Below are 138,618 nucleotides of genomic sequence, written 5' to 3'. Positions count from 1 at the left end.
GATTGAAAGAGGAGGCAGGGAAACTTTTCCGTTTTATCGATCGGAACTTCCTATGTTTGCGCTAATGCATTCATTCCTCCGAATAGCTTCTGATTTCCGGATACCGGAAGTTCCGTCGCAAAGGACCGGTCGTTAATGTAATACGGTCGTCGAAAATCTAATGCATACGTTTTTGTTTTTTTTTCAGGGTTCGGGAATTTCCGATTCACAGAGGTCCGTAGTTGGGAATACTTACTTTATTTCATCACCTGTGTAAGGATGTTAAAAATTATAACAAGGGTAAGTTGCCTAAAACTGTCACAATCAAAGATAGGATGCACACAAGCATGCCTGCAAACCTCATGACGATAAGGGACTTTACATAATAGACCGATGCACGAACTGAAAGTGTTTTTTTTTTCTTTTCAACAAACACATCCTACATTTCCTGCTTGTTGTTCAAAGTTGGATAGATTCCATTTTAAGTTCCAGCTAGACTTCTGTGTAAAGTGTATTTGTTCACTCAAGCTCCTCTTGCCGTTATGTCACATATATGGTACGTCTCCATTTAGCAATTAGCATGACCGCTCCATCTTTCTTCATCATCCCTTTGTGAGAACAATACTTGTCAAAAGAGTAGCTTTACTCAAGAGCGACTTGGAAATGGGTAAAACTGCAATAGGTTTGTAGTTTTTCATGTGGTCACTTCACCAACAACAAAACATCATTACCAATCCATCACCGTAATGTGAAGTCTTGATTGCCATCTCAGCTCCTCCCCTCCTCTCTGATAACGTCCTCTTTTATCATCTTCTTTTCATTCCGGTCTTCTATCATTTCTAAAGCTTTCATCATTTGCTTTCTTTCCTTTCTGTTGTTTTCTGATGTCGCATCTTGTCTCAATTCTTCCATCTCTGCTCATTTCCATTTCTTCGCTGCTGGGCCTCTGCTCCCTTGAAACTGATTGGTGCTGCTGGTTGCATTAAGTTAATCGCTCGCTCGCTCACTATAGCCTCAAAGTTTACAACCGTGTGAGCTGGATGGAGTCGTTCACAGCTGGGGTTGGGGGGGTTCTGTGATTGGTAGCCAACACATCGCAGCACCAATGTCATACATTAATAGCTCCCCTTTTGCAGTGATATCTTCCAGGGGAAAGAGACACATTTAGCAGACAGTAACTAATAGTTTGTTCCTTTGTTTTTCGCCTTTTGGGCCAGAAGTGCAATGAAATACACAGGGAGAATGCGGTGCCCGTCAATGTATTCCATTAAAGTAAAAAAGCCAAACATTGTGAGGAGGCCACTCAGTGTTTCAAAATAAACTCTACCGTAACAAGTAATGTATGACACGAACAGCCTTGTTTTTATTTTGACTTCCTCCCGTGACAAGCATTGTCCTGACAATGACTTGATAGACTTTGCCTCACGATTGGAAACCAAAGGTATTTTTTTCCATTTGCGGTTCAAAGCAATCTGATGGTTGGCCCAATGCGACCGAGGCCTGGTCTCGAAGACCGAAGTCCTGAGAGACCTCGGGTGGGCTCCACCTGAAAGCATACAGCACTTTGTATTCCCAGGCAGTCTTCCATTCAAGTATTAACCATGCCCAACTCTGTTTAGCTTCTAATATTGTTGCATTCTTAGGGTAGTATGGCCGTAAGCTTTGTTTTTTTGTTTTTTTTTTCCTATTGACGTTCTTATTTCGGCTCACTTTTAATCTGGATTAAAAAGCATTTTTTTATGCGGCTAACTGTATTTCTGTTGGCAGTATTTGCATGCAGGATAACTGCAGAATGATGATTGTTTTGCTTTCTGGGCTGCACTAATTGACCCAGAAAAATACTTCAAATATACTGCAAGTAAGGTATGGCAAAGGTTTAAACGTGGCGGTCTCTGTAGTATTGCAGTCTACAGTCAGACAGGAACCTATAGAGGCCTGACGATGCTCTCACTAGTCGACTCGTTTTTCTTTCCCCAAGCAAATGTCATGAGGATCCACATATAGAAATGTTCTCCCTTTCTAAAAGTCAAGGCTGCATTTTTAATCAATTATTGCTTGCACCTTAACATTGCATCTTTACATTTAATCAGAGAGTCGGGTGCAATTAGGTTATTTTGCTGATCAGCGAGAAAAAAAGAGGCTGCTTCACCCTGGGGATCCAGAGTTGCTTTTTTTTCCAACGCCAGTGAAGTATAGTTACATGGTTAAGTGGCTATGTGGGGAATAAAGGCCTCTAAGGAGATTCTCAACTACACTTAAAAGGTTTGCAATTTTCAAATGTATCATCTTTTGGAACAGTTGTTTAAACATTTGTGCAGTAATACAACTGAAGGACAGTGGGTGAATGCAAATCTCAGGATAGTGCTTTTCAGTCACATTATTTTCAGTCATTTATCTTTACAAACCGCTACAATGGTACACATTTACGCCATTCACAGGTACAGCGATAGAGCAAACAAGGATGTGAAAAGAAGCTGCTTTGGAATACCTGTTGTTAGACATCACCAATTTGAACTAACATAAGGAACTGAATGACTGACCGGAGAAGAAACTCATGGACTGCAAGGATAAATTGAAAAGATTATTCCAAAGTGTGTTCGGACCACTTTGGAGAAGGAAAGTGTGACTGTAAGTTTATTAAAATGTGTTTTAACGTAGTGTAATCGTGATATATGTGAGTCGCCCTTCTACTCAAGCCCATATATATATATATATATATATATATATATATATATATATATATATATATATATATATATATATATATATATATATATATATATATGTTAATGGGATCTGTTCCACTTGTCATCGACCTGCCCCTGTGTATCATCCAGTCAACCTCCCATGCCTCTTATTCCTGTCCAACTGTTTAGTGTTTGCCTAATTATTGTCCAGTGTATTTAAGTCCCAGATTAGTTCCAGTCAGTTGTCGGGTCATTGTCTGAGATATCGCTACATGTGTGTTGTCAAAGTGTTCCACTGCCTCATCATCGCTGTCTCCCCGCCGTCAGCCCCATGAGTTTTGGGTTCAGGTTTGACATTACTGTAGTTGCTTTGCATACAGTTTTGCTCGTGTTTTAGCTTATCTCCTCCAGGCTTCCCTGCATCCCATGCTAATCAACCTAAGAAATAAAGGTCTGCAATAGGTCCAACTCTGATTGCTGACCAGTCACAGTCTTCCCCAGGGGAGAAACTTGATGACTGCACTGTTTGTTTTGTGTTCCCGGGATCGTTTCCTCAAGTGAACCAAGAGGATGTAATGCAGAGTGGTTACGGGGCAAACTGTTTAAAAATACTCCTGAAACTAACTGAGCCTTAAGAGTCTGTTAAACGGATGATATGCCTAATTATATTCAAGTGAAACTTTGCTGCTGTTAGAAAATGCAAAGGAATATGAAACAAAGTTTCATAAGTATTTTCATTCCACGCATTTAACCGAACTTCATCACTTAAGTAGCTGAGTTGATCTTTTGATGGTGTGCCTCTCCAGTGGCTTTCACTGTACTGACTCCATCCTGTACTGTGTATATCTATGTGATTACCATAATCCCATCATAATCAGATGCAGTGACCGTGAGATGTAACCTATAATTACTGTGTTCCCAAATCACCAAATGTAAATATGAGCAACATCAAGGAATCAGGTGTTGATCTGATTATGCTTTATATAGATAAAATCAACCTTTGGATTCATTCCATTCACATCACACTGCAACAGTTGAGCGGTCAGGCGACCTCGTACTACAGGGTCCCATAACCCTGTTGGGGCTGTTCTACTGGCAGTAAAGGTCATCATTTCCTCAGGCAGGCAGGTCCTGGAAACTGAGCGACATCATGATGGGAAGTAAGGACCAGCGTTTTACTGCACACATGCGTCAATTCATATCTTCTTAAATGTACAGCTGATGTTGTGCAGACATGGGGCAAATAATGCAGTAAGACTGTAGTGGTAAGTGGAGTATATTTAAATGGAAAGCTTTGTGAAGAGGCATTTGACACCATATACATTTTGCTCGCAGTGACTGGCGCCTCACAGTGATTAGCTTCCCAGCACAGATTGCTATAGGATCCTAGTGGGGATACGGGTGATCACCATGCAAAAAGAATTAGTATGCATGCTGAGAGTGAAGAGGTGATTGGGAGGGGGGAATAAAATAAAGGAAGTCTGTGAGGGCTGCAGGAAGACATCCCATAGGTGATAGAATTGATGAAAAAAGGTAGACTTACTATTTAATAAATCCAATGAGACGAACCGAGATATTAGCCCTGCTTTATTCTTTTTTTGCCATTTTTGATTGCAATGTGTAAATTAGGGTCCTGAAGCACCATTTCATTTTTGTATAATATTTAAAGTTGAATGGCTGTGCTTGCTGTTTGCACCCACACAGGCATGACACAATAGCGTATACTTTCTTTTCGCTTTAGAAACCTTGTCCATTGAGTGACCTCTTGTGTGAACTGAATGTTCCAAGTAAGCTGTGGAGGTTTCGAGACTCCAGATGCGCTCAGCCCAAATGAAAAATGTGCTTTGAGTTAATATAGTCCTTTATGTATTCAAATGCTTGCCAAAGTCACATTCACAAGATTATTGCACATCCTTTCAAAGACATTTCTTTGAATACAAAATATGAGTATAATGTTTATGTGGAACGGCATTGTGCAAGACTGGTTAGCACGTCTGGCCCTTCCTGTGTAGAGTTTGCATGTTCTCCCAGTGATCGTGTGGGTCCTCTCACTTTGGTCTCCTCCTATGTTCCAAAAACATGCATGGTAGGTGTATTGGACACTCCAAATTGCCCTTTGGTGTGAGTGTGAATGGTTGTTTGTCCCCGTGTGCCATGTGATTGGCCGTCTACCAGTCCAGTCCAGGATGCCCCTACCGACTGCCTGAAGAGGGCTGGGATAGGCACCAGCAAGCCAGCGACCCTAATGAAGATAAGCGGCTATACAAATTGCATGGCTGGAAAGATGCTCATGTCTGTTCTTTTATTTATTTATTTTTCCCATGTAAATCCTCTGACTGCCAAACAGATCATGTTTAAAGACTACTGGAGCCTAGTAAGTACAACGCCAGAAACTATTGGAGTGGAGAATTCACTTTACAGTGGCCTGTGCCCCTTGAGGGCTCTTGAATCTCAACTGTGTTTGCTTTCAGATTGATGGTGAGTGGATAATCTCAATAGATCGATATAGAGCCCGCATCACAACTGCACCGATCCGCCTGTCAATCTTCTCCTCCATCCTGCTTACTCATATACAAGGCTCCAAGATACTTGAACGCTTTTACTTGGAGCAGATGAGGTGTGCTGGTTAGACTGCTTCCTGGACACCTCCCTGGTGAGGTGTTCTGGGACTTGTTCCACCAGCAGGGATGACCCAGGAGATACTAGAGCGACTATATCTCCCAGTTGGCCTGAAGCATCTTAGGAGGTGGAAGTCTGGACTACCGTGTTAAACCTGCTACCTCTGTGACCAAACCACGGATAAGGGCTACAAAATGGATGGATGTATACATCTTTTTATTTTAGAAGAATCTACTTTGATACCCAGTCAAGAAACCATTATTCTAAAATATGCAAGTCCAGGTCCTAGATGAAACACTTGTTCTATCAGAGTGACCGCGCTTTAATGGCGCTTTTAATCTTGGTACAGGTTGATCAATGAATATTAATCGTGCCGACTCATATCTTGAGATTCCATTCACAGTCTGTGACACAAATTCATTCCTGGTTGCAGTAAATTCAAGACGTGCAATAATGACACATGGCTCTTTCCTGCCAGTGCGACAACCTGACAAATAACATCCTTGTGACAACAAATAATTCAGAGTTAATGATGGAATGATGTTCCATTCTCTCATTCCCAGTTTCGTTTCACACTTCCATAGCGCGTCAGAGTGGCAAGAATGACATGATTAAGACCGGGCAAACTGCTTGTTAAACATCAGACCCATTTGCATATGAACATGAATGATTTTGTTGTAAAGTGCAGAGAGTAAATGCACATTAACCCGACTGGGAATTGGTTCTGAAATCCGCTCTCTCTGCTGTGTTCTACGGACCTTGACGTTGAGAAGCTATTATTTCAGTTCATTCCATTGGCCATATAGGATCTGACCTAATTGCTGATTTTCTGCAGGGATTGAATAATCTTGCGATAATAATGCGGATGACAAAGGAACCTTATGAAATAAAATGAGATGATCAACTCTTGGAATCAAAGATGGATTTGAACAAATCCCTGCAAAACCCTCAGAGCCAAAAGTTGTACTGTTTCATTGCCGTCAATTTAAATAGGATTGGATGGATTTTACCACACATTTAACACACATACCAATTCCATTATTGCTTTTTAAAAGTATGGTTAGTGTTTTGTTTATCCTTAGAGCATCACTGAGGAACTTTAGAACCTTCATAAAACATTTTCCTAACTCTTCTGTTGAAACATTGAGACTTGTTAGGGGGACTGGTATCGCTTTTACTGTCATTAAGCAACTTCAAGGAGGGTGGCAGGAAACCTGCCGCACCAAAAACTACAAACGTGCTGACTGGTATATGGCCTACGCCTTTTACCTAATGACAGTAGTTGATTCGAATGTCGTCACATGATTACTGCTGTTATGACAGAAGGTGTAACAACTGTACAAACAACAAAAACACCCGTATAGACAAAAATAAAAGAAAATAGGAAGCTACCTTGATAAAATAACTGTTAGTTTTTCACTTTTCACTAATGCTAGATGTCGGAAATTTGTGTAGTAGCAATAAATCCCGCTAGCCTTCTGGGCTAACCTACAAGAGTGAACAGTAGTGAACTTGCATGCAAGCCCGCATTTTCACTTAAAAATCTGTCTTTTTTTTTTCAACACTGATTCATCACTGACAGAAACTGAGTAAAATTAAGTTGTGGTTTGCAGGGAAGCACATTAAGCAGATGCTGAGAACGGTGTTACCAATGCAGGTTTTGTGTGTTGATTAAGAAATCCCAATCAATTCAAATGAAGTTAAGTGTCAGGTTTGTATTATTAAAAAAAAACAAAAAAAAAAACAGTATAACTGCAATAAGTATTCCCTGATATTAATATTGGTTGTATATATGCCTGGTTGATTACCGATAATTAGTATCAGCCTTGAAAAAAGCATATTGGTCAACGTCTAGTAGCGTCCCCTTGCAACATCACTTTGGTCCCGTGACCTCTCCATTAAGCGAGAAGGCCACAGAGTCGGACAAACGCATTTATCAAATCTTTCACCATGACCTGCAGTCGGCAGGCTCACCGCTGAGTTGCTTATTTCTTCAATTCATTTATATCACTGACACCCACACACGCTTGAACTCCCAAGCATGAACCCACGTGCCGCACCTAAGTGTGGCTCCGCAATCGGCGTGAGGCCGAGCGAGGGAGAGTGAAGGGCAGGCACGCGTTGGTGACGATATCTAAAAATACCGTGAAGCAATGGTGAAACTTGACATAGAGGACAAGGCTAATGCTTTAGCATTAGAAGCTTATCACTATTTACTGTCTGGCTGTGATGAGAGAGACTTCATCAAACAGACAGGCTCCTCACATTGTCGAAAGTGACAGGCCCCCAGTTAGCCCCCCCCCCCCCCCCCCCCCGCCAAAAAAAAGAAGAAAAAAAAAGTAAATCAACAATACATTTGAACCTTCATTGGCTAATCAATGCAAACAAGCTACTTGCTATGCATCATTTGCAAATGAATAGAACAATAGAGACAGATTAAAAATCAGGTTTCTTATTTCAGTGCACAACAGCTGCGTGCTGTTGTAAATCACAAATGTGTTATTGGATATAATTACAACAAGCAAATCTGTTTAAGTGATTAGTATCTGGAAAAGCCATAAGAGAAATGATGTGATAAAAAGTTTACTATTTCTTACATAAATCATGTGTTTTTACAAGAACAGTTGTGTCCACAATAATTTTAGATGGAGGAACTCCAAACATGATCTTTTATGGGGTCATAGTAGAATATTTGATCAAATTTTTATTGAAGGGGTCTTTGTTATTGATGTTTTTTGGTTGTTGTTGTTATTGTACCTGCCATTGCTGTTTATGGCAATGTTTTGGCAACACATGATATATGACTTCCTAACATCATGTGGAACCACCTACCACTTAATCATCGATGACTGGAAATTACACATAAATCTTTGTGCAGCTTTAGATGAGCTTTGTGCAACAATCACTCTTTGGGACCTCAACTAGAAATATACACAACAAACACAAGAATCATTTGTATTGGAGAAAGCATACATTGCAAAAAGAAGTTCAAATCTTGTCAGCACATTGTGCCCCCAGTGCTGCAAATGTTTCCCTCTGTTTGGCATCAATTATTTCATGCATCCTGCCTTCACATCTGCATACACAAGTGGAGGCTGTTTACCTGACATGTTCAATCCTAGGCTTTTCATCCAACATTTTTACTTTTACTTTTTTTGTGCAAATGTAGTGAAAATGCGCAAAACAAAAATACATCCGCAGACCGGTGGTTGAAAACCAATGAATTAACGCGCATTACTTCCCAGATGGTGACATGTCAAAGTTCAAGATAGCTCGACCACTTGGTTATCGCACTACCAGGAGTGTACCAAACCTTGGTTAAATTACCGTTCTGAAGTGATTTCAATCCTGCCTCTCAGACAGAAGCTTTTCTGTCCAGCTGGGGCAATATTCCTCGGACACTTCCCCTTTGAGCTATGGGGTGCCTCAGGGTTCCATTTTGGGCCCTCTCCCTTTTCAATATAAGTTATCTTTAGGATCTGCTTTTAGAAAGCACAATGTCTCATTCAATTGTTTTGCAGATGTTCAGATCCTTCTGCTGTTAAAAATAAATGACCCAGCCCATGTCCAGGCTTTATTGGACTGGCCTAATGAGATCCGGTCTTGGATGGAAGGAAACTATCTCTCCTTAAACAAAAGCAAGACTGAGATAATTCTCTTTGGCCAACAAAGCCTCCTGGATGGCTTTGACAGTGCTATTGATACTTTTAAGTCTTCCTGTCATTCATTTGCAAACAACCTTGGTTTTATTTTGGACAGCGATTTTAAATTTGACAAACAAATAACCTCAATAGTCGAAGCAAGTTCTCTCCACGAATGATTTCGAAAAACGTATCCATAGCTAGACTACTGTAATACTTTGTTTGTCGGTCTCAACCAGTCAGCACAAACGCAGCTGCCCAAGCTGACTAAGAAAAAGAAAAAAGTGCAGTCATATTATTCCTGTCCTTGCATCCTTCAATCCTTCCTTGCTGCCCATCAATTTTAGGATCCAGTTTGAAGTTTCACTAATTGTTTTAAGTGCTTAAAGGGGTTGGTGCCATCATACCTGTCAGGGCTTGTTCAGCCTCGCATTACTACCAGGGCACTTAGGTCCTCTAACCAGTTGCTCCTGAAAATTCCTCGGTCCGGGCTGGCTTCGAGTGGTGACCGAGCTTTTTCCGCGTGCGCCCCAAAGCTGTGGAACAGCTTTCCAAGTTAGAGCTACACAGTCTGTTGAACATTTTAAATCTTTTCTCTCTGGGGTTCACTCCATGCCAGTCGGGTGATCTTGGCTCTTTCTGTTTTACCTTCTCTTTTATTCTAAAGCAATTCTTTTGCTTTTTGACTTTATTGCTGTTTTTTATTGTTATACTTGTGGTTTGTCATTTTTATTTTAGTAATTATAGCACTTTGGTCAACTCTTTGCTGTTGTTAGGGTTATACCTTTCACCTTCTTGATCCTGGTGTGGCCAAGATGTTTACGTTGAGCTCCCTGTATTCTCTATGATTGAATCAATAAAACTTAGTTACAGTAGTCAGGTCCTGCAAATGTGATTAATCAATTGTGAAGAAAACTTGCATGGTTTAGGGCTCGCGCTGGAGTCACAAGGGGACGTTTTGGAGCCGCTGTCTATTAATGGACTTAACCCGGGGTGTCAAACGTCGTTGCAGGTAAACGGGTCTAATCCGGCCCGTGAGATGATTTTGTAATTATAAAGGATAAAAATGAGTTTTTTTTTTTCAATAAATGACAGAATATTTTATGATTAATAGTAATGTTGATGTTTGATGATCAATAGTAATTTTGCGCTTGTACTATTTTAGAAAGTATTCCAAAGAATAATACATTTGACATTGTTTTAAAGTTATAAATATATACCATGATTCTATTGGTCCAGCCCACTTGGGAATAGATTTTCCTCTATGCGGCCAACAAGATAAAACGAATTTGACACCCATGAACTAAACTAACAAAAGTTGATTAGCGCTCATGCTAAATACTTGTGGTGCTAAGCTGTATCGGTGGCCCATAGCGTTAGCTCACGGATAGCGCTCCGCCCCCATCTTAATATAACAAAAGTAGATCGCAGAAGATTGCCCTTTGAAAAATTAGATCTTGGGGCAAAAACGTTTGGGCACCCCTCTTCTAACTAATGTCTCAGTGTCGGTCAACAGAGGGTGAGATCCCTCGAGTGCTCAGAGCACAGCGGAACGAAAGAATGACAAGCTCAGTTCTTTCTGGTTTCTAATATTGTTTTCCCCTCCATTTTAGTGCCTGTTAAAGGCAGATTCCTGGAACAAGGAATGATGGCTGGTTTGGAGAATTTGACAAGCAAAAAAGGCATTATCTAATGAACCCTTATCTTAATTTTCTGTTCTATTTATTTATTATGTTACAAGAGTCTTAACAGAAACAGCACATATGTGACCCTTGTGTAACATGTTTCTGTTATCTTTATTTCTGGCTTCATCATGTGAGCATGGTCTTGGAAAAGAAGATTCTGGGTAGAGTCCTAATAAAATCTCAGTCTTTGCCCACTTGGATGATTTGAATGCTATTGTTGTTCGTACGGATTCTTTAGTGCATATGTCGTTTGATATAGGCTCTTATCTAAAGTGCTATATAACACTATGCTCTCAGGATGAAATTTCCTGAGCACACTAGGACTTATTAGAGTAGCTTCAATGAGTAAAAAGATACTGACCAAAAGCAAATGTCCACTACAGTGGACATAAAATCAATAGGTAGGGTCTGAGGAGGATAGGGACTAAGCTGGAGAAAGGTGTTAGTTTATCTCTTTTTGGATATCGGTGTGGCCACAGATTTTGTAGATCATAAGATAAGGTAGGACTAAATGGAAGAACTCCAAAATGGTTCAAGTTCTACTTGGAAGAGCGGAGAAGTTGGGAATGATCAATTTGATTGAATGGCCCTGTCATGTGGAGTCCTTCAAGGGTCGGTTCTTGTTCCTCTTCTGTTCAGCCTCTATATCCTCCTAAGAGCCAGGCTTTTCATTTGTGTCTTTTGTTGTGTCCATTTTGTTTCTGCAAGACAACAAAGTGAAATGCATCCCACCTAAACGCATGTGACATCATGGGCAAGGCCAGGGCGTCCTCCACTGAGTACAACAGGACTTAGTAGAGTCAAAAGATGTACTACGAAAAAACAAATGTCCACTACAGTGGACACAAATAAATAGGCTGGGTCTCAGGAGGATATGCTTGCCTGGGCCATTTTTTATTTTTTTTTCAGAAATGTCAAGTTGACAATTATGGCAATGCAGATGATATGCAGTTATATTTAGCATTCTCCTCAAAAAATGTTAAATGAATTTTCAATAAGCACAGTCTACATTGTATTGTAAAACTATCAAATATGGTGGGAAACACAAGCTACATACGAAATATTATGACCGTTGGCGTACTAAACAAGGAGCAAAAATAAATAAATAAATAAACTAACATATATGAATATATATATTACGACGGAGGGAAGTCATTTGTCTCCATGGCAGCAGCAGATAGCAGTATTCGGGCAAAGCTGTGCTCAAAAAGTCATTGTGCTTTCAAATGATGAATTTTCTGATGCATGCAGACACACATAACACTAACAGAAAAAAAAAAAAAAACGAAATCTGAGTTGATAGCCATTATAGAAATGAAAAGGGACTGTGCGCAAGAAGGCATTCCGGAAGTAAGTGTTGATTTTGTCTGTGATGACTGGACGGCTAGATGCATTTCAGAGGAGGTGAAAAAAAAAAAAGTCACTGCTGCATTTTGAATTGCATGAAGAGCCAGCAGAACATTTCAATATTATTTTGATACAAGCTTTTATTAACAACTGCCTGAAAAACAAGCATGGTATTTAAACAAGTGAATAAATGCCTACGCCATTGATAATCACTAAGTGTATACATCAGTACAGTATTGAGTTGTTTGCTTTTGCTCTAGATGACTTGATGACAGCACCCCAAAGATCTTTTGTTATGGTATAAAACTTTGTTGGTCTTTAATTACAGACTTTGTGCTGAGTGAGCAGATAAGCCTTTTATGTTAACAGCAGCTTGTCTTGGAGTGAGTTTGGATTTCCAGTCAGAGCGAAAGCTCATGTCTTGCATGAAAGACATGTAGAACAGTTGATGGATGTGAGGCATTCCAAATAAGGATAAGTTAAATTCAGATAAGCATGCTGTGTTGTCTCTGTGTGACTCAAACTGGAACTGTGTATTTATATCTACCTATTAATACAGGGTGACCACAAAAAAAATGGGGATTTATATATATATATATATATATATATATATATATATATATATATATATATATATATATATATATATATATATATATATATATATATATATATATATATGTATATATATATATATATATATAATTATATATATATATATATATCTATATATATAAAATGTATGATGTAATTCAATTGTATACATATATATTATATATATGTAGCACTTATTATATATATATATATATATATATATATATATATATATATATATATATATATATATATATATATATATATATATATATATATGTGTGTGTGTGTGTGTGTGTGTGTGTGTGCTTGAGCAACTTGACATTATCATTATAATGTAGTGGTTTTATTTTCTTTTAAATGGTCCATCAGTAAAATGAAAAGTGCAGCACACAATATTCTACTTTAAACCAACTGTCAATCACAGAAAAATGCCAGTTTCTTGTGTCATTTCCAGCCAGAGGCCAGACATTCAACGATGAGAAATGAGTCCAAACGTGGCCAGACCTCACATTGCTTTGTCACTCTCACACATTTGCTTTGCACCATGGATATTAACATAACGCATTAACGAGACAGCAGCAGTGGCTTTATTTTAAATTGCTCGACTGAATCATGTAACGTGTGCTATATTGTGAATTTTAATTTTCCACATCAAATTGATAAAACATAGGAGGCCAAACAGAACCATTTTAGAATGACGGCATAGATGAAAGAGAGTGAGTATCAATGAACCAGTTAGCCGGACTCATGTACAGTTATTGCGCTCGAACCAAACACCTAAGGCAGGTTTGCATCACGTTTCTGTCATGACTGAATGAAGCTACTGTACTCGCCACTTTAGCTGCAAGCAGTGAAAATCTTTATTTTTACGCAAATACTTTTCTCTTTCTCATAGTCTGGCTAACAACCGCCAGGCATCAATTTGACAAAAATCAAACGGGACTGGTTGGAAAAAAAAAAAAAAAGGAACTTGAGGCAATGTGACAGGAATACAAAAATAGAAGTTTATTTTTCCATAAAAGCAAAACAATCATTTTGTGAAATGAGGCCAAAACCCTAGCACTGCTGTTCAAACAAGGGTTTCCGATAGTCATGATTCCAAATGTGCAATAATTCTTTAGTGGGCCAACAATTGTTAAAATTACAATTTTGGCATTTGTATGACCAAGTCTGTCTGAGAAACTTGGAAGGATATTTAACCATACATACCGGTACACTTCAAACATGGTACCACCTAGAAAAAAAGGCCAGTGCACCCAAAAGACCAGACAGCCCGTAAAAAAAAAAAAAAAAAAAAACATGTTGTGTGTAGTCAAGTGCAGTGAGGAACACACAGCCCTATTTTGAGAACAAAATGTACCAGTTCTGACTGCTCTCACACTGCAACTATCCCGCCCCCCTAGTCCAAAAACATGGTGAACCATGGACTGCTCTGTGGACAATACTTTGATGAATACCTTCATCTTTTGGTCAGAATCAGCTACTGATCACAGGTTACTAACACAACTTGTTTATTCCAATGTGGATACACAGAGCGGGGTGTTCAACTGCGAAACTAGACGGTCATTGGATAAATGCTGGGCTCGGGGGGGGCGGCAGCGGGCTGGCCTGGACGCTCTGCTTCCACATGGAGATTGGATGCTATTTCTGAGATGGATCACACTTTGATTGACAGTGAAACAAAAACAGTGAAATGAGCTTCTTCTTCTTCAATAACAAGCTGGTGAATTGTACATATTCTTGACACAGAAGACAGATGATTTGGAGTATGGAATGCTGCAAATCTTCTCTAAACAGAGGTGACTTATTGGACAGGACAATGATGTCAATTTTTTTTCCCATCAGTTTCCGGGTCACATCGTTTTGAGGTTTTACCAAAATTAAGTCCCGACAATGACAGAAAAAGTGCATTCAAATGGTCTTGAATTTCTGGAAAAACATGAAAAAACATGCCATTTTTTTAAATATATTGCTGAAGCACTGGTTCAAACTAAGACAAACCAAAGCATTATCATTATAATTCATTTAACAATCACTATAAATCATTTACGGTACTTTGTCCAATCCTTTGATCTTTAAATTAAAGGCACATTGAAAGAAGACACCAGGAAGCTGAAATTTCACCCAGATGGTGACAACCTGTCAAATTACAAGATGTCATTATCACATAGTTATAATACCACCTTGCCTGAATGATTTAAAAGCAAAGACACACCAATGGTCAAAATTCTTCTCAGTGGTTTAAAGAGAGTCCTGCGTATTTCTATTTAAACCTTTTCTTTGGACTTCGTGAAAGAAATGACAATTTTTGATACTTCTAATTTGACATTTCTACGTGATGATAATACCTCTATAGAAATACATCCAGTCAGGGTCAATTTCCGATCACGATCGAAAATCTGGACACACTGTATGTGGCCAACGTATTACCCATCAACTCTGCAAATTGAATTTGTAAAACTGAGTTAGAAGAATAACGCAACATAATTCAAATCAATCGTCCACTATTTATCTGATGAGTTCTGACCAGATGATACAACTTCCAGGGAGCAAATCTTCACAAGAATTCTTCTTGTCGCTCCATTTTATGCGAAAGCGGAGTCGTGTGTATTTGATGTTTTTGCTTTCTTTTATAAACAAATGAAACGCCTATGCTACTTCTTGGCAGCATTTGATGTAAAGAGAGTCATTCAATACCATCAACTGGGCGTGCCAGTGCTGAAAAAAATATAGCACAGCGGCATCAGAGGTATGGAAATAAGTAGGCACTGTCTGTATGGTATTAATATTTGCCTCAACCTCCACACCCCCAGCCTCACTCTTGATGCATCTTATGCCCCCCCAAGGCTGAAATCTGGGGTTGGCTTCTCATACACTGAATTAAAGTATTCCACCCAGCTCAGGTATAGTTCCTGGGGATCCTGAATGTGAATCAATATTTTTGATTATATCTCCAATATGATCAAGTCCAAAAGCTTAAACGAGACTTTGTCTCAGAAACCATTGATGTAATTGGAACAAAAATGGCATAATTAAATCAAGAATTCATCATCAAGGCTGTGATGAATGAAATGAGTTCTTTCTAATGCATATAAGATGAAGTAATGACCTTGACAGAAGACGACACTCCCTATGGAAGCCATAATTATATGAATGGAGTGTGGAAGAACGATACACTGCATTTCTTGTTCCCACGGTCCTCTCGCACTTGTTCGATATTTGATGCTGATCGTGGCATCCGATGCCACATTAGCACCCAAAACGGAGGTGTAACCAAAACATGTGAGTTCTAAGATGCAAAAAATGTTATCAGGTCACACTCCAAAAAGAATTGCTTGCTGCATTGCTTACATCTGCCTAAGGCTAGCTTTTGATTTGCATGCTACTCGTGACTTGTCCCTCTGAAGGCATGTAGCTTGGATGATTCATCTAATAAGTTAGGCCTTGCAGGCATCCTGAGGTAATAGCTTTGCTCTTCATAGCACTTACGCCATATGAAAAATGGCCCACGATGACGACGACCTTTGTTTCCAAAAACAAGACAATGGAGAGCGATATGTGCCCTTTTTGCACTGTGCAACATGAATTGTATGTGTACATACATGCATAATTTGTCATCATGCACTTGTGAGTCTGTGTATTCTTTTCTTACAAAGAGTGACTGATACAGTTTTTTGTTTTTTATATCTGGTCACACTGGCTAGGAGGACACAGCAGAGATACCCAGAGGGGTGTGTGAGCAGCAGGGTCTGTTGAAGTTGGATTCCTCTGCACAAAGCTCAAAGGCACACAACAAAGCCACAAATAAACAAGTTAATACGTCGACATCCCGAGATCAGTATGCTGTCCGAATCAAAGGCCAAGGAGTTGAAGTTGAGTCCGAGCCAACAAATAACACAGTGTCAACCTGGACTGGAATACTACAGCTTTTACAAACGTCAATTGAATTTTACCCAAGGTCACGCTCCCTTCCTTGAAGGGCATGAACAACCAAGGATGTCAAATCTTTTGGGTTTTTCTTTTATAAATTGAGCCGGCGGGCAGGTCCTCCAGAGTTTTCAAAATTGCACGTGAATGTAGAAAGACACACAAGTGTGCTTTCGCCACTGGCAACTATCTGGGCTCACTAGCCAACATTATCCATGACATTTCACTTGCGCTTCAAAGCAAAGCCATGACACCCGTGTCACCCTGCAGAAAGTCTCGTAGGAGAAGGTTGGGAATTTAGTCACCAATCCTGTATCTCAAGTGGGCCGTACTCTGAGTTTCCCATGTCAAATGTGAGAATATGATAACCAAAGAACTGTTTAATCAATAAACTCTAGCTGCGATATTGAACTCCGTTGAAAGACAATCTACATTGTGGGGAAAATCGCCCTGAGTGAGCGGGATGTGTGCATGTGAGTGCCGAGAGAGAGAGAGAGAGAGAGAGAGAGAGAGAGAGAGAGAGAGAGAGAGAGAGAGAGTGGAGCGCTAGAGAGAGAGGGATGCAGGAGGCAATCCATGTGTGTACAGGAAAGCGCTTTAAGTAGACAGGGACAAAGTAAAGCAAGCGGCAGAGACCGGGAGAGTCTGCGCGAGCTTCGGGCAGCCCGTCCCTCCCGTTCTGCCGCCTCTGGTATCTCCCCGAGCTGAGCCCAGCTGCTGGAGCCGCTTGCTGACTGCGGGCGGAATCTGCGGCTCGGTACACAGTCCGTTTTGCTCGGCGCACAGAATCCATAGACGTTCTTCTCACCTGCTTCATTGACTGCTGCGCAAGGTTGAAGGTTTGATGCATTGGCTCTGGACTTGAAACGCCAATGATCCCAAGGCAGCACACCCTCTCACTAAGGTAGGCTCCAAGTTCTTTCTACCTCGAAGAAACTTTGTTTTTTTGCAAAGTGACTGCTCTACATTATCCTTTGTTGTTTCCCTTGTATATCTGCTTCAGTGCCTGTTGTATTCAAAACCCTTCTTCTCTCAATTCATGGCTAATGGGCTTAAGGTCATTTCCTTACTGTACTTATCTGTCTCTGCCTCTTTGTGCCCCAGTAACTTTGTGGCTTGTCCCTAACGATTAACATGATGAGTTATCATGAGCCCTAGAGTGCTGTTGAATGAATCGACTTGTTATGAAATGGGAGGGAGCGCATGCCACATTGCGCACAGTTGATGAGCTGATTGCTATTTGGAATTTGTTGTGCCGACTACTGAGCCTCGACCACTCGTCGTGACTCTTAATGTTGTCTTTGTAGCAAGAGGAGGTGGATGTTTAACACATTTGCGATTCCCATTGAAAAGTTGCGTTCAGCCTGTGCACAGTTCTTCAGGTGGTCATCAACAGCACGGTCACAGGCTCCATGTGACTGCTATTCCACTTGTACGCAAAATTCATTCCCACTAATAGAGGGGAATCGGAAATAGAAGTGTTGAATTTTGAAACCTGAACTCCTTAGTCTCACCACTACTGCAAGCTAGTGTTTTAGTTCGGGAGATTGGTATTGGTCTCGAGACCACTTTTTAAGGGTCTCGCCTCATCTTGGAATCAAGCATTTTCACCTGTCTTGGTCTCAGACATTTGAGATGTTTCAACAAGATCATATCATATCATAGAATATCAGTGAAATTTTGTATAAATTGTACAAGTGAAACAACAAATTCGTTTTAGTATTTAAAAAAATGCAAAACGTAATGAAAAACATTGTTTTGTTAGTCGTTTTGTTGTGGGTGATTTTTCTTATATTTATGCACTCATGGTCTTGTCTCAATCTCCAAAAGTCTTGGTCTCTTCTCGGTCTTGATACGATCCACCCTCAATAATGTTTTGGTCTCGGTTGGAGAGGTTTTCACTAAAAAACGACAGCAAGCACATCGTGTACTTGTGCGTCTAAACCAAATCTGCCCTTTCCAACAATTAACATCTAAATAAATTCCGACAGCGCCTAGCATTCACGAGCTACTGGAATGATAGCTCCATCCACCAGTTAGGTTTGTCTTTTCTGAAAGGGTATTTGGCACTGTAGGTTGAGGAACAGACACAAAAGTGTCACACAGTCATTCACTCTCCTTCGCAGCCCATCTTCAACCATACTCATGATACAAAAGATTTATCTGTCATGCTGCCAGTATAAAAATATATGTGGCACCAAGTTCAATTTGCCAAATGGCTCTTCAATTCCCACAATGGGGACGACAAAAGCTCCTCATAATAAACGTGTTAGATGGGCTTCATATCATATTTAACAGCAGAGACAGCAGGCATTACATTTCTCTGGTTGCATAGGAACTGGAACCTACACACATCACCAGCAGAATCTTTTTTTAATGGAGTAAATTCCGAAGGAGGACATTGGATTTTGACGTGCACGTCTAAGAGAAGTCATTTTCAAATTTTGAGGAGAGACCACTGCTAGAAATAACATTTTCAGCTCTGTAGAGTGGCAGTTTGGTGGTCAGAAAAGGATGCCTTGTCCTTTCCGGATGGGGGAAGAGCAGTTTAGTTATCTTGGGATCTCATTGAAGAGTAAGAGGAGAAGCAGTGGGAGATTGACAGGCAAATCAGAGCGCCGTCTGCAGTGATGCGTACTCTGTATCGGTCTGTTACGGTGAAAGAGGAGCTGAATCAAAAGTTCTGCTGGTCGAAATCAGCTTAGGGTCCTGACCGAAACAACAAAAATCACAGAAACAAGCGACCTATAGTTAGTATCCTTTACAGGGTCTTCAGCTTTTCTTTGAGAGACAGAGAGAGAAGCTTAATCATCTGGGTAGGATTTGAGACAGAGTCGTTACACCGCTTATCTAGAGGAACCAGTGTCTGGTAAGGAAGCTGCTTGGTCGCTTTCCCGGTCAGGTGTTCCAGCCACATCCCACTGGGAGGAAGCCCCAAGGATGGCCTGGAACGCGCTCGAAAGACTATGTCAGAGACAGTTTTTTTTTAACGTCTTCTATGGTGTCCAGACAGAGACGAGCTGGACAAAGTAGCTAGGGAGACGGGAAGTCTGGGCTTCCCTGTTTCAGCTGATGGCTCCATGACCCAACCCGATAAGTAGAAGAAGATGGGTGGATGGGTATAGTGTGAAAAAGCAAATAATGAAATGACATTGCTTGCCATTCAATTACAGCGTTTTCTCCAGATATTATGTGGAACAATCAATTAAGTGATAATGGAATCATAATTGGCGTTTGCACAATTCATTTAGCAGGTCTGCGTGCTCATGTTGCACTTCAGCCGCATGTGTCTTCGTGTGCCCTTTATGCAACTGTGTGACAGTGCAAAGGATTTCAGAACATTGTTTCCATCGTTTTGGGAGAGATGGCCATTTCGTAGCAGCAGATCATGATTATAAACAAAAGGATTAGTTCGAGGAGGACTAATGTACCTCGTAGCTTCAACAAAGTAAGGTCATGCACGAGCATTGTGCATTTGCTGTTTTCAGGCTCTTTCCGTGGTCGTATAAAACAACTTTCCCTGTTCCCTGTTAAAGTGCCTGCTATGTTCTTCCATCATCTATTTCCTATAGCCGCTGGCTCGTCTGTGCCTATCCCAGCTGTCTTCCGGCAGTAGATGGGGGACACCCTCAACTGGTTGCCAGCCAGTAACAGGGCACATAGGTACAAATAACCGCATACACACGTCATGTTGTTTCAAAGAGGGTGAAGATCAAGGCAGGTGCTATTAATCTTCATGCATAACTAGGGAATTAAACAACCTGATAAGATGTTTCTATCCATTTTTTTTCTCCTCTTAGCTTGCTCAGCATCCCGCGGCATTTGGAGTCTATCACGTCCGATGTTGTTGAGAGATAGCGTACACTATATACCACAGATCATCATTGAATCACAGGGCTCAATTTATGTTTCCACAAATCAAATTACCTTGTTTCTCCGTCGTAGGGTTTGGAGCTATAATCATACTTGCATTATGGTTAATTTGGTGGAATTTTGGTATTTGTGGAAGCTGCAAACATGTATTATATGGGAACAACGAGATTCTTCAAACTGTGTATATAAATCAAAATAGTCACATTTGTGAACATTAGCTCACCAATGCGCTGTGATCAAAGTATAACACAATCTGAGAGGACATCTGGATAAATGTTGCACTGGTTTTAGTTGGTACAATTGCATCGGTAAAGACATCCGAATTTTTACACGATACAGCTTGTCATTGGAATCTGTATCCTTTAATCTTGACTGCGAAAAAAACAAAACAACATATTCTATGTAGGACTCTTACTAAGAATAGAGATGCACTGTTTACTGAACACTGCTTGTTGATTGCGCTTAAAACATGTCACACGTTTAGCAGCACAGGCATGATATTTGCTTTGACATTTGAAGAAGGTAGTTTCTTTTTTTTCTTTAGCATTGGAGTACTTGGGCTAACATTTGAAACAATTTACAGAAACAAGTCACGAGCGCACCTTTCTCTCTACGCCCCTTTTGACTCGCCTCAATGTTTATGTACTCAACACAAGTGTGACAATTTCAAGTGTCAGTCTTTCAGAAGGTCATCAAAGCAGAATAAGGGTTAATTAGTGTAGAATGTTGCATAAAATCGCATTGTTAGTTGAACCAGCCGCTCTATGACAAGGTGCCTGCTTTCTCTCGGATGAATAAAACTAGATTTTGGAAAAATGTCATAGACCTATATAAGAGGATTACAGCATTCGCAGTAACTCCCCAGCAAACGCTGGTATGGAGCCTTGTACTCATTCTAATATCAACGCCTTCCGCAATTTCTTTTTTTTTTTTTTCAGTTGACAGCTCTGTAATTTGTATCTTGGATCAAGTTACCATATGTCAAACGGGAGCGCTGCAGATGCCAAAAGCGTATTTTACTGTGGTTAATCAGCTTTACCTTACTTCGATTATGGGAATCAATAAGTCCCCAGGCTTCAGCAGGCCAGTTTTTTTTTTTTTTTTTTTTCCCACATCTAACCCCTAGACCTATTTCATAGTACAAACAAAAATATAGGCATGGGAATTATCTGGGGACATCACTGGTATGTCAAGCAATAATGACACTGACCTCACTGGCATGGCATTTACATGACCAGCAAAATGATCTACTGTAAAAATGAAGGTTAAAGATAGAGCAGTTTACAAGTTAGCATTTGTATGGGCATGCAACACAACACTCAAAATAATGCACATTATTTGCGGTGTTGAAAGAAGAAATCTTTTAATGAGGCTTGTTAATGCAGGTCTTTGGGATAAAATGACAACATGAAAAGATGGTGCGACAGGAACGCTCCCATAATCATCATTATATAAGTCATTTGGTAATCATTGCCGTCATTACATGTGAAGAATGTCAAGACTTTCATGCTCTTGTCGGTGTTGTTCCAGTCAGGGTTTTGCTTTGTTTTAAGCAACGCTACATTAAACATAACACATTCGGATAGAAAAAAAGAACAATAAAATCAGGGGGCAGAAACGTTGTAAAGCAATCTGAATACTGCTGTGTTTTATCAAAGCCATTTCACCCACCACCCATGCGCATGGCAGTTTTCTTTAGGTCTGGTTTAAAAATATCAACATGATTCCAGCAGTAAACTACGTGAGCAGCTGCCACCTACTTGTTACTATGGAGTTCTTGTACTTTGTGTTGTATTCGGCTCCATGAAATTCATCCATTCACACTTTTTTCGGGAGTCTTTTATCTTTGGATGAAGTGTTGTGAAAATTGCTTGGTGACAAAACAAGAGGGTAAAATATTGAGGTGTTTGGAAAGGGAGGTTTGGAGGTTTACAAGTGCTAGCAAAATATATAAAATATACGATCTGCGCCACAGTTGATCATGATCTGATTCTTGACCTAGAGCAATTGCATAATCGAAATTAGACTAGAACTTTTTTTTTTTAAACAACTAAAGAAACAGTGCAAAGTAAGTTGAAAACAAATGATATTTTTTTTATTATCCACACGTTGTTCAGAAACTACTATGTAAAAATCAAACATAAGTGATCGCTTTAACTTTTTGTGCATTCTCTTTTAACGCAAAAAAACTCACATTGTTCAAGATAATCAATTAAACCATAACTATAAAACATTTACAAAATCCATTTTTCAAGTGCAATCTCTGATCCGTGGAATCCAATACAAAAAAACATTTCTCTTCAGTGCATTTCCTTTCGCTTTCTAAAAACAAACAATGCCCAGCAAAACTAATATTAAGTGAAGTGTTGTTAGCAAAGCTTAGGAAACCCTACGTAAGAGGTCAGCGCAAGGCCGAGGGGGTGTGCCCTCAAGTGAAACCTCCAGGAGTTTATTTTTAAGGTATTACAGTTTATTTTTAAAGCAAGTATCACGCTGCACTAAACATGCCTGATTTGTCCTGCCTGAAAGGCACGGCAGGCACCTGTGAAACATCAATGCACTCACGTGTGCAAAAGGGATTCTTCCACACTAGAATAAAACAGAAGGGTAACATACGGTAATTGAGCATTGTTAGGACCTCGGGCAAGACATATTCTGAATGACAAACATCCTCGTTCCCAGAATGCTGGCTAGCCTCTCGTATTAAATGCGCGATGTATGATATTCGGCCACCCCCCACGCAAACGCGTTGAAAAAATATGGATGTAATTAGAAAACCCGATCGGAAGTATGGGCATTAAATTAATTGGCTTGCTTCATTGCTCTCGGCCATGAAAAACAGATTACACGCAATGAATTTAGATTAGACAAAGTAAACATAAATAAACAAGTGGAGGGAACATACATACCGTTGACTGGAATGCGAATGCGCGCGCATGTGCGACACAAAAAGGCGGAAAACTTGTGAGATGTGTCACAGCTTCCCCCTGCAAGCATGTGTGTCAGTGAAGTGGGAGACAGAATCAGGAAAAAGCTGGATTTAAAGTCTTTGGCGTATGAATTACTCAGCAGCCTGTCCAACAGTCAAGTGGAAAATACAACATGTGCAGGATGGTTATTACAAGAATCAGAGTCTAATATCTAATATCTACGCCTGGTTACGACTGTTGAAATCCCGCGTACTACATACTGTCTCCGCGAGCAGACTCCAAAGGCAGTCTGACATGTTAGGAACAGCAGTTGTTGAATTCATTAAAATTAAATGCTTGCTAAATATGCTTGTAAAGTGTAAACCAACATGTTAGTTCTTTACATAACCATGTTGCACTTTTATCATGTAATAAATCCAATTCAAGAGCAAACACATGCATACTATATAATACATGAGTGTGTAATACATTGTTCGTGGCCTTAAATGTTTTTCGACCGCTCTAATTCTCCAGTTATGACGTGCAGACAAGCAATACTTTATCACGGTCAAGAGAAGTGCTCTTTTGATATTGATTAACTGAAAGTGGTTGAACACTGCTGCACTGTACAAATGCATTCTAGTGGCTATTATTCTCCCTTAGAACAAAAAAAAAAGTGAAGTGTATTATGATGGCACTTATTAGAGCCTTAGCACTTTAAAGGCTGGAAATTTTTTTTTTATATACCTAATTTTCAAGTGCTTGCTATTTATTTGTTGGTTTCTGGCTTTGTGACAAGCAGATGGAATTAATTTGAGTGTGTCATACATTTATGCAAGCTCTATACGTAGAACGAACCACAAGAGGCCAAAGCACTGATTCTCACCTTTTTATTGTTGGGTCGGTAAAATGCATTTCCTCATAAAAAGAGCCTTTTCTTTAAAGTCGTTTTTGTTGATGCGAATCTTGTGCTGAGGAAGGTAGCTCACAAATTGAAGGTTCGTGATTGACATCAAATGCTTTCCGGGAAGATCGATACACCTTGGATGTTCCTTGCCAATGACGATCAACTGATTGAGTTTAGATGCAATATTGGACTTGAGCGATGGTAAATTCGGGTAGATACAATTCTTGTGATGAATTGGTTTCCATGCCAGGTGGTAGAAGAATGATTTTCTTCTTGTTTAGACAAAGGGCTCCCCGACTGGGTATAACGCTCACAGAAAACCTCATTGGAACCGTGTTAGAGTACATCCAAATTTAAACATCCAAGTACCAGGTTGTTTAATAAGTACCTGGAAAGAAAATGATATAATAATAATGCTACACAAGCAGCTAAACAGGAAATGAGCGAACGCGCTTTGCGTTTGCCGGGTGAAGTATAATTGCGCATCCATGGCACCAGGTGGTACAGTCCTGCTCTCTTTGTCAAAGCCTGTGCGGGAAGAAGAACATTTTAAATAGCTCAATGACATATTTTTTTCTAGATCACACTAATGATTGTTAGGATTTAGAAAACAATCGGCACTGTGTTTTGTATCTTTTTTTTTTAGGTTAAAATGTTCAAGCTATTGGGGGTCCTGTGTTAATCTTACAGATCATTTTACATTTATTATTTTACCTTATTATAACTTACGTGCAGGCGGACACCTAGCTAGCTGCTAATTCGTAGTCAGCTCCTACATTTTCATTTGTGAAAAATATTCTTTTTTTGAACACTGATTGATCACTGACAGAAATTGAGTAAAATCAAAGAAGCGTGCACGTTGATGGGATGGTGAGAGAAAAGTGTGTGTGGTAGTTGGGGTAGTCACAGGGGAGGTTTTCTGTGCTGATTGAAGGATCCCAAGTAATTTAAAAGCATTTAGGTTTCTCTTTTACTTCAATAAATATTCCTTGATTCCTTGAAATGACCGATTTAAATCGGATTTAAATAAAGTTATCCATACTGATACTAATCGGGATCAATATCAATACCGAAAAAAAACATATCGTGTATTTCTAATTAGATCGTTTTGCAGCTTCTGCTATGACAGCAGTAAACACACATATATGTAGGGAAGTGATATATACCAACTAGAAGTCAGCACATTTATCGTTTCTGGTGTGGTAGCATTCAAGGCACCCTCCCTCTTAAAGTTGCTTGGAGTCAGTAAAAGTGATACCGACCCCCCCAGGCCGTGGCCAAAGTAGCATTCAACTCATAAGTCAGTTTTATCAGGCGCGGTATGTAAATTAGTTATGAAGGTTGAAAAGTTCCTTAATGTTGCTTTACTGTCATTTCCAAATGAAGTGACAAAAAGTAAGACGTCTCGTGTCTTCATTGACTTCTATTTAGTCCATATTGAATGCCAAAATATTGAAAATAGTTTATGGTACATGGTAATCATGGATGTACTGCAGCCAACAGGAAAGTCATGCAGAGGGTGATCGACACCGCCCAGAAAATGACAGGATGCTCTCTGCCCTTCCTGGATGACATTGGATGACTCGCTACCTGAGCGCAGCAAGCAACACTGTCAGAGACACAAGTCCACAATATTCTATTCGTCACACATTCAAACTGTTGCCTTCTGGTCGGCGCTACAGGGTTCATAAAAGCCAGACAAACAGACTCAGCGACAAATAATAACACTCTGAACATCAACAAAACAAGAATATACCGAAAATAACAATTGCACTCCGGTGAAACAGTAATTTCTATTCTATTCATCCATCCATCCATTTTCGACAGCCACTTATCCTCACTGGGGTTGCTGGCGCCTCTCAGCTGTCTTCGGGCAGTAGGCGGGGGCCAGTAGCCTGGGCTGGTTGCCAGTCATTTCTATTCTATTCTTGATGAGGGTACCGGCAGGCAACAACATATATGAGGGGTGGGGCAGTGTGTGAGTTAAAAAAAATGTCAATAAGAAACTTTGAACTGAACTGTTAATTTGAATAATTATAACATTTGTGAGGAGAACTTTGAACTAGTTTGCGGTGAAAATGAACTTTCCCTACAACGATTTGATCACGGGTCACTGAGAGTTTCTGAAAATTGAGCTCATTGTCAAAAGACACATGGAAGAAATTACTCAACAATTCTTTGTGATCGGCAGAGTAGCATCTGCGAATAGCGCTCAATAAACCGAAAGACACCTATCATGTGATGCGTGTGCAAGAATTTAATGTGTTGCTGAAGTTTATCACGTCAAGAAACGGTCCACTGTGTATTGTTTTATGTCAAGCCTCATAAGTATACGCGGTTGTGCGAATCTCATGTGAGTTTATTCGAATGGATTTGACTCCAGCACTTTAAAAAATGGCCCTAGAGGCATTGACCTTAATACTCAATCTTGAGCAAGCTGCGGCGAGGCAACGCCGTGTTTATCTTCTCTCCGCTTCCATGTCTTCTATTTGTGCACCATTGTTCTTTAAGTGAAAAGTAATCATCCGGCAAATTCAGTATATTTGAAGTGAACCATGTAAACCTTAAGTCATACCTTCCATACTTTTTTCAATCATAGCTATCACTTTCATGGTCTTTTGATTCTTTTCTCAGCCGAATACCTGACAGAAACTCAGTGATCTCTTTGCTCCGAATTCCAAATTTCATTTCCCCATGTAGCCCCATGCTGCAATTCTGAAGCATGAAACTCAAACATGACTTATGACTACTTTGCAGCTGGCCTGGGATCAATTCCCAATTCAAGGCCGTTCCAACGAATAAGACTCAATCTCTCCAGCGTGTTCTTGAGTCCCAGGTGTGATGATGAACAGGTTCGGCAGAGTAAAAAATGGAGGGATGGACATCTCTGAGAATATTACCATCAATGGACAGCGTTAGTTCAGATTGTGGTTGCCTGAGCTTTCAGCATTTGATGGAAACGTTTTCCATGAACTTACCTTAAACGGCCCCTTGTTGTGTTCATTTCAAGTCGTTTGCTATTATTCATTAAGCCTGTGAAATCAAAGTGATTGTTCCTCGCAAATATCTTACAATAATAGAAAATTGTCACCTAATTAACAGTTCACCTTATTGTTTTGGCCAATTTCCTCAACAAAGAGATTAACGGTACACCTCTTTTAATGGCTCAAATTGGTGAGAAGGGAAACAAGGCTGTAATGCTGAAGTCTGATTAAAATGTTCTAACCTAGATGCAGTCGCACATTTAGGCCGAGAGGTTTTTGTTTTTGACTTCGCAATTGCTAAATCTTCGACGCAAAATAAAGTGCCAGCCCTACCTTATACAACCGCTATTGTCACTGCAACACTAGTCATTGACAAAGTGGCACGAGCTTGGAAGACGTTCACAAGAAAATGTAAAAAAAAAAAAAAAAAAACCCAAAAAAACATGTGGTATAGTCCTTGGATGTTCCGCGGAAGATGGTTTGGACTATCCGTTTGTCAAACAGAGACTGAAGTCATGTTTACACATACTGTATTTATAATTGCTAGCAAGCAGGTAACATAATATTCTGCAGCTAGCTGTGCTACATAACAGATGGCTAGATAGTCTACTTTACACATACACATACTGTCACTTAATCGCAACTATTATGTATATTTCTTGTTACCCTCACTCTTTTGTCCCCTTACTACTTCATGCTTTCACTGTTCATGACTCAACATAAACAAAAAATTCACTCCGACCCGGCTGCTATTTTTTTTAATTTTACATACTTACTGAGGATAAGCGGCTACAAAAATTGGACAGATGGAAGATTCGCCCACCCATTTTCAATGGGACAAACATTCCACATTCAAGTTCAGCATTCAACATAATTCAGTACAATTCCGCATCATTGCATTTTCTCCATTAATATGGGTTGTTGAAGGAGTTGCTTGTCCATGAACAAGGCTATAAGTGCTTAAGGTTTTGCCAATAGAATTCGATAAATTTAACATATAATATATACTGTATCGTTTCATATCAAACAATGTCTTCTGATGAGCCATTACATTAGTAGAATTCAACATAAAAGAAAAGCATTATTTCAGCTGCAGATGTGCTGAATTCTCTTTAGCCACTGTGATTTAAGACATTATCTCACAAATACAGACAACCTGGACAATTCTTTTTTTCATTCTTTTTACATCATCAAAAATGTTGTTTTGAGACATGACTGATGCAATAAAATAAAGCTAATCATTAACATTCACATTTTTAGCCAGCATTTCATGACCATTTCATCACAGAGTAAGTAGCAAGTCTTGGGATGGAATCCCAAACTGTACTTTTTTGTCTACTTTATATTATTCAATTGTATTTACTACTGACTTTTCTTTTCATATAATTCATGTATTTTAATTTGATTACAACGAATTCCACATACTTGCATCCAGTTTTCAACCTTCTCCAAAAACTGCACATCACGGTCATGACGATAGGCACACTTTAATCGTATAATCTTATTGTTGGGCATGAAAAACATTGAGACAGAAATAAAGAATTCTTCTCACCCAAGACAAACCTCACTCACATGGTGTTGGACTAAAAAAAACAATAGTCAAGATTCCTTCTCAGTTTCACTTTAAAAGCCTTTTCGCTTGAAATGCGAATGTGTTTGAGGATCGAGGCAAACAACGCTGTCAGTAAAGAGAGCTAAGATTCAAATAAAGGATGACAGATATACGTCGAGTAATGTTTACAACTGTCCATGAACTTTCGCTGAAGGGCCTCACGCCGAGTTCAAGCGCTTGGCTTCGGGCCTCCCTAAGGCGAAGCATCATCTCTTGTCACCGAGCACATTGAGACCCATGCGAGGGGCAAAGGAAGGTGACGGCGGACGCGGCTTGGAACACCGTTTGAAATCAAACGCACGCCCAAGCTGCATTTACGTCGCATCGTTGAGTGCCGCTGCTCTCATCTGCACGACGTGGAACAAACGGAGTAAAGGCCATTTTCCAGTGCGAGATCAGCTGAGGGCCATCAAAATGGAGACATTCTCTCCAGCATGATTTTTTGAAAGTGATGATATAAAAATAGAATTGACTGTGCATTCACTTATGACATTTAACGCTTGTATAGCCTCATTAATTTTTTATTTTTTTTTTGCTCACATCAAAGATAGATTACTATGTCTAAAAAGAAAAAGGTATCGATTTTATCTTAATATCACATCGTGTCAATATTCCCCAAAACGATCACTTGCGCTTTATCGGTTTCTCTTTTTCCTTTTCGTCCTTGACGGCGATTATCACTTGCTGGCAGTTTTGGTGCCTTTGCTTTGCGGAGGAAAATGTGTGCCTGGAACGCCCCTTTTCGTATCCGTTTTGATTTTGACAGTTGGAGGATTGGAAAGGGATAACACAATGAGAAGCCAAACAGGTTTGAATGCCACTACAGACTGCTGTCTGGCACCAAGACAGCAGCAACCATTTGACTGCCACATTTGGGCTGCAGAAATGACAGAATTGTTGTGGAGCCAAAAAGTAAATGAAGGAAATGACAGTCATGCAAAATGAGATACCGGTGGCAAGCTTCTTCTTCCTTTTCACTTCAACAGTTGTACTACTTTTGACATGACAATCAAGTCCACTCTATTAAAAGTCAACGCTACTATCAGGGTTGGCTTGAAACCTAAAAATGCGTTTGAAAATATATATTTTTGTCAGTCTTCTGTTTTGCGCTCATTTCTTTTCTTTTTTTGCTGTGACATTGTACGTTTTGTGGAGTATATTTTGTCTAATATATATTTTGTCTAAGTGTATTTTGAAAAGCAAATGATGAATTCCCCCCAAAAAGAGTTTTTTCGACTGGAAATATGCCCTAATTGTATAACGTTTGTGTGTAATTTCAATGATTGATAATAATACTGGTAACACAATAAAACAACAAGCAATTAAGCAAAGTGTGAGGCGGTCTACGTATGAGAGCAATGTTACAATCTTCCTCAATTATTTTGAGGTAGGTTAATGTATCAAACTCGGTGTGTGCTTCCTACACCCTGATTCCTAATGCAAATGATAACACAAATATTGGCCGGAACTCGGCTGGTTTCGTCCAACCATGGCACACAGTGGCGCAACGTCTAGTTATCAAAAGAGAGAAATCTCCACTTAGGCGCACATTTAGACTGCACCCCACGCCAGACCACCAAAACAGGGCCCCATATGTTAGCCTGCTACTTTAGCAACACGCTAGCTTGCTGAGTGACACGGTCAAGGGTGACTCAGCCACTTAGCATGAAGGTCATACTTGGCTTATATCATCATATTTACACAAAGCATTAAGCAAAGCTAAGCAAATAAGAGGCGGGGGGGGGGGGGGGGGGGGCTTTAAGCATTTCATTATGTGCATAATGCATCAAAAAGTTCCTTCAAAGAGAGACTGAATGAACGAAAAAAAAACACGAACAAAGAGGGTGCAGGAATGAGCGATGATGACTCATGGGATAAATAGCGGAGGAAGGACATTGACTGTCCAGTGTTCCAAATGCTTTCCACTATAGATTGAAATAAATTATGTAATATGGATTAAGTTGACCACCAAACATTTCAAAGTAAACCATATCAGAGGTTTGCTATTTATTTAAATATGATTTCCCTTGAGTGTTCGTTGTTACATCAGTCACAGAGAAATATCCTTCTATTTGGAGTTGTCTGGAGCCTGTGTTTGAATCAGGCAACAGACTGAAATAAAGTAGGCAGATGGGAGGCTTGGAAGGAAGCATAATTATTTGAGATATTGAAGTGAAGCAAAACCTCCAGAGAACCTCTTTTTTTTTTTTTTTTTTTTTTACCATTGTTCTGTTTGAAGCCCCTTTGTCAGTGAAAAGCAGACAGGTGAGCAGATTTGGTGGATCTCTTGAAATATTCATAAATTAGGTCAGTGTTATCTCGAGGCACTGCTTACTGCAACTTACAGTATTTTGCTGGTCCGACATTTGTCAGAGCCCCGCCCCCCTTTCCATCATCTTTGGTTCCGTCATTTTTTTTCGAGCCAGGCAAAGCTGTAATCATCGGTCCGTCATCATCGTATTTTACCCAGTTTAACCCTTTACCCACCACTAGAGGGTGACATTTTCTATTTTGCTTTCATCCTTCCACCAGCACTAGAGGGTAAATTTGCCAATTATTTCTATGCCGATTTTCGTTAGGCGCCGATCTCCTCCTGACAGGATTCATTCAATGTGTTTTTTCAGTTTTTGTATCTACACTCAAAATTAACAACTGATTGTATAGTTATCCGCATTTTAAACACAAAATAAAGCCATTTATAATCTTGCATTTGCTGATGCAAATTGCAAATCGGGTGCGGGCCATTGGTTGCTTGAAAGAGTGACCACCTACATTGCAAGCGATCACTAGATGTCCTCATTGAGTCTCACAAAGCCCTCACTCGGCCATCATTAATCCCAAACTGCCCCATTTTATCAGCAAGATATTTCCTAATGTAAAAGATATTTAAAAAACAAAATAACACAGAAAAATCTCTTGGGACACTTAATTCTAAACATTATTTTTCAAATTTGCTCAGCGAGATTGTATACAGTATGAGTTTTCATTTTCCAGAAGTTAAAAAGGGTAAAACTCCAAATAAGTCTCTGGTAAAATCGGCCCTAGTATGATCAGTGGTGTAATGACACAATGGCGGTCAGTCTGTCAGTGCTAACCATGTGTCCACCTCTGTTTCTTAAGTTGTCATTATTAGTGCAATCAGTCTTTTGCTCCAGATTCGGATTCTTTTTCAACTAAAAAAAAAACAAAACACTTAAAATAAAGCATTTTGAGTATCCATTAAATACCAGCACACATTTAACACTTTGGTCTTTTACATTTCAAATGATAAAAAGTGACCACAAAGTAACGGACCATGCCACCCACCATGATTTCAATTTCTTACTTGTTCAGCAATCGAGTTTAATAAACACAATGTTTGCTACCAAAGCTTCAATACACCAGAGTAGAGCCAAAAGAGAAGATTTCTCACCAAGATGCACGCACTTCAGGACCTGAAAATAAAGTCTGGATCAGTCGGTTTCCAATTGATAGCAAGATGCAATCCTGTCAGTGCAAATACCGACTGCACCCTGACACCCGCCAAGTGTGTCTGTGCACTCATCTGTTTCCTCCCCAGAGTAAGTGTGAAAAAGTTTACTGGTTTGGAGCGAATGGGCAAGTGTAGCGAGTTGTTGCAGGCTTGCCAATTCCTTTCAGTCTCAAAGTCCAAACACCCATTTAAATGCCTATATTTTGTTGAATAGAAAAAGCAACACAAGACCACTTTCAAATATGGGACAAAAGGTTTACAGTCCATTCAATCCAAGTCAAGACTTTTTCGGCGACAAATCCAAAAGAAGCTACGTGCTTAAGGAATGTTTCGAATTCAACTGTTTTTGCATCTCTGCTAAAGCAAAACCGCCAGGCTTCTGCTAAAAAGCAAAAAGGTCAAGGCAAGCTATTCGTGTTTAGCCAAGCTATTAACATCTGAACATTATTCAGGGTTAATCAGAGGCACTTAAATTGTGGCAGGTGTGTGCTGATTGTCATTATCACAAGAGTTTGAGTGAAATGACTGATTGATTCTCAACAGTTTGCTGCCGTGAGTAGCTGGTGAACAAAGGGGCGCACAAATAATGTATGTACTCAGATAGATAGATAGATAGATAGATAGATAGATAGATAGATAGATAGATAGATAGATAGATAGAGATGAAAATCTTGGCATAGAACAGGGGTGTGTAAACTTTTTTTATATGAATTTTATACGAAAATGGGTAACAACCACTTTTTTTTTCCCCAGTGATCTGACATAAGTTTCTGCTTTCTGCAGTGATCTGACATAAGTATTCTGCTTCCCTCTATCCCAACTACATTACATACGGACATTGAACACAATGTTTGCACCTGAAGTAATATCTGAGGAGAAATCAGAGAGAGCTGGACATGTTAATGTAGAGTAAGTGGCCTTGACGTGAACATATGCGACATTTTGTAGCAATATACTATAGAGCAAAATCTAAAATGACATTTATAACCACACACCTTTAAAAAAGCAATTCGGATATCTGTGTTTTATATTTTTTTTATTGCCTTCTTGTTGACAAACAGAACTCAACTATCACCATAATTTTAACTTGTCATTCTGTACATTTTCTAGTCTTTCAGCAACCGAGGCAAGACTTGCTGCTTTAGTATTCAGTACACTGCCAGGAAGCCTAATGGCCCTTTTTGCTTCAGCTGAATCACAAAATTTCTGTCAATCAAAATCAGCACATAACAGAAAATATGTAAGAAAATCTTTCATTACCTCTGTAGTGATGCCATGGCAACAAAGACTGTAGGAGTAAAAATGGGCCATTTTTCCAAAACAAACTCTTTGTGTAGTTTTTGCTCACATATATGAGATGTGCATTCTATTTGAATAACAATTCAGTCAGCGTAATATAAATAATAAATTGCACTTGGAACACCTTTTACAACTTTTTCATCAGCCACCAACGTATTGATGTAATGTCAGCAAAGGAAGCAGAAACAACCTTTTAAAACAAACGCTAATAGGATCTGCATCATAGTATTTTAAATTTCCCACAATTAAAAATATGCATATAAATGATAATATATTACTTTGGCACATTGTTGAGTTAATTCCTTACGAAATAGTAGGACTTTGATCGCAAAAAACAAAAGAAAGTGTGATTTTATAAAATAAAATTCAGAAACCATTCTTCAGATCGTACTTTCCACAAATAATCTTTATTCTTAATTTCTGATTGTCTATTAATAAAGTTTGACTGACATATCTGATTTGTTTTCCCTTTAGCGCATTTCCATCTAGTGGATGCATGCTGCAAGCCCTGCCACTACTGTAGCTTCTATTCTATGCACCTTATAGTGCACAGCGCTTTATTTATGAAAACTGTTTTTCAATAGGCCATTTGTTGAAGATGCGTCTTATAATCTGGTGCGCCTTATAGTACGGAAAATACGGTATACATATTTACAGTCTAAACTATTAATCCCAGGTACTAATCTACAGTGATTTTTTTTCCCTTCAAATATTGGGGTAAAGCAGGGTTTGAAAATATTTATAAAAAAAAATATATACAGTCGGCCCCCGGTTTACGAACACCCTGTTTTACGAACATTTCGACTTACGAGCGTGGACCACGGAGACCACGTGACTGACACCGTGACTGAAACAGTGATTGTGACATTGTAAGCGCAATAGCATATCAGCGTAACTGTGTTAACTTTGCGGGTTGGTCTCTGCTCCCCTCCGCCTTCACCCAGCTCAAGTCACGGCGCTCCAAAGGTAAATGTCATGTTTCCTTTGTATATGTTATTTAATTTAACTGTACAGTAGATTATGTTACTCATTTTTAATATGTGTATAAAGTCTTTTTTTTTTTTTATCTAAGGTTTTTGCACGCGTTGCACGCATTCACTAATTAACATAGATTTGGATAGCCCGTCATACGAGCAGTTCGAGTTACGAGCGTAGCCGCTGAACGGATTAAGTTCGTAACACGGGGGCCCACTGAAATACTTGGGTTTGAATGTCTAAGACGGTTGAAAGATCTGTGAACGTGTAGTTAAAATAAAGTTAAGCAAGCTGAACAAGTCAGATGCTGCATCTCACCGCAGTTGGTCCAATCTTGTGACGTGCGAGACACAGCACAGCGCAAACATGTATTTTCATTTCTACGGTGGTTATTAAACTGACATCACTGCGAAAGAGGAACTATCTACTTGTTATATTGGTGCTGAGCTCTGTTTGCCACCCATATGGATTATTTCACAGATGTGTGGAGAAAACTGGTACACAGAATGTACATCATAAGAATAACAAGTTGATGATATACATGATATGTGTGCACAATACCGTACAGGCATAAATATGGATAATAGATTAAACAGTGTATAGTGTGCATGGTAATATGCTTAATATTGTGTTGCGTATACATTATTGCACAGAGCCAAAAAGCGTTTCTCTCACACACAGTGGAGAGTTATGCTTACTGTATACTGTAATCATGCACAGTATAAGATTTAATCAAAACGGTTGCTTTCAGCAATCAATCTGAGTATATTCTTGGGGAAAAGTGCAGTGCTAATAAAATCCATCCAAAATACGTTTTTAATCACTTGAAAATAGCAGGAAAATATGGTGAGAGTCCATTAAAAATGTTCATTTATTCGGTATTTAATTTTTCGTTGATTGGTTTATATTGTGTGAACTTACTGTTTTAATGATTTTAGTGCCAAGTGTTATCGAAAAAGGAAACCTCTAGTGGGCCCATATAGTTAGCATTATCACTCAACTTTCAAGGCCCACAGAATATTGTGTGCTATATCTATGTAAATATGGGTGGTATGATATGAAAGATTGATTTCCATTCCTTACTTTGAATTGTGTGTAGGTAATATCTGTGTCGTAAAGGTAGAAACACTGCTATCCAGTGGTCACCATCATCACTAGTGCTCAATTGGTTTATATTAGACAAGCATTAGTCAAGGATATCAGCTACCCGCCATAAAAATCCTATTTGAGCGGGATTTTATTATTTATTAATCATATTACTTATTATTATTTCAAAAGACGAGAATTCTCTTCCATGGCATTGAGAGAGTTTTAACGGGCGTGATGTTGGAAGAGCGGTTAGCATGTCCGCCTCACAGTTCAAAATTACTGAGTTCAAATCCAGCTCACTCCTGTGTGCGTCATTTCCTGTGTGGAGTTTGCATGTTCTCCCCATGCCCATGTGGGCTCTCTCTGGCGTCTTCTCACACTACAAAAACGGTAGGTTTATTGGACCGTCTAAATTGTCCTTAGGTGTGATTGGGAGTGTGAATGGTTGACCCAAGAAAATGGATGGCTGGATACTGTTTTAATTTTTTTTTTATCATGAACGGCAAATTTATCCCCATGTACAGCACTTTATAAGCAGGCAATGGCTGCTTGAAAGTGCTTTATAAAAAGACAACAACAACAACAAAAAAACAGACTTGAATTGCTTTGTTATGTGCACAAATCATTATTCATAATTGTTCGTTATGTCTTTCTTTTTCAGTTATTTTGTTTCCAAATAGTTTGAGAGAGACAACTGTACAAATGGAGATTCAAAGATGAATTCAAATTAGAACTCATTTTGCTGTCTCTTTAGTTTTATCCAAAAATGTTTTGCACTCTTTTTTTCGCTACTTGGCTGAAAAAAAAACAACAACAAAAAAAGTTCCACAGAGGCTACATCACTGAAAACAGGTTGCGGATCACTGCCCCACCATCATAAAAAATGAACACACATAACTTTAGTGATAATGAGCCCTTGTCAAACTTGCTGGACGCCAAGTTTGAGCTTTGACTTACCACCAACGCATTTGACAGCACACTTTTGCAAGCTTGAAAAGGAAGACGTGTGCTATCAATGACTACGTATGCTAAGCCTCACTTCCGCGCTCGTGTGATTCATTTTATGACTGGTTACTTTTCAAATATGAACATTTTCCGCAGTTTCTACTCATCTTTCAAATCAGAACATTTATAGGATCGTTTACAGCAAAGAAATTATAAGTAACGTGATGTTTCTGAAAAATGCATAGTGGGGCGGGGCTACATGGTGGCCACTCCCACACTTAAGTGGAAAATTTTGATATCTGTGATTTTTCAGCCATGTTTGCATACATGCTGTATCCTTAGACTCCTAGATACTTGCCACACATAATTTCTATGACTGTAATTGCATATTTCAATTTAAATACATGACCTAAAATTAATTTAATTACTTTATTTCATGATACCTTAATTAAGGTGTTGTGTCTCCCTAGCTAATCTACACTTAAAAAAAAAAAAAAATCTGGATTATGGGTCGCAGATTAAAGAATCGGTGGATTTAGAAGGCTTTCTCTCGGGTTACTGCAGCTATCAGCAACTCGTTATAATCTTTTTTAATGCCGTGCCGGGAACAGTACATTTTTCTTTTTAAATGAAGTGCAGATTAATTGGAACGGGTCTCAATTTATTGCTGCACTTTGTTAGAGTGACTCTTTTACAAAATCTCGCATGCCTTTGTTTTGTTAAACTGGCCAGTATAGGTGCGCATCACCATTATAGTCTAGTACTTTTACAGTGCACGAGTCAGAGAAAAAAAACTGTCATTTTAAACGATCCATCTATTGGAGATGCTGAATAAACCGCGCCTCGAGAAACCATTAAAAACGCGGTTCCCAAATCGGTACTGTAAAATCAGACACAGATTGCATCTTTTTAAATCCCCAAATGCTTTGCACTCGTTCGGGGTGCTTGGCTCTTTGACAAAACTTTGAGAACCACTGGGCTCAGTGATAGTTTTAATAATATAGTAGTAGAGGTCGGTTTGTATGGGGAAAAAGGCTGGAGGCTGTCTGTATCTTCTAATAAAATAATCAGTCACGTCCTATTTACATAATCTTACTGTTGTACACAGCTCCAAGTGTATCTTTGTGTGCTCTTGGAGATATGGCCTTGCCAATTCCTTTTGTTCTTGCGTTTTGCTCGTCTTTCTTGTGCTGAGAATAACACAACCCCATTTCTGCTCTTTTATCTTTCGCATCAGGCCAACGAATCGGAGAAGAAATAGGAACCAACAGCATTTTTGAAAAAAAGATTATGTGCCGGCCAATTTGGAGGGGAGTGCTTGATCAAGCTCGCAGAAGAATGGACCTTGTTCATTCCGGGGCAAATTGTTGATGAGTCTAACAAGACTTGAAACGGCAAGGCTGCAAATTACATAACTACGAAAAAACAACTGCGTTGCAAGTACTGAGTGTGTGTAATGCGTTTGTTGGTGTACTGCGCGTGTGTTTGTGTATGTCACACACGCTTCTTATGCAATCATCGCACAGTATGTTGCACACAGACAGGGAAAATCCAGTCTCAGCCATTATAGCTCAGCCCCTAGAAATATATAGAATTCATTTCCCATCTAAAGAGATATGCATACGCGTCTGCTTTGCTCACATTACATACACGTGTGTGTGTGTGTGTGTGTGTGTGTGTGTGTGTGTGTGTGTGTATATATATATATATATATATATATATATATATATATATATATATATATATATATATATATATGTTATAACAGAAGCTATGGAACTGCACTGCTGGAAGTATTTTGTGCATTTATTTGACATTGTTCGCTGTCCAGCAATAAAGTGCCAGATGCCTGTGTCATAAAATGTATTTTTCACAAATCCGTCTGGGCAAGATCCCAAAAGAATCTTCAAAGATTACTGTCCTTGTTGTCTATGCAGGCATTTATCTGCAGGCATGGGTTTACAGCAAACAGTAAAAATATATGGCTTTGTTTTTGTACTTTCATAAAAATAAACTGTACTGTTGTTTCAGCTAGTGTTAGGTGTGTGTGTTTTAATTAAGGCATTCATTCTTTGTTTTATTTAACTGAAAAATGGATTTCAATTTTAATTGTAGCTTTTTTCTCATCTTTAATGAATTGTTACCTATAACTTTGTGGGTGTTAACTATCACAATGAGGGTGGATTTAATTTGAATTTTCTCTTATTAACGAGGGCTTGCAGCTACAAAGTTTATTTCTCTTCTATCATTTGATATGAAATGATATGACAATATTGGGAATAGTGAATATAGATGACAGTAAAACACATTTTTATTTTACGAACAAATTCATTTTTTCATGTTTTTTATGCAGGTTTTTTTTTTTTAAGTTAAGTGTGTGTCAGATTTCCCACATTGTGAGTAGTCGGTGAACCCCTCGCCAACATAAAAGTGAATGAGCGCGAAGCAGTTGTTTTTCCTTTTCCACTCGACGAAACTGGAGTTAATGTTGACATAAATCAGTGCTTCTAGTTGGGCAGGTAAGGTGATGACAGTGGTGGGCACCAATGACCCCAGGGAAAAACTCTTTGTTTTTGTCATGTGAAGTGTAATTGCAATAAAACAAGTATTTTCATCTTTTTTATTTTTAGATGCAATTTTTTTTTCCTGTTTTAGACTAAGATGTAATCTGTATAAACACTGTAAAAAACCATTAACAGTTGTTAAACGTTGATATATAAAGCTTTTTTCTTTTCCTAATGTTAACTCATTCAAGGCCAGGGATGTGTTTTCACATTTTTTAAGAGTCTAGACTTTCAATCCCAGACACTTTAGTTTCATTCTAATACTTGAGTATCTGGAAATTAACGTCCCCAATATACTTAAGTATTGATTTAATACTTAAATATCTGAGATTTAATGTTCCGACTTAAAAAAAACAAAAAAAAAAAAGCTAAATATGTCCCTGGTACTGAATGAACTAAAAAGGACACAGGTGTGTATATATATATATATATATATATATATATATATATATATATATATATATATATATATATATATATATATATATATGCAAGTTTTCTCTTTCCTTGGAAGGGCTTACAATAGAGAAGCACTGCTTTAAATCAATACGTCATGATAATGTTCCCAAATGTTTTGTTATCACAGTGTAAGAGCCATGCAAGTCTGTCATCTGATTTTAAGGTTATATCATGACAGCGTCAAACCACTGACGCCATTTCAATTTCTTCTCCTTGAACTGGAGCCCGTTCCAGCTGGCAGTGATGGACAACACCCCGGAATGGTCACAGGACACAGATACAGACAAGCATTCAGAGTCACAGTCACGCTAACGGTCACGCTGGCTGCAAAGAGCACGGCCCAGGCCGGGGTGGTGATGGGAAGTCCGCCCCTCCGGAGACGAGCTTTCTGGATCCCCCAGCGGGACCCCCTGGGGCCGGAAAGCGGGAGGAGCTCTATAATTCTCCCATGTATACGTTGGACCCGTAATCTTGGTCATTCCCCTTCAATCACGCACCACTGACCAGTTTCAGTTATGGGATCTTGCTCATCCCTCATTTGTTCTCGCCTGCCATTGTTTTTTCCCGATAGTCTTCGCCCGCTCGCTGTCCTTGACAGCGTTGCCCTCCCCCGCTGTGTTTATGCCACCGGTAAATCCGTATATCGGCGAAGCTCACGTTGTCACAAAAGTCCCATGCAATCATTCCTTCATTGCTGTAAAATGTTCTCAGTAAGTAGATGATGAGTTCCTCAGCTTTGCTCCTGTAGGAGGCTTTAATTTCATGCAAACTGTCATCCTGCTTTATGATGCTCTACGCTTTGCCAGCAATGTACATATACAGTACAGCAATAAGATAAAGGTGCAGAAAAAAACATTGTGCCTTCAGCAAAATGTACAATATGTACATACAATTATATTAAACCGATTAGAATCACTCAAGGGTACATTCGGTGTACCGTATGTACCGGTGTGTGGGTGTGTATGATGCGTTTTCCCAAAATTAGGTTTATGGCTCCGAAAATGAAAATTGACCTTGATATACAGTATTCTAATCCTACAGTTAATTCCCTTAAACAAATGACATATAATACATGGAGGTAACAAAAAAAATGGACAAAATTACAGCAATTTGAATGCTGCCAAGATGTCCCTAGTTTTGAGAAAAACACATTAGCTCTTACCACGAAAGCAAGTAACATCTAGATGTCGCACTGCTCTTTTTGCTAACACTAATTAGTGGTGAAGCATTTTAATATTTTTTTTCCTTAATACTGATAATCTCATCACCAACAAGGCATTTAACTAGTCTGTTGACACATCTTCTAATGTGACATTGAATTCTCCCCTAGGGGTTTAACAAAGTACCATCACATCCATGTCATTGCCCCAGAAGACATTATGCAATGCCACAAAATGTCACAGTTCACCAGTTCAGCCACCTCACTCCCAGCCTCACCTGCTCAGCCCTCCTGCTAATCAGCCCAAACACTAACACCTGCTGCCACTCACCCGCCTAGTATAAAGCCCGCTCACTTCCATCCACAACCTGCCAGATTGTCTCTATGCATCACGCCGAGCTTTCCAGCGACTCCTCCTGCCAGCCTGCCCGTTGCCTGACCCTGTTTGTTCCTGACCACCCGACTGCCCGCCGAATTGACCGAAGTATTGGTATTTCGACCCTGTCTGCCTCTGACCACCCGCTAGCCTGCCGTCTTAATCTGTCTGCCCGAGCCCTCCTCCTGTCCCGCTCCCTCAGCCCGGCTCCCAGCCAAGCCCCGCTCTCCTGACTCCGAGACCCCCTAGACTTCTTCGCCACGCTCTCGTCGGCTTCCACAAACCATCTGCACATTCTGTTTAATAAACTTTCTGCATTTGCCCTTACCAGTTGTGCGTGCGCTTGGGTCCTCTCTCCCCCGGTCGTCACAGTACAATCTGGCCAAACGCAATGGACCCAGCACGCCGACCTTCTCTCAGCCCGGTCCCCCAGCCAGCACCCGATCCCCAGGTTGGGCTTCCGGAACGGTATGAGGGCGATCCTGAAACATGCGAGGCGTTCTTAACCAATTGCTCCTTGCTGTTCGCTCTCCAACCGAGGACGTTCACCACCGAACAAGTTAAGGTAGCGTTCGTCGTAAATCACCTTACAGGCCGTGCACGCTTGTGGGGAACGGCGGAGTGGAGGAGGCAATCTCCGGCTTGCACGTCCTTCCAAGCGTTCGCGGCGGAACTCCAGAAAGTTTTTGGACTCAGCTATGCCAGCGCGGAGCTGGGAAGGGGCCTGCTTGAGCTCCGGCAAGGAAATAGGTCAGTAGCCGATTACGCAATCGACTTCCGCACCAGAGCCAGCCAAAACCGCTGGAACGAACCGGCTCTCGTAGATGCCTTCCTGCACGGCCTGTCTAGTCGCCTAAAGGACGAGTTGGTTTCCCACGAGCTTCCCACCACCCTGGACGCGATCATCGCCTTGGCAACCCGTATAGATATCCGACTTCAGCATCGCCGACGTGAACGAGAGAGAGAGAGACTGGAGAGAGGGACGGTCCCTCTAGCCAGACACGCCTTCCGGCCGCCTGCCACGCCAGCGCCCTCTGGGGTTGAGGCCGAGCCCATGCAGCTTGGGCGCGCCACATTGACTTCAGACGAACGGCAACGACGCCGTGCGGGCAACCTTTGCCTCTATTGTGGTCAAGAGGGGCATTACGTTGCTTCCTGTCCGGTAAAAGCCAGGGCCCAGCCGTAAATAAGGGGATACGGTTGGGCCAAGCTCTCTCTTGCTCCCCCCGTCCAAAACGTCTTCTCCAGGTGCGCTTGGTCCTCCCTGGCGGCACGCATGTCCTGGGGGCTCTGGTGGATTCTGGGGCCGATGCAAACATCATCAGCAGAGAGCTGGTCACCCAAATTGGCCTTGCACACACTCCCTTGCCCAAGCCAACGCCGTCCTATGCTCTGGATGGTCGCCCTCTTGGGCTAATTACACACCAGACAGTCCTCGTTCCCATGCATCTGTCTGGGAACCATGAGGAGAAGATCCAATTTCATATTCTGAACAAACCAAACATCCCCTTGATCCTGGGCCTACCCTGGCTCTGTCTCCACAACCCTCACATAAACTGGGAGACAGGAGTCATTCTTAGCTGGTCTCCGTCCTGCCACCGGTCCTGCCTCAAACAAGCTTCGACTCCCGACGTATGCATTCCTCTACCGGCCCAGGCGGACATGGCTGGTGTTCCTCCTGAATACCATGATCTCTGCCAAGTTTTCAGCAAGACGAGAGCGACATCTCTTCCTCCTCATCGGCCATATGATTGTGTCATCGACCTACTTCCAGGGACGACGCCCCCCAGGGGTCGCCTCTACTCATTGTCTGCTCCAGAGCGACGAGCCATGGAAGAGTACATAAATGACTCCCTGTCAGCCGGCATTATCCGCCCGTCTTCCTCTCCTGCGGGGGCTGGATTCTTTTTTGTCAAAAAGAAGGACCAGACGCTCCGTCCCTGCATAGATTACCAAGGCCTAAATGACATAACCGTTAAAAACCGGTATCCTCTCCCCCTTATGACTTCTGGGTTTGAGCTTCTCCAGGGCGCCTCCTTCTTCACCAAGTTGGATCTGCGCAGCGCTTATCATCTGGTTCGGGTCCGAGAAGGGGATGAGTGGAAAACGGCATTCAACACCCCCCTGGGACATTATGAGTATTTGGTCATGCCCTTTGGCCTTACAAACGCCCCAGCAGTGTTTCAGTCTTTGATCAACGATGTCCTGCGTGATATGCTGGAAAAGTTTGTCTTCGTATATCTTGACGACATCTTAGTGTTTTCCCGGACCCGGGAAGAACACACATCCCATGTCCGTACAGTACTCCAAAGGCTGCTGGAAAACTCCCTGTTTGTGAAAGCAGAGAAATGTGACTTCCATAAAACTTCAGTCTCCTTTCTGGGGTACATCATCTCAAAGAACAGCATCGCTATGGATCCTGCCAAGGTCTCGTCTGTCACCACCTGGCCTGTTCCCGAAACCCGCAAACAGCTTCAGCGTTTTCTCGGATTTGCTAACTTCTACAGACGATTCATCAGGAACTACAGCACCCTGGCTCGTCCACTTACCACTCTGACCAGTTCAAAGATCAAATTTCAATGGAATCCTGCAGCAGACGAAGCCTTCCGGACGCTTAAAGCCCGCTTCACTTCAGCTCCAATCCTCCTGATGCCAGACCCGGAGCGTCAGTTCGTGGTGGAGGTGGATGCCTCCAACGTTGGACTAGGGGCTGTCCTATCCCAACGCTCCGCAAAAGACAACAAGCTCCATCCCTGCGCTTTCTACTCCCGCCGCCTTACCCTGGCTGAGATTAACTATGACATCGGGAACCGAGAACTTCTTGCCGTGAAAGCGGCACTAGAGGAGTGGCGGCATTGGTTGGAGGGCACCAAGGTTCCCTTCCAGGTGTGGACGGACCACAAGAACCTTGAATATATAAGGCAGGCCAAAAGACTTAACTCGCGCCAGGCCCGTTGGGCACTCTTCTTCACACGCTTTAACTTTGTCCTCGCCTACCGCCCTGGCTCCCGAAATGTAAAACCGGATGCCCTTTCCAGACAGTTTGAACGCATGGATTCCCCAGGCAAAGAACCAGAACCGATCCTTCCACCCTCATGCATCATCGGAACCCTCACCTGGGACGTTGAGGAGAGAATAAAGTCAGCCGCCAGAGGTCAACCCGCACCTAGCGCCTGCCCGCCCAACTGCTTGCCTGTTCCCGACCACCTGCGCTCTGAGGCCTTGCAATGGGCTCACTCCTCCAAATTGACCTGTCACCCTGGGGTTCGCCGGACAATAGAGGCCCTGAGACAACGCTTTTGGTGGCCCACCTTAGAAAAGGACGTAGGTGAATTTGTCAAGGCCTGTCCGGTCTGCAACCAACATAAACCCAGTCATCGACCCCCAGCTGGCTTACTGCACCCCCTTCCGATTCCCCATCGGCCCTGGTCCCATATCTCGTTAGACTTCATCACTGGTCTACCCCCTTCCAATGGCAACACAGTCGTTCTGTCTATAGTGGATCGGTTCAGCAAAATGGCCCACTTCGTTGCACTCCCAAAACTCCCATCCGCCAAGGAAACGGCCATCCTTCTCTTAAATCATGTCTTCCGACTCCATGGGCCACCCCTTGACGTGGTTTCAGACAGAGGTCCCCAGTTTGCCTCCTCCTTTTGGAAAGAATTCTGTCGGCTCCTTGGAGCAACTGCCAGTCTTTCATCCGGCTTCCATCCCCAGACCAATGGGCAAACCGAAAGGGTCAACCAGGAGCTTGAGAAGGCCCTCCGATGTCTGTCTTCACGGGACCCGCTGTCCTGGTCCACCCACCTCCTATGGGCCGAATATGCCCACAACTCACAGACCACCTCTGCCACAGGTCTGGCTCCCTTTGAATGTGTGTTTGGATACTTACCTCCGCTCTTCCCTGCCCTGGACACTAACACCTCCTGCCCTTCCGCTCTTGCATTCGCCCGCCGGTGTCGGCGCACATGGTCTCGAGCTCGCGCCGCACTCCTGCGTGCAAAGGAACGATACATTCGCACCGCTGACAGGCGGCGCACCCCGGCGCCTGCATACCAGGTGGGCCAGAAGGTCTGGCTGTCAACCCGCGACCTTCCTCTCCGGGTCGAGTCCAACAAGTTGGCTCCTCGTTTCATTGGCCCCTTTCCCATACAGAAGGTCTTGAGTCCGGCCGCGGTCCGTCTCTCTCTTCCCCGATCAATGCGGGTCCATCCGACCTTCCACGTCTCCCGGATTAAGCCTGCGGTTGACAGCCCCCTGGTCCCGGCTGCTCCGCCTCCTCCTCCTCCTCGGCTCGTTGATGGGGGCCCTGTCTACACGGTCCGCCGGCTTCTTCGTTCACGTCGGCGGGGCAGGGGCCTCCAGTATTTGGTGGACTGGGAGGGGTATGGTCCTGAGGAGCGTTCCTGGATTCCTGCTCGCCAGGTTGTGGATCCGTCCCTGATCACAGATTTTCATCGTCTTCACCCGGATCAGCCGTCTAGGTCATCTGGGCGTCGTAATGTGCCCCGGCGCGTCGCCCGCCCTCCCGCCCGTGGGGGTTCCCCGGCCGTTGGCCTTTCCCTCCCGCCCGGTGGTTTTGGGACGTCGGGAGCCGTCCTTTGATGGGGGGGTTCTGTCACAGTTCACCAGTTCAGCCACCTCACTCCCAGCCTCACCTGCTCAGCCCTCCTGCTAATCAGCCCAAACACTAACACCTGCTGCCACTCACCCGCCTAGTATAAAGCCCGCTCACTTCCATCCACAACCTGCCAGATTGTCTCTATGCATCACGCCGAGCTTTCCAGCGACTCCTCCTGCCAGCCTGCCCGTTGCCTGACCCTGTTTGTTCCTGACCACCCGACTGCCCGCCGAATTGACCGAAGTATTGGTATTTCGACCCTGTCTGCCTCTGACCACCCGCTAGCCTGCCGTCTTAATCTGTCTGCCCGAGCCCTCCTCCTGTCCCGCTCCCTCAGCCCGGCTCCCAGCCAAGCCCCGCTCTCCTGACTCCGAGACCCCCTAGACTTCTTCGCCACGCTCTCGTCGGCTTCCACAAACCATCTGCACATTCTGTTTAATAAACTTTCTGCATTTGCCCTTACCAGTTGTGCGTGCGCTTGGGTCCTCTCTCCCCCGGTCGTCACACAAAATCATAAACTCTTGTCTGTTTTTGGCCACCACATCATTTCGTTTGAAATGATTGTCTCAGCAATTTTCCCTGCATCTCAAAGAAGAATGGATTTGCAGGTCATATTTTGTATGCAAATGGTGGCTTGGTTTGCAAGACAAAAGTGATTTTTCACCAGAATTTAATTGGTGTGAAAAAACAAACATGTCTCAATGAGAATGTTAGGGTTTGGGTTGTGTAAAATTGTATTTCAGTAACCCTACAGAACATCTGTCAGCCCTTTCAGATTGTTTTTTAAATGTGCTTTATAAATAAACGTTGATTTGACTTGTGCAGTATTTTCATCATTTTTGTGTCCTTTTCTTCCACTTTGTTCTCGTCGTATTTCGGCCGAGGGATGGCACACTCTTGGTAGTGCGATAACTTAAATGTTATGCCATGTTGAACTTTTTTTGACATGTTGTCATCTGGGTGAAATTTCAGCACCCTAGTGTCTATGTTCAATGATTTCCCTTTGATATGAAATGACTTTGATGTAAATATCAAAGGATTGGAGACTGTATGTCTATATATTGGGATCTAAACTGTAGGCCTTTCTTTAAAATGAAATCTCATTGTTTTTGTTATTTTGGGTAAAATTATATGTCACAAAAGTACGAGTGGTATGATAGCAATCGTGTCGGTGACTACTCGAGTACTCGTACTGCTATTGATCTGAAACGTCAGAAGCTACAATGCGAGAAAATAAACAATGCACAATTCAAAAAATCTGAATGATTCATCTATACAAAAAAAATCATCATATTGTTTGATGAACGATTAGCTGTCTCTTCATCATTGCATGTCTAGTTGATAAAGTTCAAGTAGTGCTCGGTTTTGGCATATCACTTGCCTGTGAAATTCAGTGGGTGACACAGTGCGAAACTTGAATTTAAATTCCCAAAAAAACCATAAGTGAAATAAATGAAATCTGGAAGCATGCAATCATAGCAAACGAGTCGAGAGTCTGCTTTGTGGGACTGTGTTGCTCATAGTTTCATGAAGAAAATTGGATCTGTCATGGAGTTTACGGCACTGAGCGACTGAAGCATCAGTGTGTACATTCCTTCCTGAAGGAAGTTGTTTCTTTTTATAAATTGCTAGGGGTTGAAACGTTCTTTCTAATGATGTCATCCATCATTGTGTCTGTTCTCCCATTTTTCTTTCAGATGGGAAATGCCTCCGAAACATATCTGTTTGTGTCCAGAATATCAAAAGACAATGACTTCCTCATGGGGACGCTCTATACAGTTTTTGGTGAGGCTTTTTTTTTTTTTTTCTTAAGGAAGACTTCAGAGGAGAGTTCAGGGCCATGGTGAAAAAGGGACAATGGTTACAACCACACAAAGAAGTCATTATGTGACAAGAACAAATGTAATTTTCTGAAAATGAAGTCGTAATATCAAAGAAAAACAAATATATGTGCGTGAGAAGGATTTTATGATGGCAAAAGTGGAAGACGGATGTAAAATTACACTTAGTTACACTATGTAGTATAAACAGTGGTCAGCATTCCTTAGGGACTGACACACCCTTTTTTCTAGATGAATGAATTTGTGTTGTCACGTATCAATAACATCACTATAGGACTGCAACTAACAATTATGTTAACAATCTGCGGACTTTAGAAACGATTAATCGATGAATCGGAATATTTGTTTAAATATTCATCTCTATTCAATAACAGGACGTTTTCTCAAATTGACTGCAGAGATTTTTTTTTTAAGGTTTTTCGTTTGTTGTTTGTCAACAGTCCAACAATGAGTGAACATATTGACACTTGTTTGCTGAAGTAAAATATTTTTGTAAATATTAATGACGGTATGTTTCCTTTAAGAAAGGATTTCAAGGGGCAGTGTGATATTTTTTTCACCATCAATTTGTGAGCTAAAAATTCAATTAAAAAACCCAGTATAATGTGCAAAATAATGTTCTATCACATCAACGTACATAATTGTAAGACTAGTAATTACAAATTGCACTACATAGATGGGGTGCGACTAACATGAGGCTCCACTGCCATCTTTCTGCTACAGATACCCGAAGAAGAACTTGCAAATGTAGTGAGGTCGCTCAGACACACCGTAATCTGCAATGTCAAAATTATTGCTTTCTCATATTTCACCACTAGCTTGTACTAAATTCTACACATTGTCCTTTTACAGAAATCTGATATTATTTACAGTCAACCAGCTAAAATTCTGAGGATCCAAGCAATGCTAGGTCTCTAGACGACGAATTTACGTACAAAATAATCATCAATTGATTCGATTATCAATTTTATATGATAAATTATTGCACCTATAATTACCAGCATAATTTGATGCAACCGCAAATGTTGTCCCAGATCTACACTCAATGCACTTTTAGGACAAATGAGACACTTCTTCATGGGAAAGTGTACTTATTTAGCCATTTTCAACAGTAAAAAAATGTTTTTTTTCCATAATTTAGGCGATAAAATTTGAAACACACATTTCACCACTTACAGTCCACTGAAAATGACATCACCTGTAGTCGAGGCTTGAATATCAACCAATCAGGGCACACCTGTTGGTCATGTGACGTTCACGAACCGAGCTGTGAATTAATCACGCGTGATGTCATTTTCAGTCCGCAGCAAGTATTAATTGTATGCGAAAATGTATAATGAATTTGATCGCTCAAATTAATTACAGCCAAAAAAGTGACTTTTTACTGCTGGAAATTGTTAAATTAGTGGACTATCCCTTTAATATGGCAGTATGGGAACAACTGGTAGGTCCCTTTCAAAGCATTGAGGAGCTGGGAATGTTGCACTAATGAGCCCTACCCAGTGTGTAGGTGTAAGGAAGGGGCTTAATAGGCAGGGCACCATTCAACTAGGACCACCACTGAATACACGGACTTTATTCACCAACGAGAAGAGTGATATAACCATGACTATACACTCGTGGAAATAAAATATTACCTTTACACATATGCATGCTTTTTTTTTTTTTTAAAACATAAAAAGCGTTATGTCCGTAATATTCGTTTTTCCACGAAATGAGTTAAGCTGCTGGAAAATTGAGATCAAATAGTGCGTAACTCTGCCCGGCAGGTGTGCTCTCGGTGTTGGGAAACGGAATCCTGCTGTTCGTGGCCTATAGAAAAAAGTCCTCCTTGAAGCCAGCGGAGTACTTTGTAGTCAACTTGGCCATCAGTGACCTGATGATGACCATGTCTCTCTTCCCTATTGCTGTACCATCCGCCTACACCCATAAGTAAGTCTCCTTTCAGCCACTGTTGTTGTGATGGCGGATGCAAAGTAGTTGCTGATTGGTCACTCGACTTGTCGTGAGAAAACCAGTCATAACAATAACTACTGGACAAAGGTGACTTTATTCCTTAACGTGATGCATTTGTGAAGGTTCTTCAGTCTGCTTTTTTTTTTAATTCTGTCAATTGATGAATCTGATTTAAATATGTGTACATGTGTATGTCGATTAATGATCAAAATAATAATCAATTAATTTAATAACTCATTCACGGTCAGCCTATTTCAAATGGATCATTCATGTGTACTGACATTAATGCTAGTGAATGAGTTAACACACTGACTAGAAGCCCTGTTCAGATGTGTTTTATTTTATTTTATTTTTTACACAAATAGTCATTAATACCACTGTCAAATTTGATATCTGAGAGTACTTCACCTCTAACTTCTCAATGACACATTGACAGAAGCTCAAGTTGATCCAAATCAAGCTCTCAACCTAACATGTTGAGCTATTTTCCTGGTGTCTGAGAAGTTTCTGCTGAAGGGTTTAGTTTCCGAGTCTATTCTGTTCCGAGTCTATTTGCCCCAGTTGTGGTTATGTTGGATTTTTTATTTTTAAAGACTTTATGTTTTTCTACTACTGGCTCCTGCCTGCCCCTGGGTCCAAAATTTTAATTTCTCTGTCTCTATATCTTACATCCATTTATGACTTTTTTTTTTCATTCTATGCTTTTAAGTTTTATACTACGTTCAGTAAATCAAACAATCATGATTGACAAACTTTCCATCACTCACTGGCGGACGTCTGTTTTTTGCTGATGAACGACAAATGACGGCCCAGCAAAATATGCTGGTGGTGAATAAGAAAATAAAATGACGGACTGAAAACCTGACAATTATATTTTGCCTGACTGACTATAATGGAGTTGGGCCCAGGGTGTGGACAGATTATGAATGACGGAGCAGCAAAAATATGGAAAATGCCCATCGCTGGACACAAGTGTGGCTTGACAATTTTGGAGCAGGAGAATACTTATCTAGGTTTGTGACCGCACCTCCTCTCTCAAAATCATGACTACAGCTTTCTACCTACTGACTCAAGATCCATAAAATGCTGACAGCAACATAATTATATTCCAGTCATTATGAAAATGTAGCATTTTTTTCTGCGCAAAGATTTGTTTTATCTTCTTTTCTATTTTTTCCATCCAGGTGGCTGTATAATAAGACCACCTGCACCATTTACGCCTTCTGTGGCGTTTTGTTTGGTCTGTGCAGTCTGACGAACTTAACGGTGCTTTCATCTGTCTGCTGGCTCAAAGTCTGCTGCCCAAACTACGGTAAGATGACTTTTCACGTATCTCGCTTTTAAAGCGTTCTCAATCGCATTTAAAAATTACATTTTGTTTCAATAGTTTTCCCTTGCTACTTAGCACCCTGAGTGCTTTGCATTGTTTTTTCCATTTTAAAAAAAAAAAAAGCTTTTTTGTGGATTTTACTTTGCAAATTTCATTTTGTGTTGAGTTTTCGGTTCCCATTAACCGTGAAAAACGAGGGAACACTATTTACAAAAGTGGTGAATGTTTTTCTTGAATGTTTTTCAGAGGGCTTCTTAAAATTATTTGCAGATGAATACATGCGGTACGTGAGTGAGCACCAGCATAAATTTCTTACTGTGTAGATTGCACAGAGTTTTTGGATGGCATATTAACAGCAGTTACAGGCAAGCAACTATGAGACCATTCCATAGTTTTGATGTGCTATCTTGGAGCAAGATGGAATGATGTCATAGTGTCCCCCCCCCCAATAAAGGTTGACTGTAAAATATTTTCTTTTTGTGTCCTGTATGCGCAGCAATAAAGCTATTATCGAGATACGGGTAAAAGAGGCTATAAACCCGAGAATATTTATTACTGACAATTTTAATGAGGGCATTTCATATATTTTGGTGGCATAAATGCATCCCAGATATTGTTCCATGCTGAGAGTTGATGTATTTGGGTTTCTTTGCAAGTCTGGGTCAGCTTTTATATGGTCAGTCCTTTTTTGGCTATCGGCAGCTTAGCGGCTAATTCTGTAGACACGATGGGAAAGTTTAGCTCTAAAGTCACTTTTCAAGAAAGGTATTTTGATTGTTCTTTATAGAATGTTAATTCCTTGTATTTGAACCAATGACCAGAAGTTATATTCAGACATCAACATACATATATCTGATGTATATCCATTGGTGAGCAAGTGAAGATAAGGCAGCCGCTTGCAGGGATTACTGCTACGTCTCAGCAAACTATTCGTTTTAGTTGACCTTTCGTAACTCAGGACCAGTTTGACTTTTGCAAATACAAAAGCACCCCTGAAATTTGGTATTTACTTTAACTAATGAAGGCAGCAAATTGCGCATACACGTCAGAATTTGCCATGGATCGATCGAGGTTGCAAATGTCAAAAAAAATGTTCATCATTACTCAAACATGTCTAAATCCGTGGAATTTAAAAAACAAACAAAAAACCAATGATATCATTTATAACAAATGTAATGGGAAAATATATCATCTGGATGAATTTGTCTTTGTGACAGGCTGCATGTTGTGTCATGTTCATGCGTCAATATTAAAGCCAAGGTGGTACTGACAAACTAAGGTAACCACATGTGGCAAATCCAGGGTTTTTACTTTCTGGACCTGGATTTGTCTGACAGTTAGTGACTGGTTGCCAATAAATATTAAAACTCCAATTGACCTAAAGACAGACCAGCTTTCACTCTCACATCCACACCGACAGAAGAATTGATGGATTCAGAGGTTAGTCATATTATTTTGGGATAATTAAGGTGAGTGGACTCCAGATAGAAAGGTCAAGCACGCATAGCTTCCTTCACGGCTGCACTAGACCAATTCTCACTGGAAGCAGCCCAGAAACTCTTCTGGGTAATCCGCAAGAGGGAAAAATGAGAAGATCCTAATAAACAAGCTCTTTTTAGAGGTGAACACTCAGGCATGATGAATATTATAAATTAGTGGTCTGCCAAATAAGTGTTTTCTCACGGGGAAGCTAATCTAGGTTGTTTCTACGCAACATTAATGAGAGAGGCAAGAAAAAGCAAAAGAAGTGTTTATACTTTGGATGGCACAAGAAGGTTTATTTTCATTGGAACCGGAAGGCGTAAACCAAGAGTTTTATTGTCATATGCATAGTGATACCACACAATGAAATTCTTATTCTGTTCACTTCCCCAAGGAGACTACATTCCATAATCGAACAAATAATAAAGTAGGCAATAAAATATAAATTAAAAAAAAAACTGTAATAGAGCAATAAGGGCAGTAATAATGAACCATAATGAATAGACTTACATTCTGAGCATATTATGGAGTAGATTTGAATGAAAAAACTGTATACATATGGGGCTGATACTATCTGCGCACTATTGACACAAGAATCAGTTTTCACATATGGACTTATTACAACGTGATTACCATCACATATACACATGCGCTGAACTGTTTCAAGGAAAACAGATTGAGATTTAATTAAATTAGAGATGTTTGTTCAGGTGGACTCAGGTACACGCTGGGAAGAAGAAATGCTCCAATGTCGCTCAGAAAATGACTAAGCTGAAAAACATGGATGAAAAATAATGACCAGTTCGGGGGGGGTTGTTTGAAGACGGTAATTTATTTATTGTAGGGATAAGCAAGTACTGATTCCAAGTATTGGTCATCTGTTGTTTGTGTGCTGTAGACTTCATTTACTGCCACCTATAGTATGGGAGAATATCATCTGTCTGTGGGGAAAAGCTGCTCAGAGTTTATAACGCTGCAAAAATGTGTGCCTGCACATCAAGTATAACCCATAAATTACAATGCAACGCAAATGCAGAAAAAAATAAAAAACAAAAACGCATTATGCAACAGGGAGATTTTTCTTTGTATCGATAAGTGAGAAAAAGGGAAAGGCTTCAATGCATGGCTTTTTTTTTTTTTTTTTTTTTTAACGGGGGAATTTTTGCACATGCAGGTTTCGTTATAGAGGAGTTTTACTGTACTAGCATTGGTCACCCTCTTGAAGCAATTTTACAATCACAAACCAGAAATGACAAATGACAAGAGTAGAACATTTCCATTCATTTTATAAGATTTTAATGGAAATGCTTTTTGCAAGAATTAGGTCTTTGTTTAAAACGAACTGTCATTGTATTTTTTAGTGGGAATTTTGCGGATCATATGTACCAGTGGTATCGGTACGAACTGGTATTGGTTTGGAAAAGAAAAAAAAAAAGAGTAGCAAACATCCGTTTTATAGGCATAGTAAATGTTTTTTAAAAATCACGAATTTTCAAAACCAGTTCTCACCACTTTTGGATTTGGGAAGCCAATCAAGACAAGACCAAGTCTAAAACCCCTGATAAGTTTTAAATCTACGATCTACGATCTCCGTAGTCTGTCTCACCTTTAGTGACATGTTGGTCCCAACATTTTGTTTTTTAACAGACAGAGTGAAATTATTACTATAAATAAAGTGATATTGGATTGGATTGAACACAAAAACAAATTTGAACTTGGACACGTCAGATGTCAAATGTTTGGCTTCCGTCAACTCTTGGTGGTATTCTAACCATTGACAAAGTGCATTGTTATAGTTTACCTCCAGTAAAAGTTCTGCAAACTAAACTTCTCCATCCACAAGTCACATTAAGTCCACCCACAAAGGGTTGGTTATTGATGTATTGACCAATCGCTCCATGGATAAAGGTAGATAAAAGGAGATTTCCGCTGGCTTTAATTTGTCCCGCATTAAAACCATCAGATGCTTCAAAGTGCATCTGATGAACCAATGAAACATGCTGAGACTTTTAAGCGTATACTCACCACTAAAATCCATTCAAGATTGCCTTCGCTTGGTTGATTTGCTACCGTTGCATTTATAATGCTGAGAATATGTTATGAAGATTGAAAAGAAAATGAAGCCTTCCCCCCCGCCACTTTTACGGCTTTTTTAAATCAAAGGTAACAATGGCTGTCTTACGCTAGTTTTGTTATTGTTAATAAGACATCTCATGACAAACAGAGTAGTTGACTTTCAAGTGCAACTTGTGCTTTCCATTAGATCCAATCTACAGCCTCCTGTGAGTGCTGGATCAAAGCCATTAGGAAAAAAGAAAAAAGTGGGACATGAGTCAGAAGACTCACTGTTGGGTGGACTCATCCTGCCACGTGTTTCATTTAAGGGGCTCTAAATAAAACGGGGAGATGGAAATAGCAGAGACTAAAGAGGAGTTTGCAGCTTACTGACAACATAATCGATACAGAATTTCCCTGTGATGTTAAATGCTTCTGGCTTGAAAAGTTTAGGTGAGGCTACTTTTCATTTAAAAGACTCAATCGGAGGGAAATCTAACATGTACTGGATGCTGCATTAAGCGCACTCAATTCCACTTCATTTATAGCAGTGGTTCTCAAATTGGGGTCCGCGGGCCCCTGGTGGTTCTTGGCCTGACTAAAGGGGGTCTGTAGTAATAATTTGGGTTATTAATGAAAATAATGTGTAAACATCATTTTATTTTGTATTAGATTGTGAATGTATTCATGACTCTTCAATAAAGCAATCAATTCAACCGGTTTAATATGTTTTTCAAATTGTTATAATCCTGTTGTTTGTCAGATTGACCAACAAATTTGCATGTGGTTTCAAAAAATTTTAAAGTGTATCTCCAATGATCGGAAAAAAACATGTATATTTTTTTTCATATTTGAGAGGAAAACAAAGCCTTTAGATGTCCCTATTAGTTGAGTGATGCAATGGAAATTCAATTCATTTCCATTTCATTAGCCGGAGTTAAGGAAAAAAAAAGTATACAGTATGCATATATATATATATATATATATATATATATATATATATATATATATATATATATATATATAAACTACTTGCAAAATCATTTCAGTTTTATGGAATCAAGCTTACAAAAGCTGGAGAAACATATTTTGTGAGACAACATGCCCCCAGCCATACTTGTCTGCCGGGGGTGGAGACGTTACATGGAGCCCTCTTGCCTGGCTTTTTTTCATTTTTTTAAAAACCTTTTCTATGGTGACATATGAAGGCGTAATTGTATATAAATTGTGTTTGCGTAAAAATATATTGCTATAATCTAGTTTAAAACAAGTGAGGATTTTTACTTATTTTTTAATCAGCTGTCTATGTGAAACAAGCTCAGGATGAAATTTTAATGCGCCGCTGCGATGGTTTAATCAGTAAAAGGATGCTACACATCATAAAAGATGTATGAGGACGAGTGCGCATACACACACGGCCAGACGCACGCGTTCCACAACACGACAGTGCATTGTACGCCGCGGGGCTGAACCCAGCACCCCCACCTTCAATTTGGACCATAAGACGCGCTGACATGCCACTGAAGAAGCTTGGTGGCGTTGCGGAAAAGGCTGGCAGTATTCCCCTCTGCACTGATGATGAAATCACCACAATCAATTAGTCATTGGCTACGGGTGAGGGAAGCGTCAGTATTTCTCATGAATCATTTCCCACCCATGACTGGAACCACCGCACTAATATGAATAGAAGTTCATGAAAACAACAACAACTGAGGAATTTGGAGCAATATTTTTAATTAATGCATTAGCCAAGGGATAAGGATGACATCTTCAGTTGTTTTCATGACACTGGCATTTGTAATCTGTAGCGTTGCTCATTATTTACTGTGTTATACAATCAATTTCTACGTGACTAGTAAACAAACTGCCCGCAGCTGTGACAAATTCTCGCCGTACATGGAGTTGGGTGACTGGATTCTCAGAATGACGGATAACTCCACGTGTGGTCCACGTGATTGCTCATCTGCCAAAGCCACAATAAGCGCTACAATGTATTTCAGGAAGAAATACATAGAATTGCCCTATGCAGGCAGTAAATACAAAAGTCATAAAATAATTGAGCTATTATTCACAAGCGTGTGTTTGCAATGTTTTGGGAAAAATTGTATATATTAAAAAAAGCTACATTAGAATTCACACTAGGTAAATGTGTTTCGTTTGTGTGGCTCGTTTCTACTAAACGTTCTACGATCAGCAATTTTGGGGCCGATCGCAGTCGCGGATCAGTGAGTTCAAAAATTACACATAACCAATCAGATCACAAGGTGGGGTTACATGTCTTTTTAAATAACTTGCTTACAGAGGAGGGCATTCAGCAGACGGGCTTCTCGTCGGTCCATCGCTGACGAATGCCTGTTGTGTTGAAAAATAACAAGAAACCTATGACAGAAAACAAAATACTAAGGCCTTTTTCCTTTTTTGTTGTATTCAAAGTGTTGAAGAAAATCATTATTTTTGGTTTTGAAGACAGAGCTATATATCCCAAAATAGCCGTTTTCCATAGAACTGCAAGAAATTTTCACATTTGATTCTTCCATTTCTATTTCATTTATCGTAAAACGGCCACAAGTGGGTGGCTGACTACCAATAACTATAAATGAGGCAGGTATTCACACCATACAGAATCTTTCATATTTACACGATTATTTATCAAAATAAAGCATTTTTGCCCTGGGTTAACAATCTTTGCCAAGCCTAAAATTGACTAATATACAGAGATATGGCAAAAAAAATAAATGAATGAACAATGACAGCTATGTGGCAATCAAAAAACAGCCTGAAAAACTGAACATTCACTTAGGTAAAATAAAAACATCTTGAGACAGAAATAATGGATGCAACAGTTTAACTGTAATTAAATTACTGAAATTAAATACTTTACGCCACAAATTAAGTACCGCTAAGGAACTGACATTATAGCAAACATTCCTATAGCACTAGTATAAATAAAAGGCATAACGTTGTCTCTCAAAATAGTTATCCAACATAATATTAGGAATCCAAAAAAGTCACATCATTGATCACCCGACAAATTATGACCTTACAATTTCACAATTAAGCTCAGATTCAAATCATCGAGTTTGAAAATAATTATTTAATTACATCCATTTGATTTATTGCCCACCCCTAGTTCTAGCCTTTATGCTATTTGATATACCCAGAGTACTTTTTGATGTACCTATGCATTAAATACGCATAAAATACCACCCTAGCAAGAATAGCACAGACAAGTTTTGGTGTGCAGCGTGTCTGTTGATTTGTCCTTGGATGTTCCGCGAATACTTGTAATAATTGTTGGGTATAATTGTATTTCTACATCTAATAAGAGAAAGCTTTCATGACTTTTCTCAGGTATTGTTTATAAATATATTCTTTTTATTTCCACCTAAGAGAAATATACTTTAACTTCAGGCAGTATGCTTTTGGTCTTTATCTTCCTCTGTCAACCTTGACACTGCAATGCTTGATACATTGGAAGAAGACGACCATTTAAATGAAGTGTTTGTTATGATGTCCACTCCACATCCTGTCATACATGTGTCCATAAGCACATACCGTTCTTCATACAGCACTTCTGTGAGAACGCGGCTGAAAAGACGGGTTGCTCCGTGATCTTCCTCTGACCGTGAGACTTGTTTTTTCAGTCCGCCTCTGTTATGCTTTTCCTCAGGCAACAAGTTCTCCTCCTGCCACGCCTGCTTGCTGGTGGCCGGGATCTGGTGCTACGCGGCCGTTTTTGCCGTGGGGCCCCTGTTGGGCTGGGGGGAGTACGGGCCCGAACCGTACGGTACGGCGTGCTGCATCGACTGGCATGCGCCCAGCCGGAACTCTTTGGCCATGAGCTACATCGTCTGCCTCTTCTTCTTCTGCTACATTCTTCCTTGCACTGTCATCTTTTTGTCCTACGTCTTCATCCTGTTGACCGTCCGCGGCTCCCGCCAGGCGGTGCAGCAGCACATGTCCCCTCAGAACAAGATAACCAACGCACATGCACTTATTATCAAGGTACGTTTACGACACTCAATACATATGCTACACGCAAACAGTAAAAGTCTTCTACAACAAAACCTGCATGTGCAGCAAAATCCCCCAGTGTGAAAAAATCTTTGAAATCATTGAAGCCTTTCTGTTTTTCTTACGACCTCATGAAAGGAAAATCCCCCCCCCCCCCCCGCTGCATAATACCAATTTTTTTTTTTTTTTGCATTTGCGTTCATTCCAGTGAAAACAAGCCTGCAGCAAAATCCTAGCTTGGTTTATACTTGATGCGCCGCAAGCGTTTTGCACCACTACATACTCATCATGTGATTTGTTGATCAAACCAATCTGGGGACCGTTCATTAAAAACAAAAACTACATGACAAAAATCATACATACAAAAATCATACAATCATACAAAAATCACTACATGACACGCAAGCTAAAAATCAGTCAGTTTGCTAAAAATATATTTGTAAAATAGTGCAAAACAAATCAAATATAAATGCGTTATATGACACTCATTCGACTACTAGCAACACAAACGCATATGGTAATAATTATTGTCATTATAATTTCATTGGTTGCGCTATGTGATGCATTCTGTGAATCGAAAAGGAACATTTTTTTTGTAATGTTTGTTTAACAACATTATTGATGTTGATTCCTACTATTCATAGTCAATAGGTACCTGGATGGCCTGTGAAGAGTACAAATCCGCATATAATTGACATAGATCAAATTGTATTGGGAGGCAAACGTGCTATTTTATTCATTATAATGTTTGAACTTAGTCATCCTGTTTATTGCAACGGGGATTTCTTTCTGCCAAAAATCTGCATCGGCATGGGCCTCAAAATATCCCGATCAGTCGGGCCCCCTGTCGAGAAACGAATTTGTCAAAACAGGGTGTTCAGGGCGTAACTCTCCAATCAGATCAGCTAGAGGAAGAATCAGCGATTTCAATTTTGTGTCTGTGGTTGAGGCCTGCTTTCAACATGATGAAGGCTTTGAGAAAAAAATAATATGAGCAGAAATGTAATCCATAAAAGACAAATAGCCTTGGATTATAAATTCACTTCACATCAAGAAACTGGGATACAGTATTTAGCTTTCTGGTAACATTTTAGGATGAGGCTATACTCTATTTTTGGTTCATTGCGAAATTCTTTTCGAAAGCCAAAAGTCTTTAACCTCTATGTGAGCAGTTCAGGAAATAGACGAATAGAAATTCCAGAAAATGCGCTAGCGTGTTTTTATGCTTTACTTTTAGCTCTCCGTGGCGGTCTGCATCGGCTTCCTGACGGCATGGAGTCCATATGCGATCGTTTCCATGTGGGCAGCGTTTGGTAACCCCTCAAAAGTACCACCAATGGCTTTTGCACTGGCCGCCATCTTTGCCAAGTCCTCCACACTTTACAACCCTATCGTCTATCTGGTGTTTAAGCCCAACTTCCGCAAGTCCCTCTGTCGGGATGTAGCCCTGTGCAGAAGGTCACTCTGTGGGTGTCTGTGCGAGCACAACTCTAGCCAGAAGGGAACGTGCAGGCAAGCTCATCACAGAGAAGAGTGTAACTCCACGCGGTTTTCCAACGGGCTACTGGAGAACCACAGCTCATGCAGACACTGTCCCTGTCCCGAGAATATTACTCCAAAGGAAAACTGCATTAACCACGGTCCTCGGCAGACAGCCGCGATGCTCCAGGGTTCGCAACATAGTGAAGTGGCGGTCAGTCAACTCTCAAATGAGCAGCAGAGTGACTTCCTCTAGGCTGAACTCATAAATAGTAAGTGGGAAGAAAAGACCGTAAGAACAATGAGGAACGTTTCCCGCAAGCACACACAGATGACAACTACAATCATGGATGAAACCCCTATCTCATTCAGAGTGATTGTTTGTGAGTGTTGGTGACAGCAGTGAATGGTGCGTTTTCTTCAGGGATCGTTCAGGGCCGCACACGTTCATCAATTAAAGTCAAAGTGTTTATTGACCTGTGCAAGGTATAGAAACAAGTTTCTCCGTACAATGAATCTCTACAACAACTCCACAACTAACAAAGCATTCTCTAAAAATTCTTAAAGCAAACAGACTGTGACAAGAAAATGTTGTCCAAAATGTCCAGTTTGTCCAAAATTTCCTTGCAACAAGAAAAAATCAGGGGATCATCAATGTTCCTCGCCCAGAGGTGTTTGCAAAATCACCAGTGTTGTTACAATGACTTATTTTTGACTTCATGTTGTGCAGCCTCCGAAAATCCAAGGATAAGAGGAATATGACTTTGCACGAACGTGATCGGGCACGGTCACACGATTAATGGAGATGTGACAAAAGTGTTTTCGGTACACTATTGGAAAATACTTCTATATTGACAGATCTCAAAACCAAACTGGAGAGTACAGTTGTCGAAATGTTGAAGAAAGCCATGAAAAAATTCCTAAAGAGAAGGAAACATTTGCTACCTTCAACCAACACTCGCAAACATTCGCCTCTCTGTTGGATGGGGCTTTAAGAAGAACTGGTCAAAGTCCAAAGTTAGAAGAACTTCTTGTAATGCCTCAAATATGTGACACTGCCAAACAGCTCCTGTCAACAACCAACATGCAAGCCGATCAACGTTAAATCAGGTAATGTAAACATGCAACGATCTGATCAGATTACGGATCATCTTGCAGGACTTGTTGACATGATGATTTAGAGGGAAGCGCTCTCTAGAAAACTACCTTTAATGTATTTATTATGAATAATGTATTTGATGCTGTGTTTTGTTTCTATGTTTATTGATGCATGCCTCACATTGTAAGGCACCATGGGTGTATTTTGTGCGACATAGGTTTCAAGGTGTCAGGCCAAGTCTTTTCTGCAAAGCAACCAAACACCCATCGGAACGGAAACATGGAGCTGCCATTGTTCGAGCGTTCTTGCAAATACAATACCTTCAAATTCCATGCGTTTGTACATATGGGTTTACTATATGTCCGTAAGATGTCGGTAAAAAAAGACTGTGACACAACATCCATTCTATTCTCTAGAAAAAAAAAAATAGACTCAGAAGGAAGACCTCAGGACAAAATAATAGCCACAATCAGATTCATAAATGGAAAAAAAAAATGTTTAAAATTCACCTCTCTAAATAAGCTAATTTTACTTTGTACAAATGATGATTTGCACTGTGACAATAAGTAGTTAATTAGTAACATTCTGACCAAATCTGTGGTTTGCTTTTTTTGAAAGAAATGGAAAAAAAAGAAAACTTGATAACAATCTTAGTAATATTTCTTCAAGAAGAGTTCATAAAAAAGAGAGCTGGGTCATATTAACGTACCCAAGTTTGATGAGTTTCAGTGGGAGTTATGACCAAATATTTTGGCAGCGAAGAAACCAGTTAGCTATCCCATTCAACAATAGTAACTCTGCAGTTGTGCGAAGTTTTTTTAAATTTATTTTTGTTCGCAGCTTTGGTGATGTTTCTTTTTATGTATGTATTTTTTTTTCATATTTATCCATAAAGTGAGAAGTGCCTAAAAAGGCCGGACGTTTTTCAGTCCATCACCATTATTTATTTTCTCATTTAACGCCTCAATAAGAACCAATAAAAATAAGGAAATCCACAGACACGTCAAGAGTGAGAGTATTAAAAAAAAAAAGTTGGATGTTAAAAGGGGTGCTTACTTTTGCAAGTCACTGTATTGAAGCTATTCTTATATACATCTTGTACAAAGAGTTTGCCTTTGCGAAAATTGAAGCTAAAGAGCTCCAAGTGACTTCCAGTAATTTATCTCCAATGAAACGGCCACAAAATGTGATTATTACAAAAAAATGTGAATGAAAGTTAACATTTTTGTTTTCAAGACAAATAGCTCTTCTGTGATGTTTCATCCGAGTTACAACTTGAAGCGCTTGAACCGAGGAACCACTTGACATTGTTTTCTCAGCTTGTAATTGAATCATGATTTTCATTGACTGCTTACTCTGCTCTTAGTCGGAATAGTCGGAATGTAACTGCCTCAACCAAAAAGGCTTTTGAAAAACTGTACTTTTTTCCTTCTTGGCCATAGCAAGAACACAGACTGTGACAATCTAAACTGCCCGTCCTTTGCATTTGCTTGAGACATACATCTTCTACTTTTCCCCAGATGTATTCCACAAAGCAAATGAGTTTGACAGTAAAAAAAGCTGTAGTTGAATCAAATTGAGCAAATCAGAAGACCAAATCTGAAAGCATACAGATCTATTGTGGGATGAGATCAAGGTACATTGGCTGCCACCTCCCCATGAGAATGATACCTGCGAATATAAAAAGATGTGCTCCATTTGATATATTCTGAAGCTGAGGCTTCTCAGAATGCCAAATTCAAAATGTATGCCAACATTTGTTAGCGTGTGTAGCTTACAAGAGCCTGCTGGAGTACAAAATTATAGTTTTAGGAATCCTTGAGAAGATGTTTAATTAAGAAAAGAAAAAACTGTTCAATTTGACAAAAGTGTATTTCAGAGTGTTTCACTTCCTGAACAATTACCTACTAAAATCTCATGAGCTCATGTGTCTACAAAAATCACGATAGCGATTTATTGTTCGATGAGAGTAAGTGGACAGGATGTTTTTATTGGGGACTCGACAAATGATCACTTGCAAACGTGTCTGTTTACTTATGTCACTAACGTTCACTCCCGCCGCTGCCGTCTGACAAATCGTTAGCCGCTGTGCGAATTAGCTTTCACACGCACACAAGAAGAGCAGCTTTTTAAAAAATGGTTCAGGTCTACATTTCTAGTTCATCTCGCATCCATTCGCAACATTTTATCCCTTTTTTTGGTCATATTTTTGTGTACAGTAACAGTAATGCTAATGCTAACTATCGTTCAGCTAACATATCTTCTACAGTGCTTTTTTTCACAATTTTATTGCTGGTTCGTGCACAATGGGTTCTGCGAGAATTAAGTACACTCACCAGGAACTTAAAAAGACTCATGACAGACACCAGATTCCTGTTCTCGAGTGCCCGATTTGACAGAGAGTTCATGCAGCAAAGTTTGTGTCGCTACAAAGCAAGCTATCCCGTAAATCAAGGGAGATTCCTTAAAACTGTTGAGTGTACGTTTATTAAACAATGTCTCTATTTGTTAATCAATACAACACTTAGATAATACCTTAAGCTTTTAATTAGTAGAGTATTGATTATATCGCTTGGAAATCAATGTTTTTACATTTACATGTGTTGTCAAAGGTAGCAACCGTTTCGATCTTGCCAGGGTTTGTCCGAGATCACAAACTTGAAACATCTTCAAGATTTCCTTGGAACATGAAAAATGAGACTGTTTCATGATTTCTTAAGAACGTCCTCAAAACAATTGCGACCTTAAATGAAACCTGACAAGTTTAAAAAAGCCACTGCGTCGGTCGACGCAAGCCAACATTCGCCCCTCAGTAGGATAAGGGCTTAAGAATATTTCAGAATGCCTTAGGAAGTTCTTAAGAACAATTGAGACCTTGGACGAAGACGTCGAATCGCTGAATTTAAGGAGCGTTTGCTAACTTCATCAACACTCGTTAATATTCGCCTCTCAGTGGGATAGGAGCTTAATCCCTACACAATTAAAACTTCTAGCAAAAACAGCGCAGACCTAGCCTAATATTAGCTTGAAGACTGAAGAGCATGGTGGGATTCGGCTGCCAAATTTCAGTTTACAGTTCAGTATATGCATGTATATACATTTAAATAATACTCAGCAACAATTCAGTCAAGATATCTGTTGTCCTTGTTGTTGTTTTCAACAGCCATTGCAGATTTTAGGATGTATGGAGGAAAAAAAAACAAAAAAACTCCAAAAACATTTTGCTACTATAAATGAACCAGTCAAACTGTCTTGTCCTGTCTACAACATAATTGCAGCATCTGTTATTTTGTTGTTGTTTTTACCTCTGTCAATGAATGTATCTGTGTCAACTGAGCTTTTTGTAATGTCAAATCTGTGCTGAAATGTCAAAGGGTGCAAAAAGCATGAGCCAGTCATCATGTGGACCAGCATCAAGAAGTCTTCTGTTATCACACAAACAAGCAGGGTACGGTATGATCACAAAATCTATGCTACATTACCTTTGACCTTCTAAATCTTTTCTGGCAAAAATATGAAGAAAAAAAGTTGATGAGCGCTTGTTGACCCAATTTGAGACGTAAAAGTAAAATGTTTGCAATTACACAACTTTATGCTATGTATTGTGTTGTGATTACATATGTATATTTCAATTCAAATAGAATACTCAGACATTTGGGGAAATGTTGTCCTGATTTTTAAGGCACAAACACAACAGAATATGATGAATGCGATATATTGTTTAAAAAAAAGTGTACAGTATATGTTTGGATATGGAAGAAAAGTATATGAAAAATATTTATCAGATTAACGATTATTGAACATACTGTTGTGAATAAGTGAAGTTTTGGTTGCACTGTCCAAAAAAAAGTTTTCATTCTTACTTTGAAAAAGAATATTGTCCTATGGATGCACTGTTGTCTTCATAATTTCATATACCCTGGCAGAATATGTTGCATAATTCCTTAAAGAAAACAAGAGTGATTAAAAAAAATATACATTTTACTCCTAATAAGATTAAACTTGAACTATATGGATTGTCAAATCTGTGTAATTATGAAACACAGTAGCAATGAAGAAAATTAGTACACATTTAGGTATAAGTATCGTGATGTCATATTTTCCAAGTAATATACAAAGACTGCCTTGGTATGGAAACTTATGAGCATAACTGTAATCAAGGCCAAAATATTTTCTCCTTTGTCTAAGGTGCAGCTGAATGAAAAATAAATTTCATAAAAGAGTCCTTGATTTGCATGACTTCTGTCATTTATTTTGCGTCAAGATTGACACAACAAGTGTTGCGTTGTCTTAAAACCAGCCACACATTTTTTGGGCCAAAAATTGGAGGGGGGGCAGCAGCAACTCTTTACCCAAGGAATCTAAAGCAATGTAAAGCAAGCCAGCATTATGACAGTTACACACAGCATGCAAGAGGACTTCATAAAGTGAAGGAGAAAAAAAAGGTTGGTGGGATTCCCACAATTCTCCGAATTCTGACTAAACTGAAAATTGCAACTATCCTCAGATTTCTAACTTTAAAGTAACTTTGTTCATTGAAATTCTCACTTTAAAGTCAGACTTTAAAGAGTCTGACCTTAAAAAATTCTCAGTCAGACGTCTGACTTTTCTCCGAATTATGACTCTCACTTTGACGTCAAAATTCCATTCATCCATGCATCATCTTTCCCTTTATCCGAGGTCAGTCGCAGGGGCAGCAGCCTCAGCGGGGAAGCCCGGACTTCCCTCTCCCCGGCTACTTTGTTCAGCGGGAGGATCCCCAGGCGTTCCCAGGCCAGATGAGAGACACAGTCTCTCCAGCGTGTCCAGGTTTGTCCTCGGAGCCTCCTCCCGGCGGACGTACCTGAAACACCTCACCAGGGAGGCGTCCGGGAGCCATCCTAACCAGATCCCCGAACGACCTCTACTGGTTCCTTTCAATGCGGCTTGACCGTGAGTCTCCACTGGATGACCGAGCTTCTCGCATTGTCTCCAAAGGAGAGCCTGGACAACCTGTGGAGGAAAATGATTTTGGCCACTTGCATCTCGTTCTTTTGCTCACAACCCACGGCTTGTTATGACTCACTTTAAAGTCTCAATTCTGAGAATGTCAGCATTCTGACTCTAAACTCTGTATTCCGGCTTTAAAAAGAGAATTCCAACGGACACTAATCCTCTTCCATAGTTGCTTCAGCCAAAACAGCAATACATTCTGAAGGAAAAAAAATAATACCATGAGTTTGGCAACAAGAAATGTAGGTCTTTTCCACTGTCCTTGTCTGCCACGACAACCTGTCCCACTAAATCTGCCAATGTTGATGAAAGACCCCAAACAGCTGCAAATGGCAGGCGACCAGTTCAAGGTAAATGCCGCCATGCTCCAAAGGTCCTCCAGCCAAAACAAAAAAAAGTAAGCACTCTGCACATAGCGTTGATGCCACCCTGGAGAGAAGTCACATCACTGACCTTCGTTTTTCACATATTTTACAATGATGCCTCAGCCCTAATCTATCATTTGTTCTCACTAAACAGATCTACGCAGCTTGGAGAGGATTTGCTCACCCTGTATGCACACGGAGGCAGATGGACATGATGACTGCCTCACCTCAACGTGCCCCTGCGGAACGCCATCTGCCACAATACATTGCCATGTCAAAACGAGAGAAAAGGTGCAAAATTATGCGGTTAACTCATTACATATTTAATTAGCTTTGTTTGAATTTGAGCCAGTGTAATAAAGAGTGCTCCTATTGGTAATTACTAAAGTCATGGATGTCGATTTACTAGAGGGGAGCATTTTACACATTTTTGTCAGGCCATCATTCATCATTTGTCGACGACCTCGAACTTGTTCTGTCATGGTCAACACACATTTAGTTTCAAATGGAACCGACTTGTAATCGTGAGTCCATCGATTCGTCATTATATTTTACCCACGCTTCTGTCATCACTTCGTCACTATCAGCAATGGCCATTTGATCAATTCTGCCAGTGAACGACAAATACAAAGTGAGGAAACCCACTTTCTGACGATCCTTAGTTCATCTTATTGATTTTTTTAACAGGTTTCTCATAATTCATAATTCGTCAGCAAAACTGGGGTCTGTCGGTGATCAGCGTTGAGAGTAATGCATTACAAAAGTAATTTCATTACTATCACACATTACTTTTTGCTGTAACGCGGTAGTGTAATATATTGCACACAAGAAGTAGTAATACTGTACTATATATTGTACTCGTTACATATGAGAGTGACGCAATGCATTACAATGTATTTTTAACCTGAAAGAGGTGTTTTTTTTGCCCCAAAATTCACCAAAAACACCGCGACATAGGAGCTGAAAAGTCCGGGGCAGAATGTTTACTTGCTGTTCTGCTACTGAGATGAAATGGCAGGTTGAATATGGACAATATGTACACAAGATGGACATGCGCCCTTTCAGTTTGTCAGCGATAAAGACAAGAAGAATATAGTATAATCATGGAAGAAAGCGAAAGAAAACGCCAAAACACGTCAGGTAAAACCTCTTAGAAATGTTAAGATTTTAAAGTGTTTTTGCTTTCGAATTTTAAAGTTTTGAAACCTTGCTACTGTCTGATAAAGAAGAAAACAACAAGGGAAGAAAATAATTGTTAGGTGCACTTTGTGCGCATCACCTAAAAAGCTCATGGCAGGGGACAAACCTTTTAGACCGTTTCCACAGTATCGTGAAGTTATTGAAAAGAAAACAAGCAGAGGATTGTGCTCTCTCAGTGAGGGATGCCACTTCCACCTCAAGAGGTTAAGAGATTCATTAGGTGATATGCTTCCCACAGAAGATTCACCAGCATTTGGAAACCTTGTCAGCAAGATCCCTGTCACAACTAGCAATTATCACAAGGTAAGCTAACGCTAGTTTCCACTGTACAATTGCTATTAATAATCATCAATTAAATAGTTCTGGTCAATGTGTATCTGTCACGTCCGGGCGCGGTTAGTGAAGAGATGGAGGCAGTGGACATCAATGCAGGGAAGCCAGAAACAGGTTGAGCTCCAAAAATATTTTTTAAATCGGAAAAAGGGACCAGAACCAAACAATGACTGAATACAAAGTGACAACCAAGAACTTGAAAAATAACCTAGCTACTAACGACAAGACTAGGGAAAACAAAAGAATATAACATACGAAAGTTAACTAGAAACTTGGCAAGATATTATGTGTTTTAAGCGCGACACAGAGACAAAAAAATCTGATGAAAAAGACAATGACTCTACAGCAAGTTTGAGTTCGGGATTAAATAACCTGCACACAATTAAGAGAACACAAAACAGCTGCACAGTGACACCAGGTGGAACAATTATACAAACGAAAACAGAGACAAGGGAAACATACAAAACTCATGTTAAACAGTGCCTTGAACACAATAACGATGATTTAGACCAGCTGCTATCATTAGCCCCTCGGAAATCATCTATTTTTTGAAATGTCTGTCCTTAACCTTGCTGACTGAACTGAAATTTGAATATTAACATTGTGAAATGCACTAATTTTGCCTACAGAATTACAATGCATCACTCCGTCGTCAAGCTAAGTAATAAAGAGATTAAAATACAAAAAATATTGTATCTTGTCTTTAAAGGTTTACAATACAATACAGGTGAAATGATTTGTTCTGCTTTAGGCTTAAGCCAACCTTCCACTGGATGTGTAATGAGCATCTACTCTTAAAATGGTAAATCCATATTTCCAGTTGAGAGTCATGCAAAGTAGTGCAATAGTCATGCAATGCATTACATTTCAAATTCAGTAATATTGTAATGTAACTAATTACTCTGAAATGACAGTAATAAGTGATACATAATGCATTACAGTTTTGAGGTAACTTGCCCAACACTGTCAGTGATAGACCCATGAACGGTACATGTTTCCAGACAGGGTTCCCACCACAATTTACTGTACCCCTCTGGATTGATGTCAAGAGCTTAACTGACTCAAATTAAGTTTTGCAAGTACATTCATTATTTTCAACTAAGATTTTGGCTGCATAGTATTTTCTCTCGGTAACTCATCATTGATCTATCTAAAGCTGGTCTACTGCATCTTTGTGTTGTAGTCCCTTTTATGTTTTTTTTTTTCCCACAAATGTTTATTTTTCGCTCTCATTATGTGACAGTGATTGTGGTGGGGTTGAGGCCAGGCATTTGTTGCCATTAGGCAAGCTCCATGAAACGAAACATTCAGCTTGACTGTCCTCGTCTTTGCTCGCACAGTCTGCACGGAAAATTGAGAGACGTTACTCTGCATTGCCAGTATAAATAATTTCAATTTTCAGCATCGTATCCTGTCTCCCTCATGTGAACGTGCCATCCACTCACACAGGATATTAGTCTAGTTTTATTTTGGGTCTGACGGGACAGTTCATTCGATGAGACATTTCCAATATCGAGTGACAAAAAAAAAACACTTTTACAAGAAAAGAATGATTCCTTTTTTGTCAGCTTCAAAATATTCAATAAATTTGAAGGCATAGAGAGAAAACCATGAACGCTACAGAACTGTAAAGTGCCAGAGGGGAAAAAAGGCCAAACAGTTCAAACGTTCACTTCTCATGTGACTAAATATTTTACTTTCTTCTCCAGTCAGCCAGCTTTGCTTAGACAACAAAACTCATGGTCACACAACTAAATACAATTACCTTATTTGTTTCCAATTACTCGCGACCTGAAATGCGATAATATTGAGGTACTTTTCCATGGGTGCAATTACCAGACAGCGGTGTAATTTTTTGAAAGCTGATGACTCAGAGGTGATATTTTTAACATGAGACTGCTGTTGATGCCAGGGGTGCTCTGTACTCGAGGTCATATTAAATACTGTTTATTTATTTATTTATTTATTTATTTTAATTCTTTGCCCTTATTAAGGCACTTAAATCCCACCCAAAGCAGTGTTTTTCATTCTTTTCTCAGCCAAGGAACACTTTTTTTTTTAAATGTAAAACTCTCTAGCCTATATTCACAATACAAGGGCATTCTAATCAAAGTTTAATCAACAGAAATCAAATAAATATACTCCATAAGGTCTTGTCTCAAAGTACTGTGCTGCCTATTGGATAAGATTATTTATGAGATGATTATGCTGCAACACACTATTTTCACAGCCACTGCACATTGTTTCAGAGAAAAGAAAAAAAAAATAGAAGTGAAATTGGATAATTTCCCATGGCACACCTGACTATATCTCAAAGAACACTACAGTGTTGTGGCACAGGGGTAGAAAAACACTGCTCTTAAATGATCCGCAATATTGTTCATGCTCTCACCTTTTGGAATACATTGGCAACTCATCTCTGTCACTCATCGTGACATGATGTCAACACGAAAATTATTCGTAAAGCCCATCTCCCACCGAGGGGCGAAGGATTACGAGTGTCAGAAAAGGTAGAGAATGTTGCGTTCTCATCAGGGCTTGTTCAAGGATGCAAACGTTTGTCAAATTTCCTTGAGACAAGAGACGTTAAAACTGCTGGAGAATGTTTGAGAAACATTTGCAACCATTAACAAACACCGACCCCTGAATAGGGCTGGGAAAGAAATTTGATAAAGTTAATTCAGGAGGCTTTGCAAATACAATAAAACTCATCTACAATGAACCTGCATGTGCAAAAATACCCCCCCAGTGTGAAAAAAAAATCTATGCATTGAAGCCTTTCCCTCTTTCGTATCTCCTTATACAAGGAAAATACCCCTGTTACATAATACAAAATGTTTTTGTCTGCATTTGCGTTGCACTGAAATTCACGATAGTAAAAACAAGCCTGCAGAGAAAGTCTAACTTGGTTTATACTTGACGCGCCGGCATGAGTTTTGCAGCACTTTGTACTCAGAGCGGCTTTCCCCCGCAGTCAGATAATATTCTTCCATACTACAGGTGGCAGTAAATGGACTCCATAGCATTCAACCAACACTACTCTATAACAGAGGTAGAGGATCCAAGGAGAGTCAAACGATCCAATTCTTCAAAGCGTTTTTAAACAGACTCCTCATCTCATCCCAACGTAGTGTTCGCCAGGAGTTGTTTACGGTATTCAGATCATGTCCTCTTCAGACAAATCATAAAGGTGTTTGGCAAACGTCCATAAGCAACAGTTCTTCCGCCATGTTCTCAGGTCGTAAAGAAATTTTGTAAGATACGCATTGCGGAAAATCTGAAAATTGATGAAAGTAGGAAAACGAATGCTCATTGTAGATTTGGTCATTTCTTTCTTTTTTGTCATTGGTTTTTAACTTCAATCATATTGTACAGTTCTACTGTAGGTCCACCAGAAGCATGTTTGCACCAACGTTTTTTACATGGAACTTTCATGCTGACTCAGTGTTAACAGGGCCTCTGCGGAAAAAGATTTGTTGCCGTAGAAGGTGGGCGATCCATCACATACATGTCCATAGTTTCATCACTGACTATTGCCCATTTAGCTGACGGTGAATTACAAGAAAATAAAAAACACAAACTAAGCAGTGATGGAAATGATGTTTTTATGCATCATCGTATTTGTCATCGTATTTGAGAGGCAGGCATCCTGTAGGTCCGTCACCAACGGCTGTCTATTTTGCCAATGAAAAACAAACGGAGCAGCAAAAATGTGAAAATGCGGAATTGGCAGACCATAAGCTCAGTCTTTTCTGCGTTTAAAAACAATTTCAAGCTCAGCGGATGAGACTGGGCAAAATTGTAAGAACTGAAAGGCTTGTATGAGTAAGGATGAACAATAATAAATGAAGGTGTCAGCAAATCTGATCCATGGGCCATCCCTTTGGTGACATTCACAAGTGGTTCTAGCCAATAATGCCAATATTTTGTAAAGTATTACTTATCAATCTTTGGTCCACTGAGTCAAAGATTTTATTTGAGTTTGTAAAAAAAAAAAAAAAAAAAAAAGCAACTCAAGAGTTTCCTTGAGTCCAAGACCTCAATTAAATCATTTCAAACATCACGACCAGCAGCACACTGTCTTCTAAAACTTGATTGAAATAATGATAAAATATGATTTGATTCTCCAAATCCCTTTAATGGATGACTAAGTACACTCAAAAATGTTTACTAAAATACATCATTTTGAAATGGGTCTTGAATTGTTTTTATCGGTAGGTTCGCCTCCTTTTAACAGAGAAAGAAAACAAAAGCAGCTTTCAACTCTTGGAATTTTATTGCTGATAAAACTCAGATTAAAAATATGTGCCCAAGGCTCAATAATAAACTCAACAGCCCTTTTAATAACAAAGATTCTAAATGAGCAATATGACCAGTGTTGGGATAAGATGTTTTATCGTTTTAAGAAGTGAAAGTAATTTGTTTTCTATGTGATCTTAAAAAAATAAATAAAGTAAAAGACATTCCAGGGGGTACGTAGAAACATGTATGATTATGTTCCAAAATGTTAAGTACTGTATATATTTTGAGTCATTTCATCACCTCATCAATTAATTGGTATGTGTGTGCTACACCTTGGTTCCCTGGGGGGACAAGTCTTTTCTTCCTGATAATTGAAGTGTAAATGAGTGTTTAAAAGGAACATAATGTATCTAAACAACACCCATATTTTAGTTAAGCTTATAAACCACTCTTTCTCACTAATGTGCAGCAAGCCTGATGTAAATGATTTCCGATTCAGTTTAGAAAAAAAAAATCTTTTCCAGAGACCAAACACGTACAGGAATTTGCCTGCTGTTTTGCTGTTTGAAACTGGATGTTCTCCAGTTTAACACGGTTGCAGCCAGATGTGTGTAAAGCGGAAACAAATAAGTTAAAAGCCAAGCGCTCTTGTTTGCCCTTCCTAAAAATTTTGATGACACATAGCAGCAAAAGGACATATAAAGGCTCCATTAACACATACAATAGCGTTTTCTCCTATAAGTATAAAAAAAACCTGTCCCTCGAACAAAAATGAACTGCTCGATTGGGGTGCTTGATTCTCAATTTTGTAAATCAATGTATTTACGTGAGGCGCAAAGTCCAAAATTTACATAGCAAACTGCAATACGAAATCACTTATTTCAAGCCTTGCCTGAATTTGCATTTCACTCTCCGAGTGATCCTGATTTCTGTTGTTTTGTTATTTGTCTGCCTCCATAGTTCCTTCCCCAACCAACGCACCCCCATTGAGCTCCTATTGCATAAAAGACAGATCAGTCCCATTGTCCAGTGAACTCAGTCTATATATGGTCATCTCGCCAGCCAGTCAACTTGCTTCATTAAACTTACATCTTCACAGCGTACTCACGTTGCATTATTGATTTTTACTGTGAATTTCTTCATCGTTGTGTTTGTTTAATACTTAAAGAATTTTCTTGGCTTGGTTTTGTGCTCATGTTCATATTTCCTACTGTCTGTCTCAAGTTTTTGATAGAACCGGCCGCAAGTCTCCAGTGCTCAGGCGCTTTCAAATCATCAGTGCAGCTACACTTTCAAGATTTCAGCACAATCAGTGCTTCCATGGAAGCCTCAAGAAATTCTTTATTAACTTCCTGCCCCAAGGCAGGCTAAACTCAACGCAATCCCTGTTCCAGGCAGTTCCCGCCTCCTCAACGCTGGCGTAACAACACTGTGTATCAGTTGGTCGTTATCAAAATCCCAAATATTCACCTCAGTCTTGCGCTGACCCCATGTCAGTCGATCCCAGCTGATCTCGTTTGCAAGACAATTGGTTCGTAAAAGTGCAAACCGAGGACAAATGGTCTACTATGACCAGTCTCGGGGATCAAAAAGCTCTTGGGTGGGATTCAAAGAGAGTGTGCATTATACTCAAACTCTAATTGACACCGGATTGGGCTGTACGTCGATCCACGCTACATACATTGGTGGGACGCAGACGCAGCTCCAATGTTGCTTCATATCTGAATTAGTGTTATAGGAAGAAAAATAAAGCGGGCAACAAATCGTGGGATCCGTCAACCACACTTAGGCTGACGATGAATCAACATGCCCACACATAGGGAAAACCACTCAAGCAATAAATTTACTCTCGCATGGCCTCAAAGCCCCTCAATCACACTATAGAACACAAGAAATAATGAATATGCTGCCAAAAAAATCAGATAAAAACATTCTTATTATTTCAATAAATAAAGCGTTAAAGCGATAAAGCGTTATTTAACCCGGTTCCACTACGGTGGCCCGAAGCCAACAGAGAATTTGAAGATCACAACAACATCACATCCACTATTTCTCCAAACAAAAACTATGACGGAAGCGGCGAAAATGAAACTACGGCCATTCAATCCATTACCAAAGTAACAAGCCACTGATGTACCACCGAGCTTCAAATTGAGCACCCACTGAAGCCGTCTATATTTAAAGTTTGGTGTTTTTTGAGGACTACCAAAGAGTTGAGTACTCGTCCTGGTATCGGTATGAAAAAAAGTGGTATCAAACATCCGGATATTATGACATTTCCCAAACCCCAAGAACATGTAGTTGTCTGCACTTGAGGGCTATAAATGTGTTTGACATGCATGATGAATTAGAAATGAAGACATGTACATGCGCTTGTCTTTCTACATAAATAATACTTGAACGAATTAGCTCATTCTGAACAGTTCCCCTTTTAATCTTCTCGTGTTTCATGTCCTCTGTGTGGGCTCAGGGCAAGAAGGATTATAAGAATGGCTGTTGCGATGAAAAACAGATAAATGCCGTGGTAAGACTGAAGTAGCGAGATCAGGACCGGGATTCGCATTTCTGAAAAACACGCAGAGTTATGAAAACTAAATCTTTAGATGGAAGAGAACTGAAGCCGGGCTGACAGCTGGACATCTCGTTAGATCACTACGGCATTATAATTAGGAGATCATTTCTGCTGACTGCAATGTGTCCTCTGACAACGAAGCAACGGACGGAGCAACATAATCTTACAAGAGTGCAGCAGGAAAAAGCATGACGATTGAACATCTATTTATGTTAGAACTGGACAATTTTCTTGCAATGTGAGCACTGGAAACCAGCGAAATCCAAACAGTTTTGCTACAATGAGCTCAACATACAAAATGTTGTATTATTCGTAAAATTGTGCCATAATTTCAAGCAGGAAATGAATATCAAAAAGAAACTGTTATCAAACCAAGTGGAAAATCTGTTACAATTACAGTGGACCCCCGTGGCTTATGTTTTTTTTCATGTTCCGATGTGAAATACTGAGTTTTTTCGTCCCCCCCTTTACGGTATTATCCCCGCTTTGCGACAAAAATAACTGTCATGACCCTAGGGGGTTGGCTGTATTTGTGTTGTTTTGTCTCTATCTGCACGCGTTTTTAGGTACTTGCACTTATTTTCAGTTACCGTCAATGCCTCCATGCAACGCTTCACTACAATGCTGGTCTGCTATTGGTCGGCCGCACTCGTTTCAAAATGGCGGAATGGTAAAACTTTGTTCTATCGTGAGTGGTTACAAAACTGAATTTCTAGTGCTTTTTACTGCTTGATTCAAACTTGAATGTGTTAGCCATGGGTCCCAAAATTGCTGGTGATGTTAAAGAGAGTAGTAAGAACATGATTTATATGGAAACGAAGATGGAGATAATAAAAAAAATACAAAGCTAGCCTAGCCTAGGATACCCTTACCCTAGCGAATATGGGCATAACAAGCGGCACTCAAAGGTAAATAAATCCTTTATATAACCTTAATATTTTCTATTTATGATGTTTTCTGATTGTATATATATATATATATATATATATATATATATATATATATATATATATATATATATATATATATATATATATATACACGTAGCACTTACTATACTATTTTGGTACCAATTTTTAACGTATGTACAATTTTGATGTTTTTACCTGGGGTTCTAAACGCATTAGCTAGTTAACATAGGTTTGGATTGCCCGCCATACGGTGAATTCGCCTTGTGAGCACAATCGCGGAACGGATTAATCTGGTAACACGGGGGTCCACCGTACTATTTTTGGCCAACTACTGACCATTTGCAAGGGTCCAATCAATATTGCTCATGTTTTATTATGAGAAATAACACAACTGTACGACAGACAGATTTGCTTCAGGCATGATACGGCTCATTATATAGCAATGATTGATTGGTGCATTGAGAAGCGAAAGAAGCGAGTGGTGTGTTTACTCGCTTCTGGCAGTTGACTTGAGATGTGGTCGATGTTCACATACAGTAGGACGATTCAAAGTTCAGTACTCAATCAATGCACTAAACAGATTGGTGGAGACATTTTATTTTTATCTCTTTGACAAACCAAAATCAGAACATGGTGTGTCAACAAATATTACTGTGTCAGGACATCACTGAACCAGTGTCAAAAAAACAAACAAAAAGTTGCAAATTGGCAAGTGCATTGACTTGTTTGGCGCTGTTGCCGTTATCCAAGATAGCATTTAGCTTTGGCTAAAGTAAGAACTGCCAGATGAACAGTGATTGATAATGATTACGTTTGTTAGACACACAATAGTTCGTGGTCAGACGTTTTTGCAAATTTGACTTTCACTGAAATTGTGGTGTCCTAGTTTTTCATTTGAAAAATCCGATCACCTTTGCGACAGTATATTCCCACAATAGAGTACAATCGTTTTACACGTTTTCAGCAATGTACGTATAATGTTAACAAAGTAACCCAATGTGAAAACACATTTCTAACTCTCTCATTTTCAACGGAAATTCATTATAATTACTCAGTCAAATAATTGTAATTTTGATGATCAGAGTGATAAATAACGAGTTTGTTCAATGGTCCGTGCAATTTGGCATCATAATAAACACAGACTGTGACTCATATCCACAATTTTGAGATGCACAGAAGCATCATTAGCACGGGTGTGTGTGTTTGTGTGTGTGTTTTGGCAGGGGTCGAGAGTTGGAGTGTAGGTGGATGTTGGGAGTAAAAGACATATGTTACCATCATTATGACAGATGGGGCTCAAAGGTGTTGTAAGAAGCGCGCATGAAGGGGATGCATGTTCAGCATTTTAGCCTCCCGTGACATATTGGATACTTAAGCACGATTTACACTCTACAGCAAACATTGCGGACTTGGGGCTCTCTTTTCAAAGACAACGCACGTCCACGTGGTGGAAAAACATCTCAAATTACAACATCCTAAATTAATCTTTCAGTCAACCGGTTTTCAAAATGTTAACATATAAGTAGGATTTTGTTTTATGATCGTAACTAGTATCGAATTTCAACATAAATTAATATTCTTTAAAAAGAATTGTTTACCGAAGGAGTCACATGGTAAAAATCACACCATCATGTTAGCGGAACCAACAATATGTACATTATTTGGGGTTTAATGAAATCGTTTTTTGAGGTCAAATTACATTTTCCTCTGTCCAGTTACCCAAGCGGCAAAAGGCATACGCCTGCAGGACTCAGATTCACTATTCGGGAGTGCTTATCGCACAAATCCTTGCCGTGAGCTGTATACAGTCGGCCTTGCCAGCTGTATTTAATTTACTCCCCAATTAATGAGAAGAAGATTTACTTTTAATTGTGTTGTGGGAATATTTATTGATTTGATGATTGTGCAAGCCAACTGCTTGCACACTATTGACGACCTGATATCTAAGGGATTTTTTTGGATGTTTTTATATGGTTTTTTTTTTTATTTTCAGGTACATACCCTTACAGGTAACATTTACTGCGAATAAAGTTCAAAATCCTCAGTAGCGGCCGATAACTCACATTGAGAAGAGTTTAGAGTTTATAAAACCACATAGCTCGAAACACCCTTTCCACTGTTGTGCGTGATAAGGGGCGGGCATCACATAACGAAGCATTGCAGAGTATCTCATGGATTTTGAATTTCAGCACGGATGAACTTTGGTGCGAATATTGCGTTCTCTACATCTTTTTCAGAACCCTTTGGTTTATGAAGGAAATTATTGGAATCAGCTTATTTGGAATTGTGCTCATTTTTGAAAAAACAAAACAAAACATTGAGGTAACTTTCCGTGGTGTCTCATAAACTTAAGAGACAGTGTCAAGAATTCTGCACCACCTTAATGTATTCACTATGAATTTCAAAACATATGTTGTATCACATAACTGAAATGTTTCTTTGTAAATGCAATGCATCAGTAAAATAGTGTGTTCATGAAACTGGGGTATTCTAATAAAAAAGGATATGACGTAATGTCAGTGTAAAAAACCGGAATAGTCTTGGCCAAGGAGACATTGAGACTGGTTGTTTCCTACAAAAGAAACAAAATGCTTTCTCCAACAGAGAAGTAGCATCCCACTTGCTGCTATCAGAAGATTTCAATCAGGCTTCATGGCTCTCTGACTTCCTCATCTTTCGAAAAAATGGTCGGCAAATGAAAGACTTTTGAAGACAACATCACCACGCACACAAACACACACACGCACACACACACACACACACACACACCTGCATTCCTCAGTGAGACCACATCCCCCAAAAGTGTATGAGAACTGGATGTGGAAGATGAAAAGATGAAACCACTATTCCTGTGGCCTGAGATGTGGTGTACTTATTCCGACTTCTCTTGACTGAATGAAATCACTTGTTTCAACTATTTCGTGGAACGTGCGATCTTTGAACGAAAATGAGCACGCTAAACTAGTTTGATGCAGGAAATTTATCTAGGGTCCTTTCCACATCAATATACTTTTTTTTATATAATCAAAAGTCTACTCTCACTAATTAAATTACGGAAGTCACACCATGCGTAACGGGAAGCTAACATATTTGCTGCCATCTTTCTGCTATGGACAGGGAAAACAATTTTGTGAAAGCACTGTACTTGGAGTAGCCTTGCAAATTGTGGTCTCTCTGAGAGTCCTTCGAAATCATTGCATTTCCCTTAGTTTACCATTAGATGGCACCATACACATTGTCCGTTTAAGATCAAACAAAATTATTGACAATTTTCTATTGAACTTTTTTTGCATTCCTGCGCAATTTTGCATCTTACCAGGCATTTGTCAGAAATGTATGCTTTCAGCTCTTTTTCATACGACGGTCACAAGATTGCCGATTCCAGTGTCGGTTACCATTGCGTTGACTGCTGCCTTGCTACAAGACCAGGAATCGGCCCAAATGATACCGAATACCCTTACTCACCCATCCTTATTTATTGTTATTACTATTGTAATCATCCTCACCGTCTGTGTCGCCAATCGTCTAAGTAAGGGCAAAATACACATCTTTTTATTAGTTCCAGTTATCTTCCCATTGACATTGATAGATGTGAAGCAACCTCCGAGACAACATGTTTATTTGCTTCATGACTCAGCTGCAAGTCCAACCGGAGAGAACGCCTCGAGCTCTAGCTCTTGTCCACCCCCCTCCCTTGCCCCCACCACAATACCCCCATTCTCTCTGTCACTCTGCCTCCGCCGCTGTCACAGCTCATTTCGCTCACTGCCACCAGATGTGTCTGAGTCGCAGTCGAGTTGTGTGAATCAATCAGCCTTTTAAGCTGCCCAATTTCATTGATCTTCATCCCTGCGTTCATCCTCATTTTCCGGCATATTCCTCAAACTTCCTTCCCTGTGTTGCATCGCTGGACTTGTCATTTCTCAAATCAATCAAAACGCATCACTAGCCTTTCTTACTGATCCTTTAATTCTGCGACACTTTCAAATCCGGCGAAGAAAACGGCAACATTTAAACGTGTGCTCCCCTGTAGCTCTTACGTAACTATCCCTGTTATGTAACCAATTACAAAACATTACTTTTGAAGTCTTCGTATTAGTTATCACAAACAAAGTATCCATGCAACTAACCAGCTGTTCACCCTGCGGTGTGGTGTTGAATGAACATGCTCAGCTTATGTCACTCTAATTTGGCAAGGTCGTGCTGCCGCTGCTGTTGTCACTTCATGCAACGGCAGCCTGAACAAAGCGCCAGAATGATTTCATTAGGCTTAATGTGTTCAAGGGAAAGTGTGATGAAACAAGGCTTACCTGCGACTTGAAACACTTTGTCTTTGTCGTTGCACTCAGTGTACACACTGCTTACGATGTCATGAATTTTTTCTTGGTTATTCTATCCGTTCGAGGATATCATGCATCCGTGTGCATAAACATTATACGGAGGGCCCCCGTGTTACGAGATTAATGCATTCCGCGGTTGGGCTCGTAAGGCGAATTCACCTTATGGCGGGCAATCCAAACCTATGTTAAATAGCTAATGTGTTTGGAACCCCAGGTAAAAACACCAAACTTGTCTAAACATGAAAAATTGGTACCAAAATAGTAAAGTAAGTGCAACGTATATAAAATATACACGTAAATAGAGGAAAGATTTATTTACCTTTGAGTGACGCTTGTAATGCTAATATTCCCTAGTAAGGATAGCCTTGGGTAGGCTAGCTTCATATTTCTTGAAACGAGTGAGGCCGACCAATAGTAGACCAGCATCTCCGTGAGGGGACGCCGACCAATAGCAGACCAGCATTGTAGTGAAGCATTGCATGGAGGCATTGACGCCAAGAATATAAGAACAATCACCTAAAAACGCCTGCAGATGGAAATAAAACAACAAATACAGCTACCCCCCTAGGGTTATTACAGTTGTATTTGTCGTAAAGTGGTGAAAATACCTTAAAGAGGGGATGAAAAAAAACTCACTATGCCACATCGCAACATGAAAAAAACATAAGCCAGGGACGCTGTAACCTAGGGGTCCACTGTGTGTGTATGTGTGTGTGTGTGTGTGTGTGTGTGTGTGTGTGTGTGTGTGTGTGTGTGTGTGTGTGTGTATATATATATATATATATATATATATATATATATATATATATATATATATATATATATATATATATATATATATATACATATATATACACACACACACAAACATATACTGGTACACTCCAAAATAATCAGAAACCATCAACTCTTATAAAGAACTCTAATAGAAAAGAAATAGGAGAGTCCCTAACAGTCTGTAATAGTCAGTGGACACATTGGCCAATATTTGCAATCCTGGTAAAAGATCACAATCTTAGTAAATCACGCACAACAAGCCTACCAACAGCTTATGCAATTTTTCGAGTAATTGAACACTTAAATTAGTGCCAGGCTCAATTAGGCCCAAAGTGCTTTAAAGACTCCCTCACATCCCTATGGTTGAAGTCAGCGTTGCCATGACAGTGGCGACCACTGCAGTACAATGACATTTAGCCACCAAACAAATTCATCTTGAGTGAGATGTTAACAATGTTAACTCATGTGAATATTCACTACATGGTCAATAGTTATATAGATATATAGTTATATAGATATAGATGTTTTTAGGTATTAACACGTTTGTACATTTGCACAGGAAATGTAACGGCGTGACAAAAAAAATTCTCATTTAAATTAATATGTCACTGCACTTAAATTAATATGTCATTTAAATTCTCATCGTTAAAAAATCCTCATTGACTACAATTGAAAATTGAATTAAAATGTTCCAAAATTGATATTATAGATAAAAAGATATAGATCTCCTTCGCGTCAGCTTACATGCTGCATCAGAGGCACACTGTGTCATAACGTCACCACACAGCATGTTCTGGAAAGTCCAAGATGCACAAAAACCTAAAATTGAGGAAATGTAAGTGCTCCTTCCCTATTGACAGCAAAAATTTACAGTTAAGTGGAAATGTTGCAGACAGCGGAGCCAACATATCCCATACCATCCTGAAAGAGACACCTGGGGCACGCAGCTTTACCAAAAGATTGAAAGAAAAGTCGCCTGTGCCTTGACCGATTTGAGCAGTCCATGTGTTGCCTGGACATGGAAAGCAAAATCGTCTTTTCGTTTTGTGAACTTGCGTGACTCACGAAAGCCATTTCTGAACCCCCATGCTCCTGATGCTGTGTCAAACGTAGGCAAATGGAATATTTTTAGCGCGCTTTCAGTATTTCAAAGGAGAAAAGAATATTAAGGTGAAAGCATTCATTTCAACTAAAGAGAGCAGTGTGGTGATAATAAACTACAGGCAGGACCAAAAATGTAGACATTCATTAAATTCACTGACACGTCAAATGGCCCACGAAAGCCCGCGGTGAATAAGTAAAATGCACAAAGGTGACAGAAAGTAACTAAAGAAAATTGCGCTATTAAATCATAGAGCAAGTGGTCAGGAGGTCTGCGGCGAGGACAGCAGTTTCATACAAAAGACAAAATGAATCAAGCATTTAAGACGTCTTTGACCCATGTCAAGGTCACAGAGGAGCATTGAGCAGCATGTGTGGCACATTTTTTATGTTATTTAACTGTAGTGTCATATTTCTGAAGGAAATGTTGCTTTTCGTCAGTGTTTGTCAGGAAATGGAATAGGAATTAGTCACAAGGACATTTTGACTTCTCGTCAAGTCGATTTTGTTTTTAATCACGATGACTTTTTAAAAGTCGTTATGATACTTAAATCTCATCATGATGAATTTTAATTTCATCATGACGAGTCTAAAATTCATCGTTACGACTTTAACACCCTTGTGAGGTATTTTGTCTCATCCTTTGATCTTGACATCAAAGGCATTTAACATCAGAGGGAAGGCATTAAAAGAAGACTCCAGGAAGCTGAAATTTCACCCATATGGTGACCAGATGTCCAAGTTCAACATGGCATGACCGCTTAGTTATCACACTATCAAAAGTGTGTCATCTCTTGGCTAAAATATTGCAAGAATGATGAGGATGGAAATGACCCAAAAAAGGTCAAAGTACTAATGAGATCATGATAAGATTTGAAGTCGCCATGACGAGGTATGAAGTCATCATGCTGAGACTTAACGCCATGGCCAGATGAGGGGAAATTGTTGGCGAGTGTCGGCAAAGGTAAAGGCTCTTTTAATCTCATTGGGATAGGCAATTGTTTTTAAAACAATAGTCTCAAAAATAGTCTAAAATGATTTTGTGTAGCATGGAAAGTTTGACCATGTTTGGACTAAACTGAGTTGTTTTGAAGTTTTGAACCACTTCAAAACAAGACACTGGTAAAATAACTGACTCTACTATTGACCTCTTTTCGTTTTGAGTGGTGTGTTGTGAGTTGAAGTAGAGATTACAAGAAGCGATCCTTTCAGCTTTGCTCAAGTCCATAGTTTGAATATGCACAAGGTTTGACTTGGACGGCTCATCAATAAAGCAACAGATGGGAGCATTCTAAAACTCCACTGAGATCTTTCAAGTACAACTTTTTGCTGAAAATCAATTCAAACTTCAGATGTTTATCTCCTTTTTATTCAATGGCCTTCCTAATGACCCAGCATTTACCTTCAGAGCAACCCTCATTTAATTCCGTTATCTATCTGCAGGGTTGTAGTACTTAAGTCCAGACTTGGATTTTGGTATGGACACGCCAGTTTGTTTGTTTTGGTATTTTTTTGTCTTGGAATGGACTCCACCTCCTTAGCATTTGCGTATATTTTCCCGACTATTAACGTCCTACTTCAAAATAAATAAAAATAAATAGATTCTTTATTCTCATGGCTATTTAAACTACCTTTTTTTTCGGACAATAAACCGCACATTTTTCCTCGTTTTGAGCCCTGTGGCTAATAGTCCAGTGCGGGTTATCTGTGTTTTTGGTGTTTTTATTTTGTTTTGTTTATTTTTTGCTAGCTACCAGCAAGCAAATGTGTGTATCTCTTCAAGCTGTCAATTTATGGAACAACTATCAAATAGAACTGAAAAGATGTTAATCAATGGCTGTGCTCAAAAAGCGTTAAAACATTATATTAAAAAAAAAAACATGTCTAAATTTAATAAGAGAATGTATAAAATTTTGAGTAAATTTGTGATGTGTACATTTTATATACAGTACACAGTATATGTGATTTTATTTATGTATTTATGATTGTATATAAATTATGTAGAGTGTGTTATGTTCACTGAAACTTCAGACATTTTTTGGAATGTGCGAGGAAACCGGAGAAAACCCACTTAGGCACAGGGAGAACATGCAAACTCCATACGGGAACACCTGAGTCAGATACAAACCCACAATGTCTGAAATTTGAGTCGGATAAGTAATCAGTCATCACCGTGCCACCCCAATTAGAAATCATGTTACATAAAATGAGCACAAAAATTGATAGCATTTTCCTTCGCTTTAATTGGGACAGATAAATAACTTTAGACATGACAGTTGAATTACGAGCATGGCCGGGGAACTTGTAAGTCAAGACAGCTCTTTTATGTGCTCATCAGCCCGAATACGAATGTCGATTTAGGCATTCAAAGTCCCAGCAATGTGCCACCAGTTATTATATCTCTTTGCAGCTGGATGGTATTTTCGTCCCCTTTACGTCGGACGCCTCAGCTCGCCCCTGGGGCTGTTTGTCAGCACAGTTGCCACTCGACCCTGAGGAGAGGATGATGCAGGGCGTTTTGACTTCCACGCACGCAGCATTTCCATCAATGCAGCGGCCCTTCTGATGTCCATCTCTTTGATTCCCTCCTTGCAGATAATTACAGCTGCAACGGGTCCCAGTTAATGTTGGTTGCGCAACGTGCATCGATCTTCACCAAGGCCAGGCTGTGGAGAGGGGGTCGACTGTAAAATGCTTTCTGCCTTGATAAGCAGTGTTTAGTCCACGTTGCATCCCCCATAACTTCTTGACAGAAGCCTCCAGGTTGGAAATGGAAATAAAGCGAACTTGGCTGCAGATATGGGTCCGCTCATGACTTAGTTTTTGCCGTGTAATACATACTTACAGTTCATAAATTGTAATTCGATTTGCTTAAAGACTGTGCGATTAAAACAAGCATTCGCATGTTTATTCCAAGGGGCTGCAAATTTCAAAACGAACATTCATTTATCCGCTATCTTGATCGCTTATCCTCACAAGGGTTGCAGGCGTTGTAAAGCCTGTCTCTGCTGGCTTCAGGCAGTGGGTGGGGTACAACCGAACCGATTGCCAGCCATTCACAGGGCATAGAAATACAAACCACCATTCTCACATGACTCGTTTACCTACTATGCATGTCATTTTTGGAATGTGGGAAGGAACCACAGTACCCGAATAAAACCCACGCAGGCAAGGGGAGAACGTGCAAACTCCACACAGGAAGACCGGACCAGGAAGGGAAACCTCGACCTTTACGCTCATGTGAGGCAGATGAGATCGGGCCACCACTCTGGGACTGCGATGCCCAAAACGAACATCCTGAGTTGAACAAGTACTTGTAAGTAAGTATATTTCTGTCCACTCTACTATTGGTTGATTTGTTTTTAATCAGTTCGACTTTACATTCACATTTGCTTGATGGCACAAATGGTTTTAAGTTTTCACTTTTGTTGTTTATACTTAAAAATGTATGAGCTTGTTCACGCCAGAAGTACAAAACCGTATCATATGTAGGTCTACTGCAGTTCAGTGTGCATGAGCCCGCAGGTATTTGGCGCCATCTTATGGTCTTAAAGAAAATGTACAGACAGAAAATGTACAGACGTTTCTCGCTATCTTCCGTTTGAGTAAAAAGGCAAAATCTTAAACGACTGATTAGAGTATTTCCTTGCAAACATTTCACTAGAGCTCAGAACAAAAAAGAGAAACAAGTAATTTTTTTCAGGGTTTTCTTCTTTAATTATCTTATAAAATATCATGTACATTTGATTTAATCATATATATTTTCACTGCTTCATTTTGGCTATGATTCCTTTCCACCTCCAAGCGTGGCCACACATTGATCACAGAAGGCCCATTACCTTCACCAAGACATTTTTCAATGACCTCCAGTGCCAAAGTGTAGAGGAAGAAAAAAAGGGTGGGGGTGGGGGAGCTCATCTATGGAGCAGTGGTGGTGGTTGGGCGGTATAGTTGTTGATAGTATACCGTGGGTGGGCAACACTGGGAAAGCTAAGACAACCCAACTTTCCCTGAGTCAGACAGTTGACAACCCACAACAAACTCATTATCTTGCTTGTCCAACATCCGCGATTTAGGTTCTGTCGTAATTCATGTAAAATAGATCTTTCCATCACCAAACCCAGCAGCAGCACTAAAAACTGTTTAGCCCTTTAGTGACACACATGAATAATCTTGCTTTCCAAGATCCAAGCTCCTACAGATATAGATTGGTTCTCTAAGGAAAGGTTTTAGGTCTCCAGTCATGAAATCAAATTATCATTAGATTTACCAAATGGAACAACAAGAATAGCAGGGCCAACCGCAGGATTTTATCAGTTGTTCTTCATTTGGCAATATCACATTTGCAATACTTTAAAAAGTCACCTCTGCTGGTATGTCCCACTAATATATATATATATATATATATATATATATATATATATATATATATATATATATATATATATATATATATATATAATGTGTATAAATACACAATAAATATGTTGACTTTAAAACGCTGTTAAATGAATAAAGCGATTGCACATGACAGGAGACTTATTCTCAACTCTCGAAAGGCCCTAGCAGAGGAAGAACATAAGGAAAAGCAAGCTCAAGTTTTACAAAAGTAAGACGCAAAAACAAAGTGTTTGCTCAAACATTACCTCAAACCAAATGATCATCCTTTCGTGAAACAAAGACTTCCTAAGTCACACTTGACTTAACTTAGCAACATCAAGAGCGAAAGAGCACAAACAGTATGGAACAGCGAGTAGTAAGTTTACGGAAATGATAGACAGGATTTTCACACAAGGCAATGAAAGTTAATCGACTTAAAGGAACAGTATGTAAAATTTAGCAAAGGTGGTCAGTCGGTGGCCCCGTTTGCCAACAGATGACACCACTAGATGGCACTCAATCCTACAAACAGTCACTAAAAGAACATAAAGGCCAAGGAGAGTTGCCAAAACGAACACCACACAGCTTTAAGCACAAAGCTGCATTAAATGTGGAAATAAAACTCCAAGTGTTTGACAGAAACAGGCATTTGGAAGAAAATAATAAGAACAGAATTGAAAAAGGCAAACCCAAACCGCTACGTCTGAGCACATATATACAAGTAAACATTTTCACAGAACGTAGATGCTATAATGTGCTTTAAGTCATGCTCAAATCTTATGTTCTATTTCATGTTAGGAGATGTTACACAGGCGAGGTTGGAAAATTTAGGTAGGTATGAAAACTTATTTCACATTAGTAATAGATCTGTTGCTATTTCAGCAGCACATAAAAACTGCAAAAGTCACCATGAGTCATTTCCTTCACCTTCAACTGTAAACAATGCCAAATGTCCCTCAAGTGACATTTTTTTTCCAGTGCAGTGCAGCAGCAATTAAGTGATGGTTAATGTGTAGTGTTAATCGACGGCCTATCAGTTATACTGTACATAGTTCCAAAAAAACAAACAAAAAAATGGTTAAACCACATCCATTAGAACTCAAATAGTTTTTACAAGCGGTCTCCTCGGAAGAAATTGTCCCTCCAACTCACCACCGTATAAAAAACAAAACAAAAAGCTTGAACCGGTTTGAGTCACATTTAACTAAAATGGTGTCTAGGGATGGGCAAGTACCAAGTAATAGCATTGGGCTGAATTTTAGTTTTGCTAGTTGTATTAAAGCAAACTTACAATAGCTAGGGAAACATTTTGTTGAGACATGTGGAGTCACACTTGCCTGTAGGTGGGGACATTACGTGGCAGTAACAAAAAAAAAAAAAAAAAAAAGACAATTAGTACACAATAGCAACTGGAAGGTGCAAGGGAAGGCCTAATCAAGGACTTGATTTCACATCCAGTCCAAACATGGCGCAGTGCATTAAAAGTATGTAACCAAGGGAATTGTTCTGGCAAACACAAAACGAGACACAAAAACAGGAACACCAGATATTTTTCAAACTTCACAATATTGCGCCGTTAACCCCATCACTACTTCAGTGGAACACTGGAGGTACGCTTTAATATCATTGCATTTTAATGAAAATGCTATAATGGAATATATAGGTGTTTTTTTTTTCCTCGAAAGGGGGAAAGTATGAGCAAAATCCAGTTGGTATAATGTTATGCGATGCATGAACTAAAACGCTTCCCCGCAGCAAAATAAAAGGTTACCTGCAACATTTAATTCTGGGATCAAAGCCTTTTGTCAACTACAAGATCTCTTCTGATTTCATTTAAAGATTTGCAAATGTCATAAAATTGTCCGCTATCGCCCCCTGGTGGTTTTGAGGTATCAACACAAAATAACACAAATTTATACTGCACCGTGTTCGAGAGTTGCAGTTGAAAGGATAAATGCAAAACACAATCATTCAAAAAAAAAAAAAAAAACAGGGGAAATGCATGATATAACATTGGGTTTTCAATATATCAAAAATTGACAATATTTCCAATTTCCAACAGCAGTAAATGCGCCCGACATGGGCTAAATTTGCAGGGTGTAACTCTTGGCCTCCCTTTTGCAAGCATTTAGAAGGGACGTCAGATCAAAAGTTGACATGTTTTGACAATCCATGCAAAATTTTAGCCTTCGAGTTTTTTGTTTTGTTTTTTTTTTTATCGTATGCTTTGCATTTGATATCACACATAAAAAAAAGCCCGAACTGGCTCAAAAATTCTCCCAGGGGTCAATGACATCAGTGGCGGGTTTGTTCTCAGGTTCACAACGTTCCAAGCTATATTACATACTCTAAAAACGATAATTAACTTTCAGTTAGATACTCTGAAGCACCACGAAGCCTTCACTACGGCAATATTATACTGCATTATATTTACGGGGGATTGTTCACATGCATTGTTTTGGATGGGAATTAAACATTTGCACTATTTAGGAAGATAGTGGACGGTTCGCATGGAATATGTGGTGAAAACATAACAAATCGACGATTTCAAGAGGTTGAATGTTCAGAAAGTCACACTGGCTGGAGCGCTGTTGAGGTAGACAGAAAGCATGACAGAACACTTTTCACATTATAGAACTCTTTAAAACAGCAAGGTTGATACGCTTGAAAAAACAAAACAAAACTGCATGCATTTGATTTGCGGCCCGGACACTTGCTGTGACTCCACCTGAGACTTGACAGGGAACCTCTGATCTAGCGAGGGCTGGCTGCAGCATTCTGGCCCACAGAGGTTCTGAGATTTCAAATAGGGCTCGAAAGCACAAGAAACTCACTAGAAAGGAGTCAACATCTCACAAATGTCAACCAGCAGCATCAAAATGTTAGCCAGCTGGAAAGCGTGGAGGGACGTGGCAGGGCTCATGTACAAGGCATGACTTCATAAATAGAATATGGCATCAATATGTCCCTTTGAGATACAGTACTTCCTACCTTGCCTCAGTGGCAGATTCTTTTCAAATCTATTTAAAAGTACTGACTGCTCTACTGAATTGAAAATTAAAAAAAATATATATATATTTACTATTACGTTACTAATTTCCAGTGGATGTTTTTCTTTGTATTTTTCATGTTTAAAAAAAGTCTTTTTTCATGCTGCAAGATCAGGATGTCTTCAGCATGTGCGCACATACATGCACGCACGCGCGCACACATACACACACGATAAATTTTATATATATTATATTTGATGATTTTTTTTTCCTTAGCTTACAAGTACACACTATATGGACTTCATTTTAAATGACAGGTAATAAAACTTTTTTTTTTTTTAACTCTAAGGTTCCCTTTTAGGAGACAAAAGTGGAGGAATTGGGTAAGCACTATATCATCACATGACTAGTCAAGAGCAAGTAACAAGGCAAAATGTTGTCATTAGTAGTCACACATTAGATAAAAGGCCGAACAGTTTGGGGAGGGGGGGGTACTAGTTGGAGTTGCAAACGAGTTTGTAAGTTTTGACAAGGGCAGCGCCGTTGAAGCAACGGTGTGCGTCGATGCCGCCGTTTAAAGGTGGACACAAAAAGCGGAGAGGCAAAACACGTCATTGGATCGACCTGTATCACCGGTACACCATGTGCGAGATGGTGCCTGATTTGAAGTTGAGCTGATGGTTGGGAACAAACACGTGCTGGGGATTCTTTCGCGTGCACATGTCCTTGCCATACAAGCCCATGCACGAGTCACACGACACCTTGGAGCAATTGACGCAGGTGTGGGACGCGCCCGGCTTGTTGCAAAAGCCACATCGCGAGCCTCCGATGCTGATGCGGTCGCCGCCGCCTTTTGGCGTGGTCAAGGCGGCGGACTTGCTCGGGAACATCTTGGTGGACAACAAAGGTTTGTCCACCAAGTGGGGGTGAGGGTGAGAGTGCGTGTGCGAGTGGGTCAGCGTGAGCGGGTGAGGGTGGAGATGCGAGTGCGCATTGGAGTAGACCGAGAGCTTCTCCTTGACGGGGACGTAGCCGTCGATTGGCCGTGTGGATTTGGGGTGGTAGTCCTGCAGGCTGCAGCACGGCGAGGGCTCCACGTCGTGACAGGCCGGGCACAGGATCACGTCGCACCTCTGGCACGAGGCCGCGGTGGAGCAGCCCAGCCCGCAGCCCTGACACTTCACGCTGCCGTGGGATTTGAGCAGCCAGCTGTCCCGCGCATCTCTGGGCTCTCTGGAAGGAGGCCGCGAGGGCGTTTGCCTGCCGCCACCCCCGCCCCTCTCCGTGTACAAGTCAATCTCATCCAGCGACGCCAGATGGTAGGATGTGTAAGCGTCGGCCGGGGGAGGCGACTGCGTGGGGAAGAAATCGGCAATGGGGCTGTAGGAAGGGGGCGCCGCCACGGAGAAAAGCGATGCTGTGGTGTTGGGCCTGATGATTTCATCCTTCATATCCTCTTCGGCGTCCACAAAGAGCGGCTCCTTCCTCAGACTCAATGAGGCTTTCAGGATGGGCTTGCTAACGGCAGCGTGCCAGTGACCCGCCCCGTCCGTCACGTCCACCGACTTTGACGGCCGGCTACCTCGCCTCAGGTGGTGAGCGTGAGGCCTCTCGATATCCAGAGGCTGCACCGACAGACGAGCGATGTCCGCCCCGAGGCTGTCGCGCCTGCGGAGCGCCTCGGCGCAGCCGGCCGCGTCGTCGCGGCAGCCCCTGCGGAGTTCCAGGGCTTCCAACTCCGAAGCGGAACCGCGGGCCAGAGCCACGACCTCTCCCAGAAGACGACACTCGGCCTGGGCCAAGAAGAGCTCGAAAGCCAACTGGCGAAGATGAGCTGAGCCTCCCGGATGCTCCTGGAAATAAAACTGCGAGTCGTGGTCACAGGTGTAGCCGATCGTGTGCATCAGAGATCGAAGCTCCGCATCCGGAATAGCAGACTTCAGATGGTACACGTATGGGCCGGTGAAAGTCTGAAAGGGGGGGACAAGGAGATTCCATTCATACTTATAGAATAAATACTTTTAGGTATTAATCTCATAAACATTTTTTTTTTCATTCAAATTCATTGCTACAAATGTTTATATTTGATTGTTGTTGTTCATTTGACATTGCTCAATGCATAGGTGTCAAACGCCAGTCCTGGAGGGCCCGTATCATGCCGGTATCCAACCACTAGAACGAAAGACAATTATTTGTTCGGGCATTGTAAACACTAAATGGACCATCCATTAGAATTGAGAAAACATCAAAGTCATTTAAACCCTATCATTCTTCTTGACATGTTAGCTTTTATAGAGTGACAGGAAGCCCACATTGTTTAGATATTAGTAGTTATTAAGGTTTAATGCATTGATGGACTTCTTTACTGAGCACACCACGTTGCGTAATCACATTAGCTGCTAAAGCCGTAGACTCGTGTCATTATCATACATACAATAACAGCGTAAACGCCATGCAGTTTCTTGGCATCCTTGATCCGTGACTGAACTCCTTCTTTAATGATGGGCTGTTGATTTTTGTACCTATATAATGTGAAGGCATTAAAAATTTAATTTTGATGACAAGTCAAGCCAGCCGCTTCGCAATGAACAACTTCTATTACACCTTAAATGAAATCATGTACTCGCACTGTGCAAACCGGATTACATTTACCAGCGCCCAGTGTTTGCATCCATGACTAAGTTGAGTTAATGATTTTAACTTAAGAGATGTATCTATCAAAGCAGTGCAGTTATTGTGATAACAGACTGTATGAACGAGATATACTTTAAATTTGAAAATATATTGAGTAATTAAGGACTTACCTTTATACACCTGAACTCTTTCTTCCAGGGAAAAAGTAAGAGATTAGTGCATATGGTTTCCAGAGTGTGAAAAGCTCTCTCTAGGCTCCTGAGGTTTCCTCCTCTTTGGCAGCGAAGTGAACCCTCCACCACTTCATAAAATCGCACCATGCGGAAACGCTGTCCTGGATCTGGCTGGTAGGCCCCAAGTAGCGCTGTGGCTGTCGAAAGTAGGGCCTCACTATCCTTGTGCCTCCCGTTGTCGCCCTCGTGTGAGTTTGTCACCCCGTATTTTTCCCCTCCATTTTGAAGGCGCCTCTCCAGTGCCCCCACATATCTCCGAAACAGGTCTTCTTTTAACTTTGCATCCATTATATGCAGCAGACTAACAGTCAGCTGGTTTGCTTTTGGGAGCGTGCATCACTCCCTTTGCATAATCTGCACAAGGATGTCACATTGATGCATCATTTTGGCACACCAAAATTCGCTGTGTGCAGCAGCGCACACTCCTTGTTGATAATGTGGTGGCGGTGAGAAGAGGACACGCAAGACTCAGCGGCACATCCTCTAAACAAGCAATGGCGATTTCAGTTGTTGTAGTTCAGCTGCAGGCTCCACAAATGTCTTTTAAAAGACATTTCAAAATGTGGCTCAAAGTCTGAGTTGACACAAAAGCCAATGTTGCTTCCAATGAGGTCAGATAGGGTTTTTGCTTTGCTGTCTGTTAAAGCTGTCCATCTGCTGGAGGCCACATGCGCAGTGATCCAAGGTCAGTGGGACTCATCAAGTCAAGAGTCCCAATGGCGTGATTGTCCCGAGCCAGCGCCAAGCTGAAATGATACAGGGGAACATTTGACTGATACAAAAACTCAGTAAAGACAATGGGAAATTTGCTGTTCTGATGAACATTAGATTAATCTTAAGTGTTACATTTATCTTAAAGGGATAGTCCAATTATTTAGACATTTTCAGCAGTACATTTTTTTTTCTATAATTAACATGGTGACAATTATTTTCATGCAGAAGTATTTTTAAAAACACATTTTGCCACAGCTCGTATATACGCTTGTCTGTCAAGTGACCTATAGGTGAGTTGTGATTGGTCATTACCCAAGCGGAGGTGATGTCATTGTACGTGAAAATATTGCAGTTATCAAAATAACTCTCACTACTGAAAATGGCTTATTAAGTCAACTCTTTTTTTACGAAAATACACACTTATGCTCAACCAACGCTGACCTGTGCGCGCATTCCTGCTTCCCAAATCATGTTTAAATGAGAAAACGGAAATGCGTGGGCCATAGATTGTATGTTCTTCGAGTGATTTTAACAAATGTAAAACTACGTGAACAACTGCAGTTGTAATAAACGGACCTTTGGCCTTTGCTCTTGCGCCATAGGAATGTTATCTGATGTTACTAACACAATGCAGCAACCTTATTAGAATAAAATCAGGGGCGATTCAATTAAACGCAAAAATACTATACAGTCATCCAAAATTCGAATTCTGGTTATTCCAGTTCACACATAACAAACCAAACGAACATGAGAATGAAATGACCTGAAATAGCGAGAACGCAAAATCGCAAGCTAGCCCCACGAGGAAAAGCATCCCGTACCCTTGCCACATCACTTCTAAAACCATGGCAAAAATACGTGTAAACGGCCGTACACTGTTTCGTAAATTTCCTCAGAACCGAAATCACTACGTACATTGAGGCAAATGCCCCCACCCCCGGTATGAGAAAAATCAGTGAACGCCCATTTCAACGTAGCTGCTTAGCGTTAGCTACTATAGAGGAAAAATCCCATCTAAATAAACAGCTTTTGGGGTTGAGTCTCGGAACACTTTGGCGTCGTAAAATGACGGCATTTTATGAGCACACTCAATTCGCCCTCAGTTGACGCGGGCAACGTTTCAGAACGAGACAAAGCACAAACAGCCTATCTTACCTTTGATAAATGCTTGCCGTAGCTAGCTAGCGAAGCCTGCTCAGCTGTTGGAAATTCCCATCCGCTCAGTGCGCATGTGCGCCACTGGAACTACGTCATAGATCACGTGCTGTTTTGAGGGGAGGAAGCGAAGGAAAGTGACGACGGGAATAAAATTGTTCCCATTTAATAACTTTTAAAATCTCCCCACTTTTATTGAACTACTTCAACATTTCTCAACCGACGCAAAACCTTGCAAAAATAAAAGCATCATTGTTCTTTCTACCCCCAAATCGTCCGTATCATTTTACATTATTCAATATCAGTACATATTTAATATTTTTCACTCAGTATGGATTCTGAATATTTCAAAATAATACCACGGCATTGTAACTCCTTGGCATTTTTAGTCTAGCATTTCAACATAAAAATGCATTGCAGTAATGTACAAATAAATTTAAAGGAACAACGGAGCACAAAAACATCTTGGCCAACATAAGTATTTAAAATATAAAACATATATTTTGAAAATGCCGTTTATGTTTTCCCTTTACATTTATGATATCTGCGAAAGAAAAAAAAGTGAACACTTGATCTAGCCCACAGGTGTCAACTCCAGTTCTCGAGGTCCGGCATCCTGCATGTTTTGGAACCTTCTCATTAAAACACACCTGATTCAAATGATTAGGATCATTTTCACTTATTCCGAGCTTCCTAATGTGCTAATTATTTGAATCAGTTGTGTTGGGCAGAGAAAACCGGAAAACATGCCGGCCTTCCAGGACCAGAGTTCGGACACCTAAGTCTAGCCTGTAATTAAAACACGTCAGCAAACAGGCTCCGCCCCCGCGCAGCAGCGCATATGACGGGATCACGTGGTTGGTGGCAACAGAACGAACATCGTGAAAGGAAAAGAAATGGCGATGCTCGGAGGCTTCAGCTCGACACAGCACAAGAGAAACGTCTCTGACGCAAACACGGGCGACGTGTCCGAGTTTCTGTGCCCTGTTTGTCTCGAGATATTCGACAGTCCTGTCACGACACAATGCGGCCACACGTAAGTGTAGTACTTTTGTCCCCGTTTGACAGCGATTCTCTTTGACATCGTCTGCCACTATCAAAGCGTTTTAGGAAACCGATTTAAAAAAAAGACTCTTTAAATGTCTCATGAGCTCGTCTTGCCCATAATTTTGTTGGAATCCAATGTCTCTTCAAGGCCTTTGAGGCACGATGCTGACGTGCGGGAGTGTTGAACGTTTTCCTTTCATCCCTGTTTTTTTTTTTTTTTTTTTAATCTACGCCTATGTATGCTACGGAATAAACAATCAGGGGGAATAACTAATTTGACTTTTTTGTTAATCTTTCATAGAAGTAGTGTAAGAAAACGGTGTATTTATATGGTCATTCTTTGTGTGAGACGCCGTATTTAGCGAAATCGTTGCTAGTTTGCACAGTATCCGTTTTGTTTACATCAAACAGACCGCGCATGGGAGTTGTAGTCCTTTTTGTTACTTTGTAGGCGACGGCAACCTTTCAAAAAGTCACAAGTCTGAGCTATCTTAAAACGATTGTTTGTGCATGACTGTTGTAATTTAACTTGTCGCGTTACACCATGAAAACTGTTTGTCAATGATCAAAGAGAAACCAGCGGTTTGAACTGATGGATTTCTATGGAATGCCTTTTAAGTTCTCATCAGAATTACTGTCATCATAACGATGATTTTTTTTTTTAGGTTCTTTTTTTGGACAAAAGGATGCCAACACATAGCTATTGTACTCGAGTTTATTTTAGAGAGGATTTCTCTCCAGGTCCATGGTTTTCTTCATAATAACCACAATTTATTGATTTACTTGATTTGAGTTTTTGCAACAGACAGGCCATGGTACTTACTACCAAAACAGTAAGCACCTTTAGCGGCACCATGCATTAAAATGAAAAAGATACTGACAAAAACAAAAGTTGTGTAATAATTTTCATAACTGTATGCCCCTGAAATAACTGTCCAGCATGTCAATATGGGGACAATTCAGTTAAATTATACTTCATTATCCCTTGGAAAGGTTCCCTCAGGGAAACAAGAGTTTCCAGGACAACGCAGCATCACAGTAATACAGGAAGAATGAAGTGCAAGCTTATCATAAAAAAATAAAAGCAATAAAATAAAAAAAAACATCTAAAATCCAATACATAAATATTACACTAAAAACAGTGATACACACAACAGGCAGACAATGCATCACAGTCACAAAGATGGCAGTAGCAACTGCTGAGTGCTAAAGTGCTACTATGCTCTTCCTCAAAAAATCCTCAAAGACGACAGCCACAATGCTACTTTGTTTTGGTGACCATACTCCATTTTGGTTTTCTTTAATGATGAAGCTTTTGCAAAAGTGAGAAATATTAACACATGAACTCTTTGCAGATCTTGATTAATAATGCATGTGGTAAATAAGCATATTCACTCACTACACACAAAGTAGATTCAACAGTCTCAAAAACGTGCTTGTGTGTTGTGATTCTGCCGATGTCTGTCCTCAATGAGTATCATTCACTTCATCTTAGGTTCTGCCAGAGCTGTTTGCAGAAATGTTTGCGTCCACAGAAACCGGCCTGTGCAGTTTGCCGGGCCGCTCTTGGCCACTGCACGAAAGCAGTGGAGCTTGAAGCCCTGATCCAGTCATCTGTGGCAGCATGCAAAGGGTGTGGAGCTCAGGTAAATCTTTTAATGAATTTTAATTGTTTTAATTACTCCGGAAAGCTATTCTTTAACTATGACAGCCACACGTAGCGCTGATATTTTTTTAACAATGGATGCAGACATGTGCACATTGTATTGGACATTTTTTGAATTTGTGTGACAGGGGGAGATAGGGGTGAAGGGGATGGGGATAGTGCACTAACCACTGATAATAATACGATTCATGAGTAGATTTGGCTGTTTTTCTTCATTGCAAGGCAGGTTCTTAATGTGTTGTCTCCTTTAAGATTGGCCTCTCACAGATGAGACTCCACACCGGCGCTTGTCCAAAATACCAGGAGTACATTGAGGAAGGAGTTAGGACCACCGCCCAGAGCCAGCCTGCTGTCATCAGGTCAACAACTAATCAAACTAAAATGAAACTAAATACCGAAATAAAAAAATGACCTTTCATCAAAGGTGAAAGACATGAACAAATGGCCCCCTCAGACGAGCTATATATTCAACACCAAAGATTTGTTCCAAACATGCTCTTGTGCAAAAAAAAAAAAAAAAGAGAACCAAACCTGTTTAAACAGGAAGTAAAAGCATGTTCATGTTGCTGATAAGCGCTAGCTAAAAATAAAGCAAAATACAATCACTATACCATAATGGCGATTAAATAGGCTGCAAATAATTTCTTTATTTAATTTTTTTTAAATGTGACTTTTTTGCAATTGGGATTGTTCTGTTTCTTCTGATGTACACACAGAATGCCACCTGGGGGGCACCGTAGACTGATACACCCTGTACAGCGTTGTTTTAAGATGTCTCTGTACGACCTCTTTTCATCTGTGAAGCCCTTTGAGACTTCGGTGATTTAGGGCTATATAAATAAAATTTGATTGATTGATTGATTTTCCCATTTAGGGCTTCACTTTTCCTGGCCTTGGGTGCTTCACCTTTGTTTGCAAAGGAGTGTCACTTCATAGCAGCAAGATGCACTGCAACACTCCCACACTCAGTCCTGAAGTAGTCTGAAGTGCTCGAGCAGCCCTAATACACAATCTTGTTCAAATGAAGCCACTTGTGCTTGGCGTTTCTCCATTATGCATTAGTATTAAGATGGGGGACTTTTAAGTTATGTACTTATTTGAATCAGAATCTGAATTTATTTGAATTAGAATTTAAATCAGTTTTAAACCTTCATGGCTTGTAAATATATTGACGGAGGTAGTAACTAAGCCACTTGTGAAAAACCAATTTAGCTACGATTTTGGGACGTTCAAAACCCCTTTTTTTGACAAGTACCAGTACTCTGTTCTTTACCCAAAACATGTATACAGATAAAGACATACAAATATTCCAGGATAACAATTTTGGTCATTTTTAGTGGGCGGCCAATATCAACTCAATATCAACTACTGTCGCGAGTGTGGTACTTTGAAATAAGTTCAGTTGTGGCACTCCTCCACGCTACTAATTTTTGAATTGGCAATTTTTAAAATGACATATTGCATTGTTGTATTACCCAGCCCTTGCTGCTCACTCTGCCACTATAAAAAGTGTGGCTCTCAATTTTTTTTGCTGCAAGCCAAACTACAAAAAAAAAGGATGAACTTGAAAGTGGAGTCACACATCTCAAGGTGCCACCGTTTGTTGTTTGTATCTTTGCAGTCAAGTGCCAAACCGTTACACGTTTACCTGCCCATACTGCAACTGCCAGAACCTGGATCAAGATGGCCTGGTTGAGCACTGCACTACCCAGCATGCCCGCGATGCGCGACAAGTGGTGAGAAGCGATTTACACGCCACCGCATCAACTGCGATTCGACTCATGGCTAAAACCTTGATTTGTCGTCCGTGTCGGTCTAGGTTTGCCCCATCTGTGCCTCCATGCCGTGGGGGGACCCGAACTACCGGAGTACCGACTTCTTCCAACACCTGAAGATTAGACACACTTTTTCATATGATACCTTTGTTGTAAGTTGCTCCTTTGACCGTGCCAGTGCGCACCTTCAATGCAATGAAAATAAACCCGCCGTCTTGTGCTTTATGCAGGATTACTCCACAGATGAGCACACGATGATCCAGGAGGCTTTACAGCGCTCCCTTCTGGACAACTGAAGAACAATCCAGAGCGGAAAAGAAGCAAAAGGGAGGACGGGGGATGTGATGTCTTGAGAAGGCAAAGCAACACGCTTGTACGGTCATGAAAATGGTGGATGGCTAGTTGAGATTCACAAGATTGTACTCATGTCTCTGGAGGTTTATTCTGACCGAAATAAACCATGCAACACACTCGAAGAGCAGATTGTCTGATTGAGGTGTGTTGCTGGTCTCGTCATCTTCTGATCTTCCTATCAAGTGCAGCCGATTGAATATTTATTAACCAATGGAGCAGTTGACGAGTTTATGGCAGTGTCATCGATCCTCCAAATTTGCAAACTACATTCCTTGTCAATATGGGGCGAGGTAGGGCACTACCGCCACATGACTAACCTGACTTCACTAAGAGATTGTGTTAATAATTCATGGGGATTTAACACGGAGTGGTTCAAAGGGTAAAGGGAGGGGTTATTTTTTATTTGGTCTAGGGTTTTTAACACCCTTGTGTGTAGTAGTGTGTGTTTTGAAAAAGAAATCTAAACTCTTGAGATTTTTTTTTAACATTTCTCTGTAGAAGAATAAAGAAAGATTAGCAGGATTCTGGATAAAGAAATTGGCCTGTTTTTGAAATCCTGACTTGACAGTTGTTAGAATTCTCAAAAGTCAGAATTCTGACTCATTTTGACTGTCAGAATTCTTACTTCGTTCTTCGATTCATGACTAAAGTTATTATTCGTAACTTTTTACAGTCAAAATTATTCATTGTCAATTGTCCTACAAACCTATCTTCACTGACCCTATCCATTTAACGTACTTTTCTTCTTTGTCTGTGTGCCTGTTGGTTGGTCAGTTTTTCCTCCTTTCCAAAGTAATAGGGCTACCGGTTCACTCAACCAACTACAGGCTGCCACTCACCACCGCCCTCCATGTGAAACTTTGTGCATGTGTTGTAGCCACTGGAGGGCAGTAGTGTCCCGCTTTTACTATCATACAGAGTCACAGTGCACTACTGCTGCTCTTCAAATGATTTCTCTCAAAGTAGTCTGACTACAACATAACCACGTGCAGAATAACAATTGCTTGTATGCATTTTAGGGGAAATCAAATGTATCGTCAACCTTTTGAGTTGATTTTGTCTTGTCCACTCCCATAGTTGTTTGGTTCACACTTGATTACTGCTGACTGTTCTAGAAAATTGAAACTAAACTATAGGAAAGTGTGCTTCCCGATAAGTGGCGGCGTTACACGACTTTCAATTTGATGTCACCTCATGTCATGTCTGTTTCACGTCCAGCGTGTTTTCTTTACTATACACTGTTGTTTTTCAATTACTTGCATTATGAACAAATCAAGAGGTTATAGTCACACTGCACAATAAACCCAGATAAAGTAGCTGTACAGTGTTGTCTATTTAATGGCTTGAATAGTTTGCACTCCCCATTGCACTGGGTATTCATAAGGTGTTCCACATGTGTCATGACCTTTTCAAAATACTAATCACACAATAGTATTTGGTATAACGTAAAGCGTAATCGATTTCTACACACAAATGGGTATTTAAAGGGAACGTCAACCCCAAAGTTTTCTTCACAATATGTTCTATGCAGCCCAACTAGTCGAAGCACAACATGCTGATTAATAGTCTTTGTTGAATATGAGTTATGCAGCAAAATCTACATATTTTGGTCTGTCTTGGGGAGAGGCCAGTTTGCCATTTGCTGTCAATTTGAAAATGACATCACAATTTCTCAGGAAACAACCACCGCTCATCAGTTTTCTGAGTTGCGTCATGTTATTTAAGTTCTGAGCAACAGCGAACACCGAATGGCAAAATGGGGGCCCACTACAAAAGATAAATGCAGATGAATTTATATGCTTACCTTACATTCCATAAAAACAATATTCATCAGAATATCATGCTTAGAGAATAGTATGTGTGCTTAGAACATATTGTTAAAAAAATAGGGCTAGGTTGGTGACTACCTATTTAGAGCTCAGGTTTGATTGGTCCTCAATGAGGCATTAATTTAACAATTGGTTGAAATCCTACTGAACACTTTGCTGTAGTGTGCGGTTGTACTAATCACAGGAATTGGTGTAATATTTTGATTCCATCATAGGCCACAAGCACAATGAACAATTTACTATGCATTATCATTTATGTGAAGGCACAATCGAAATAGTGCTGGACAATAAACTGAATTCAAATTCATCAGATGAAAATGCTGACCATTTGAACATGAGATAAATTGTAAACTCAATGTTTTGCACAAGTAACAGACAATATGATATATGGGTGCTTTACAAGACGTGTTTGCAATAGTAACCATCTTTTTAAATTTGCCATTAAAACAAGTTATGCACAAGCTGTGAATAGTTTTTTTTCTTCGCATTTATATTCAGTTTACATCAAAACATAAAATCTTACACATAGTTGTCTTAGTAAATCAAACATTTTAATAAAGGTTTGTTCTCAGTTAAACTTTGAGAATAAGTGAGATACATTGAAACAAATCAACTGACTGAATAATTTAGACTGGTTACTTAAGTTAAAGGGTCAGCTGGCCAAGCATTTTCAGGGTGGACACTGGAGGTGGGTGTTTGTTTTTCCATTTCAAGTATTAAATAGGGATGTCAGTTGGTAATGAAATGCATTATTTTAAAGTCCCAATCACACATTGGCCTTCATTTCAAATCCACTACTGTGACGTAAAAAATCAAAATAAGAAAAAAATAAATCAGCTTTCTGGACCTACGTGCATCAAATGAGACACTTGCATCAAAGCGGTGTTGTCACACCAACAAATTTGTTGCATTGTATTTATTGCATGCAGTTGTGCTAAACCTATGATGCAATCTGAGCCCTTCGGTGTTTGTTGTCTATGGGGAGAGGAAATCCTCTCATCTCAATTCTGTTCCATGCAATTATCTTTGCTAAATGATTCTACTCTTTCTCACCTAGCTCTACAGAGAATCTCAGTCGCCAAACTTCTTGATGTAGCCCCCCTTTCGAGTTTTGCTCGGGGCGGATGGAGAGGAGACGTTCTCTGCGAGAGAACTAACGAGATGCTCCAGTGCTCCTGGGCAGGAAGGAAGCGGAGCCGAAAAACATGGCAGCCAGAAGTCTTTCTTGTCTCTTTGGTGGCGGAGCTAAAAATGGAGAAGGAGGGGGGCTAAGGTAGGCAATAGGAAGAAAGGCAGGAAAAAAGGAGGAGAAGTGAACACACTGAATAAAAATTTTATATGCGGTGTCTTTGATGCAAGCCTCTGCTACTGTGTGGAGTCTGCAGGCTCTGTAGAGGCAGCAATTAATGCTACATGTAGCCCCAGGCCAGCAATAAGAGGTGTATCGTTTTTTCTTTCTTTTTTTAGCTGTCGCACCGTCACTATACATCTGATCACTATGCGTGCCTCCACCTGAACAGTATGCGCCTCAACCTACCTTTTTTTTTTCTTCTTCTTCAACGCACCTCGTTTACATCTTTTATCACCTTGAACTTGTACGAACCTTAATAGTTTGTTCAGAATTTTTGGACCCACGCTACGATGCCGTAATGCAGGGGCGCCTTGAGATACGAGTAACCGGAGTAACCTCTGGCTGCAGAGCGCAGTTCAAAGCACGTCTCAACAAGTGGGTGGAGCCAAACGTTTGACTGCCCACATAGAGTGTAAGCGCCTTCTATATCTTTTGTTATGTTTTGGGTAAGCTACTTTCTTGTTGGCCTGAATGATGTGCCGTCTTGTGACACCAGGGCTATTATTTATTTCACAGTTTTATTTAACATCAAATATTACAAACAATTACAACCAGGGATGCACAAACAGGGTTTAATAAATTGTAATACTTTTACTTTATACGTTTGAAAGGAAATATGAATGTAATATAAATAATGGTATTAAAGGGTTGAAGATTACTGAATGCATGCATGCATGCATGCATGCAAAAAAAAAAAAAATCACATATCAACATTTTACTCTTGGTGGGAGGTGGTCAGAGAGTGACAAGTGATCGCCATGGCCACCTGACCACCAGGTAGCTCCGCCCCAGGCCCCAACCCAAATACTGTGCGAAAGAATCGTCCTGAGAGTGCGCTCTCTTTTGGTAACGTGTGGTACTGCATCCACCTCAGTCATTTCTATTTGGAAGGCATAGCGATTCGCGACTACAACTTTGGACCTCGGTGCTCTGCGTTCTGCGCACTCAGGAAACCAACACCGACTAAATACTTATATATACTTTGCAACTTATTTTTACATCAACGTCATCTCACGTCAAAGGGAAAGCATCGAAGAAAGACACTTGGGAGCTGAAATTTCACCCAAATAGTGACATGTCTACGTTCAACACTGGTCAATAGTTAATTACTGGACATGTTTAGATGAACAACCATTAACATTCAAATTGACACGTTTGAGGTGGTATTGTGTAAAAGCTTAGTCGGAACATACTGTAGCGAGCCATGTGTGGCCTGCAGGCCCGAGCGAAACCATCTCTGTTTCTATAACATGCGAAAAGTATGCAAAGAGGTAGAATATCTTGAAATGCCAGAAAGTTCTCCACGCATCTTCCTCCTTGAAATTTTGCTGAGCAGGTATCTGCCACGAGGGTGCGGGCCTTACAAGAGGAGCGCTGGGAGTTTGTTCACCGCAAAATTCCTCAAAGTCAGGAGAAACAGGAAGAGCGGGAATCATGCTACCCGGGCGCTGCAGCGAGGCAACTTGGCCCTCTCAAATGTTTGAACACAAAGTGCCGGTGGCTTCCCCGACTTCACTGCTGTATCTGCACCTACTCGTCTTCCGCTTTTAAACTCTTAACAGCCAACCCCCTACCTCAAACATGCACACACACACACACACACACACACACACACGCACACACACTTACTGTATGTTGCTAACCCACAAGAAGCCAGTCCTAACTTTGACTGAAAAAGGCCTGTAGACAAATGTGCTCAGTATCAGCTAAAGTGCAACTCGTGTGAATGTTTGCATTATGTTTCTCTCAAATGTGATTCCTGTCAGTGGCATGCCAGATGTTAAGAATGGAAATTATTGTTCATATACACAATTGTGCGGGGTTGCCATTGTGGAGGAAACGTTTTTGACTGACAAGCTCATTTGTATGTATTTGCAAGCACGTTGAAACATAGATTACAGGTAAAAAAAAAACAAAAAACACCCTCATTCTCCCAGGGAATTGACTTGTGCATGTATATAACATGTGGCATTATGTTGAACAGACGGCATACTAAATCTATAATCACAATGTTTAATTAAATTTGACATTTATTGGTATTTTGTAGACCAAATACAAAAAAAGTGTTTTTCTTGCTAATCCACAAGTCACTTACCCCAAAAAAAACAAATCTTTAGTTTTTTTGCACGTCCAAATCAATTCCCCGTGATGTCATTAAAAAAAGCTTTGTTTTTAACATTCAGCCTACAAGTATGTTCAATCGTATTTAAAAGCAATGAGAAATCAAATGTTTTTTCAAACATTTAAATTTATTTGAAAAGACAGTCGAGCATACTTGCAAACCCCCCGTCCGCCTCAAAAAACTGACTCTAAAGATGATTATATATAAAACTTGTATAATTGTATAAGTATACCTAAACCTGTATTTTTTAACATTAACAAAAGACAAGTAAAGTGTAAAGTCAGACACCAAAACTCAAAACAGAAGCTAAATTGACAGCGTAACAATATGAGGACAGATACTGGGAGACAACGGAAACATAGAACTGGATACAGCAAGGACATCCAACAACAACCCAACAACTAACTGGAGACACGCCGGGGCTTAAATACACTACACACAATTAGGAGAACACGAAACAGCTGGACAGGAACAGGAGGCAGGGGAATCTGATTGGTGGACACGCAGGGGGCATGCAAACACAGACAGGTGGACAAAATCATACTAACGAGGACAAAGAAAAGGAAGGCCGACCAGAGGCAAAAATAAACATGTACTACAAAACGTAAAAAAAAAAACCCACACCAACAAATCCCAACTGGACATGACATAAAAGTAGCGTTTTACTAGCATATGTGAAAGTCGATACAGTACTCCTCAGGATTATGGGAAATAAGTTCATAGCACTTAGCCTAAAAAAACGTAAGTACACACATATTTGAAAATACAGTAAATACATTTACAAATCTGTCTAAATTTACTATCATTTTTCCCATAATGCCAAGCGGCAAACTCGACTTGCACAAATGCATACCCCTCAACATCATGGGAAAAAATGCAGAGCAGGCATGATAATAAATATCGTAAAAAGTACTCCAGTCCTCGAGAGCCGGTATCCTGGATGATTTCCAGTTTTCTCTCCCCAACACACCTGATTTAAATCATTTGATCATTAGCAAGCTCTGCAGGAGCTTGAAAATTAACCTAATCATTTGAATCAAGTGTATTTGAGAGAGGGTGTTTAAGAACGTTCAGGATACCGGCCCTCGAGGGCTGGAGTTTGACGACTGTGTTCTAAAGTATTTGTATACAGGCCAAATGACGCAAGAGCAGCATAGCTTTGTGGGGGAAAAAAAATTAACATACCTAAAGTACGTGTGTTGTGGAGAAAAAAAAAAATAGAAACCATGCAGGACGTCGACCCTCGAGCACGGGAATTGCCCACCCCTGCTCTAATGAGTTAGCCACTCAAAAATATTGAATCTATATTAATAGTGCCATGCTTTACTTACACTCTATATCCTTTCAAAAAAGGAAACGGGAAAACAGACAGGTGGTGCTTAAATTGGGACTTTTGGAGACTTCAGTGGGGACGGGAAAAAATGTTTTAGGTGCTTGAAAAGTTTCCAAAAATCCTAGCTACTGCAGAAAATGTTCTCCTGGAAGTGAAAATGAACATCAATGATTTATGCAGCTGTCAAGAGAATTGCTAATCATTATATCCCTAGTTATTTATTTATTTGAGATCTGCACCGCTGCTGTACTAATATTTGAAAGTTGAGTCCTCTAGGGTGTAAACACAAGTGGTGGTGTAAGGAGGGGGGAAGGTCCCGTGCGGGTGCCACAGTGGAATAGGGGGCCAAGTGAGGCGAATGCATTCAAGTTTTGAGTCCCCCACCCACTTTTTACCCAAGCAGACCCAGCAAACGCGTGGAAATGAGCAAGGCCCGCAGCTATTATTCTCCCATTAATTTTTCCATTTGAAATCAAACCTCGGCGGGCCTTCGTGGGGGAGGAGGAGGAGGAGGAGGGGACGAGAATGCTGATCGCCTCATCGCGAGGGGGTTGAGTAAATGTTGGTTGTAGCAGCCGGAATGTCCAACAGGGGAGGCCATTTCCCTTTTAAATGAAAACATCTCCAGTTGCCTGTGTGTCGCCTCTTCTCTTACTCCAAAGTGGTTTGGTTAATATCCAGAAACCTTCTTGGAAAGATTACACAGATTTTAGTTGGGCAATTTTGGAAATGTTTAGTTGGAGTGAAATCAACTGGATATGTAGTCATGTATACAAACAAACGAAGATGTATTAATGTCATCAAATAAAAACCTCCAGTGAAACTAATTGATACACAAAGACAGTGATTCTGAAATTGTGATACTAGTAGCAATACGGCACGTAGAATTTCTCTCGTTGTATATGAAACAGTCACCAAATTGAATCCTTGAAAATACAGTATTTTACATACATGGGATCAAACAAAATGAAGCTCATGGCTATTCATAGATTTTTTTTGTTATTTTTTCAAAAAGCAGACAGTCCTTAAAGCGTTACATGCACATATGTGATTTTGCTTTTCACTGCATGTTTTTAAAATACAGTTCTGCTGTATTTAACTTCTAAAGCGGCAATCAATCCCAAATATATATTTCTGATCCTATGTGCTGGAAAAAAAACAAACAAACACTATTCTGATTATTATTCACATATCCATTTTCGAGAGCCTTTTATCCTCACTAGGGTCACAGGCTTGGTGATGCCTATCCCAGCTGACAGCCTGAACTGGTTGCCAGAAAATTGCAGGGCACACAGAGACAAACAACCAATCATGCATCCAATCACACCTAAGAAACAGTTTAGTATGTCCCATACACCTGCCATGCATGTTTTTGAACTGTGGGAGGAAGTCGGAGTGCCCGGAGAGAACCCACACGGGCATGGGGAGAGCATGCAAACTCTACACAAGAAGGCTGAAGCGAGGTGGATTGAAAACCCACTTTTTTTACGCCTCTCAAGGCTCTCCCTGAAAATCACATCACAGTTGGTCAAGGTACACTTAATGGCCAATCACAGCTCAGCCTGTGAAATGTCACATGACTAAACTGAAAAAAGATGAAATGCCATGGGTCCTGAGTCCTGATCAACTGTGAGGGCATGATCACTTTCAAATCACAGCAAGTGGCCAGGGGATGAAAACAAGCGTATTTCGTGGTTTAATTTGTATTCTACAAAAAAAAAAAAAAAAAAAAAAAATCACTTCATGAATTAGAATACCATTTTTAAACCATTTTGAGCACTGGAGATTACATTTGCATTTAAACATTTAACTATTAAGAAGATGCAAGATGGATAACTTTGTTAACAAGTGTATTGTTTTGCAGTTTCACGTTCAATAATAAATAAAAATAAAATCCTTTGTTTTTGTACAAAGTAAATTTCGTAGAGTACATTTTACTCTAAAAAGACTATAAAAATAGAGTAAAATTTTCTCTTGCATTTCCTCAGAATTTTACTCTATTGTGAGTGGAATTTCCTTTAAAATGATACTCTGTTTTAACTGGAACTGACCATAGTCTTTGTAGAGTAATTTGTACTTTACAAAGTTCACGGGGTACTGTTATCCTCTTTCTCATTTTCATGAACATGACTATAATGTTAATATGGTTTAATTTCAGTCATAATGGTGGTGCTTGGAGCTCTAAATATTTTTTTGATGGCGCTTGCGTTAAAGGTGAGAGAACCATTGCACACAGAATAGTGTGTGCGTGATTTGTTACACTTGACCACCTTTCTGGACGTCATCTGTTTTATCTTTGTCTCATCTGCTGAAACATTCATGGCAATGCATCTACATGTAAAACTTAACAAAGCAAAAGCATACGTTTTGCAAAGGAGTCGCTATCACACATTTTAGCGATAGTCGCTTCATGTTGCAATTCATATTTGAAAAGCACTGGCCTAGATAGGCAATAATTCTACTGAATTTAGATTTGACTGCTCTCATTTAACTAAAATATTACTGATGCTACTTCACTTCATTTCTTTGCGTTACGCAGTTGTGAAAATAGATGACAGTCATACACTTTCTCCTCGAGGCGTTCAGATTTCTGCTGATCACTAAACTTCTCAAAACGGCCTCACGTCTTGCATGGGGACCTGTTGACCTCCATTCCTCCACATCCACGATACACACGCCCCTGCCTGCACGCCACCTCAATGAGTCCCCTTCAATTCTAATCAGCGCAGCCCACCCGCTTTCTTTGCAAAAAAGTGCCGGGGCTTGCTAATCTGTCAATCACAGCTTGTCCCGTAGTGGCGCTGACGGGGGTCCGCGACGCCGGGCCTCGCACCTCCAGCGCCTCGCAGCTGAGAGAAGCTCGATGATTAACCAGGCAGGTAGCGAGTCAAAGTGCTGACAGCAGAAACGCGCTGACAGCTGATTTGGAAGACAATGGGCCCGCTCCCTCTATTTAACTTGTCATGCCAGTCAAAGCATCTTTCCCATTCCCTCATGTGGTATATTAAGAAAGATGCAAGATGGAGAAGTTCGTTAACAACTTTTTAATGTGCGGAGGTAATAAAAAAAAAAAAAAAAGATTTGTTGTCTTAGAAAGTTAAACGAACCAATGTAGTCTGGATTTCAGTGTGCAGAGAATAGGGAAACTTTATGGCTTTCTGTGAGTTCCCAAAAAAGAAAAGAGAAAGAGAACTGAAACCCAGCCTTTACAACTCAGTCTTTCCAACTTTTAATGATGTCAAGGCTAGGGTGACCGGATTTTCAATATATTTTATTTTTTCAATACATAACATAGTCATCTTGAGATGTGAGCATTTATGTAATGATTTTGCTTTCCCCGTATTTTGTGAAAGTGCTGGATGGTGGTAAATTGTGACATCTCAAAACATAAGAACTTGCACTGTTTAATGCCACTCATGAAACAGGTTTATCTACTTAACCCTTGTGGCATTAATTCACAAATTATGGAAATTTCTTTGATTTTTTTTTTTGTGATATCATAAAAGAATCAAGGGAGAATAATCACTAGGGAGCTGAAATTTCCAGCAGATGATTAAAACCAGTAAAATTTCAAAGTGCAATAATTCTGACGTTTCTATGTGTTTGCAGCTGGACGTGCTAAAATTTTTGTGCAAAAATAATCATTGTCCCAATTTTGGACCGTATAAAACCATTATAATTACAATTTTCTAAGCTGCATCTTAATAGGATTTATTACATTTTTTTCCTGCAATTTTTTGCAATATTTTATTAAGCGGCGGTCAAACAGCATATTTTTTGTTGACTTGTGTTTCACCTCAAGACAGTAGGTGTCGGTAGAGACCATTTAATGGATATGTCTTGAAGTGTCATCATCACGTCACAGGCTACAAAGACAGACCATACCATTTTCATTTTTGTGGGTGTTAATAAATTCAACCTACATAAGTATGGATAGAACTGATGCCACTGAACAATTTGAGTGGTTGAAGGAAAAAAAAATCATAAATAACTTTAATTATAACACCTTGAAAAGCATTATCAAATTAGAAAAAAATGCATTGTGTGTAGTTAGCAAAGGGTGTGCACAAGGGTTAACCTAAACCAAAAACAAACTGAATGAACTAGACCTTGTGTTTATAAAACAACCACAGAACTGCTTAAAGAAATGCCCAACTAGTTTAATTTTAATGCTGATTAGCGAAACTTAAAATACTTACATTCTGTCAATTTAAAACAACCAATGTGGCAAAAGAAAAGCTCAGCGAACTTAGTGCCAATACTAAACAGAAGCCAACTGAATGCAAATGACTAATTTCCTACACCTAGCTATGTCTCACGGAACACTAATATGTTCGTCTCAGCGATTGGTAATCACTACTCCGACACTTCCCAATTATTAACCGAGCCTGCAGTGTACCATTCATATTCAAAAAACTTTTTTTCCCACCCTCCACTTCCAGTGTTTTGTGTGTTAACAGGAAGGAATAGATGACACCGGCACATCTGTCAGTCAAAGCCCTCCCACCCCATAGACAGCCGTCCACCCAGCTTCACTGAATCTTGCACCTCCTCAGCTCAATAAGTAACTAACCTGCAGGTATTGAATCAAACTGCAGACAAGCAAGTTAGAGGGGTGCAAGACGGGAACTGCGTCGGTGGATATATAGCAGTGGTTCGCAACCCTTTTTCAATCATGTCCCCCTGAAATACTTTTTCTAACCAGCTCAAATCATTTTTGGATGGAAAAAAAAGGGGCCTTAAAGGGATGATCTATTTATGTCATAACTTTCAGCAGGGAAAGTTGTTATTCTGTATATAATTAATTTGATGATTACGATATTTTTCCAACTATAAACCACAACTTTTTTCTCATGATTTGAGCCCTGACTATTATACTCCAGTCCGGTTTATGTGCAGTTTTTTTTTTCCAATACGAAGCACAATGTTAAAAAAACATTTACTTAGATTTGCTGATATCAGCAGAGACCCCGTTAAAATCTCATGTACCCCCTGAGGTGCCTTCATGTACAGGTAACCCCATTTAAAAACCACAGTTATAGATAAATCAGTGAAGTGGAGACTGGTGGTGACAGTCGCATCATGTGGCCCACCTTGGTGACGTAGCCTTTAACTTTGCACCCCCCCCCCCCCCCCCACCCCCCTACTCTAAGTGGCACCCTTTTTGGGGCTGTCCCTCTTCCTCATCTGCTCTCCTTAGACAGATGAGTGCTGTCAGTGCTGCCATCACTGGCCAGCTAAACATTAATGACTCTCCCGCCTGACAAGTGTTGGCGGGACAGAAGGGAGGTGAAAGGGGGATACTCGTGGACAAAACAAGGGATGAAAAGGAAAAGTGATGGCTTTATCTGCTTGACAGATCCTCTTTTGTCTCTCTGAACTTGCGTATATGTATTTGTGCCATCAGCAGATTCTTGGCTCCACATGATGGTTTTATTGCCCTGTTTTTCCTCCCCTCTTTGGAAATGGACCCCCTTTTGTAAGCCTGTTGCCCCTCATCCTTCCTACTGGCATATCTGACATTCCTTCAAGTATCTGTGCATGATGGTGTGTGTGTGTTTATCAGCATTTGTGGGCTCACGTGCTCTTCCCTTGAACATTTTTTTTTGTGTCTTGGAGAAAGCATCCTGGACTTTGATGCTGCCACTGGTGATGGTAAGGGGGGAAAGGGGGGGGGGGGGGGGGGGGGTCACAGGGAAGACTCATCCCAGAGGGATGTCCTGTGAGTGGAGAAGAAGATGGTGAGCAGAGGAGGAAAAGGGGCCACGGCTTAATCCGTTGATTGGGATGTACACTATGGCAGCGGTTCTCAAATGGCCGCACATGCACCCCTGGGGGTAGACCAAGGCACTTGTGAGATTTTACAGGGTTCATGCAGGTATCAGCAAATTTAATGAAGTGTTATAAAATTTGGTGACAGTAAAACTACAGGTTTCTTTTCAAATTAAGAGCAAATTAATTGGAACATAGCACTTTATGAAAGCTCACATTCACACACATAAACAGTACCAGAGTAGCATCAATCTGAAAAGTACTCATAGTATCAGTACTGGGTATCGGTGACTACTCAAGAGTTAAGTATGCACACTGGTAGTATCGAACATCCTTAAAAATTAAAGTCATGGACAAAAGTTTGAGAAATTCTGCTTTATGGTGCAAGGAGACATAATGAATCGACCGACAGCATTTTATTTCTTCACATGACTGTGTATCATTTCTAATGTCATTTGGGACGAATAATCCAATTGAAACCCTGCTGTGTTACTTAGTTTGGAACTCCAGTGACCATCGCGGGGTCCAAATCGTGAGTTCTGTCACAGAGGCCTCTCTGGCCCGGTCTCGTTTGACAACTTAACTCCTCCAGCTCAAGGGAGTCAATGGCTAATGCTGAGTAGACAGAGAACAGTTCCGGCTGACCCTTTCAGGGGATTTCGTAATCACTCCACCATGTACACTTCTATGCGTTGAGCCTTTTGTGGAACTTTGGATGCTTGCGTGTCTTCCAAGAGGCATTCCTTTACTCTCGAGTCGTAGACCTCCTGCGGTGAAGCTACCCACTCGCTCAGCTTACTTCACCCCAGGCATCCTCTATCCTCTCCGGGTTCTTGGAGCAATGATTAACCCTGGTTCTGATCAATGCTTTTGCTGACTCTGATTCATCACTGGAGCCTCACAGCTGCCATGTAAAGGAAGCGTCAGCTCTGTTCCAGTCGTGACAGAGCAGGCCCACTCCATCAGTTACACAAGGGTGCACGTGCACACACAAACATGCATCAATGCTTTTGGAAAAAGAAATAAAACATTTTTAGAACACACATATTTGCACTGTTTCTTATTCCTCTTATTTGTTGTAAAAAATGTTATTTGTTTACAAATCTCATCATTTCTTTATTACAATATACAAAAACAAAAAACAACATGTGATCTTAAAATTGTGTTTATGTCAGGGGACTGCGTGGATGTGGGGAATCTGGACCCAACTGCGGGGAATGTTGGAGGCAGGTAGTGAGTGCAGTGGGCCATATTTAACTAAACAAAATGGTTATCAGAACCAGGACGTGGGTAAAACAGGACAGTAAGAAGTCAAAGACAGGCAGATCGACAAGCAGACAAGAACTGAAAGAAAATGTGATTAAAAACACTACAAACTGACACAAAACAACAAGGAACACCTGGACAAGAAACAATTGGATCAGGGAGATGATTGGCAGACACAAGGGAAGCAGTTTGACAAGAACAGGTGGACGCAATCACACTAACAAGACACTGACACAAGAAAAACACAAACATGAACTTAATGTAAAAGCATGAGCAAAACCGCACTAATAAACTCAAAACCCTGACAGCAATATATATATATATATATATATATATATATATATATATATATATATATATATATATATATATACACACACACACACACACAAATAAGGGAGGAAACTGGAGTACCCGAAGAAAATCCACATGCATAGCACATATACCACATGGCAAATCATGTTTTTATTGACACAAAAATCTGCGATTCAACACATCACTTGTTCTTGCATCTTTGTCCGTCCTCCCTTTCATTTTGATCAACATAAAACAACCATTAGTGATTTTGCCCTTGCGAGTTCTCTTTTTTGCAACGCCATGCCAGTTATTCCAGATGAAGTGAATGAGATAAATAGAGGGGACAAAGCAAAAGGAAGAACAAAAAGAAAGATTGACATCGCTCGTCACCGTCTGGAGCTTTACCTTGACAGTAGGGGAAGCCCTGATTTCCTGAAGATGACAAGAAGCACAATGGCTGGCTGTTCTGTCAGCATATCCTTCTCACTCTGCCAGGTTAATGATTGTGCAGCCGCAGCCGAACTGGACCCAGGGAGCCGCAAGGAGGAAAAGGAGGTGGGGCGACTGGCATTTTCCTCCATTTAAAGTGTCATTACAGCCGCATTAGAAATGATGGTGTGTTTTTGTTGTTTTAATTGCCCTCAGTCGGAAATCTTCAATCTCCCACAATTTGTTAATGAGCTGGAACAAAAGGAACATGTCAAACATGTTTAGCGGTAACTAAACTATCAGTCATACGGCTAATATGGCACCGCGGGTACATTGGATGAGTGACAATTCCTCCAGAACAATTTTGGCTACTCAAGGTAAATGTTGGCAAACTCCTGCTCAACTCTTTCATTGTGTCTGCGCCAGCAGTGGAGTCTTCCGGAGACGGACTTGTAGCTTTGAGCTTGTCAACGTTTTACACAATTTCGGTGTCCAAAAAAAAATGACGATACATGCTACTTATGGGCCAGTATTACCATACCTACATTGTTGTTGTCACTTAGGAAAACAGGGGCACACATTACATTCAGGCTACAGTAAAAATGGGAGGAGTGTCTGATGGTTTTGTGTTTCCTCTCAAAAAGAATTGCACCCCAGGAGTTGGTTAAAGTATTAACCCACTGCTGCTTAACAATATTGCTGACTGGTGTGTGGAAACAGGAGGGATCAAAGTTATCATGTCGAGGATAAAGGCGCCTTTCATTGGGCCTGTACAGCCTGTCCACTCTGTCTTGAGCAGTCCATTCAGAAAGGCAATCGAGACACTCCCATCCTCCGGCTTCTCATTCTCCCAATCTCCTCTTTGGCCCAATCCCAATACCCACACTTGTGCCCCTCAATTGCGTGATCCTGTTCAGGGTAGGAATGTGTCCCAATTCTGTCCCTTTTGGGCCCTTGTTCCATTTTTTGGCTGAGTCGGCATCCATGGGCACTCAGTTGAAATATAATACCAACAATTTGTTGTGGATTTGACCTAAACAGCTTGAAAATGGCTTAAATGGCTCTTTAAGTATGGAATGATAACATATTCTATATGGGTTTTTTTTTAGATTTTCAAAGTACCCTACGTATTTTGTCCTAGTGTAGTTTCCATAGCTTATGGCCTCCTGCAGATCAGCATTGCGCCATATACCTCCTCGAGGCAAATTTTTAAACTACCCTCTGGAGTGAAAAAGTTAAAAACTCTTCACTTTTGCATTCCCATCTACATGCCAAAACACCACTCAGACCTGCTCTATTGGATACACATTACATAATGAATGAGGTCCTTATATCTACGCAATTTGTTTGACAGGTTCCCTGTCAATGCCGCTTTGCATATAATTCCCAAAGTTACTCATCTAGGAGGAACTCAACACAAAACAAAAAGTGGAGACAAGACGCCACTTTGGCGTCTTCTGTTCAGGTCGTCTGTGCATTAAGGTAGGACTAAAGGGTGCAGTGTCTTGCGATTGGTCCCTGCTTTTCCTTCCTCCACCTTTTTCCACCTGAGAGGCGACGCTTTTTTCTTGCCCTCTACACTCCACCTCATCTTTTAGCTGTCCATCCAGATGTCACCTGGCAGAGTAATCCCATCCAAATTTGATAAGGCTAGTTAGGTGGGTCATAAAAAGTTGATGCTTGTGGTGCTGGAGCCTCATTTATTATCTGTGCTAATGTAGCAGTATGGAGTGGGATGAGAAGGGGATAGGAGTGCAAGAGGTTGCGGAGGGAGAGAGAGTGAGAGAGAGGCCACCGCATTAAGAGATCATTACCCGTCTATATGCTGTGTCCCTGGCTTTCAATGCTACATAAGTCCTCTTTCTGCTTTATGGCCTGGATGAGGCCAGAGCTTTCTGTATTTAAGTGTTCCATAGCCACTCAGAGTTGAGGATGCTTATAGCACAGGACGTAGTTGCCATTCTCGAAACCACAAAACTATTGGCTGTAGCCCTAATGCTTGCTTCCACACTATTTACCTTACATTTATGTCCATACATTGGCTTTCAGTATGCATTATATAGTTCTGTATAGGGTGCAATTAGACCTATTGCAAGTGAAAACCAACAAAATCAACTTGAACGCTAAGTGATTTGTATCAGAACAAAAAATGCAATTACATTTCACATGACAAAGACAGAGTCTCCCCCTCGCCTGCCCAACTATTTGAGAAGCACTGCTTTAGTGTAATTTAACCTTTGACATAATTCAAAGAATCACCACAACATTTCGAAAGTTGTGGTGTCTCTTCTAAGCAAGGTGTTTTTTTTTCTTCTTTTGAATCACATGTAATTTGTTTTTATCAAGATCTTGCTTTTCTAAAAGTGTTAGAACGATCTTGAACGATGGTGCTGAATAGATAAATGAACTCCATCTTTTCACGTCACATGATCGATCTTGACATGTCGCATGGCCGATCGAATTCAGAAAACGACCATGTAAACCGCAGCTCGGAATAGATCAGGTCGCATGTAAACAGGTGACAAGAAATCTTTATTCGGAATGACTTCAATCAGACCCAAACCCAACCTCGGGTAGCAGAACTGTTTTTTTGCTGTCCCTCCATAAAAGTATACAAGACAATAATAATATGCACAAAATTACATGAGCTATTGTACTGTTAAATAAACTCACATTGTCCAAAGTACTTCAACCAAACATCAAATATGATCATGTGAGGGAAAACATCCGCGATGGGAACTTGCAGATGGTCTATGGACATATATGTGTGTGTTAGTGCTGGGAGGGGGGCAGGGGGGGGGGCATACCCAGATGCAGAGATAGTGATAGATTGGCCTGGGAGAACTGTGATGCAGATCCACTCATCAAGATTGATGTTCTGCCATTCTGCTTTAAGTGCAATTAAATTGGCCCCTGTGTTAAAAAACCTGTCCGATAACATGGCTGAGGATGAGATTACGCTACATTTCCCTTGCGTTTTCCTCCACCTGCGCACCACCGCCCGCCGCACCTCCTGCAGCTCTCTGCCGTAGATTTCCTGGCATGCCTTAGGTACAACTGCCCATGAAGCTTGGACTTTTTCCACAAAGACTGCTAAGTAGTTTATAAATCAATGCACCCTAAAAGTTGTGATCGCTTTCTGTTTGTTTCCATACCACTGAATTGATTAGTTGTACATTAGTGCATGTTAATGTGTAATAATGTATGGTGATTACTGGGAGAGGCAGAAGGGAAGTTAAATGCCTCCTGGAGCAATTTTAATGTTACAAAAGGCAGCAGACATGACAAGCATGGCCACAGAATGTTTTCGGGGAGCTCAAGTGCCCTTTAATGGCATTCCAAAATCCCTAAAATGTCAGCTGTTTCTTTTACTTTATGTTCTTTTTTTGGGGGTTTTAAACGTAATATTAAGCACTACCACTTCTCCCTAGCTGTTACTGATTATGAGAAATTGATGAAGCCGACGAGTAAAATGTGGAGCTAATATTGATTTTCAGTAAAAGGGACAATATTGGTGTTTAAAAATAATCAACAACTCTTAAAGTGTCAATGTGTCAGATTTAGACCCTTTTTCATTAGGGTGCTGCATCTACCTTTGTCCGTTGCTATAACAGTTATGGCAGCTTGAAGACAAGGGTTCTGACTTCAAGGTAACTGACAGGATGACCATTAACATTATAGTAAGTATCCACTAACGTCCATTTCTGTTAATGACGTTTACACGCTGAGAAGAGTGGCTCATTTGAAGTCCCCCACCGCGTGCACACTTTATTATGTCCTCAATTTCCCGCTAAATGGAAACATTTGCAATCATTCAAATTGAACGTCGATCACAGTCCAATCCATCTTTTCGCGTGTCGACCTGCTTCTTGCCGCCAGCATCGCCTACCTCCGTCAGTGTCAAGTTGTTAACCTTGTGTCAACAGTGGCGCAGCGCATATTTGGGCTCACTTGATGGATGGGTCTTGGTGGAGTTGTCCCACGCAAACATATTTTACGCGTCAGCTGAGAGAGGTACGTGTCACAGACTCCGCCCACACACTCAGGCTCAGGCTCAGCATGTTCGCCTGTGATCTCGTCACTGACCTCACGTTTGGGCGAAGCGCTGACCCCAGTGTCACACAACCAATGAAAAAACGGATTCATGATTTTTTTCTTTTCAGAAAATGGTAAAATTGACCCGTGTCTTTTGCGGCAGTGCATTGCCCACTGAGGGCGTGACGCCATGTTCCCTTAAGAAAGTGGTCGCATTGACTGCAATCACACCCCAAGGGAATGTGTTGTCATCGAGGGAAGGGGTTATACAAAACTTGGGAGAGTGTCTATTTTTTTTGTTAGATGCTTTTGCAAAGATTTTAATCGTACTTGCTTTTGTTTTATAACAGAATAATTTCTACAACAAGCATTAGCGTCAAAAGAACAAAATAACTGTGATCAATTAATGACAGTAAACTTGAGGAAATAAGTGTTTTCATATTTTAACCAGTGAAACATGAAATATGATGTTCTGTTTCCAATTTACAGCTTTGAAACACCTTATTTCCGTCATATAATCTGTGGTGTTAAGGTGTTGAACAGTTCAAAGGGGACGCTTGATATGACGCTTGAATCTTCCTCACATCCAAATCTGCATTTCGGATGACCAGACAAATGGGGAGAGAGGGAGCCGGCATTTAGGCATAAAGATGGGCAGACAACTCCCAGAATGGTTACATATTTGATCAAGGTAGAGTGATATGGAACCTTGGAAGCTTGTTATCTCTAGATCAGATCTAGTTTAGCCTCCTTAAAATGAAGAAACATGAAAATGAATTGTTGTCTCACTGACTGCATTGAAGACAAACTTACAGTGTAATTTTACATTTCATTTTTTGCAGCTCAGGGGAGGGTGTGGCGGTACTCAGTGAAGGCCCAGGTCCAAAACTCACGGCCCTCCACTGGAAACTAGAGGCGAACGGTGTCAAACCTTAGAGTTTCTTTCTTCCCACGCCATCACCAACAGTTTGGTATCCCACCATAGTGATCCGTACTTAAACAGTGGCTGTGAGTGGGCGAAAGGGTGTCCCAGTGGGCGGCGGGTCAGGAATCAGAATTGACGAAAAATCTGAATGTCCCCGCATCCCGGAATGGATGCTGAATGTGATTTTCGGTGTGTAGGAAGAGAGCTGGTTAAAATTTAACCAGCCCCATCCTGTTCTCCATAAGCTTCCATCAGCCTCCACCCCCACTGACCCCCACCCTGCGCAAGACAGAAGTGATGGATGGTTCCCGTCATTGTGCTCTGCGAGGGGACCGCCGCAAAGAGGGAGCCAGGCGCCTTGTTAATCTGACCTTCCAAGCCAGAGTGGACGACACATTATGACAACCCCCTTCCAAAAAGATGAAAAGGAACACATGGCATGTAGCTAAAATCACCCGCCTACGCAGGACACGCGACACTCTTACACTTACGTCATTTAGTTTGACTCCGAACCGCCGGAAGAAGGCTGCAAAAAAACACACGGCAAAGTTGGTCAGAAAGAGAAAAAACGAGCAACGGAGGAGGATGTAGAGATGGCGAGCAGCTGCGTGGAGTGACAGGACGAAGCGCCGATGACTAATGATGCTGGATGAACTCACGTTATTGACGAGTGATCAGTCATGCACTAGTGCTATCTCTGCCCTGAAACATATGGTGATGGCACAGACTGCGCTCTACTCGTTTTGGGATTAAAAGAAGAAACACAGAGTTCAACAAAACAGGACATCATGAAATGATGTCCTGTTTTGTTGAACACATCATGACATCGGAAGGATATGGCAAAAATAAGCATGTGTCTCTTTCATCCTACTTTTAGAAACGACTTTAGAAAATAAGGACTGTTTCATTTAAAAATCAGTTGAATTGAAGTGTCTATCTATCTATCTTTAAAGACAGGGGGTTGCCAACTAATCGCTGGGCACACAGAGACGGACAACCATTTACGCACCCAATCATACCTAATGACAATTTAGTATGTCAATTCACCTGCCATGTATGTTTTGGAGTTTGGGAGGAAGTCGGAGTGCCTGGAGAGAACCCACGCGGGCTCGGGGAGAACATGCAAACTCCACATAGGAAGGGCGGAGCCAAGTGGATTTGAACTCAGGTTCCTTGAGCTGCGAGGCGGATTTGCTATTCACTGCGCCACCGATAACCATATATAGAAGCAAAACTAAATGTCATCCGGGGCACTTATAATATTTTTTTTAACCCTACCATGGTTTTTCCAGAAATATAACTTCCATCCATAAAGGCATTCATTGCAAAGGAATGAGAAGAATAGCTTTGATTGGTTTTGATTAAAGTCAGTTGTGATCACATTCGCAACGGCACCTTTTTTTTCCTGACAATGACCAGGTTAGGTCACACAATTTACGCCATTTGCAGAAATAGAGCCCTAAGTGTTAGTACATGAAGCAAACAGGCATTTCAACACCATCACGTCAAACTTGGAAGTGCATCACTTTACTTCCATCTGGTTCTCTTTGCTTGAGTGTGCGCGCCATTTTTATCCACTATGTCGACACTTTCACAATAGCCTTTGCCACCGGATCAATAGCAATAGCCCCCGCTTGTGATTGCAGTAGGGTTAGTCCCGGGGCACGTCATGGTTATGGCATGAAAAATGATGGCTGGCCTTTTGATAGTCATTTAATACACACTTGCACGCTTTGATAGAATTTGGCAAAGCCCTTCTCCCCTGTGAGTTAACAATGCGTTGGCAAAATCATATTTCCATGGCGGCCCATTCAATCTTTGGCCCCGGCTCCAGGAAAAAGTGCAGTGACAAATGGGATGTGAGTGCACCCTGGGTGGCTGTGAGTCACGTCAGGTACCGAGCAGGTTGGAGGTGTTAACCCAATGTGTTCCCGTTCACTGGTCCAATCATCTCCATTGATTGAGCCCATGATTGAGAGGCTCTTACTTTTCTTTTACGACACCACTGGGAAGAGGTGAGGGCTGCTGCGAGGAGAAAATACATACAATGCTTTGGTTTATGGTTCATTCACACACTACACAATATTCCGTTGTTTATTGCAGGAGTTACGTTCCCAAAAATACCTGCCATAAGTGAAATCTGTGAAGTACAGGTTGAAATGTATTTTTTTTCGTAGTTGGGGTTTTTTTTTTTTTTTGGTGGGGGGGTGATTATTATATCCCCCCTAAAATCCAGGCTATTAATCTTTGACCAGATTTGTATCCATTTCGTCTCAGGAAAACTAAATTGCAAAGTAAAATGTCCATTGACACAAATTGATAGGCTGGGTCTCAGGATATATATATATATATATATATATATATATATATATATATATATATATATATATATATATATATATATATATATATATATATATATATATATATATGGTTATTCGTGATTGTAATGTATATGTTTTTCCATTAACAATTGTTGTTTTTGTTTGTTGTAGTATTATTTAATTGACATTATTTTTTATCATAATGCTTTTTCATTTATCACCAGTTTTGCGTTTTGTGGGTTTATCATTGATATACTCTAGGTTTATTTACATTAAGTATATGGATTTATATAAACATATACAATCTATGTACACACCCCTATACATATGATAGCTTTTCGATGTAACACATTTAATTTTAATAATCAATAAACAAGATTCCATACACAATACATTTTTACGACTTATTTCACAGTCCCTCTTTTGGCACCTGGCATGGAGGAGATTGATTGATTGATGGCATATGAAATCCCTTAGCCAATGAGGATGCGGAACAAAATAAGGCATGATAAAATTTGTGAATGAGCAGCCAGGGAAGGTGAACGGGAAGAGAAGAAACACTCTAGATATACTATTGTTTCTTTGCATTAGCAAAAAGGAGCAAGTAGATCTTTAAAACACCATATTTCCCATATTTTCATTAAACCCTACCCATACACATGTGTGCGTGTGCGTGTTGGAAAGGGGGGGTCATGTGGCAGTTTGATTGAATTAGATTTGATGAGAAGACTTGGCTGTCCACGCACACTTAATAATGCAGTGATTTGTGCCCATTTGACATGAGGAGAGTGTGTTGACGACATGAGGCGATGTATGCTCTAAGATGGGGGGGTCAAAAAAAAAAGGGGGCGAGAGGAATTAAGCACTCCTGGCAAGCAGAAGAAAGAGGTGAGAGGTTTGGGCTGTGAAGGAGGGGAGCAAGGGACAGTCCATTTGTACAAAGCTAAGAATCTGTCATGTGTCGGGTCACGTTTTTGTCGCTGGATTGCTGAGGTGCTTTTGACAGCCATGACTTTCTCTCCTCCAAGCGTGCGGCAAATGACATTACCAAAATTGTGTTTGCGGCGTTACCGAGGCCCGAGACTCTTGGGACAACGGCAGGGTCACGACAAGAACGATAGCCTGAGAGGGGAACACCACCAAGACCCGGTTTAAAATTGTTCTCCTCAAAACAAAACAAAACCAAAAAAAAGGTGTATAAACATTGGGAGTGGTCATACGTTCATTCACTGATTCATTCATAAGATAGCAGTCTGTTCACTCACTAACTCTTTTATGTCTAGGGAATAATGTACTAACTCATCCGGGAGCAAGTAATAATGTACATTCCCTACTGAATTGGCAATGGCAGTACATTCACTCACTTATTTGTTCATAAAACGGACTTGTTCGTGAATGAGAAACGACGTGAGTTTCACCCACTGATTTGTTCATGAACGGGAAAGGACATACGTTTCACTCACTGATTTGTTCATGAAAAGAAATTGTCACGGGAAATGACAAACATTCACTCACCGACTCGTTTGTAAACACCAATACCATGGCGGTAAATTCACTAAAGTCCCTCCGACGCATGATGCTGGCTTCTGATTGGTCGGACCGGCAAAGGTGATAAAGGCATGATCTGCATCACAACTTTCCAACTTATCAAATCATGCACATCTAATTAGATTCAACAAAGCTCTTCTGGACCAGCATCCTTATATCCACAGCTTTGCTGGAAATTTCCTACTTTGGGTCAAATCGAGCACAGATGTTTAAATATTTCAACAGGAGAAATTAACTGAGGCCTCAAGGGGGCAATCCTGCACCCGATTGCCCTGATCTTGCGTTTATGACTGACTCTGTGTTTCCTGGTTTGCCTCAATGAGGCCGTTAGCCCCCAACGTTCAGGTCCACATCTCCCTAACCTTCACTAACAAGGACCCAGGGAGCACCTGAACCGAAGCTACTCTGTAAAGTACAATTATAAGCTAAAGTCAGGATTTCGTGTTGGTATATGTGTGTGATTTCCCCTTTTGCCGCCCACGATCAATCTTTAATGAACCTAGATTTGTAGAAGCAAACTGTCAAGTCCCATGAGTGTAAGCTTGGGGCCCGGGCTTTAGCAATGATGGCGAAAAGAAGGGGCTAATGTGTTGGGGTAGGAGCTGTTTTACCTTCAGTTCATGTAAAATGCGAATATGGTCAACTACAATTACATTCAGTTGTTGTGAAGAAAAAATCTAATGAGATAGTAGTCTGAGCATCCACCTAAAGGCCTCGGCAGAAACAGTTTTACATATCAGTGAATCAAATCAGCATTGGCGAGACAGCAAAGGTCTGTTCAATCCGTACCCAAACTTCAAGTGTGACATTTTGTAATAAATCACAGCAAAACTTGAAGAGAACCCCTTGTCCGGTCCTGGAGGCCTGCCCGGAGCATTGCCTGGGCCCTGCATCAAGACCGGGGTTCCTCTCTTGACTGGCTGACCCCCCTGCTGAGCCCCTTCTTTGTTTCTGTGCTGCTCACTGCTGATTAATGGACGTAGTCTAGGACATGGCTGTGGTCCTGGTCTAGTGGACTAGACAGATTAAGTCTTGATGCTTGACCCCTATGGAGGTGAGCTAGCCCAAGGGAGCCTGGGGTAAAGGCCCCCCTCTCACTTGTTTTGCAAGAGCACGTGTTTATGGCTACTTAGAGGAAATTGATTTGATTGTGCCAGAAACACACGTGTGAACAGCCTTGGCATTTTTATTGGCGATTTGTCTTTAAATTCACAGAGGAAAGATTTATGCCCACAGTGGGTGTTTGGAGAGTGGCCGCCTGGCGGTGTTTAGGAGAGTAAATATTAATAATATGCGTGCATGGCCAGCGGCATGTATGCACAGCGCAGGTCATGATGAGCAATGGACTGAAGGTGCACTTTAACTGGATGTCAGTCATGAAGTATTAACACAGAAGGACTCAAAGTGCATAATGGACGCACTGGCAGGATTGGAACACATTCATTCTGTGAATTGCTGTTTGCAGGCAGGCCCCGCCCATTTATGAGGCTATTTAACTATTGGAACGTCGAATATCTAAACGTGAATTTCGAATGTCACAATTTAATGGCTCTTTGAAAGGTAAAAAACAAAAAAAACAAAACAAAACACAAATTTGTTGGCATGAGGGATTTTACCCCTGATTTATTACATACTTTTCTCTGTCTCGGCATGGTGACCGAGTGGTTAGCCCAGCCGCCTCGAAGTAGGTTGTTCTTTCAAATTCAGGCTTTGGAAATTTTTGAATCTTCCCAAAGTGTTTTCGTAACTCTTCTAATGGAACATTGACTTACAACTGCACGGGACTTTTATGTGGCGGACGTAAAGGATCAGACAAAATATTGCATAAGGTTTAAATAAAATGTACACCTGGAAGAGAGTAAAATATTCGTAGTAAATGCAATTGTAAGTTTTACTCAGGTTAGACTGCCACCAAATCTAGTGTTTTTACAGTAAAATGTACTCTAGAACTATGCTGTGTAGGCATACCATAACACCGTTTAACAATACAAACAAAATGTTCCAATTACTCTTAATTTGAAAATGAATATGTACAAATCCCTGCATTGAATTAGATATGCTAAAATCCTGTTAAAATCTCACATAGCCCCTGAAGTGCTTTCACGTACCCCTAGTAGTATTAACAGCAGTCCTCAAACCCCCATTTGAGAGCCACAGATTTCCAACATTTGCTCACGATTCGTCATGAGGAACTTGGAAGGAAACAAGAGCAATTGAGTTATGCAAATAGCGGAATTACCTATTGATTTGTAATTCATTTATTTTGACACACGTTCACAACTGTGGCGCTGACACTCGCCACCGCTGCCTTGCGGTCCCACCTGCATTAGGACAAATCAAATTCATGCGTCCATCCTTTCTCTCGCTGCTCATCCATCAGCCTCATTGCATCACTGCTGACAAAACTGACATGTACGTCTGCGTGCGCACAAACTTGACCTGCCGACCTCCACCTACCCCTGAACAAGGAGCGGATTTAAGAGCAAATCAAGTCATACGTGAAAATGATGGACGTCGAAGAGCGGATGACACAAAGGTTATACCCAGACCATCTGAGTAAACATCTTTCGGCGACTTTATTATGGATCTATTTAGTCGCCATTTACTTAAACGCCGTATCGATTCTCCTCTTCCTGCTGGTAAAAAGGCTTCATGGAAGTCTGTGTTTGTCTTAATGATGGACTGTGCGCAATTATGCGTGCGTGCATGGACGCCGGGATCTGTCTAAGCCAGAGTGTATGTTAATGTGTAGAGCGAGAGTTATTTGGTCGTCCCTACGGGCCAAGGCTTCTGTTCCTCTCTCAGGTAATGGAAGCAATGTGTCCATAATCCCAGTGAATGACTAATAAAAGAAAGTAGCGCCTTGGGCCTGTTCCCTCAGCAATATTACAGTTGTGTATTAAACTGAGTGCCTGTGTAATACTGTCAACTCACAGTTTTCGCCAACACGCACGCCATATTTATTCGTCCTGTTCGCATATCGACGGGGCTCCCTATGAGGGGCGATTGTTCTCATCAGCGTGAAAGCAGTTGATTAAGCCTCACACGCATCTGATCCATACGTTTGCCGATGACGTCTTAATGGAAGCCAAAGGCAGCTTGAATACTAATCAGGCATGACACCATAACCCGCAGTCCTGCACCTGATACCGCCGTGCTCTCTTTAAACGCTCTTTAATGGCCGTGTTAGTGTTATACAAGACGCTCATTAGACACTTTAATTGGTTTGGCGGCTGTTGACAGCGGTGTTGATTGGCCCGACGTTAGCGCGGCGGTTTGCGAGACTGCGAGGTTGACTCATGTGGTCCAAGGGGACGCTAAGCCTGCGATGAATGGCTGATTTTGATGAGTGGGGGTCGCACCATAGCAACATGAGGTCATCGTGTCCACGTGAGGGTTCGTGGACACATCGGGAGATGGAGCAATGCGATACCGCCGGGGCCTTCTCTGCAGGCCCAAACATTATCAGAAGCACACACGTACATGCAGCTAGAAATGGTCATTTATTTTCATTCATTCATTTATTTTCAACTTTTTTTTTTTTTTAATACAATCAGTTTTCAGCATCGATGTGATGCCGTGGACATAAAATAACTACTCCTTGATCATTTCACACATACACCAGTATAACCACTGAGTCTTCTTTAACCAATTAGATTTTAAATGCACCTTTCACCACCTCTCATCATTACAGTCATGTTTAACTCCTGATTTGTTGGCTGTATGTCCATCAACACTTGATAAATGACGCGAGCAAGGAACAAATCATGATCAAAAGTTCTCTTTAAGGGCATACTTCTCAAGAAAATTGGACTTCATGAGCTAGGTCAAGGGACGGAGCAATGATAATAATAATATCGGACTAAAGGGTTCCATGGATATTTCCAGTTGAGCGGCTGAGATTCCGAGTGTTTTGACAATATTAGGCGTCAACGTTTAATTGATCATTAAAAATAATTATTAGTTAATTTGGTAATCACTTTGTTGTCGATTGCTTGTTGCACCGACAGCATATCTCTTAATTTTATGTTACTTGAGTCATATTACACTCAATTTATAGTACTCTTTGAAATAACTTGAGTGGCTACTCTACCCATGTCTGATTAAAGGCATTCATGCATGGCACAAAGTACCAACATAAAAAAGTCTGCATTGCTACGTATATATGCTATATGGATGTTTTTCTCTACTCCCATCTGTGATTAATTAAACAAAGTCAAATTTTGTAAACATACATGTGAACGTGTGCTCTTGTGTGAAAAGAATCTAAACAACTGTTGAGGTGCTTATGTTTATTATACGCCATAAAAGCTCCGAATATGCTGTGTAGCCCAGTCTTCCCTCTGCCCGCTCACTGCACCATCCCAGCCTGGCACAGTAATTTTGATTGATTTGGGTCTTGGACATGAACACTTGGCGCACACTGACCGTTCTTCATCACCAGTCATGGCTAAATGGTTTAAAAGCATTGATTTGCCTGAATTACAACAGGGCATCAGACCTTTCAACTGTCTTTGCGAGAATGTGAGTTGGGAAAAGGGGGATGGAGGCGGGGGTATAAAGACAAACCTCCCCTCCACACATCATAACACTTGGCTCTCCTCTCGGTTCATACCGCTGCTCGCCCAGACCCGCCCCCCCTTCCTCATCATCTCCATCCCATCGATTTGTCCCATAAAAGGTGTTTAATTCAATCAAGAGGAAAGAGAGTGCCTGTTTTCTGGGTCCCTGTCGATAGCTGTATAATCAGTTTGAGTGGGCCAAGACCTTCCTCCTGTCTCACTCTCTCCCACACAAATTCGCAACCTATTTTCCACCGAGCCGTGCAGTCCAGCTCAGCTCACCACACTGTGCTGGAACAGTTAACCATGAGCATGCGATAGTGGCACAATTGAGGTAAATGTTGTGGTAGCACAATGAGTTGGTGCTCTTCTTCACATGTGGCGTGATACCACAGTACGCAGGTTAATGTTTGGGTCAAGGAGTCTCGCTGTAACTCATTCAAAACATATTGTTGGAAGGTTTCTGTCCAGGGAAGATAAATTAGAGCAAAATGGTTACACTGGATGTCATTCGACTGTGGAATTTTAATTTTACTGTAATTTTAGTTTTTTCTGTAATGAACTGTGTGTCGCGCTCTGAGAGAGCGGGGGGGGGGGGGGGGGGGGCGCTGCGGCACTGAGCAGCTGAGCGTGTTTACATAGAGTTTCAGAGAGATTTCTCTTGAATTAAATGTGAGGACATTGCACTTCCTCATTATCTTGTTTGGTTAGCTACATGCTCCACGCTAAAGTTGAGATGCAAGGGCCATTAGCCGGTTAGCCAAACCATGTAGCAGCCTTACCCTTTGCAATCACTTTCTACTGTAATATTCCTGTGTGAACAAGGACTCGGATGTTGGTTCAGTCTACTCGCTTCTTGAAAATAATTCCCTAGCCATAACAACCTAACATGAGCTGCTGTTAGCTGCACCTCAGATGCTGACTGATAACGGGCAACTGACTTCTGCCTTCTAGCTCATACAATTACCATAATTATTGTAAATAAGAATATGACGATACAAAAATGTACATCTGTATGTCAAAATTTGGCTTATTTAACTGACAAAAATGATCTTCTTCAAATTTGATCAAAAAAAAAAAAAAATTCTAATCTTTAAGTTACATCTTATAGGATGCACCCATACTTTTGGCCTTAATTTTTGAAGACTAAAGTGTGTCTTGTATTTGGGGAACAAATCCAATAATCCTTATTAGCTGGCTGAAACATGCATAAACACTTCCTCGCTTTTATAATGATGCGTTTCATTCGAATGGGGAAATTATGATTCGGCATTTGTTCCCAGCACCCAATTATCTACTCAATTCAAATCAGCACTGATTCGTTCCATGCTCTAGTACGTACGTATGTTTTCGACAGCAAAACTTGTCGGTACATTTTCATTCGCAACCCTGGATTCTAGGTTGCTTTTGCAAATATTCTAAAGCAACGTATCACCAACCTCTTTCGGGGAGATCCAGTTTACACTGACTTCACACCTGTATCCATCAAGGTGCTGCGTAACATGCTCCTGGTGTTCACGCAGATCATCGACAAGCTCCAGAGCACAATCGCTTGACACTTAACCACAAGACAATAAAGTGAACCAAACAATAAAAGCTCGGATTCATCAAAATTACACACGGCTCTGCCGACCAGTAAATTAAACAATATTTCATAATCACTCTGACAATAAGACAAGAGATAGCAATTTGGGCTAAGAGTTCCTTTGTGAACGCACGCATGCACACACACACATACAAACACACACACACAATTATCAGAGCGGACATGCTCTGGAGACTCAAGACACTCCCCGAGTACCTGCCCAATCAACTGTCCAACAACAGACACCCAGCCAGCCTTCATTTATCTTGTCTGCGCGTGTGTGTGTGTGTGTGTGTGCGCGCGCGTGTATGTGAAGCTAATTACCACTATGAAGCTTCCCACACACAGATCTAACCCAGACATTGTGGCGCTGTCCAGGGACACGGAAGGTGGGTAATTAGCTTTCCATTATTACAACACACACACACACACACACACACACACTGCACAAAAAGCCGAAGAGGTATGCGGGCTCTATACCTGTGCCACCATGTTCATCCTCATTTAAACTCCGGATGGAGATATGAAGAATTGAGATATTAGTTTAATTAGTCCCATGACATGGCTCACAAATCAAAGCACTTGTATCTCAAATCACATCCATTCAAATGGATGGGAACGATTACGGGTAGGAATCTTTGATCAGTTCAAGATTACATTCCAATTTTTGTGTCTACAATTTGATTCTGAATTGATTTTCAAATACGATTTTTGATTTAATCCGTAGAATAAACTCATACTTGAGTCTGCTTTGCAAGACGGAAAAAAAAGTCTCATTCCACATTTATTAAGTTTTGATTTGTTAGGAACATGCCTTTTTCCACCAAACTTTAACATGCTTAGTCTACACAAAACTTCTCTTCAAGAAATCCAAACTTGTCTACCTGGTGCCAAATTGTGAGACTGAAGGTGCAGGTGGAGCAAAAGTAGAACATCTTCCAATTGAGCCAAGCTGGCCCAAATAAAACAAGGTCTCATCTCTGTTCCAGCTGTTGTCTAGGAGCATATAATCAAGTCAAAACCCTCAAATGCCGTCCAAGAGCGTTCCCCTAAAGCAGTTAGAAACTTTCCCCCCCACGTTGTTGTGGGCATCATCATTTTCCAGCGAGCATCCATCTTGGGTCTGCGATTAATTCTCTTCATTTCCAAGCACAGGCCATAAATCCTGGCACACTTAATTAATTTCACGGCCAGCACGGGGCTCCTGTAAAGCAGGGATTGTTCTTGCAAAAGCCCATATTAATTATGCGATTTTACAAGCATCTCATTGAAAGCTGTGTTTCATCTTTCATAATTACATTTCCAACAACAACGAGGGCAACAAAAGGAGTGTCGTTATGGATTTGGCGCCTCGTTGGCATGTAATAAGTCAATGTTAGTGCAGCGCTTACGACGTGGCGCTGAGGTATTGTGACACCGTGTGTAAGCGGCCATATTTAAGGCCGACGGTGATTTTAGCTGAGAGGACAATCGAAGCGCAAAAGCATTTGCTGGCCTTCTGCTGTAAATTGTGTTGATGAAGTTAGAGGCGATTATTGTCACGTTGACACCGTGCCGATCATTACTCTTGCGGTGGAACTCGACGGGTCGCCTCATGTTGTCCGCCCTTCTTTCCGCCTCCGCTGAACACATAGCAGATGTTACGGGTCGCGCGTCTTAATTGAGCGCCGATTAAATTGAGCTAACGTGACAAAGTGCTTTCTAACTTTTCAAAGTGGGGTCACAGCTGCTGCGTGCCACAGGTCAGGCCCTGACAGGATGGCTGATGACGGCCATGTTAACCATCACCTACGCAGGCTTTGAGATTTTTAACCTTACGCCCACACGTTCCCCTCGCCCCTCAAACAATGACAGCATGTTCATAAGCATCGCGTGATATAGTGCCATTGTCATCGCCACCTAGTTAGTGGGAAATTTGAGGCATAAATTGCATGCGGTTTATGAAAACATTTGCACGTGTCAAAGTTAAGGCCCACAGACCAAATGACCGACGAATCTTAATCACAATTTTTTTCTTGACTTCTGTTCAGAACTAAACATACACGTTATGACAAGTAAAGGTTGGGGCAACAATGTGATAGGAGTGGTGAATAGTATGGTTTCCCACATTGAACATATTAGTTATTGAACTGAGCATATTGAGCAAATGACATATTGAATTGAGCCTCCAATGGGGAATTTAGTGAAAGCAATTCCCACCTTAATGCAAATAATGCAAAATCCAATCCTCCATCCATCCATCCTTTTAAGGCTTATCCGAGGCAGCAGTTTTAGCATCCACTTTTTCCAATTCTTCCATATCCTGACAGTATCTTCCATATCCTGACAGTATCCTGAGGCATTCCTCCACTCCAATGTGTTGTCCTGCTGGCCTCCTGCCGGTCCATCAGCAAGGAGATAATGTATTGATCCATACATCTCGCACTCTGTCCTGTTCTCACCTTTAAAAACAGGCCCAAAAAAACTTGAAATTCTCCACTTGGGAGAACCCGGACTCAGAGATGGCACTCAACTCTTTTCCGACTGAGAACCAAGGTCTAAGATTTGGAATTTTCAACCCATGATTTCACGCTCAGTTGTGAACTGCTCCAGTGAAAGTTAGCGCTCATAGACTGAAGAAGCTAATACTACCACACCGCATGCAAAAAGAAAAATGTGTGCCAACAGTTGCTTTATATGGGCTCTGCTCTGTTTGTTTGCTGCTATATTTCTTTGTTTACTCAGCCAAGATTGCTCTGCTATGCTGGCCTATGATCGACAAGCACTAATTGATATTAATTCATCTGCAAATACTTGTATTATCCTTTGGTTTGCAATTGACTGTCACCGAGATTTGTCACACACATATTTCCGATCGTTTTGCTGTTTTAGTCAACATTTCTCTGCCTCACTCACTTGTTTAATCGTGGACCATAGACCACTGAGTGCACACATTTCTCTCCAATATGGTGTCAGTCAACAGCCATCTACCTCAGTTTCTTTTAAATACATGTTCCTTCGTGTGAACTTTGTGAAGATTTATCAACGTTTTTTACTAACAAAAGTTTTGATATTAGGTCTTCTCTATTGCCATCTAGATCCGATTCTGCTGTTTCTCCTATTCGTCCTGCTATTTTTGAGTGTGTTAAGATAGTGCCTCTCTCAGTTTTAAATGATATTCTTCAGCAACTCTATTATCATCATCGTGACAACATCTCTCCTCGTTATTTTAAGGACGTTTTCCATATCATTGATAACTTGTTTGTATTATACTAACTGTACAGCACTTTGGTCAGACCTTTGAGATTGTTTTAAAATGCACTTTATAAATAAACTTTGGCTTGACTTTGACTTGTAGTGGGATCTGTTGTAACCCGATAGAGTGTGGACCCCTTTAAGTCAAACACAATCAGATTGTAGGAAGCTCAATTTGTTTGACAATCAGACACTTGTTTGACTTTTGGACTATATTCTTTGAACTTCACAGTGAAAAACTACAAGAGTTCACAGTTTGACACTTGAGGCACAAAGTCATTTGTAAGTATTTTATGGATAAACAAAGCCCCAAAGACTATTTGAACAAGAGCATTGCCTTGCAGAGTTCTCTTAGGAAAGTCCCTAAAAATGAATTTGCGATCGAGGCTGGCAATGACGCACACCTCGCTGATCTGGGAGCGTTCCTGTGTCACCTCTGATCAGAGGTGTCACACACCTTTCACTTCCCATTAGAGTGCTCACACTGGGGGAAACGATGAGAGTTCTCTTACAGCAACCTTGAACATGTGTGTGTGTGTGTGTGTGGTTGTGTGCACGCGCTCATCCATGTGCAACACTTCCCACTCTGTACACTTGTGTTGTCCATTTCTCTTTGCTCCGCTTCTTTCTCTGGTCAAGGCCATCAGTGATCAGTGGAGGTTAAAAGTTACAAATGGCCCTTCCTCCTCTCCTCTCCTCTCTCCGTCCCCAGCCCTTGTGTACGCTCGCCCAGACACGGGCCTCTGGGGGCACCAGGCTCATTCAGTTCCTGTTGAGAGTCCGTCGGGGATCAGAGGCAGCGAATGGCAATTACTCCCCTGCTTTAATTGGCGTGATCATTTTAGCCTGGCTGACAGAGACGGATCACTTGGCAGGACTGGGGGTTGTTCAGGTAGAGGCTTTGTGGAGAGGGGCGAGGTCGGGATTAGTCTAGTGTAAGAGTATAACCAAGTGTATATTTTGCTGGGACTAAATACAGTTTTTTTGGAATAAAAGGTATTTCACAAATTCAGTGTTTTATAACCTTGGGGTCTGAAAAAATATGCTGCTTACATTTACTGCACAAAAGTACATATTGGAAAATACACAACATGACTCAATTAGAGTCAAGTTTGACTTATGTTCACTACTGGTTTGCAGTGTTGGTGATGACTGTCAGGAAAACCTCGGTAGCCTAACAGGTAGTGGACCCGAAGCAGACAGGCACCCGAAAAAGGCACGAAAAATGGGATTTAATAACAGGAAACACCTTGCACAGTGTGAGGAGCCAAACAAAAACTCCGAAAGCAAAGTACAACAAAAGCAGATCCAATAACAAAGCGCAACACTAAAACGGTCAGTAACTATCCTGTCAAAAAGGCAAACCAAAAACTTGACACAAAAATAGTCGGATAGAAAAGTACCAAACTAAATAGAATAAAAATTTTGAGTGGCACAAAAACTGTTGGTAGTGAAAGTAGGAGGGGACAGAGCCCACAGGAGAACGACAAAAAAGTATCAATTCTACCTAAAGAGGTTCCAGGGACTAAAAGTACAACACAAAACACTGAGAAGTGTGCACTTGGAGGATTGCTGGGGGGGAACGTTTGGCTGGGACACACACAAGCTGCAAGGAATTACCCAGCGTCATTCTCCAGCTCTGACCGCACTTAAGAGGATCGCTGATGACAGATGTGTGACAGGTGTGGGGCCGGTGACTCCACCCCGTCATTAAGGATGGAGTTCTGCAGCCACAACGAGACAGATTAGCAAGGAACATGACAATAAAATTGTTTAAAACAGCGTTGATAGGTAACAACACTTCAGTCCCAAAACAAGATATTGTTCAGCACTACTACCTAAAGAGCATAAGCGCTATAGAAAATGGATGGCTGAGCTTACCACGTGTTTTTTGTAACATGAGAGGCGCATAAAATGCTTTAATTTTTTTAAACGTATAATTATTCACGAAAAGTTACAATTACAAAATATCTTTTATTCACCCTCCACAAAACAAAGTGTAACCACAACTCAATGCTTTGCACACAATTTCCAAATGACTGCACTTCTTGCAGTTGATAAACATTTTTGTCTATTTTTATAGTGTTTTGGCAGCTGTCTGCCTTATCAAATGACTTTTATAAGATTACTTCAATTTGCAATCAGCCTGAGCACTGTAAATCAGCCACAGGTTAGCTGTCAGGGTAAAATACAATGGCGGGGCAGGAAGAGTGAGGAGAGTGAGAATTAGAGAAGGCCGATAAAGAAAATGTAGAGGTGAGGAAGCAAAAGAAAGGTCTCCGGGAATTATGGGAAGTTGTATTTATTCTATTTATGGGTCATCACACCCCGTGTGCATAGTGAAAACATCTCACTCATACCTACATAAGTTGTAAGTGCATGGTCAACACAAACACTAAAAAAACACCACTTTTTTTTAACAAAGGTTTGAAGAGTTAAGCAAAACATTTGCTTTTGCAAGAGAAATACAACGTTTTGCAACTTTGTTCAATGATTTACTTAGATGTGTAAAGACTTTGGCAGTTACAGCCAGTTTTTACAAGAAATGTGTTTAAGCAACTAGAGAAAAATTATAAATTCAATTTTGTTGATACCTGACAAAATCCCTGTTAAGCTCTCCCCAAGGGTGCTCATACACCCATTTTTGAACCGCTGTCCCAACACATTTGTCCATGTAATCCAAAAAAGTATGTTGGAGCGATTCTCTCTAGAAATGCGCACATATCCTCATTTTTGCGCGTGTGTGCAAGGGGAAAGGGCAGCGCAAACAGGGAGAGGTATATTAGCGTAACCTACTGTGAAGCCTAACAAGCAGCACAACTGCACTGCCATAATTCAGGTCCTGTAAAACTGTCAGTGGAATTAAGAGGCCCCCATTATAGGTGCCCGTACGAGTGCCTCCATGCAAAATATCAGCTTCTTCCCTGGGGCCAGCAGCACCAGATAATTTTAGCTACTTAGTGAATCATCTTCAAGACTCACTTGAAGTTACGAGCAGAATTTCTTTATGTTCTATGCTTTTGGAGGTCAGGCTTCCATGTTTTAGCATCACACAGGCTGAAATCGTCACAAAATGACGGATGGGAATATATTACTAAGATGTCCAAGATGAATTATTAGTTTGTCTGTTGATAATCCTTATATGTCTCCTGCTGGCATTTATACAAAATCTGTCAGTGGGGGACAAACAAGCGAGACACTCTTGATGGAATATCAAAGGGAGCCGGGGGTATTCATGGCTCCGCCTCTTTTAGGGATAAAGAAGATACTTGAAGAAAAACCTCCGCTTTCTTTCCGAGATATGAAAAATGAAAACTATAAAGGCGGCAATAATAAAAATAGCAGTATGAATGGACAGGGCCGAGCAGTCCATTACTCAAATCTGCTTTGGTAAAAATGTGCTGCTCGCTGCGAAAGCATGCATCACCACCAGCCCAAAACAAATGGGCTGTCTCCCACATCTTTACCTCCAATTGCTCAGGCATTGCTGGGGAGAGCTGCGGCCTGTCCCAACAACTCGGGCCTGTCCTTCTCAGAGATGGCAGGCTGCTTGAGAGAGACACCGGATGAATGCCATGGGCAACCCAGAAGGGGGGTGGCTAACTTATTGTGGTGCCTATTGAATTCCATTTTTTTTGTTTTTTCAAGGGAAGTCAACCCAAAAGCTCGCTTTACCTGATAATGTTCTGTGTCCTTATATGGCATTCTGATAAATATTGTGTGACAGGCCTAAACCTGGATATAACTGCAAAAGAGGAGCTATTCATTTATTATCATCTTAGATCACCGGTCTCCATTTCCCGGGTCAATCCCGGGATTTTGGCTGCTGGAAAAGTAGATCGTGGGGCAAAATATTTGCCTACTGATGTTTGCCCATTAATAAAATCATGATTTATCTCATCCACTGCTAGTACAGTAAAAATGGATCTTTGAGGTCTATAGGTGTCAATGGTAGAAGATGAGTTAAATGTTCTGTAAAATTTTCTTTGCTAAGATAATGCATTTTGATTTCACTTTTCATTCACTTTTGGTGACAGGTTAAATAATTAAGATTCACCGCCAGCTCAGTAAGAATGAATACAGGGGTCCTCGACTTACGACGTGGATTCGTTCTTAAGATGCGGTGTAACCCGAATTTCAGTGTAAGTGGAACACCATGCAAATATAAACTAAAATATCATAAATAATGAAATAATACATAAAATAAATAGATTACTTTACACGTACTGTACTGTAAAGTATTGTACTATTGTTCTGCCCATTTTTGTCCCCGTTTTGTCGGATACATTTTGTTCTTACACCACGTTTTATTTTGTAGAGGACACTTATTTTGAAGGGCTGTGCAACAGGAAACTGCTTTGCGGCCATTTTCGCTCATGCTAAGTCATTCTGTTCCAAGTGGTGCAGACTGGCCCAGGCTGGCAAGAATGTCAGCGGGGTGGCAGGGTCAATCTCAACCGTCACTTTTGTTACGTCAACAAAACCCAAAAACGGAACATAGCACTCGAACGGTTTTTCTTGCATGCAAAAACTTGTTCATTGGCGTTTCACTATTTTTAGACCGCTTAATAATATCTAATTTCACTTTCATGGTGATGGCCAATTGTTCACTGCGCGCGTTCGTAACCTCGTAGGCCGATACCGTCGTAACCCGAGGACCCTGTATTTAACGGCATCAATGATGGTGACTGTTAAAATCTGAATCTTAAATGGACTACCTATGACATTTACGTTTGTATGGTGATCTTAAAGTGTGGAAACTGAAAAAAGTGTAAAATAAATAACATTCACTCTCGGCTCAGTAAAAACATTTTTTAAAAGTCTATGACCATCAATGGCCGAGGGTGAGTTAAAATCTGAATTTTACATGGCCTCTCTTTGACATTTACATTTGTTTGATAATCTTAAACAAAGTGGGGAAACAACACAAAGTGTCGGAAATGGAAAGTCCTGATTGAAACATTAAACGGTGGATATTAATTTAAAGAGGCTGCATGTTTGCCACACTTATCTCACTTTTTTGTGCCATTAGGGCATCATTGCCCCCCTGCGCCGCTCGAGGCTGCGGCCTAAGCCGCGTCGTGCCGCAACTTTACTGCTCAATGCGGGCCGTCTCCCGGTGCGACACAGCTGGGCTTAATGACACGGCTCCACTCTCAAATGGCACCCGCGATGAAGATGCCGCCGCGCGCTGGCTCCGTTCCTGTTCCAGTGCAGTCATTAGCGGCAATGGGCCCGCTAGTGATGAGTAGTTTACAATATGGCGCAGCGCTATCAGAGGCCTCCTGTTGTCGTGTTGGGACAGAGGAAGCTGCCGCTTTACAGCCTGTAGCGCTTTGCACGTTATCCATCTCAAAGAGCACGCATTGACAGAGAAACATATTTTCTGTAATGATGATCCTTAAGTTTGTACGATGAGGACTACATCCAAATCATTAGCCGGGGGCTAAATGAGTGACGGTACTGTGAAATTGCGGCACTGCACAGATGCATGTGTGACATTCTATTACATAAATAGTCTACCCCCCCCCCCCCCCCCCACAAAAAAAAAAAAAAAACCACAGATGTGAGCAATCCAGTAAAATGAGTGTGAGATTGAATGCGTGTGATGGAAATGAGTGGCAGTGATGCATGGATTTGTTAATATAGAGATTTCATTGGGAAACATTCAACACGGAGTGATATGGCAGACATCCATCACACATTTGCAAACAGGCGAGATAATACTTCCAGCTGAATGTGAGCTTGCCCAGCACACACACAAACACACACACGCGCACTACCCCACACACACTGTGTTATTTTATCATACTGAATGGAGCCTAACTAAAACTGAAAGCTAATTGTGATGTCAAAAATGCCATTGCCTCTTTTTCTCCTTGTCAGATAAGTCTGCAAGCACATTTCATTCAGAAAACATGGAAACTTTTTGAATCAACAGTTTTACTGAACTATTCAATAGTTCCTACTTTCAGTCTCCCTTCGATGATATCATTCTTGCGCTAAACTTTCTTGCCAATGTAATATAATGCGTAAATCAACATCACATATCAACAAAACAAAAAAAATGTACTTAAAAACAAGGGTTCATTTAATTCAAAAAACAAATGTGTAAATAAACACTGTATGACGGATGTGTGTGTGTGCGTGTGTGTAGGGGATGTATTGGGGGCATCTTCTCTGCTTCTCTCGGTCCAGATGGATGACTTGTACGGGGGGTGTATTTATTTTGCAGGAAGGCGACATCAGGAGATTTGTTATTCGCAGGCATTGCCGAGTTTTTCACATTGCTCCACATCCCTGGAACCATATTTCATCCGTGCACCCCCGATCCCCAAACAGATTTATTTCCAGAAACCACCCCCAACCCCCAACATATGCATTCTCACACACACACACACACACACACACATTATATATATATATATATATATATATATATATATATATATATATATATATATATATATATATATATATATATATATATATATATATATATATATATATATATATATTGGCCCGCTACAGACACATAAACTCATGCAGGCAGGCAAAAAGCAGCACTAAAGTCATGAAAGCACAAAGTACACCTTATCTGGAATCAAACACACAATCGCTCATGCCAGACTAGAAAGCTTGAAACACACATCTATATTAATGGATCTATTTTCCTGTTCAAGTTTCTTAGCGCGTTTTGACATCCCTCATCATCAATGACAGTGCATGAATTAATTGCGATTAATCACATTTTTCAGTTAACAATTTTCCATGACGCGTGGAATTAATATAAAATCAAATATAAAATAGTTTTAAAGATGTTTAATTGTTGCTTTCTTTGACCCTTTAATGTGATTCTTTTCCTGTAAAATATAACTTAAAAAAAAACAACACCTGAAATGGCACATCAATGAGTAACTTTTTCAAGTAAAACTACCGAAACGCACAATGTTTTCATTTTTTTTTCAAGTTTCATTGTGAAGTTAGCAGCGTTGAACTGCCACAGTAAATAAATAAAGCTGAGTTCTTTTTTTAGCACTTTTTAAAACTGAAATAAATCCCCAACCGTTGAACCTTGAGAGCTTTCTTAAAAACATCAGATACATCCATTAATTTCATCCAGTATTTGGTCATATGAGGCATATTTGTGTCCTTTGGCAAACTGTATATATGCTCCGAACTTAATTCGTTTGAGATCAAACAAGGGAACTGACAACAATGGCAAGTATATGGTGACGTCAAT

At 40.5% G+C, this 138,618-nt stretch overlaps 3 protein-coding genes and 1 long non-coding RNA gene across 4 annotated transcripts; 2 read left to right on the top strand and 2 right to left on the bottom strand.

The window, feature by feature from the left end:
• The first annotated feature begins 17,123 nt into the window (after nt 1–17,123).
• Nucleotides 17,124–65,207, top strand: opn7b (opsin 7, group member b). The gene is made up of 6 exons (XM_088409045.1): nt 17,124–17,386; nt 47,424–47,511; nt 49,337–49,499; nt 50,708–50,835; nt 58,061–58,395; nt 59,642–65,207. Exons 2-6 carry the CDS (start codon nt 47,424–47,426, stop codon nt 60,137–60,139), a joined length of 1,212 nt encoding a protein of 403 aa, XP_088265171.1. The 5' UTR covers nt 17,124–17,386; the 3' UTR covers nt 60,140–65,207.
• Nucleotides 65,208–85,160: 19,953 nt separating this feature from the next.
• spata2 (spermatogenesis associated 2) lies at nt 85,161–94,003 on the bottom strand. The gene is made up of 3 exons (XM_088408559.1): nt 93,922–94,003; nt 91,990–92,798; nt 85,161–91,155 (listed from the first exon to the last, which is right to left on the bottom strand). The coding sequence occupies exons 2-3, from the start codon at nt 92,338–92,340 to the stop codon at nt 89,815–89,817; spliced, it is 1,692 nt and encodes a 563-aa protein (XP_088264685.1). The 5' UTR covers nt 92,341–92,798; nt 93,922–94,003; the 3' UTR covers nt 85,161–89,814.
• Nucleotides 94,004–94,748: 745 nt separating this feature from the next.
• rnf114 (ring finger protein 114) lies at nt 94,749–100,085 on the top strand. Its single transcript, XM_088408583.1, has 6 exons — nt 94,749–94,957; nt 96,464–96,614; nt 96,887–96,993; nt 98,256–98,370; nt 98,454–98,561; nt 98,640–100,085. The coding sequence occupies exons 1-6, from the start codon at nt 94,818–94,820 to the stop codon at nt 98,703–98,705; spliced, it is 687 nt and encodes a 228-aa protein (XP_088264709.1). The 5' UTR covers nt 94,749–94,817; the 3' UTR covers nt 98,706–100,085.
• Nucleotides 100,086–101,493: 1,408 nt separating this feature from the next.
• LOC148427164 (uncharacterized) lies at nt 101,494–102,274 on the bottom strand. Its single transcript, XR_015864881.1, has 2 exons — nt 102,130–102,274; nt 101,494–101,860 (listed from the first exon to the last, which is right to left on the bottom strand). It is a non-coding gene; the product is annotated as an uncharacterized LOC148427164 (long non-coding RNA).
• Nucleotides 102,275–138,618: the final 36,344 nt, after the last annotated feature.

The sequence above is a fragment of the Hippichthys cyanospilos genome, chromosome 2 (assembly GCF_059441005.1).
Source record: "Hippichthys cyanospilos isolate Australia breed blue-spotted pipefish chromosome 2, RoL_Hcya_1.0, whole genome shotgun sequence".
NCBI lineage: Eukaryota > Metazoa > Chordata > Actinopteri > Syngnathiformes > Syngnathidae > Hippichthys > Hippichthys cyanospilos.
This window is presented reverse-complemented; position numbering and strand designations above follow the sequence as displayed.

What these genes read in the sequence shown, in the direction of transcription:
- opn7b (XM_088409045.1), top strand. Translation starts at nt 47,424, where the DNA reads ATGGGAAATGCCTCCGAAACATATCTGTTTGTGTCCAGAATATCAAAA. An exon ending in CCATCCGCCTACACCCATAA is followed by an intron (nt 49,500 to 50,707) that starts GTAAGTCTCCTT and finishes TTTTCCATCCAG; the next exon opens with GTGGCTGTATAATAAGACCA. An exon ending in AGTCTGCTGCCCAAACTACG is followed by an intron (nt 50,836 to 58,060) that starts GTAAGATGACTT and finishes GCTTTTCCTCAG; the next exon opens with GCAACAAGTTCTCCTCCTGC.
- rnf114 (XM_088408583.1), top strand. Translation starts at nt 94,818, where the DNA reads ATGGCGATGCTCGGAGGCTTCAGCTCGACACAGCACAAGAGAAACGTC. An exon ending in AGCCAGCCTGCTGTCATCAG is followed by an intron (nt 96,994 to 98,255) that starts GTCAACAACTAA and finishes GTATCTTTGCAG; the next exon opens with TCAAGTGCCAAACCGTTACA. An exon ending in TTTCATATGATACCTTTGTT is followed by an intron (nt 98,562 to 98,639) that starts GTAAGTTGCTCC and finishes TGCTTTATGCAG; the next exon opens with GATTACTCCACAGATGAGCA.
- spata2 (XM_088408559.1), bottom strand. Translation starts at nt 92,340, where the DNA reads ATGGATGCAAAGTTAAAAGAAGACCTGTTTCGGAGATATGTGGGGGCA. An exon ending in AAGAGTTCAGGTGTATAAAG is followed by an intron (nt 91,156 to 91,989) that starts GTAAGTCCTTAA and finishes CCCCCCTTTCAG; the next exon opens with ACTTTCACCGGCCCATACGT.